At 42.5% G+C, this 139,981-nt stretch overlaps 9 protein-coding genes and 1 pseudogene across 13 annotated transcripts; 9 read left to right on the top strand and 1 right to left on the bottom strand.

The window, feature by feature from the left end:
- The first annotated feature begins 21,985 nt into the window (after positions 1-21,985).
- Positions 21,986-26,794, top strand: LOC307079682 (cytochrome P450 3A30-like). Its single transcript, XM_079742156.1, has 13 exons — positions 21,986-22,118; positions 23,655-23,748; positions 23,841-23,893; positions 24,056-24,155; positions 24,256-24,369; positions 24,470-24,558; positions 24,743-24,891; positions 24,988-25,115; positions 25,235-25,313; positions 25,397-25,557; positions 25,662-25,888; positions 25,998-26,160; positions 26,257-26,794. Exons 1-13 carry the CDS (start codon positions 22,048-22,050, stop codon positions 26,335-26,337), a joined length of 1,509 nt encoding a protein of 502 aa, XP_079598282.1. The 5' UTR covers positions 21,986-22,047; the 3' UTR covers positions 26,338-26,794.
- A 740-nt stretch (positions 26,795-27,534) lies between these two features.
- On the top strand, positions 27,535-43,968 carry cttnbp2nlb (CTTNBP2 N-terminal like b). Its single transcript, XM_079741724.1, has 5 exons — positions 27,535-27,674; positions 29,781-29,888; positions 39,176-39,436; positions 40,014-40,121; positions 41,328-43,968. Exons 1-5 carry the CDS (start codon positions 27,669-27,671, stop codon positions 42,678-42,680), a joined length of 1,836 nt encoding a protein of 611 aa, XP_079597850.1. The 5' UTR covers positions 27,535-27,668; the 3' UTR covers positions 42,681-43,968.
- Positions 43,969-44,206: 238 nt separating this feature from the next.
- capza1b (capping actin protein of muscle Z-line subunit alpha 1b) lies at positions 44,207-51,858 on the bottom strand (the record flags this gene model as incomplete). The annotated part of the gene is made up of 10 exons (XM_079741586.1): positions 44,207-45,639; positions 46,016-46,078; positions 49,398-49,469; positions 49,638-49,716; positions 49,877-49,956; positions 50,268-50,474; positions 50,550-50,613; positions 50,752-50,803; positions 50,916-50,979; positions 51,820-51,858. The coding sequence occupies 10 exons, from the start codon at positions 51,856-51,858 to the stop codon at positions 45,499-45,501; spliced, it is 861 nt and encodes a 286-aa protein (XP_079597712.1). The 3' UTR covers positions 44,207-45,498.
- Positions 51,859-52,462: 604 nt separating this feature from the next.
- Positions 52,463-63,295, top strand: LOC307079031 (acylamino-acid-releasing enzyme-like; the record flags this gene model as incomplete). 2 transcript variants are annotated; one of them, XM_079741090.1, is made up of 23 exons in its annotated part: positions 52,463-52,512; positions 52,997-53,126; positions 53,234-53,360; positions 53,455-53,542; positions 53,707-53,782; positions 53,914-54,005; positions 54,198-54,275; positions 54,522-54,659; positions 54,778-54,869; positions 54,983-55,023; positions 55,158-55,279; positions 55,432-55,492; positions 55,604-55,701; positions 55,817-55,868; positions 56,052-56,140; positions 56,366-56,504; positions 60,512-60,595; positions 60,803-60,883; positions 61,080-61,168; positions 61,449-61,639; positions 61,995-62,097; positions 62,617-62,723; positions 62,834-63,295. In XM_079741090.1, 23 exons carry the CDS (start codon positions 52,501-52,503, stop codon positions 62,937-62,939), a joined length of 2,196 nt encoding a protein of 731 aa, XP_079597216.1. In that variant the 3' UTR covers positions 62,940-63,295. The 2 variants fall into 2 exon arrangements, with proteins under 2 accessions (XP_079597216.1, XP_079597215.1); XM_079741089.1 differs by lacking the exon at positions 52,463-52,512 and having other exon boundaries at positions 52,919-53,126.
- A 525-nt stretch (positions 63,296-63,820) lies between these two features.
- On the top strand, positions 63,821-68,616 carry LOC307079190 (toll-like receptor 9; the record flags this gene model as incomplete). The annotated part of the gene is made up of 5 exons (XM_079741327.1): positions 63,821-63,917; positions 64,012-64,039; positions 64,444-64,504; positions 64,970-67,900; positions 68,024-68,616. The coding sequence occupies 5 exons, from the start codon at positions 63,821-63,823 to the stop codon at positions 68,228-68,230; spliced, it is 3,324 nt and encodes a 1,107-aa protein (XP_079597453.1). The 3' UTR covers positions 68,231-68,616.
- Positions 68,617-72,172: 3,556 nt separating this feature from the next.
- LOC307079191 (toll-like receptor 9) lies at positions 72,173-76,382 on the top strand. Its single transcript, XM_079741328.1, has 3 exons — positions 72,173-72,304; positions 72,789-75,743; positions 75,867-76,382. Exons 1-3 carry the CDS (start codon positions 72,251-72,253, stop codon positions 76,071-76,073), a joined length of 3,216 nt encoding a protein of 1,071 aa, XP_079597454.1. The 5' UTR covers positions 72,173-72,250; the 3' UTR covers positions 76,074-76,382.
- Positions 76,383-81,458: 5,076 nt separating this feature from the next.
- On the top strand, positions 81,459-87,325 carry LOC307079192 (toll-like receptor 9). 3 transcript variants are annotated; one of them, XM_079741330.1, is made up of 3 exons: positions 81,459-81,563; positions 83,058-85,979; positions 86,130-87,325. In XM_079741330.1, exons 1-3 carry the CDS (start codon positions 81,561-81,563, stop codon positions 86,334-86,336), a joined length of 3,132 nt encoding a protein of 1,043 aa, XP_079597456.1. In that variant the 5' UTR covers positions 81,459-81,560; the 3' UTR covers positions 86,337-87,325. The 3 variants fall into 3 exon arrangements, with proteins under 3 accessions (XP_079597456.1, XP_079597455.1, XP_079597457.1); XM_079741329.1 differs by having other exon boundaries at positions 83,058-86,006; XM_079741331.1 differs by lacking the exon at positions 81,459-81,563 and having other exon boundaries at positions 81,583-86,006.
- Positions 87,326-93,084: 5,759 nt separating this feature from the next.
- LOC307079852 (toll-like receptor 9) lies at positions 93,085-107,233 on the top strand (the record flags this gene model as incomplete). Its single annotated transcript, XM_079742358.1, is given in 6 exon segments — positions 93,085-93,245; positions 100,882-101,046; positions 101,048-101,480; positions 101,598-101,787; positions 104,971-105,363; positions 107,202-107,233. Coding segments are annotated over 6 exon segments (1,374 nt in total).
- A 99-nt stretch (positions 107,234-107,332) lies between these two features.
- On the top strand, positions 107,333-121,118 carry LOC307079851 (toll-like receptor 9; annotated as a pseudogene). The gene is made up of 4 exons: positions 107,333-107,479; positions 117,091-118,953; positions 120,347-120,519; positions 120,644-121,118. The product of its transcript is annotated as a toll-like receptor 9 (transcript).
- Positions 121,119-129,105: 7,987 nt separating this feature from the next.
- Positions 129,106-133,859, top strand: LOC307079491 (toll-like receptor 9). Its single transcript, XM_079741863.1, has 3 exons — positions 129,106-129,175; positions 130,112-133,066; positions 133,191-133,859. Exons 1-3 carry the CDS (start codon positions 129,173-129,175, stop codon positions 133,395-133,397), a joined length of 3,165 nt encoding a protein of 1,054 aa, XP_079597989.1. The 5' UTR covers positions 129,106-129,172; the 3' UTR covers positions 133,398-133,859.
- The last annotated feature ends 6,122 nt before the right edge of the window (positions 133,860-139,981 follow it).

Genomic DNA, 139,981 nt, shown 5'->3' with positions numbered 1-139,981 from the left:
GATAAACGAAAAAAGAAAATCCTTTTTTGATTATTTCTGTCAGTGCGTACATTCAGCCTTTTCTGTCATCCGTCACATCTGCGATGTACTCTTAACATTCTCTTGGTATATCTAGTTCCTCACTTTGTCTCTTTCTTTGAAATGCATCCCCTCATCTTTATCTCTTTTAACGGACACAAAAACGTGCACATGGACTCAAACGTAAACACTAATTAATACATTGAAAGCTTTGTTTTATCGTCTTGCTTTCTAGCCTGACAGGTTTCTTGTCACAAAGGACATGATTGCATAACACCTGGGATTTTTGGAGTTCAGTTTCTCATGTTGCTGCAAGGACGATCCAGATGAATGCTGTTAAAAATATTATGGGAGCAAGCACAGCCTTGCTGCACTGCCTCCTCCACCACTTTCCACTGGGAACATGATGCAAAACTAATGCTTTCATCCATATTCTCTTCTTTCTTAATTTGAATATAGACAATTCTGTGGTGTGGGAATTATTGAAATATTCATAATCCCCACACTCCAGAATTAAATGTAGTTAAATTCCAAAAATATAAACGTAAATTGTAAAAAGCTGACATTTAAGGATTGGTAAACGTGTTACCTGCTAAAAGCGATTGACCTTTCCAGACCATTACACCAGGTTTCCAGTGGTGTTGTTGTTGTTTGCTGTGTACAACTTTTCTGTACTCCTGCCGCTAAGGGCTGTTTCCCCTGCCTGCTTCTGTCTGAACCTGTTAGCGGAGGATTCGGTCCTGGGACGCTGCTCCACAAGACTGTATACCTTGCTGACAATGGTCACAGCAATCATCAGTGTTGGCTATCTTCAGGATTCAAGATTCAAGAGGTTTTATTTGCCAGATGCAACACAGTGCATTGGAATGGGTATTCTTTCATTCTTTTGCACACAAATAGAAGGGTGGATTAAATACATAAAGAAAAGATGAATGCAATGAAATGCATTTGAAATGATGAAAGTAGAAATTAAGTGATAATGAAAAATATTAATTTCTGTATTTATATAATATTTTATATTATATATACAATATGTAATCAAGTACATTGGTTGAATTTGAAAAAAAACATGTTTTTGAGCCTGTATCTGTTGAAAAAAAGAAATACTGGTTAGAGATATAACTCTCAAGAAAGACACGTGCACGCGCACGCATGCACAAGCACACACACACACACACACACACACACACACACACACAGACACACACACACATACACACACACACACACACACACACACACACACACACACACACACACACACACACACACAATCACTGTTTCTAACAATCTCCATAAGTGCAATATTCTCCTTACATTTGTTACATTTTAAGTGTTGGCTATCTAACAAGCAATGTACTTTGCCAGTCTTTTAACAAAACCATAGCCGGTATCTCTCTGACATAATGTGAATCCCAAGCTTAGTGTAAATGGAAGGGTTGCCGGACACGATGCATGATGTATTGAATAAGCTCTGTGGAAGATTTTCACATGTTGAACCTGTAGCTGTTCACACAGCGAGGCCAAAATCTTATTTGCTATTTCAATTTCTCCTTCGCAGTAGTGTACTTGACTAACCCAGAAATTAAATGAAACAACATTGGCCATTTGGGGGATAAGGGACGGGGTGTTAGAGTTGGCCTGTGAGCACTAATCGAGCAAAATATATCCTCTGAATGGTCAGAATGGGTTTCGGGCAAAAAACTAGACGAAAAACATACATATATATCATTAAATAGAAACTTAAATTGCCAGCAGTGGAAAACAATAGAGGGTTTCTGTGTTCATTCAGTCAAGTTTATGTGGTAAACTGTTTATGTTTACCTATCTATCGTAGGGTTAGGGATAGCTCTTTACGCACCTGCCTCTAGAACAGCTGCAGGCACAACGGTAGGAAATCACATTGAGGCTGCCTTTTGCTAACGGCCTGTTAGATGCACTCTCTGAGTGGGAGGGCATCGTCGCCGATATGGATGTTAAGAATTATTCAAGGGTTTTACTTTGCACAGGTTGTCGTGTTTTCAAGTGTTTTTACTGTTATGCACTGCGGATTAGCATTGAATTTTGAGACAGCTTTAGTTTTCAAAAGAAATGTTCCATAATTCATTCGCCATTTTATGGCATCATAGCTAAACTAAACAGATGTTAACAGGACGGTCTAAATTTGAACTCTGTTTATACACAGTTTGTTTCTAACAAACTCTGTGTATAAACACATAAATGTTAAAGGTTGTATCAGCAATGTTGGGTGATTTCACTTCTGTCTGTGTTTGAAGCGAGATCCCAAACAAGCAGAGCCAACTCGCCCCACCTTTCCGTGTTTCGTGCATCCAGTAAAAACTATCATGAACGCAGCGCAAAAACCCCACAACACCCACCCCTTGTCGGTGATTGGTCAGAATACTATTTATTTTGGTTTTGAGTGGTCGGTAGTACCATTTGTTTTCGTGTACGATCTCAGCGCATAGGCTGCCTACAGAGACACGTTTTTTGACGGCCTGCTTATGAGGCGGGCAGCTCGCGGATCGTGAGGAAAGATCAGATGAATGTGATCATTTATGTTTCGGCCTAGAATCGCTGATACAACCCTTAAAAGTAAAATGAACAATTGTGTTTTTCTTAAATTCTAAGATCCTTTTTTCTAAATGCAAAGTGTTATTTTGATAATAAATGCTTGGCACAACATCTCGTGTATAAGTTCAGTTAAAATGCACCTAAAGCTGCTTGCTTTTGGAGCTGCTAATTTTCCTCATTTGGCAGAAACATTACCCTTGCATTGATTATCAGAAGCGAAACGGTCTTTGACTGACCAAATGTGAGGCTGATCATTGTGATCATTGCAATCCCAAACACAAAATATAACCGTAAGCGGTGATTAACGGGGTCCGAGCAAAATTAAAAGTCAAGAATACCCTAATGGAAGATATATATGTGTAACATATAATTGTCATATTTAAGAAAAGATGTTCCACTTATAAACCTGAATTGCAGCCTCATTCACATGGTCAAAATGTTTATTGATAAGCATACAACATCCAGAAAACTCAACGCACACACATTTCTCAAGTGAATTAAGGGCTTTCTTAAAAGCATATACCTGAAAAATCTTTGAAATTCTGGGGATATTAAACCTGTCATGTTCAGCTTGGTCATAATACTCTAATCAGGATTCGAACTCTCAACCTAAGGCTCCCCAGTACATGGCCTCATTCACATGATGAAAATGTTGATTGATAAGCACACAACATCAAGAAAACTCCAAGCACACATTTCACAAGAGAATTAAGGTCTTTCTTAAAAGAGTAGAGATCTGAAAATTTGCACTGTTAATGGTATCCATCTAATGATAGCCGTACGGTAGTAGTACAGTATACAATAACAAAATGGTCATGTAGGCAAAATGGGTTGAGACTGTGGACGTTTTGCTTTTCTATGAAATTGTGGGAAAAGTAAACATTTTTAGAGCAGAAGACCAGGGTGAAAAAGATGCATCCGATTTTAGATATTAATATGATGAAAGAATTTTGAGTCCAGGTCAATCTCGTAAGTACAAATAAGGCTAGTTCATATTTTTTTTTGATAGCGCCACTTTTGGGTGCAGTACCACAATTTGGGTTTATTAGTGGTGGGGGGTATTGGTATCCACCTAATAATAGTCGTATGTTTTTTTATACAATAACAAAATGGTCATTTAAGAGAAATGGGCTAACTGCTCCAACTTTATTGGCCAATATTACTAAAATGGAAGTAAGTAAAACAAATTATCTTCGATGATTTTTGTGAGGCTTGATCTAAAGCTTTTATGTGGCGATTTTGGTAATTTTTTTTATTATTTTTGTAGCCTGTGAATCTTTTTTATCATGTTTAGCTTTAATATGAAATTGTGGGAAAAGTATAAATCTTTAGGGCATAAAACCCGGTTTTTATAAATGCGTCTGATTCTAGAGATTAATATTCTGAAAGAATTTTGAGCCCAGGTCAATCTGGTGAGGAGAAATAAGCCTAATTCATGATTTTTTTACAATAGCGCCACCTTTGGGTGAAGTACCACAAATTTGGGTTCATGGGTAGAGGGGGTTATTGGTAACCATATCTGAAAATTTCAAGAGTTTTCGACTCACGGTATAGGCCGCAGTATGACTTTTACAGAATTTGAGGGAAAAAAAAAACGTTACAGAAACAATAGGGGCCAAGCAGCTTCGCTGCTCGGACCCCTAATTATACTAGGCGAAGCTTGGCAGGTTTCTGATTAGATTAAAAGAGACCAAAGCAAGGCTGTCTAGGATATGTTTCTAATGGTTCCAATGAAGCAATTAATCGTGTGTGTTCATATTCCTCAGTTGTGCTGACAGTGTTGTTTCCTGTTGATTCAGGTCTCTGCGCCCCATGTTTTGTGACATGATGACATGGTCGTGGCATATGGAGGTTTAAATCGACTAAATGTTTTTTAAAAGTGACATTTTAATTTTTTTTCTGAAATATTAGCGAAAATAGCTAACTTAAGTTTCACTTAATTAAACCCAAATCGGTATCAAGTGTGTATTGATTGTGTGTTTTAAATATTTTGGTTGTGTGGAGATTGGTACGTGTGTTCTCAAACATCCGTAAGAGTAAAATGGAAGTAGGTGTTCTCCTGGTAACTTGCTAATTCATCAAGTTGCATTGCTCTATTTAAAACTGTGGAGATGCTACTCACATTCACGGAAATTCATGGAAAACAATGTTGTCAAACATGTTGAGCCAAGTGACTTGGGCCCAAACATGTAGGATGTTGAATTGAATATGTATTCTGATTGGATGATTGCTGTTCTCCACACATTGCATGTATTGCCATGAACCACAAAAACAACACAAAATCGTTTAACATCAGGTTTCAATATGTAAATGGCAAGGAAGAAACATATAGTATGTAAACCATATATATGTGTGTTTTACAACATAAGGAAATGCAGTAAGTTGGCTTTCATTTAAATCCTATTTAGGATAAGATGGAGTTGGGGGGAGGGCAAAAAAGGTTTACAGAGTGGTTTCAAAAACTGGTTGTTGGAGTGAATGAACTGTACTATTTTGTATGGGAAAGGGCGTATAGAGTTTGTAAGCTAACATTATGGGAGAGCTGAAACTGTAGATCTTTCATCAGTGCATCCCGCTGGCCTCATTCTGATGGCCTTAAGTCACACCGCACATTGTTCTTTCATCTTGTACGTTTCCCAGGGCAAGCTTACAGTGCATCTATACTGAAAGACTCTCTAGCTTCACTACAGAAAGCATATTAGTCATGGTAAGAGGTGAAGTGAAACTGAACAAATTAAATCCTTACCACACTATCAATCTTTCCCTTTCCTGTCTTTTATTGATTCTTTTTTTACTTTTCTCTCAAGCATTTATCTTTCGAGGAGGGGTCTTTTTAGTGCTTCAATAAACATCTCTGTCTCTCTCTCATGACCTTTCAAAATGCCCACGTTGCCCCGATTTTAAATAGCTGATTTCTGAAGATAATTGCATTATCATGGCCCTTGGTCATTCACATATTATTTTTGAATTGCAGGGTAACCATGCGCCGAACCAAGGATAACACAGAGATAATATACATATGGATATTGCATTAGAACTGATTTGGTTTTTCCTTTGAGCTCAGAGTTTGACAACCAAATGAGATCAAAGTGGAATCTAGCCAATAAAAACGTTCAAACTGTTACTAGCACACACGCATGCGTGTGTGCATGCGTGTGTGCGTGCACATGTGTGTGTGTTGGTGCGTGTGTGTAATTGCTGTCAAGTCTGTGAGTGTCTGCAGATATGAGTAATGTATTGGTTTAATAAGCAGAGGGCAGAATAATAAATACTAATCCCACTGTATGTTGCACGCAGCGCTGTTTGTACCTACAGGGACAGCTCTTGAGTGATGCAAGGGAGGGGAGCTGAGAGAAACAACAGAGCAACGCTACTGGACTACATAAACAGCTGCTCCAGGAACACACATGCACTGTATAGGTGTTCACTGTTTAGACAGACAGACAAGGCTGACACGACAGACAGACGGATACGTCAGTATTAAATAATAAAGAGATTTGAGTTGCCACTGTGTTGTTTGTGAATAATCAAAATATTGTATGTTTTCCAGTTAGCTAGGGTCTGTTTGATATGTAAGGGGCTAAACAGTATGGAGCCATATTTGTCGTCATTCTGGCAGGACACAAATAAAGTGTGTTCTCTATGAACATTGGTCAGAACCCTGTAACCAGACGTATTTCTGTTTCCTTTAAAGTTTGGGAGACTAACGGACTAAATTGGTTCAGGAACCATTTCAATTATCGAATGACCTTTGACCACAGGGACTATTCTGATTGGGAAGCCAGGGGATGCATTAACCTACTTCATAACCCCATTATAAAGATTTATTGTTAGTCTTTTAACCTCCATATATCACTATGTAAATATTGACATTAAATATTAATGTTTGCATGTGTGTTGGCCCCTACACGTGTGTGTGTGTGTGTGTGTGTGTGTGTGTGTGTCTGTGTGTGTGTGTGTATGTGTGTGTGTGTGTGTGTGTGTGTGTGTGTGTGTGTGTGTGTTTGTGTGTGTGTTTGCAAGCAGGTAATCTTGGCTGCAGAGAGCCTTGTTGGAAAACCGAAACGGCATGGGGCGGAGTTAGGCCTTGTTTCCTGTTTTGTTGCGGAGATATTCTACTGAAGAAAACTCATTGAGAAAAAGGTGCGAGTTAATTTCAGATGTGAATTATTACAGTGGCCTACACGGTGTCGGTATAAAACCTTTACAGACACTTTTGACTGTATAATAGTGCCGAGTGGATTTTTCACTGGTAATGCAAATTATGCACTTAGAGCTTCCAACAACATGAATTGGTTCAACAAAGTGGAAGGAAAATAAAAGCTACTTTCATCAAGATTTGAGCTTTTCTGTCATTTGCAGCAGGGGACCTGTTGCCTTTGACTTTTGACAGACTTTTCTGTGTGTGTGTGTGTGTGTGTGTGTGTGTGTGTGTGTGTGTGTGTGTGTGTGTGTGTGTGTGTGTGTGTGTGTGTGTGTTTTTGTGTGTGCGTGTGTGTGTGTGTGTGTGTGTTTGTGTGTGTGTGTGCGTGTGTGTGTGTGTGTGGCATGTGTGTACATGTGTAATTACATTTAGACAGCCAGAAACATACACTTACATGCACTGACATTTGCCACTGTGCCTGTTCTGTACATGGTCCAACAGCAACAAGTGGTATATGCAAAAAAGAACGATGCTTCGCTGTACCTGCTCTCATAACTAACATCAGGGGTTTTCTATATGGTTGACACCGAACCCCAAACACCAAAGGCTTAAGCACCAGTGTATTTACCCTGATATGTACATATGATGTAAACACATACTGTATATGCATATATGATCCACACACATGATCAGAGCATCTGAAATATTACACGTGGATTGTATGTTTGTGTGTGTGTGTGCGTGTGTGTGCGTGCATGCGTGCGTGCCTGCATGAATGCATGCACACATGCGTTTGTGTTTGTGCTCGTGTGTGTGTGTGTGAATGTGACTCACATTCACACTCACACCCTCACACATACACGCACCCATACAACTGTACACACACACACACACACACACACACACACACACAGACACACACACACACACAAAATCACAAACACACTTCCTATTCCATTCTAGTGGTTTAACAAAGAGTAGACTAGAAGATTAGAAAGCACTGGTTCTGACAACTGTCTCATTTATAAATAATCTTCAAAACCAAAGATGAGCCATGCAGACTGTGGCTGTCAATTATGTAAGAAGGCAACAAACAGTTACTTTGGTATGATGATTGGGAAAAAAAACAGTTGCATGTAAAGATAACGAGGTTACATTAGTAAATGTATACATTAATTTATTTACCCTTTATTTATTATTATTATTATTATTATTATTTATACTTATTATCAAGTTAGTTGCAACCGCTTTAAGAAAAAAATCTTCCTAACATCTTATTCACTATTCGTTGGATAAGATAAGGCCGCTATATGTTTTTAGTGGGCCTCTACCTGTTTGTGTCTATCGCTATCTCTTCTTTCCAGGCGCACCAAAAGCTTATGAACAGCTATAACATCTCGATAAAGCATGGTCACACTGCAAATCATATCTAATTGGCAAGAAGGGGGTGTGAGATGAGAGGGAGGAGAGAGGATACAGAGAGAGAGAGAGAGAGAGAGAGAGAGAGAAAGATGGAGGAAGAATGAAGAGATATTGGATTGATTGGATTTATTAGCGCAATAAACAGCCCAGGTGGTGGGGATTGACCGCGAGAGTGTTTCCGCAATGAATGAAGGCTCCCAAAGTGACAGAGCGACATTTGTCTGATAGTCCCTGTGTTGACCCTACAGGGACTGAGTCAGTGTAAAATGGAGGGGAGATAGTAAAGGGTGTTGTGAGCCAGCTGTCTGTCTTCCAAACTGCCACACTGAGCACTTATTAACCTTCATGACTTTCTTCATCTTCCTTACAGTCCAACGTTAAACCCCTTTACACTGCTTTGCTTTTCACCTCAAAATCACAATTTGTGGTTGTTTATACCATGTGCAAAGCAAATCCCAATCGTGTGTGTGTGTGTGTGTGTGTGTGTGTGTGTGTGTGTGTGTGTGTGTGTGTGTGTGTGTGTGTGACCTTCTCGTGATCATGCCATTTCCTACAAAAGTATCATTATCCTCCCTGGGTTTAATAAAGATAAGGTATTTCATTGTACTTGATTGAGGCACTTACTTTGATGTACTTTGTGGCTCTTTACAATCTGTGTTCACCGCTACGAGTGTTCTTAATCAGTAGAACCGCAGAAGGTTGGGTTGGAAGACGTATCATCGTCATAGTTAATTGCTCTTAAGCTGCTGGCAAGAGATGGCTATGTGCAAGACAAATGATTGGACTATTTTTAAGTGAGTACCAATTTTGATTTTCGAGTGGGTTGTATGTTAACAGAAGATAGAACGTCTCTAGGTTGTAGCCCTTAAAGAAGCGGTCAGCTCTGTTCACAGTTATAGAGGCTGCCTGGTGGCTGTTTGGCACTGGGAATCCCATTCAAAAGTCAGTCTCTGTACATCTCGGAAATCCTCTGGAAAGGCAGCCAAGGGAGGAACGCATGGATTTAGTAGATTCAGCGATTTGGTGCACACCCAAGCTGCCAGAGAGAGAGACCTGGTTCTCAACGCCTCGCTGGAGGGATGAGCTCTGGAAATGAAGTTTCAATCATGCCCTATTTGCATGTTTTCACCAAGTGAAAAAGAATATTCCTTGAAAAAGCATTAAAAACATCTGCGTCAGTCCATTTCTCTATACTGGACAGATTCTGATGCATATACAGTGAAAAAAGGTGATAGTGCGGGTAGAGATAAAATGAAGTCCCATAAATCACTGTGCACTGTGTGTATGAGAGTCTGTGTGTGTACTCACATGCATGTTGTGCATACACATCCCTCCCTGATAAAAATATGAATACAAACTCTTCTCTTTTAAAAAACGTATATGTTACAATGCATACATTTCTTCTCTCTCTCTCTCTCTCTCTCTCTCTCTCTCTCTCTCTCTCTCTCTCTCTCTCTCTATCTCTCTCTCTCTCTACACTACGACAACACTCATCTCTCTGTGTAAGTACAGGCGGTGCAGAAGGACAGACTTCTATTGCCGGTCTGCGGTTGTGTGACTTTGCAGTACCCTGGCCAAGGAACAGCCACATCTCTACCGTGATCCTTGGGGCCGTATTTGATGGTGGTTGGTGTAGCATTGTTGTGGTGGTGGGTGGAGCATAATGGCGGTGGTGGGTGGAGCTTAGTGGTGGTGGTTGGTAGAGCATGGTGGCTGTGGTGGCGTGGGTGGTAATGGTGGGGGTGGGGATGGTGGTGGTGGTGGTAATGGTAGTCGGGGGAATTGTTGGGATTGTAGTGGGTTGGAGTAGTGAAGGTGGGAAGTGGGCACCGGCTGGATACAAACACACTGTAGCTGCATTATAAGTCCCACCATCTCACAGCTACCGCCTTTTCCTCTACAGAGCTAAGTTTCCAGGTTCCTTCTGGCTATCTCCCTCCTCTGGATCTCCAGAGTGATTGGTTATGTGTTAGCAGACAGTTCGGGCAAAATAACTGTCCAAACCTCACTGAATCACTAATACTCGGCTAGAAGTAGTCAGATTTATTGCCATTTTTAAACGTTTATAGTTCAGGCAATTCATTTCATTCTCTGACTTGATTTAACTTTCATTAATGTTACCGTACACTGCCCCCTACTGGCATAGAACTGACACTCGGGTGCGAAAGAGCCCATTGATAATGTATTTTGTAAATAACGTTAACTTAATTTTGTTAAACTATGTTTTAACGGAAAAGGTGTGATATGAGGCAACATACCTCCTTCCCTTTATGATATTAATAAACCATGTCAGTATAAACATGTCTGTATTCAGTCTGGGATGTTTTTAAATAGGTCACAGTCCCTAATTCTAAATAATAATTACAACTTTAACTTTGGGTGGAGATAAGGTGTTGGAATGCTTTGACTTAGATGAATGATGTTTATTGTCCATTTCTGAATTTGGATTTGACTTTGGCTTCACAGTACACACAAATTGAACTTTGAGCCATGACTATTAGCTCTAGACTCTAGCATATCTCCCTCTTCTGACTCAATGTTTTACTGCTTGCACGGACACGCAAGGTAAGAACCTAACGTTTATGCATCCACCCATGAAGCACACACACAAATGCACAGCGACCTTCACTACGCTTCATGCCAAATAAGTAAATGGCAGCAGAGGGGAAATATAACTTCCGGAGACGCAGTGTCTGCTTGGATATGTTGCATCATGCATGTGTCCCATTCTTTGCTTTCAAAGTGTCCCACATTGAATTCTTGCCTAACCGGAAATATGAGCAGACCTTGAATAGCCAGGTGATTTCATTAAAGCCCTTTACAACTGGCAGCATGGGTCCAAAGGCTTACATTCTAATGACATTATGGCCATGTCTAGTGGTTCAAGCATGTTATGGGTCAAGGTAATATTGTGTAAACCCTCAATGTTGATACCAAAAAGAGAGATACACTGTATGTAACTGTATGTTTTGTGAGAACGCACGTGTGCACACACACACACACACACACACACACACACACACACACACACACACACACACACACACACACACACACACACACCAAGCATCTCCAAGCATCTCCAAGCAGATGGCCGGGTGCCTTTGCTCCCATTCTGGCTTTGGGACAGGCAAGTGTGCCCGCTAATTACACAGGTGACGTGAAGCACCGAGCTGATCAGAAGGACCATAAGCATCATTAGGAGGTCAATGAATACTCTTCAGATAACATCTGGAGAACACACTGTCCATCCGGAATGCTTTATGAAACTTCTTAACTTCAGAAGGTCACATCAGAAAGTATAGCCCAACCTCAATCTGCATACCATTAGGAGATTACAAAACAGTTACGCATCTGATCCCTGTTGAGAGAATGGGAACTATGAGTATAACATTTAACACAGAAGCTCAGAGAGAATGGGTGTGTAACCATTATTCATGCAGGGTAGAAACAAGCCGGGAAACCAGAAAAACCACTCAGTTGATTCACAGCCTACCTGACAGGTTTTGATGCCTTTCAAAAATAGTTCTTAAATAGGATTATTTTAGTATATAAATAAACAAATAGAATATTAATTATATATAAAATGTTTAAAATTCTAGATTCAAGGGGTGTTCATAAAGGTTACATTTGCTGTTCCACAAAGTTGGGACCTGCACATTTGCTTAACCTACAACAATGAGACCAATTGTGTGGTCTGCAAGTATTTGTCCAAAAGTTTGATAGGCCTACTGATAAATCAATAAAATAATTGTCCCCCAAAAAACTAAAGTATACCATGTTTTGTCCGGACATTATTAGTCCAATAAGGCACTAGTTTGTGTCTCGACTAATATTACCATGTCTATGACTTACATCTAAGTATTTTGAAGACCAAATCCAACAAAAATACCGTCAAATGTTATGTCAACTCGATTGAGAGAAAAGATCCCCTTGTCATCAAAGCCCTTTACAACTGGCAGCATCGGTCCAAAGGCTTACATTCTAATGACATTATGGCCATGTCTGGTGGTTCAAGCATGTCATGGGTCAAGCTAACATTTGTAAACCCTTAATTTTGCAACACAATCAAGGTACCTAAAAGAGAGATACACTGTATGTTTTGTGAGAACACACACACACACACACACACACACACACACACACACACACACACACACACACACACACACAGTGCCTTTGCTGCCATTCTGGCTTTGTTGTGACAGGCAGGTGTCCCCACTAGTAACACAGGTGACGTGAAGCACCGAGCTGATCAGAAGCAGCATAAGCATCATTACGAGCTCGATGAATACTCTTCAGACAACTTCTGGAGAACACACTTTCCATCCAGAATGCTTTATGAAACTTCTAAACTTCAGAACTTTAGAAAGTATAGCCCAAATAGAGTTCCCCAACCTCAATCTGCATAAGACTAGGAGATTACAAAATAGTTACGTGTCTGATCCCTAATCTGTTGAGAATGGGAACTATGAAGTATAACCTTTAACACACCAGCTCAGAAAAAATGGGTGTGTAACCATTATACATGCAGGGTAGAAAGAAGCCGGGAAACAGAAAAAACACAAAGTTCATTCACAGTCAACCTGCTCATTTTACGGTGCAAACCTTCCAACTCTTGAGGACAGGTTTTGATGTCTTAAAAAATATATATAAAATAGGATTATATTAGGTTATAAAAAAATTAAAAAATTGTTGTTCACAAAGGTTACATTTGCTGTTGTATAAAGTTGGGATCTGCACATTTGCTTAACCTACAACAATGAGACCAATTGTGTCAAAAAGTTTGATAGGCCTGATAATTCAATAAAATAATTGTCCCCCAAAAAACTAAAGTAAACCATGTTTTTTTTCCCCTTGTCAGACGGATTCGACATGAGGAAAGGAAGAAAAGCAGAACATTTCTTACATGGTGTCCCGCCCTCAAATTACAAGTTTAAAAGACCTTTCAGGCCTGAAGGTCCCAGTCTTTATATGACCTGGATTACACATATGTTGTTTGTGGATTAATTTTTCATGCAAAGAAAACAAAAAAAATTCGCGAAGAAGTTTGATAATGTTAGGTTTTGTGCGAGGCCACTCGGTGAACTACAGCTCTTCGCTGCTCTCGACGCGAATGACATACGTCACCACCACCCACACTTTGAACTCCGGTACAGACATGACGACCTCTCTGCTCCACTTCACCGTTTTTTTTCCAAGGGGAGGATAAAAGCACTGAAAGAGGTGAAAAACATCATAAATCGGGGCATGTGGAGGGTTTCAGTAATGCCGATGGGGAGATTTTCAGTCTTGTCCACGCCAGTCGCAGGGAGCGTGACGTCACATACGAGACATGTAGTCTTTCTCATTGCGTTTTCTCTACAGCCTTTAACTGAACAATTGCACAATAAACGTGCAATTGACATGACAAATTATCATTTAAATCCACAAACAACATATGTGTAATTCTGCGCAAGTAAAGACTGGAACCAGAAAATAATTACTTTCTCCCAATTGAAACCCATTCATATTTTTCGATCTCATAGGTCCCATGGGCTCTACCGGAAGAGGCGTGACTTCGCTACTCTATCCAGGCTGCTTAGCAGTGCAAAATGAAATCGCGCGCAAGGCAGCATGGGTATACCCAGGCTAATAAGTAAGTTTTGTAACACCATTTATGGTATGAGAACAAAAACATGAAACACAGCCGGGAAGCAAATAATACACGTATAATACATCTCACTGGGCTATATGCTAAGCTAGAGACACTAGCTGAATTAACTCGATCAGAACCGATCCCGAACATCCAAAACAAATAGGTTTCGCCCTCGGGGAACAGCATCTTCCACTCTCCGAAAGGTTTGCGTGCTATAGGTATACATGGAGAGTGATAATCGAGTAAATAAACGAATAAGACCTCAACAGGACTTGTAAATTGCATGTTAACATCTTGATCCGATCTAATCGCACAAAAATTGGCACATGAATAGACACGCAATATCGGATACGAACTCCTAGACAATGTGTTCCTGAATCCTTGGACGCCAGCCTTCCGAGTTGCATTTGACGTCATTTCCGGTCTCGGAGAATTTATAGCATTCCTGTCTTTGCGATTGTGTCTTGAAATTGGCTAGTCGTTGTTTATTGTTAGCTACAATAGCCTCTTTAGCAAACCAGCCCGAAAACAAACACAACTTTACATTGTATTGCACGCACAGCAAGACCATGCAATTTATAAATTGGTGACCGGAATAAAGTAGCAATGTAATCAAGCGTGTAAGAGCATTTAAAAAACATTAAAATTACCGATGTGGTACAAATATAAAGAAAGTAAATCCCTTCACGGGCGTAGCCATTTTGTCGAGAGCGTCATCACTGCTCTCGGTCTACTCTCAGAATTACGAAAGATGAAGACAAAAAGGGGTCGTGCCTCCGAGAAATGCCGTAAGAAAGCTGGGAGATCTTCGACTTTCGACTCGGAAGTCTGGCGTCCAAGGATTGAGGAACACACCATAAACTACGCCAGCATGCTCTAATAGAGTGGTGAAGTCACGCCCCTTCCAGTAGATGGGACCAATGAGATCGAAAAATATGAATGGGTTTCAATGGAGAGAAAATAATTATTTTGGGCTCTACCGGAAGGGGCGTGACTTTGCCCCTCTATTTACCCAGGTAAACCTCTGGTCTGTCTTTGTAACGGGGGGGTTAGGCAGAACCCAAGTGCACAGGCTGACAATGGTGACAGGGCAGTCCAAAGGTTTTATTGATTGCACAGATGATCAGGGTCGGGCAGGCAGAGTAAACGGGGGCAGGCAAGAGTTCAGGGATCGGCAGGCAATCAGGTAGACTGGGGGTACCGTCGGCGGGCGGCTAGTCGGGGGGGCATGGGGTCGAGATCAGGAGGGCAGACAGGCAGACGAGGAGCCGGAAACGGGAGCAGACAGGCCGGCAGGGACTCGACAACAGGCGGGTGGTCAGACAGTTAAGGGTTCGGTAACAGGCAGGATCAGCGTTGGACTGGTTGAGCTAATTAGATGAGATCAGCTTGGCAGGCAGGTGAACGGGAAAATCAGGAGCGGACCATGAAAGTACCCCCTCCCCGGCAAGGGACGGCTCCCGACATCAAAGGCCGAGCTGGGAGGGTGGAGGGGGCCCGAAGGACTGTTAGAATTCCTCCGAAGCAACAGAGACCGCGTCCTCCAGAGATGAGGAGGACGTGACATCGGTGTCCCTTCTCCTCGGAAGGTCAGAAGGTCCATCTGCCGATGGAGCTGTAGCGGGCGGGCGTGAGGACGAGGCAGGCTGGTCAGGATGTGACCGGTGGAAGTCCGAGATGAGGCGGGCGTCCAGGTGCGCTCCTCCGGACCGTACCCCTCCCAATCCACCAGGTACTGTACCTCACGTCCACGGCGGCGGGAGCAAAGGAGGCCGTCGATGAGCTGAGGGGGAGCAGGCGGAGGAGCCAGAGGGCTCTCCTGGACGGGTTTGACTCTGGAAACATGAAATGTTGGGTGGATCCTCATGGACCTAGGGAGCCGAAGGCATACCACCTCCAGGTTAATGACATGAGTGATGGGGAAGGGGCCTACAAACCTGGGGGCCAGCTTGCGACTCTCCAACTTAAGGGAGAGGTCGCGGGTGGAGAGCCAAACCTTCTGGTCAGTCTGGTAGACGGGCCGGCGTACGGTGCTTGTTGGCGGCAGCAGCGTGGCGGTCTGCGGATTTGGTGAGGCTAGTGCACGCCTGGTCCCAGGTGCGTCTGCAGCGGCGAATGAGTGCTTGTGCAGAGGGACAGGAGGACTCCTTCTCCAAGTCGGGAAACAGGGGTGGCAGATACCCGTAGGTGCATTGGAAGAGAGAGAGGCCTGTGGTTTAGCAGGTGAGGGTGTTATGCGCATACTCTACCCACACTAGCTGGTCGGAACAGGAAGCAGGATTGCGGTTCACCAGGCAGCGAAGGGTGGTCTCCAGATCTTGGTTCATTGGACTGGGGATGGAAGCCGGAAGGCAGGCTGACGGAAGCCCCAACTAGGCTGCAAAACTCCCTCCAGAAGACCGACGTGAATTGGGGCCCCCGATCAGAAACGACATCAGTGGGCAGTCCATGGAGGTGGAAGACGTGGTGGAGGGCCAGTTCCGCAGTCTCCCTGGCAGAGGGGAGTTTTGCAAGGGGTATGAAATGGGCCAGCTTACTAAACCGATCGACGATGGTGAGGACGATAGTGTGGCCTTTGGACGCAGGTAGACCAGTCATAAAGTCCAGGGAGATATGCGACCAGGGACGATGGGGGATGGGCAATGGATGCAGGAAGCCGGCAGGTGGGCGGTGAGAGGTCTTATTCCGGTTGCATACAGGGCAGGCGTTGACGAAGCCCCGGACATCCTCCCCCAGAGACGACCACCAGAAGTGTCGCTGCAGAAAGTCCTGGGTCTGCTGGATGCCGGGATGGCAGGTAAGCATGCCGCCACTGGAGCACATCGGAGCGGAGGGGAGCCTGAACGAACAGGCGGTCCGGGGGACAGGAACTGGGGGCAGGCTGATTCAGAGTGGCGGCCCGCACCCTCTCTATCTCCCAGGTGACCGAGGCGACGAGGCAGGAGGCTGGAACAATGGTGGGTGATGTGCCCGGAGGCAGATCGAAGGCACAATCATAGGGGCGGTGAGGAGGCAAGAAGGTAGCCTTAGCCTTATTGAAGGCTTCCCTCAGATCATGGTAAGCTGCAGGGACCCCGGAGATGTCCGAGGCTGGGGCAGGAACGAGGGGAACAGGCGGCGGTGAAGGCGTCCTGAGACAGGACTGCTGAAAGGTCACTCCCCACTCCCGGACGGAACAAGTAGACCAGTCAATGCTGGGGTTGTGCCGGTGAAGCCAGGAGTGACCCAAGATGACAGCCTGGCTGGGTGTAGGCAGAAGCATGAACTGGATGGTCTCCCTGTGGCCCCCCCGGCAGGAGCATGTGCACAGGGTTTGTCTGAGAAGTTACCCTCCCCAGCACGTGTCCATCCAGGGCTCTAGCAGAAGTCGACGACGACAGTCTCTCTGGACGGAGTCCCAGCCGAAGAGCGAGGGACCGGTCCATGATGCTCTCATCGGCCCATGAATTGACAAGGGCGGCTATGGGATGGGAACCGGAGGGTAGCAGGAGCTCACCGGAGAGGGTGGGTCTTCTAGGGGAGGCAGAGTCTACTACGGAGCTCACCAGTATGCCTCTGGTTACTGGCAAGCTCTGTCTTTTTAATGGGCACTGATTGGCAAAGTGTCCTGGCTGGCCGCAGTACAGGCAGAGGTTCTGCCTCCGTCTTCTCTCCTTTTCTTCCGGTGGGAGATGGGTGCGACCCACCTGCATGGGCTCAAGATCCCACTCCCTCCGAGAAGCAGTTGAGGTCATCGGGAAGGAGGCGGGGGTTACTGGGAACCTGGGGAGAGGAGGGCTGCGTGGCGGAGTAGGATGTGATGGAGCCTGTGAACACCTCTCCCTCCTGCGAGCTTGGATACGGAGGTCGAGGCGGGTGGCGAGCTCGATCAGGCCATCCAGCGTAGATGGTGGGTCATGGGCGACGAGCTCGTCCTTGATGTGCCCAGCCAAACCCTGCAAGAAGACATCACGGAGAGCGGCTGGGTTCCAGTCGCTCATGGGGACCCTGGTACGGAAGTCAATGGCATAGTCTGTGACTGAGCGGCTTCTCTGGGAAAGGGCCAACAGTTCCCGTTCGGCTTCGGCCCCCAGAGGTCCGGTACCAAAGACTCTTCTGAGCTCGTCGGCGAAGGTCTGGAAAGAGCGGCAGGTGAGGGTCCCTCTCTGCCACTCAGCTGTGCCCCAAAGACGCGCCTGCCCAGAGTTGTGGTTGATGGTGTAAGTCACCCGGGCTTCTTCGGTGAACGGCTGAAGGGCGAAGATAATGGAGCAGTTGCACAAGAAGGCGTTACAAGTGGTAGGGTCGTCATCATAACGCTCGGGAATCCCCACATTGGGCTCACATGGGGGGACGGGGCAGCAGTCCACATTGGGCTCACATGGGGGGGCGGGGCGCCTGCTTGGGCGTTCGCCAATTCCTGGCGGACGTGCGCCAGGTCCCGCTGATTCTGTGCCGTGGCAGCCGTGGTAGCGGCCATCACCTGGTGCAGGGCATTCTCCACTCGGGAGATCCGGTCGTCAACCTGGGCTGGGTCCATTCTTGGCCAGATCGTGCTGTAACGGGGGGGGTTAGGCAGAACCCAAGTGCACAGACTGCCAATGGTGACAGGGCAGTCCAAAGTTTTTATTGATCGCACAGATGATCAGGGTCGGGCAGGAAGAGTAAATGGGGACAGGCAAGAGTTCGGGGACCGGCAGCCAATCAGGTAGACTGGGGGTACTGTCGGCGGGGGGTAGTCGGGCAGGCGAGGGGTCGATATCAGGAGGGCAGACAGGCTGATGAGGAGCCGCAAACAGGGGAGCAGACAGGCCGGCAGAGACTCGACAACAGGCGGGTGGTCAGACAGGCGAGGGTTCGGTAACAGGCAGGATCAGCGTTGGAGAAACAGTTCTGGAGCTGCGGGAAAGCTCTGTGAGTATCGAGAGACAATCTGGCAGAGACTGAGTGGAGAGAGAGCATTGATATAGAGGGAGCACAGGTGAAGGTGATTGAGCTAATTAGGTGAGATCAGCTTGGCAGTCAGGTGAACAGGAAAATCAGGAGCGGACCATGACAGTCTTGGCTTAAACGGAAATGGCAAAGTGGCCATGTTTGTCGTCTTTAACTTATATACAAAATCATTAAAACCTTATATGGTGTTGTCCATTATGTGGTGAAGAAACAATTCATAACTGTTGGTAGCTTGAAACATGTCATCAGAAATAGCATAGACTAAAGGGATTTACATCATTCCCCCCTTTGAGGCTGAAAGACTCACATAACGTTATGTAAGCAAAATGCACGTGAATTGCTATAGGACAGCAAATGTTAATGATAGAACTTCATGTACAAAATGCAAGGCATTTGACAAATATTGATTATTTGATTGGTGGCTGGCGTCCTGGTAGCTGGATCACCTCCTCTAAATGGCCGTGGAGTTCTCTTTGCTTCACCATGACCACGACTGGGCACACACTAGAGGTTAACCCCCTGCGCTCCATAGACATCACTTGGTGGCTCTGATAGGAGGGATCCGCTGTAGTCAGAGTCTTTGTGGATGTGTCCGCTGCGTCCACATCATCCTCTATGTCACTGTTCTGTGATTAATCATACAAAAAATGGGCGCAGCATCAGGGTTGGGGAATATAAATGACATCTGAATTGTATCCGCAAATCATACAAAGAAAATAATAGTGATTCCAAGTCATTGTTGGTTATATTTGTGTTATACTCAGCTTTGATGGTGTTAATAGGGTGACTCTGGATCGGAATCCAGAGTCTGTGAAATGTTGGTGGGAGGAGGGTCCTCAGAAGATGCAATTTCCTGGAGGTCATTTTGTGAAATTCGCCTCAGGACTTCCCCCCCCTTTCACAATGGTAAATTGATGAGAAACTATTTCGATCCTTTGTGGTATGGCACTGACGGGCTAGGTATGACTCAGAGAGTGGTAAATGTTTAGCACGTGGTTTATTCTAACAGAGACACAAGGCCAATGAGCGTGCGTTCTGGAGGTGGTTCATGAAGCATCTCCCGAACACAGGTAAACAAACAGTTATATTGGGAGTGGGCGCAATGGTAAATGGGCTACGCCTACATGTTCTAATTTACTCAGGTAAACCTTTGGTCTGTCTTGGCTTAAACGGAAATGGCAAAGTGGCCATGTTTGTAGTCTTTAACTTATATACAAAATCATTAAAACCTTATATGGTGTTGTCCATTATGTGGTGAAGAAACGATTCATAACTGTTGTTAGCTTGAAACATGTCATCAGAAATAGCATAGACTAAAATAATTTACATCATTCCCCCCTTTGAGGCTGAAAGACTCACATAACTTTATGTAAGCAAAATGCACATGAATTGCTATAGGACAGCAAATGTTAATGATAGAACTTCATGTACAAAATGCAAGGCATTTGACAAATATTGATTATTTGATTGGTGGCTGGCGTCCTGGTAGCTGGATCACCTCCTCTAAATGGCCGTGGAGTTCTCTTTGCTTCACCATGACCACGACTAGGCACACACTAGAGGTTAACCCCCTGCGCTCCATAGACATCACTTGGTGGCTCTGATAGGAGGGATCCGCTGTAGTCAGAGTCTTTGTGGATGTGTCCGCTGCGTCCACGTCATCCTCTAGGTCACTGTTCTGTGATTAATCATACAAAAAATGGGCGCAGCATCAGGGTTGGGGAATATAAATGACATCTGAATTGTATCCGCAAATCATACAAAGAAAATAATAGTGATTCCAAGTCATTGTTGGTTATATTTGTGTTATACTCAGCTTTGATGGTGTTAATAGGGTGACTCTGGATCGGAATCCAAAGTCTGTGAAATGTTGGTGGGAGGAGGGTCCTCAGAAGATGCAATTTCCTGGAGGTCATTTTGTGAAATTCGCCTCAGGACTTCCCCCCCTTTCACAATGGTAAATTGATGAGAAACTATTTCGATCCTTTGTGGTATGGCCCTGACGGGCTAGGTATGACTCAGAGAGTGGTAAATGTTTAGCACGTGGTTTATTCTAACAGAGACACAAGGCCAACGAGCGTGCGTTCTGGAGGTGGTTCATGAAGCATCTCCCGAACACAGGTAAACAAACAGTTATATTGGGAGTGGGCGCAATGGTAAATGGGCTACGCCTACATGTTCTAATTTACCCAGGTAAACCTTTGGTCTGTCTTGGCTTAAACGGAAATGGCAAAGTGGCCATGTTTGTAGTCTTTAACTTATATACAAAATCATTAAAACCTTATATGGTGTTGTCCATTATGTGGTGAAGAAACGATTCATAACTGTTGTTAGCTTGAAACATGTCATCAGAAATAGCATAGACTAAAATAATTTACATCATTCCCCCCTTTGAGGCTGAAAGACTCACATAACTTTATGTAAGCAAAATGCACATGAATTGCTATAGGACAGCAAATGTTAATGATAGAACTTCATGTACAAAATGCAAGGCATTTGACAAATATTGATTATTTGATTGGTGGCTGGTATCCTGTTAGCTGGATCACCTCCTCTAAATGGCCGTGGAGTTCTCTTTGCTTCACCATGACCACGACTGGGCACACCCTAGAGGTGAACCCCCCGCGCTCCAACGACTTCACTCGTTGGCTCTGATAGGAGGGATCCGCTGTAGTCGGAGTCTTTGTGGATGTGTCCGCTGCGTCCACGTCATCCTCTAGGTCACTGTTCTGTGAGTAATCATACAAAAAATGGGCGCAGCATCAGGGTTGGGAATATAAATGACATCTGAATTGTATCCGCAAATCATACAAAGAAAATAATAGTGATTCCAAGTCATTGTTGGTTATATTTGTGTTATACTCAGCTTTGTTGGTGTTAATGGGGTGACTCTGGATCGGAATCCAGAGTCTGTGAAATGTTGGTGGGAGGAGGGTCCTCAGAAGATGCAATTTCCTGGAGGTGATTTTGTGAAATTCGCCTCAGGACTTCCCCCCCTTGCACAATGGTCAATTGATGAGAAACTATTTAGATCCTTTGTGGTACGGCCCTGACGGGCTAGGATGACTCGGAGAGTGGTAAATGTTCAGCACGTGGTTTATTCTAACAGAGACACAAGGCAAACAAGCGTGCGTTCTGGAGGTGGTTCATGAAGCATCTCCCGAACACAGGTAAACAAACAGTTATATTGGGAGTGGGCGGAATGGTAAATAAGCCACGCCTACATGTCCCGCCCTCAAATTACAAGTTTAAAAGACAGCTAGGGTAACAAGATAACATTAGTGCACTTGGTCACAGTTGGCAACAGTTGATCTTTAACATGGGACTTTTACCTTTCCTCTCCGCTGAGAGCTGGACCTTGATTTGTATTTGCATTGCCCTCCTCGCGCTGTAAGTTGCTTCCTCATGGTTGTGTTTGCACAAATAATAACATCAACTAATATTGCGATACCAGCAGTTACAATGTTGTTATAAGTGTACATATTGGATTACTATTCTCACGCTTCAACTTTAAATTGTCTTTCAAAGTTGAATTGCACTTCTTTAGCACCACTTTCAATTAAAAGATCTGATCGATAACATCTTGATTGCGCAACACGGTTATGTAACAGTAGCTTAGTTGATTATTACCACGGCTACTTATAAGCTGTTGGTTCAATTTTGTAGTTTTAGGATATTTTTGTATTTAGGTTTTAGGAGTTGGTCAGTGACCAGTAAATAAATCAACATTTTAAACAAAAAGATCATGTAAAATGTCCGCATTAGAATATCTAAAAACGACTGGACCTTATATATTATGTTGAGTCATCCCAAATGTTTACAACAAAAAATCTTCTAGTTTTATTCAAGGTATTACAGTCTAAAATATGAATGGGTTTCAATGGAGAGAAAGTAATTATTTTTCTGGTCCCAGTCTTTATATGCCCCGGATTACACATATGTTGTTTGTGGATTTAAATGATAATTTTTCATGCAAAGAAAACTAAACATTTTCGTGATGAAGTTTGATAATGTTAGGTTTTTTCCAAGGGGAGGATGAAAGCATCAAAAGAGGTGAAAACCATTATCAGTTGGGGCATGTAGAGAGTTTCAGTTATGCCGATGGGAAGAATGTCGGTCTTGTCCACGCCAGTCGCAGAGAGCGTGACGGCACATACGAGACGTGTAGTCTTTCTCATTGTGTTTACTCTACAGCCTTTAACTGAATAATTGCACAATAAACGGTCAAACTCTTGACATGAAAAATTATAATTTAAATCCACAAACAACATATGTGTAATCCGGGGCATATAAAGACTGGGACCAGAAAATAATTACTTTCTCTTCATTGATACCCATTCATATTTTTCGATCTCATAGGTCCCATGGGCTCTACCGGAAAGGGCGTGACTTCGCCACCTTATGGCGTACAAACCCCAGTACCCCTTAACCTCCGCTTGAGAGAGACATCGTTTATCGATCTGACATTTAAATCTCTATCGCACTACGATGTGCTGCCAGTGGCGGATGCCATCCACTAAGCCAATGCGCACGGTACAGCAAAGTTACGCGTTCAATAGGCTCGTATAGTTATTTTTAGTATGTTTGGGGAGTCGACTCATCTAATAGCAAGTTAGCAAGTGAAAATAATCTAATGTGGTGAAGACAGTCCCTACAATTTTACCTACGTCTTTGGTTATTGTTCTGATTGATGGACCCCGAGCCACATATATGACAAATCATACCTTATGAGAGACTGTATTCATATTGTCCTAATCACTCTCTCAAACTCTCACTCTCTCACTCTTAAGTGTTTCACACACGCAATTTGTTGTGTATCTATTCTGGATCAAAAATTAACCAACACTGTAAAAGCAGGGTTTTTATAAATGAATACATGAGTTGAGATCATTAATTCTCATGTTTCGTTTTTTCATCAACCACTAGGTATGGATATGCCCCCTATGGATTCTTTAAGAAGCTAGGCATCCGTGGACCCAAACCATGGCCCTTTATCGGTACATTTTTGGAGTACAGAAGGGTGAGCGATGTAACACTTGAACGACACTAAACCAGTCCTCCCACCATTAATCTGTGTGTTTAATTTATTGCCTCTCTGTTTTAATGCCATAGGGTGTACACGTCTTTGACATGGAATGCTTCCAGAAGTATGGCAAGATATGGGGGTAAGTGTGTTTGCATAGGCCTATGTCTTGTACAGCATTCACAAAATGCTATTGTGTGTATTCTATATGATCAACTTATAGTTCTTAACATAAAATATGTGTACACTGTTCAAGGACCCTGTGAAGAACTGTAACTGGGGGGATGTTTGTGCCATATGTTAGATTCTACGACGGTCGGCAGCCTGTGATGGGTGTGATGGACACGGCTATGATCAAAACCATCCTGGTTAAGGAGTGCTACTCTACGTTCACTAACAGACGAGTGAGAACACCTATAGATTCCATGATCATGACTTCCTGCTTTCAAGGAATTTAACACTGACCGTGTGTGTGTGTGTGTGTGTGTGTTATTCTGTCTTCAGGACTTTGGCTTGAACGGCCCCATGCAGGACGCAGTGTCAGTCCTCGAGGATGAGGCATGGAAAAGAGTCCGTAGTGCTCTGTCTCCATCGTTTACCAGCGGGCGTCTGAAAGAGGCATAGCGCATTCATGCACATACCATTCATGAGGCTACCATTCAGAGATATTTGGAAATGTTGTTGTTATGTTTAATTATTATTATAATTTCTTTGACAGATGTATCCAATTATGCTAAAGTACTCAAATAATGTGGTGGAGAATCTTCGTCAGAAAGTTGCTGCTGATGAGGTCATCGATGTGCAGGAGTGAGTAGTATGGATGGTTGGGGGCTGGGTTTGGTAGTAAGGTGGACTCGGAATATATTTTTAAATATAAAGCACAAACCGGATCCTTCATTGTAGCCAATTGAATGATCTACATATTTGTATGTATTTTAATCATGTTTGGTGTAGGATATGTTCGTTATTTTCATCTTTTATTTTTTTGTAGAATATTTGGACCGTACAGTATGGATGTGGTCACCAGCACTGCCTTCAGTGTTGACATTGATTCATTAAATCAACCCTCTGATCCGTTTGTGGCTAACATCAAGAAGATGATGAACTTCAACTTTCTAAACCCACTGCTTTTGATTACAGGTAGGTAAAACCTCAGCCTAACAGTTTATTACTACTTTATCGTTATTATTATTCTTCATAATAATCTCTTGTCTCTCTATTTCCTCTCCCTTAAAGTCCTGTTTCCTTTCCTGGGACCAGTGTTTGATAAGCTGGACATGTCATTTTTTCCGGCTGATGTCCTAAAATTTTTCTACAGCTCTTTGAAAAAAATCAAAGATGATCGGAAGAAGAATACACACAATGTAATTGCCAAATATATAAAATGTCCCCCAATAATCCATATCTTTATGGGCATTCCTTCAATCAAAATCTGTGTGGCATGTATCTAATATATTTTATATTTGATCTGTTGGACAAACAGAATCGAGTGGACTTCATGCAGTTAATGGTGGATTCCCAGACAACTGAGAATATCAACGAAGACGGGACCCCAGAGAAAGGTACAAAACAGAATCGGTGTCCATTGAAATCAGTTGGCCCAGTGTGCAAGTTGGTGTTTTGGAACATGCTCTTTGTGTTGCAGGTCTGAGCGATCACGAGATTCTATCCCAAGCCATGATCTTCATCTTCGCTGGCTACCTGACCAGCAGCAACACCCTATGCTTTCTAGCCCACAACCTGGCAACCAACCCTGAAGTCCAAACAGCCTTGCAAAAGGAGATAGATGAAACCTTTGAAAACAAGGTAAAAAATCAATGTTTATCATTTTGCACCCACTTCTTCCATTCATGTTCCCAGCCAACATGTGCATGTGAGCTATTGAAGGACCTCTTCATCCAAACCTCCAGAGCAGGCCAACTTACGAACCGCTGATGCAGATGGAGTACCTTGATATGGCATTCAATGAGTCACAGCGGCTCTTCCCTCTCGGCAATCGATTGGAAAGGATTGCAAAGGCCTCCGTGGAGATAAACGGTGTCGTAATCCCGAAAGGAACTGCCATCGTGGTCCCCGTGTATGTCCTTCACCGGGATCCAGCTCTGTGGCCAGAGCCTGAGGCCTTCAGGCCTGAAAGGTAAGCTGCACTACCAATCCCTCAGTAGGATGGGTTTAGATCTGACATGGTCCTAATAGCCATTACACTGTCCTAGTATTTGTTTTAATGACCGCACTTCCCTTTGCAGATTTAGCAAAGAAAACAGAGAAACCATGGATCCTTACTCCTTTCTTCCATTTGGAGCTGGGCCAAGGAATTGTGTGGGCATGCGGTTTGCTCTCTTGATGATGAAGTTGTGCATGGTGGAGATTCTTCAGAACTTCAGCTTTGTCACCTGCAAGGAGACTGATGTAAGATGCTGACATTCATGAAATAGTGAGATTTTTTGCATTGTTTTTTTGACATATTTTTGTAATGCTAATCCCGTTTGTTTTGCATTAAAACAGATTCCTGTTGAAATAGGGACGGATGGCTTCCCCGGACCCAAGAATCCAGTCAAACTGAAGCTTGTTCCTAGAGAATATTAAGCGGCTCATTTCGTTTTCAAATATCTTTGCATCATGCCCAAACCAATAAAAAAAGGATCATATAATTGTCATGAATGCTGCAGATGTTATAATCTTTGCACAATATAAGATACAATTACCGTGGAAAGAGAGTTAAGCAAAGTCTGCTTTTAATGTTATTTTTGATGTTAACGAAAGAGGAAAACATAAAAACATTAGCATAGCATGTATCACTATCCAACCTTTTGTAATATTATATAGAGACGTTAGTCAGGGCAATCATTTGGAAGTTCTTAGAATTATAATATAAATCAAGTAGCCTACAAAAACATAGTAGTATAGTGAGTATTTAAAAACAAAACTTTTCTGATCAAACATTAATTATTTAGGAAGAATATTAAGTGGCTCATTTCGTTTTCAAATATATTTGCATCATTTAAAATTCAATAAAAAATAAGATTCATATAATTGTCATGAATGCGGCAAATGTTATCATCTTTGCACAATAAAAGATACAATTACCTTGGACTTAGAGTACAGCAATGTCTGCTTTTAATGGTATTTGTGATTTTAAGGAAAGAGGAAAACAATAACACAACATTAGCATAGCATGTATCACTATCCAACCTTTTGTAATATTATATAGAGACGTTAGTCAGGGCAATAATTTGGAAGTTATTGGAATTATAATATAGATCAAGTAGCCTTCAAAAACATAGTAGTATAGTAAGTTTAAAATCAAAACTTTTATGATCAAACACATTCATTATTTAGGTTTCCATGCAAAACAAGCTCTCTGGTATAGGCCTACTAAAGTATATTGTAGTGATAAAGAAAAGAAAAAGCTGTGCTTGTGGTCGTTGGCCATTAGATGGAGATGAAGGCTAAATCCATTCAGACTTGATGCTTAGTGTGCAAACAAACGTTATCATTCGAAAAGGCAACATATAAGTACAGTAACACCATTAATGGTACAATCGAGAACAAAAACACGAAGCACAGACGGGGAGCAAATAATACACGTATGCAATATTTGGGCTATACGCTAAGCTAGAGCCACTAGCTGAATTAACGCGATCAGAACCGATCCCGAACATCCTATACAAAGGGGTTTCGCCCTCGGGAAACAGCAACGCCCACTCTCCGCCCCCCTTTGAAGGGTTTGCGTGCTATTGGTCCGATTGTTGCAGAAATCTCCAAGGATAGGCTGTCTATCTTGTCGATGGATGGCTGTTGTGCTTACTATCCTCGCGAGTCGAGAGCACTGATTTTGCTACCGGGGTTGCCTTAATTCACATAAGTGGTGTCGAGCCTCGTTTTTGGGATTTGGAAACTTGATGCAGCTATAGCGCATGAAGGTATGTTTATTTTGAAGGCTATCTATACAATCGTTGCTGTGGAGTATAGCACACTATGATCATGTAATAACAAAGAAAAATGTCTGTCAAATTCTACGCGTGCGTCTCCTGTCTTGCACCAATCTTTGTCAGCATGTTAAACTTTGGCACAGCGAAATGTCTTCAACGTTTATAAATACGTAAAACGGCCTAAATGTGCCAAACGAGTTTTTTGGTCAGGCCATATTGCTGTGTGAATGATTTAGCTTCCAGGTGCACGTTGATCTATTAACATCTCTGGGTGTGACTTCATTAATGGGCTATTAGGCTAGATTGATGTGGGCCTAAAATCAATTTCAGGCGCTTGTTCTGTTCTATAGCTTAATTGTGTTCCTGCTCATTCAGAATGACTGCTTAATGAAATGGAATTGTACTTAGGTGGCAGGTGAATCCCACTGAACAGCCACTTTGATCGAGACTTTGATGGATGGTGCAATCCCACCTGAACGGAAATTCATTCTTACTCTTTTAAGAAAACAAAAGAAAGTTAAAAAGTCATTGCAACATTGCCTAGAGAGATGGACAAAATATACAGAAAACGACACACACACACACACACACACACACGCACGCACGCACGCACGCACACACACACACACACACACGCACACACACACGAATACACACAGAGCATACCGGTTGGGTAAAGTGTGATAAGATTCCCGTGGTGTTTGCATCCCAGGAATGTCAATTTCATTTTCTTAGTTTTCATGAGCAGCCCAGTGCAAATAGGCTACCCTTTTATTTCTCCTGCATATAGTTTCAGCTGTGATGCTGTTTCAATGTTTATCTGACTCTATCTACCTCCAAATTGCAAGATTCACCCTAAGGTCCAAGTTATTGGTTTAACCACAAATAGATCCAACATATATACACCTGTAAGTACTGAATTTCTGTTTATGACATGAGTCTCTTAAATATATGGTGATATCAAGATGACCGTTTCTTGCTGATATTCAGTGTGGTGTACCCCAGAATGCTGAAGGATTTCCAAAGGAGAGACCTTTCTAGATGTCTGTCACCAAAAAGTATTCTTTGCACTTCTATGTCATCATCCTTGCCATTGAAGAGTAGAAGCTGCTCTGAGAATGATCTAAAATATATTTTTGAATATAATTATAGCGAGATATGTGTTTGTTTGACCTGTATATTATACATGTACATGATGGATGCTAACCACATTTTGCAGCATCATAACTTTGTGTTTTTGGGTTCATCTTCCCGCTCTTGTCCTTTGGCCCACAACCCCACAAGAGATTAAAAAAGTGATCATGACTTAAAGAGCCAATGTATGGGCAAAAAGGGAGCTTGCTGTTTGGCAAGCTGTGATTTGTCTGGACCATGTGTCCTCCAGAGGCCTGAGACACATGGCACGAGAGATGTTAAGAGCCAGGGGGTAAGAAGTCCTTAGTATTCAGATCAGAGCAAAAACCACAGCACACAGGGTGGCTCAGGAGGACACCACGGTTTTGAGGAGGACAACCATCCCCAGTCTTGTCCCGGGGGACCTCACGTTCAGATATGCTAATGACTTCCTGTTTATAACCCAGAGCGCAGACTCCCTGAAAGGCCACAGATGGCACCCCAGGGGGCAGCTGTACCGTCCATCCCACAATGGCCCCACTCCTCTGTTCATCAAAAACACACTCTCTCTTGAAGCCTGTCCACAGTCACTGGCTGAGTGCTGTATGGCGGAAGGTTGCATTCATAGGGGGATTTAAAAGCACATTTATGATACTGATATATATTTACCTAACCTTTATTATGTTCTAAAGGGGTAAAACCATACTGGTATTTTTAATTATCAAATCATCAATCATCAAATCATTAATTACAGCAGCATCCGGTCCTTATTATACTGAAATCATTACATGGAAAGTTTTGCAAACAAGCTTCATTACAGTATAATTTGTTATGTATTGCATGTTGAAGTGTGATGTTACGGCAAAACAGATTCAGATCTTCCCCTTCTTCGACGTCTGTTGGTTGAAAGACGTGTTGACTGTCTCTTTTTTAAGGTCGTTCCTCTCGTTTGGAGTTTGACTGTGTCTCTGACTCGGTGTGCAGGAGGACACGATGAACGTGGAGGCTCTGAGCAGGGCGGAGCTCCTCACCCTGCTGAGCATCCTGGAAGGGGAGCTGGAGGCCCAGGACGCGGTGGTCCATGCCCTCAGGGTAAGTGGCTCCTTACGCCCCAAAACGGACAGGACACAAAGCCACACATAGACAGGCTCTCAGACACAAAACAAGCGCCACCTCAGTGAGCCTCCCCTGTCTGGGTTTTCTGACGTCTTATTCCATCCATGAGTAAAGTTGTACAATAGTTGACCTTTGTTTGAACACATTTTTTTATTTCATAGCAGTATGCAAACCTCTTGAAGTGCTCACGTCCATAAGGATAGCTTCAAAATGAACAACAAAGAAGAATGGCATGTCTGCATGAGCTCATATGTTGAAAAAGTCGGGAACCGGAAGGTGAGGAAACACTGTCAGCAAGGACAATGGAAGCCATTCTGGTGACCCAGGCCGGTGACGGCTGTAAACATGACCTTAAAGCCTTTTATTTTTCATTCAAACCCATAACATTCTAGAGACGTTATTTCCTTAGAGTGCAGATGAATCATATGTACCCTTTGCCCTGTGTTTGGGAGAAAACAATTGCAATGGTATGCTCTTTAGCGTTTAAGTGGATGATAAGGCTAACCAATCAGTTAATTCCTGTTTGTGTCCCCAAGAGAACTCCGTTGTTCCCTCTCTGCGATGAGTAGTTTAGAGTGAAGTTGAGTGTCAAGTGAATACTGACGTCATTCAGGGCTTTGGGAAAAACAGTTCAACCATACCGTGCTCAGACACATCTCTAATGGCGGCTGTCCAGATCTGACTCATTCAGTACTTGACCAAAAAACTCACTACGCAGCGCACTTAGGAGTGCCACACAATTGCCCCGGGGACAAACTGTCTGACTTCTAGCTCGTCCTTACTGCTATACACAGCCAGCACACATTCCCCCCTCCCCTCTCGCTTCCAACACACACACACGCACGCGCACACACACACACACACACACACACACACACACACACACACTCACACACACACACAATGTTTACAGGGAAGTGGATGTACAGACTTTTAAACCCCAATCACTAACTTCCCCTACCCCCACTTGGCCGGGGGACTGGTTGATTACTGCCGCTGATTTTCCTCTAATAGGGAGAGGCGGTGCCCTCCCATGATGCCATTTTTGTTTGAAGCTTTAATCATTAATTCTTCCATTGTAATATCTACTTAAATAATCTCAATATGACATTTGAGACATGCTGTGATCCTAGTCGTGTATTTAGTTGCCCTCCACAGTCTTTACTTACTTACTGCTTTGCTCCTCTATTCTTGCCTTGCTATGCCACACACTGCTGTTCTTTTGCTCCAGCTGTACTTTCTCTTATTACCAATTTTATTTTTATCGTCCTCAACCAATGTGAATGGCTTAAAAAAGGAGACCTTTTTCTTCCCATGCCCCTCCTCCACATATAATTAAACTCCTGGGGAGAACCATTTATCAAGAAGCAGCTGGCATGGGATCGACATGTCACGTGTAGAGAACATTGGTTACATTTGAATGAACCTATTCTGGTCACATCTAAACTGGCACTCATTTGGACACAGCCCTTTAACAGGTGACGTTGTTTTAAACATAACACCTGAAAAAAATTGCCAAGTAAGTGGTTGAATTGGAATAGAACAGATGTGTGGATAAACAACCCCCGAGATCCCTGAGCAAAACATGTTTTGTTACACATACTGTATCCTCCCAGGGCAATGCACTTTGGATGCCTAGAGGTTGCTAGGGACGACCCCATTCAGCCATGTGGAAACGGTCTCTGGACCAAGGCTCCTCGGCGGCATGGCACCTCCAGTGCACACTGACCAATCCCTTTTCACAATGTCTGGTTACTTATTAGATGGTAACGACTAAGGGCAGACGTCTCCTCAACTATATGATGCCATTGTGTCCTTACTACGCAAATAGTCGTCCGTTGGGTATCAGATAGCCGCAATCACCGCAGGGGATATTCCTGAGAATGACCTCATACAGGTGCAGCATTCCAACGTATTCCTATCGTGGGTGTGTGTGTGTGTGTGTGTGTGTGTGTGTGTGTGTGTGTGTGTGTGTGTGTGTGTTAGTGTGTGTGTGTGTGTGTGGCGTACTGCTACAATATCTATAAACAATAGATCCCCACCTTCTGGTTCATAATTGTGCTGGTCATCGATACTTGTCATGATTCTTTAAATAGAAGTGACTATACTTTTGCCTTTATAATTCACCAAACCCCTAGAATCATGTGTGAATGATAGAGATGATAAAATAATAAGGATTGAGGTGGTATACGCTCTCACTTTTTATTTATCAGTTGTATGATGTTCTTCTCTCACTCGGGAATAGAAAGCCTTGTCAATTCGAGCTTGGCACTGAGCAATGATTGTGAAGTGGGGAAATAAATTGATAGGTTGCTCTCAAACATACTTCTGAGTCAAGTGTAGTTAACAACCGAGGAACATGCTTTTGCACTATGTGGTTGAAATGTGGAACGCCTGCTTCACTTTTACATCTGATGTAACACTCAATGGTTCAATCTATTTTTAACCTGCTGGCATGTTTCCATACTCCATAAACAATAGCTTGAGCAGTGTTTTGTGCAGATAAGATTGCATATTTGTGCTGCTATGACAGCAGTATTGGCCAAGTATGGCGATATATAGTCCCGATCTGCAAATATAATTTGAGCATTTCATCGTCCGTGTAGTAAGTTAGCACTGCAGACACATTCAGTCTGTAACACAACGCTGTCCCATACACACCCTGAAGCATCAGCAACCACAAGATCCAAGGTTGACCTTTAGCTTTCGATCAGGGAGCACACACCACACACACACACATCCATCATGGTCAGACACACTGCACCACAACACGTCACATGGTGCAATGTTTATTCTGGCCGAGTAAGGGACCACACCTCTGTGATGCTGGCTAGGGATTCTGGGGTCTTATTCTAGCGGAGTAAGGGACCACTCCTCTGAGATTGGCTAGGGATTTTAAGGTCAGGCCTGAGACTGCCGGAAGCTCCGCCCCTAAACTGCTGAGCAAAAATTTGCGCCGAGCAAATAAAGCACTTGAATGATTGAAGTCAGGTGAAACCAGGACAATGCCTTTTCCACAATCTTTGATCCTTCAGCAAAGATAACACTTTAATTATATGTAATAAATTCAACTCACTGACAATGTTTATATTTGACTGTCACATTGGTGATATACCATATATATTTTCCTTTGTAATAATTATAATTACCAGATCCTTATCTGCATTTCAGCACCATCCTATCCAAATGTTATTGCTAATAAATCACTGCTGATATTAATGCTGTTAAAAATGGAACTGCTGTAATACATGGTTGTTCTTACTGGCTAACAAGAGTGCCTGCATTAAGGTGCCGGAGGAAATTACATAGCCTGCCATCAGTTATCAGTGAGTGATATGCACTGTGATTATATCTGTTCGGGTGGCCTGCACCTGTCTTTGTATTAGCCATTTTTATCCAGTCTATTATGAGCCAATTTACATTTTAGACTGCTCCCGGCTCATTTCTTACAAATCATCTCCCCTGATTAGCTTGGGGAATCCATCCTGCTTGTCCACCTCTGGTGCATGAAACACAACCCTTATCAACGGATGAGAGACGTAGGGAGGGAGGGGGAAGAGAGGAAGGGCTCGTTCTTTAGGTTAGCTTCAAAATCCTCACTGCTCTTTCGTGTTCTCTCTCTTCACAACTCTCAGACCTTACCTACAGCCTACATTTTAATGTTCCATGCCGTGATGCTAGAAGTAAGCACTTTGAGCACTTGCAATGCAAGTCAGCATGGTAATTGGTAATTGTTAGCACCCGCCATGCTTACACAAGCATTGTAACCGTTAACAGGTCACCCGCCATGTTAACAAACATGGCTACAGTTAGCAGCGGCCATGCTTACAGTACCGTGGTTACCTTTAGCACCTGCCATGCTAACAGCGCCAGGTTAACAATCAGTAGGCGTGGTTACTCCTAGCACCCACCACGCTAACAGTAAGCATGGTTATCATTAGTACGCCACTCGCCAGGCTAACAATCTGTAAGCGTGGTTATTCTAAGCACCGGTCACGCTAACAGTAAGCATGGTTACCATTAGTATGACACCCGTCATTCTAACACAGCCACGCTAACAGACACGCTAGTGGTTACTGTTTGCATTTAGCATTGCTTGGAAGGTACTGCCCTAGGATGGACCGGTAAGTCTTTGGTGTCTGTCCTCTTATCTATGCGGCGTCATGGCTTAGGGTGTGGTGGCCGCTGCTCTGACAGTAAGCTGAGAACATTGATGTATACTTACTGACTCCTTATCTCTACCCCCTCTGTCACGCTTGTGCAATTTAGGAAGTGGTCAGTAACCTAAGAGCCTAAGGTGCCCATTCACACAAACGCAAACCCTCTTGCGGCAATATTTTACAATGTTTACAATATAAAGCTTGTGTTTTCCTGGACATATGCTGAAGCTACATAGAAATCCATCCTTAGATTTTAGTTTGAATGATTGTGAAATCATTCCACACAATCCTTGCAACCAATAGTCCTATCCAAAGTCAATGTTCATGGTTACACTGCGCTTTTAGGCCCTGTCCACACTAACCTAGGTAAATCTGCAAACACATTGATATTTATCCCTTTAGCCCTTCCATCCGCATTAGAACGGTGAATTCCGACACTGAAAACGAGGCTGAGGTGGATAAATGTGAAAACTCGGGTTTGCGTTGTAGTGTGATCAGCGGTAGACGAAGGCTTCCGAGACGATGACGCTCGGTTGCCATGACACTGCCATGACACTGAGACAAGCTTGCGCTCGAGACTGAGACGCTCATCTTAACAAATATGGCAGGTGAATGAATGATTTCTCTGTGCAATTTACTTATGTATCTTCAGTTACAACTCGTCATACTGTTTAATACATATTCGTTACTCCAACGCCGATGGCAAGCTCTTAACTTGCTGTGCAGGGGTTCTCAAAGTTTTGACAGCTGAGGGCCAATTTAGGAACCTAAAATTTGACGGGGGCCGCCAAAGGAAAAAAAAAAATTATATATTCATGTAATTAAAGTCCTGTGAGGTAGTGCCTGATGAGGATCTTAAGACAACAAGGTACCGTACAATTTCCGTTGTCATGAGTACATTCTTCATGAGGAGGTTGTGACCACACCCTCCCCAGACTCTCTTACAGTGGTCATGGGGCTAATCATTGGGATTGTGTCCTTCCAGTTCTCAGGTCCCCATAGTGCGCAGACTGCAGACATGTCAATTCCTAAACTTAGCCAAGACAGTGCTAAGGAATGGGTGGCTTCAATTGGTTCTGTTGGGGAAGCTTTTATAGTGGAGTGACAAGTACGGTATTAGCCGCCATGTAGGGCTTGCCTTTTGAAATAAGTAGCAGATGACTAGGGTTTTGTTGTTACTGGCAGGAAATGCCAGGGCAAGATTAGCGTGAGATCTTGGTGAGTTTATTTGGCAAGGGGGCGTGGCTCTATGTACAATTCTCGGAAAGTGCACATTTTGTGTTCTACTTTTTTATTTTTGGTAACGTTTCACTTTCGGTTTATCACTATGGCCCCTTGTTCTCTGGGTCAGGAAACTACTCAAACTGCATAGAACTGGTTCTACCCCTTCTGCTGAATGGAATCTGGCTGATAGGAAACTCTTTTCAGTCATGGCAGCTTCCTGTAAACAGGAAACTGCTTGGGAGTCATGGGCATCACCCTAGGCACCACGCATTGCCTGGAGTATTATTGCACTATTCAACTCTCAGAGCTTAGACACCCTACAGACAGATAGGAAGAGAGGGGCAAACATCTGGGCATGAATGGTACCTGGGGGGAAGGATAACATAGGGGCTAAAGGGGTCGACTCTCAGCCAAAAGGTACTAGGTTCCATCCCCGGTTTCGTAGTAGGAATCCTTGAACAAGAAGCCAAAACCCAGTTGCTCATTAATGACATGATTCTGTAAACAATGTATTCGCTTTGGATTAAAGCATCTGCTAAATGGCTAAATAATAATACTGAGTATTAACTGGACTGCCTTCCTTTCTATTTGCACAACTAATTGAATAATGGTGAAAGCTGAAGAGATGGGCAGGTCACCTTAAGCCCACACAAGTTCTTCCTGAACTAGAAAAGGCCTATAATTGTTGCTACAAAGAACTTTCTTATGTGTTTTAAACTTTGACTGAGCATTGTAACTTGAAAAATGGTCATTTAATTTCCTCACCTGTGGATGTGGGGAAGATGTGTGTAACACAATCAGGCCTGGTTCAGTAGAAAGAAGCATTTTCAGATCTGACAGGCCTGGTCATGTGGACCAGTCTCTGCCTCTGTGTACTCTCTACCCAGAGGTGGATTAGTTCACTAGGGCTGCAGACTGTTCCCACGTACCCCTGAGCCAGCTGTTCATGCCAAATACCCTACGTTCAAGGAGAGTGTGGAGGGACACACCAGAGTCTCTGTGTCTCTCCCTCTCTCTCTCTCTGTCTCTTTGTGTGTCTCTCTTTCATTCTCTCGTTCACACAGCACACTCACACACAAATCAATCGGTCCATTTATGATGTTTTTATGTTATCTACCCTTTTCTATCCAAACAATATTGATTAGTCTGGGAAAATGACTTGTGTAACAAGATAACTTGCTGGCCCTTTTCAGAATCACACTAAGGTAACCAACCCCCCCCCCCCACACACACACACACACACACACACACACACACACACACACACACACACACACACACACACACAGAGACACACAGACACAGACAGAGGAGGACAAGACCGGACATGGTGGCTAAATCGAACAAATCTCTTTGAATGGGTTTTACTGACTGACTCATTCTGTCCCCCAGACTAAAGCTAAAATGGAGTAAAAAAGCACTTTGACTAAACAAATGATCTTAGGCGGCCTCTGGGGGCCCACTGATTTGGCTGAAAGAAATAGAAAACGTTTCAGGAAAATATACACAACACAGTGACAACAAAACACAATTTATTGGAAAACAAATTCGGGAAGGTCTCTTGGTTAAAATGCAAAGGAGCCTTTGAATCTGCCTACCCTGGGTTATACAGGATAAATACATATCTGTGCTGGTTTATTTGCTGACTGCATATGTTGCACAGTAATCAGTCATCCGTTGACGAGAGGATGGGGGAGCCTTCCAGAGAGGATGTGTTCGCTGTGCCTTTTTTTAGAGGACTGCACACTCTGTCATTAGAACCAGAGCTAGGCCCAGGAGACTGTGGGACCCAACCTTAGCTGCAAGAAACACACACACACACACACACACACACACACACACACACACACACACACACACACACACACACACACACACACACACACACACACACTGGACAGGTCTTTCTCTCCGGCCGCTTTGGTCCGTTTAACCTCTTATTAAAATCGCCATGCAGCCATTCATTGAACCTGAAAACCAAAACAAAATGTCCCGATTTCCAGAGTCAAGGCCTTAAACACACACACCCACAAGCACCAAAACACACACAGAATAATGTATCCTCACAACAGGCTTTCACCTACCCATACACCCTGTCTTTAGGAACAAAAAGGGACCTAAGGAGAAAGACTAACGCACACAAACACAGACCAGTGCTCGCTCTCACACTGGGTCAGGCATGCAGACAATGCAAGAGGCCTAAGGAATGGAGGCCGTGTCCTGTAATCTCCTCACTCACAGGGCCAGCTCCTTTGTTCAGTGCAAGGAGAGACTCGATTGTATGGCTCCATAATAATGCCCCAAGAGACTGTGTGTGTGTGTGTGTGTGTATGTGTGTGTGTCTGCACGGTATTCATAATTTTTCCATAAAAATGCAAATTGCACGCATATTTATGTGTAGCCTAGACAGAAAGTGAGTGTAAGATGAGTTACATTTCTCTGAGAAATTAGGACAATGGGGATGATGAATATGATGATGATTTGATTATGATGGGGATAATGTTGGCGATCGGGATGGTGGTGGTGATGAGGATGATGATGAGGAGGGTGATGGTGATCATCGGGGTGATGATGATGAAATGATGGTGATGTTGATGGTGGTGGTGGTGGTGGTGGTGATGATGATGATGTTGATGATGAGGAGACAGTGGTGATGATGAGGCTGATGAAGGTGATGATGTGTGGCGGTAGAAAAGCAGTGCCCCGTGCAAGGTGTCTTGGCAGCCCGTTCACTTCTCCTATTCACATCTCCACGGCCATCTACCTCCATGGTAGCCAGGCCGACACAGTGTAAGCCAGCTGAGCATGTGCATTCCTCAGGCCTGCACGTCCATCACGGAGCATATGAGATCCGCTGCTGACAGATCCCAGCCGCAAGGCAAGGGTCAGCTCGGTCCTATCGTGTTTCCTTCCAGTTTTCCTCATTCCTTTACAAATGGGCCTCAACAAACCTGGGTAAAACTTTTGGGAAGTTCGCAACGGAGGCAGCAAAGGTGTCTTTGAAGTCAACACCCTTAAAACCCTTAAAAAAGGGATTTATTTGCATCATTCCAGCATTGCGGATTCTTTGTGTGTGTGTGTGTGTGTGTGTGTGTGTGTGTGTGTGTGTGTGTGTGTGTGTGTGTGTGTGTGTGTGTGTGTGTGCGTGCCTGTGCCTCAAAAGCCTTGTATATCCCCCTGTTGTATCCCCAGAGAAGGGAGAACATCTGCCCCTAGCGGGGGTTGGACGACCTGGGGTCACATGTTTGTGTTTAGGATGCAAGGAAACCATCTGCTTGTGCTTGCACTGACAATGTCTTTATCACGCGCACACACATACGCACAGACACGCACGCGCATGTACACACGCCGCGCGCAAACACACACACACACACACACACACACACACACACACACAAAATGCTACCATATATGAATCCATCTATGTTTCAGAGTGCTAATATATATTGTTTTTCTCTGTTTTTCAGTTTGTTGTTTTTTATGGTTGGGATTTTGCAATTTTAAAACATTTTTTAAAACGGTGTGAAAAGTGAACCTCATCAAGTATCTGTGGAAATCCACACCCACTGCTACCCAAACACACCTGCAGTTAAATGGTCAAGATTCTACATGCTCCCAGAGGAGCGCTCCTCCTGTTCTCCCCGCGGGACAGAAAGAGCCTCCACCCAAACCCTAGCTGACAATCGCTTCCTCCTTTAGCACCAGCCCCGAGCTAGTCTTAATGTATGTCTTTATGCCTGTCAGTCTGCCTGTCCGTCTGTCTGGCTCTCTGCCTGCCTAGCCATCTGTCTGTTTGTCTTTCTCTGTCGGCCTGTCCGTCCTCCAAAAATCAACGACGATGCGTGGCAAACCTTTTGGGACCGTGTGTGCGCGTTTCAGGCCCAGCACAGGGACTCGTTCATCCAGGAGCGCTACGGCCAGTACGACCTCAGCGACCCCTTCCTGGCCCTGCAGAGGGACAACGAGGGGGTGGAGCGCCAGGAGGCCCAGACCCAACCCCACGGGCGGCACGGGCGGCCCCGGGCGGGGGCGGTGGGCCCCAACCCTCGGGCCGTGCTCAAGCTGGTCATGGCGCACTGCAAGAGGATGCAGGAGAGGATGATGGGGCAGCTGGCTGCGGCGGAGATGCGGCACCGGAGGGTAAAACACATCGACGTATTGATCCGCCTCATTTGTTTTTAATTGCAGCACCCGCTAGCCCTGCAGCCAGACGTTATGGCTTTATAGTGGGGGGCGGGCATAATGGGAGGAGGGAACAAGGGAAAGGTTAGATGATTAAAACGCATTGGAGTACAGAGGCACACCCCCTACTTATTCGTTACACGAGAGAGACAGTGGCGCCCAACCACCCAGGGCCCGGCCCAGCTCTTTGTGTCCTCCCGTCCCGAGGATCTGTTCAACATGCGTTTGCGTGCGCTTCTTTGTAAGCCGCGGTCATATTGTTTACACATCAGACAATGTCCACACATGCCTATCTCTGGGAAATAGGCCACAAGGCTGAGGACGGGGAAACAGAGCTTCATTGAGCCAAAGCTTCCGGTGTGTTGAAGAGAAGCGTTGGCTTGTTGTTCCAGTCGGCCCTGTGAGAACGCATAACCTCGTTATGCGTCAAGCAGGCCGAGGTGTAAAGCAGGCTGCACTGGTTCATGAAAAAAAGTGTGTCGTGAAAAGTGAATCTCTTTCATGTGATTGATTGATTGGTCGGTGTGACTAACAGGTGATATCAGACCTGGAGGGCGAGAAGCGTCGACATGCCCATGACTTGGCACAGAGTGATGATGTCGGCGCCGTGTTGCAGAGTGAGCGAGACAAGCTGCTTCAGCAGGTGCGTGTGTTTGTGAAAAATCAATGCAGGATGGAATCGACAGCGGGAGTTGACAGATACGCAAATCGTAAAAAGTAGGAGATGAGGTGAAAAACAACAACATTCTCGCTGGCAGAGGCGCACATCTGTGTGGAATAGACTTGGGGCCCCTGTGGTCCTTTGTAGTCCGGTTCTGTGTCCCGCCACCACCTGTCTTCCCTGTTCCCCTTTCACACATTGCTGCTTTAATTTGATTTAAGACCCAGTTGCTGAACAGAGCAACATACTGGACCTCTTTGTCGAAGTCAGCAGGATGGATCTGGCTCGGATCGCTCAAACGCGGCTCACACACAAACACACACACGCACACAGACACACATAAAAAGACACGCATGTACACGCACACACACACACACATTCACAAAAATTAACACACACACACACACAGACACCCACACAGTAACATGCAATCCCAATTTCAACATGCAACCCCACTTCCAAAGGAAACAGAAGGGGAAGACACCATTGTTCACTTGACCAGCAGCTATAGGGTTTAATGGACACAGGAAAGCCTTGGATAATGACCAACACACACACACACACCCTTACTGTCCCACACATGACTTCCTGAAGGTCCCTGTTCTTCTAAAAAAGAGTCTTCCAGCCTTCCTGCCTCGTGTTTCTTTTATTGCACATTAAGGCAGCAGTGGGTTCTGTTTAGTCATTCATCACATCCAGATCTTTTGTACTACATGTTTTGCTACCTCATCAGAATTTTTAGAGCTACTAACTCACCGGGTGCTAAAAGTAATCACACAGGCTTACGCAACAACAACCTGTTTGAGTCCAGGCTGGCATCAGCTACATTTGGGTGTGTCCAAGACAGAAAGAACACCGCCTTAAAAAGAACCTTGAACAAAAGTCTTGTTTTCAGCCAAGACTCTTTTCAGGGCTAGATTTTGGCACCCATATACACACTATATACAAACCATCTCGACTCCACGCAATAATTTGTGTCAAATATTAATCCAAGTATGATCACCGCCTATCAGGCATTGTAAATAAGGGCTCTGTCGCCCCCCTGTGGTACGTAATTGATAAATTGCCACTTTGAACCCGTTTATTCTGCTTAATCATCATGGTTAACTATGAGCCCTACGACGGTTACGCTACACATACAACCACCGGCGCCCTCGTCCCTGACGCCTTCTGTCTGTCCTCCTCCAGCTGGAGGCGGAGCGCGCCACGGTGCACAGCCTGGAGAGGGAGCGGGCGGCGGCGGCCGGCTGGGCCGAGGAGTCCCTGTCCCAGGAGCGGCAGCTCTCGGCCGCCCTGAGCGCCGAGCTGCAGAAGGCCAGCGGCCAGGCGCAGGAGGAGGCGCAGCGGGCGGCGGAGCTGCACGCCCGGCTCCAGGAGGAGAGCGGGGCGCTGGAGGGCCTCCGGGCCGCACTGGAGGGCGAGCGGGCCCGGGCCGCCCGGCTGGAGGCCCGGGCCGAGAGCGAGACGGCCCGCTGCGACGCAGAGCGGGAGCAGGCGGCGGCGGCGCTGCGGAGGGAGGAGGAGAGGAGCGGCGAGCTGGAGAGACAGCTGGAGGAGCTGAGGAGGCGCCTGGACGAGCGGGGCGGCGGCGGCGGAGGAGAGGGAGGAGAGGGAGGCGACGAGGGGGACGGGGACGGGAGGGAGGCCGCCGGGGGGATCGAGCAGTCTGTGCCCAAGGCACCGGCGGTCTGCGCCGCCGTTCAGACGGAGCCCGACGGAGAGCGGAGCGTCTCTTCCCAAACCGACCAGGTGTCAAAGGTCAACGGACACCGCGCCCCGAAAGGCGCAGAGTGTCCCCCGGAGGGGAAACCGTCGGAGAACGGAGCGGCGGTGGACAACGGCGTTCCACACTCGCCCCTCCCCCCTTCGCCTCACCTCGTCCCACACTCGCCCTCCAGCACGGCGTCCTCCTCTCTCTCCTCCTCCCCCGTATCCTCCCCCGTGCTGGCCAAGCGTCTGGGCAGCCCGGGCTTCCACCAGCCCCCGCACCAGTCCCCCTACCAGGCCAGCGTCACCCAGCGCTTCCAGGCGGCCCGGCACAAGTTCCAGAGCCAGGCGGAGCTGGAGCAGCAGCAGCAGCTGAGCGGCTCCGCCCCGCTGTCTCCCCGGGACCTGTCGCCGACCACCACGCCCGTCCCGCCCCCGCCGGAGAACAGCAGCGCCAAGCAGCTGGCGCGCAACACCGTCACCCAGGTGCTGTCCCGCTTCACCAGCCAGCAGGCCGGGGTCAAGCTGGCCCCGATCAGCAGCTCCCCGTTCGGGACGGACTACCGCAACCTGGCGAGCTCGCCCAGCGGGGGGCGGTCCCCGTCGTCGGGGCCCCTGTCCCCGGGGATCCGCTCGCCCCTCACCCCTCGCTCGGAGAGGACTTACCCGCCGCCCATCCCCCCCAAGAGGCCGGGAATGAGTCCGACCCCCGGCTCCCCCGGCCCCTGTGCCCGGGGCAGCGTCTTCCCAGAGCTGACGGGTAACTGTGGGCCGAACGGCAACGGGCCGGAAGGATCCAAAGAGCCGGACTTGGTGTGTTCGTCCAGCAGCTGAGGCACTGTGCCTTTAAGGCCAACAGGCACTTGTTCAGTGTGATTATGACCCGAGTCAAGTCCGTAAAGGAACCTATTCATCTACTAAAAGGTTTGTTTGTTTGTTTGTTTTTTTATGGTTCTTTAAGTTAAGGCTTAGTTATGGTTCCACGTCGACGCAACGCAAGGGAGTGTAAGGACCCATTACGTCCTTGCGGACCCTCCCTGCGTACACAGCAAGGGCCTGACGTGCGCCTCCCAAAAATTGAAACCTTGCGTCGAGGCGATGCAGCAGAAAGGGTTGTGATTAGTCCGCTCACTAAAACCCGACGCAGAACCAAAACAGGGTCACGACTGCGTCGAAGTGTCTGTGTGAAGTGTCTGTCATTGTGTTGCGTCGACGTGGAACCAAAGCTGAGCCTTTACACTGATGGTCTTCTACGTAAGCAACTCAACTTAATTTGGTCGGTTTGAATTTGGATTGGATTTTTATGCTATACTTTCTGCTATACGTTGTTTTGGTTTACTTAAGAATCGAAAAAGTGCTTTTTATACTGCTTCAAATTAGTTATTTTCTGGATTATTTTATGACAATGTGATTGCATACTTTGATTTATGTTTATTTTATCAAACCTTGCAATATATTTGTTGCTCAACATATCAACCCTATGAAATTGAAGTGTTTATTAACTGTATGATCAAGCCTAAAGCCTGCAGGAATCTTAAACTGGATTTCTAAATCGATCTGGCTTTATTAGTAATTGTGGTTCTTATTGACATCGTTCTTATTCAGAATCTTTTTAGTGTTCACTGTACAATTAAAGATGAGCATAGGAAATGTGCTGTAGGTGTAGCCTACGTTAGCTCATATTTTTTTATACTACCTAACTACTGCTTTTAAGTTACTACTGACATGTAACTTAGATTTTGTTGTTTATTGTAATGACCCTGATGCAAGTTTTCGGAAATGGGTCATTACAACACAAGATTATGAACACTTTCCTGTAAATAATTTAGTTCACAGAATTCTCTTAATGTAATTAATGGCATGAACTCATGTGTATGCCCCATTTAATTTCAACCGCATTAGTCATGAATACACTGAATCTTTTATTAAGAACACTTTGCACTATGCTTTTAAATGTAATGTAAATAGTAATTTTGGTATTCAGGGATATTGTTCTTCCTTTAAACCAAAAGGGACCAACCCCCTTTTATATACTGTTTGGATAATCCACAGATTTCTGTAGTTTCTATCAAACACCACCTCGACAATTGTCTATTTCAAACACTTCTTTAATCTATTGTTCAATTTGCTATAATTAAATAAAATATGTAAAATACTATTGTCCATTAATCTGAACATCAATTGTGATGAACTGTAATACTTTATGTTGGTATGACAAAAAAGATCAGTGACTACTCTGTGATGCATATTATGTATCAGAAAAATCTAAACAGATATAAGCATAATATCCTCTGCTTGAGAGTATGTCAACCTGTGATGAAGTAAATGTTAAACAGAAAATGACTATCGAGTACAGCCCATCTTGATCAATCCATTTATTTGCTGAACAGAATGGGGAGGTACAGTATTTAACTTTGTGACTGCTCGGCACACAGCTTACTATATAGTGTGAGGGTTGAACACAGCATATAGAGCTAAAATGTAACACATTTTTTAACCGTTGATCTGGCCTTTCACCATACATGGTAAAACTGCATGTTCACTTGGCATAGATTTACACAAGAAATGCTTATTGGTTAAACACAGTTTGCAGTGGGATATTTTAAGACTCAAAACGGAAGCTAGTGTATTAAAATATAGATTTGCATACATGGGAGGGATTATGGAGTTCTTTACCATAGGAAAGAGATTTTGGCAAATAAATCTTGGTAAATGTTTCCCTTCAACAAAGGAAAAGCTTTGCAGCAATAAAGGTTACACTGCCAAGGTATGAGAGAGAGAGAGAAGCACATGGATGGTGGATTTGAGGCAGAGGAGCCTTCACTGTACTTCTGCCCTCACAGTGCTTGCAGGCCGTGGATGGAAAATGCATAGAGCAGAGAAGTAAGAAACACAACACATGTAAAAACCCTTCCTCTGCCCCCGCGGATGCCAACAAACACTGACCCTGCTGTGCAGGGAGAGAGCTTCGCTAAAGGTCTGCCTGCTACAGATGAAAGAAAATTCCAGAAAAGAGTCAATTTGATCAACACTGTCTAACTGATTCATCTCCATTATGCTATGATAGGAGGTTTAGGACAGGTTGAGATGCTCGCAGAGAGTTTCAAATTTCCATGTCAAACAAGCTTTCCCATTCCTCAGTTGGTTTTTCCAATAATAAATACACTTTGATAATAAGTCCTGTTCAAAATAACAAACTGTGGTAACAGGAGTTTGTGCTTACAATTAACAGCTGCCCTGTAAGATACTTTCTAATAATGCTTTTGTAACATGAGCAACTGTTGACTATCTAATTCTTGGCAGATTATTCTGATTCCCTTCAACCAGAGAATCATCTTTATTTTTTTATGTAGCAGTCCCGAGCCACTCCCTTTACGCTGACTCTAGTCGTCTCCCCTTCCACGTAGATGCACAGAACCATGTCCAAAAACACTGATGTTATCCAAAACCACAGTTCCCTTACAATAGATGGATACCTGTGCCAAACAGTCTGAAAATCTTGTGATTATCATTGATTTTTTTTGGGTGTTTTTCTTGTATTCCTTGCCCCATACTGATGTATATTTGCTTTGGTTAGTCCTTGAACATATCTAGATGCGTTGTGGCCCAGGAGAGTGTCCCATCTCTCGGGCCAGAGCCTGCCTTCACTGCGCTAAGCGTTCTGCATCTCCTTGCCGATCTTGTAGCTCAGGATCTTGTTCCAGTCGATTTTGGTGCGCGTGACCGGCAGCTGGCGGCGCAGGGCCTTGAAGGTGGTGTCCGACATGGTTTGGTAATTCTCGCTGATCGCGGTCTGGAGGCAGGATGAGACGGTAATACAAGGTCTTTATAAGTAGCACAGATGATATTTCATGCAAGCACGGTCGACTATCAAATTCAAGTTCTGTATGCGTCCAATTTTAGTCATCACCAGTCCCCAGATAAATGAAAAAGCCCCTTCACAATAGTTTCATGACCAATGCATTCTGCTTCTCTTTTGGTCTGACAACACCAGGCTTTTGAGAAGACACAGCCAATGTGCAATGTCATTCTGGACTTAGTTTTGCCCCACTGACAGCCTTTATGATAACGGCACAGATAGAAAAGAGGAGCACCTACACAGAATGCCAATACAGTAGTAAAGAATGAAAAACCCGAAGGAATTCTTCAAATGTGCTTGGTGCACTCACCTGGTAATCATTTTCAGCATTCTCAATGATGTCAACAAATTCCTTAGCGGTCTGGTTTTCATTCTTAAATGTGAAAAAAAACATAATATCACACCAACAGAGGAATTCAAGAAAGCGTTAGAGCCCACAAAACATTAACCATAATTCATTACTAAATAAAAATCCATTCCATATGCGTGTTAGGGACGGGTCAGAATACTCGATTATTCGTTCCCTTGGTTCATAGTCGATTTTTAACATTTGGACCGTTACCATTTTTTCCCATTCAAATAAACAAGAATTAACGGACAGAAATAATGTTGGACAGGTGTCCAGGGGCATTATCCTGCTTATACCATGGTCACTTGCCATAGAAAATAAATCAAGACCATTCATTTATAGGGGGATTATTTGTTTATCAACACAGCGGATGCACACGCAGAATGATCACAAAAAGAAAAATTATCTCTGTTTGGTTAATTTGCAGTTGCGGTGTTAATAAGCAATGTTTTCAGTTTACTGTTACATTCAACTGTAATCAGAAAACGCAGTTATATGCTATGGACCCTGGTGGTATAAAGGCTGGGACGAAGTTCGAATTATAAATATGTACACTTAATGTTGAAAGTATAGACCGTCCTGATTCCCATTGAAACGAATGGGCCGTGATTATTCTTCAAAACGAGAGCTGGTAAATTGTGAACAATGAATTAAACTGTAATCAGACAACGCGGTTATATGCTATAGACCCTAGAGTATCTGTGGTATAAAGCAGGGATCGACGGATTTTAGGCCGGGCCGATTATCGGCGCCGATATTTGGCATTTTGACCCATATCGGCATCTGCCTTTTTTTTTTGATCCGACGGCCGATAAGAGATCAATTTAAAACTGGGTTATTTTGGCTCTAATGCAGCAGCGCCTCTCTGTCTGCTGTCTCCAGAATTGTACCACCCACAGCACCATCTGATTGGTTACACGCTCTGGTTACACGCATAGCCACGATGGGTAACAGCCAATCAGCAGTGAAAGCTGTGCATGCACAGTGCTCACACACACGGCAGAGAGGAGAAAAGGTTTTGTCTGGTTTGGTTTTGAGGTAAGTTAAGGCAGCAGACACTCCCGAAATTGTAATAAACATCCCAGTCTTCTACAACTTACAACTACTAATAACATTACTGTGAGCCCATTAACGTTATATAAACATAAGCGGCAGCTCTGCTTGCAGTCCGGCGTCCAGGCATGCCTGTTAATCACTCGAAACAAGGTTTCTGATAATATCGATATGGAAATAGTCTGTGATAGTAGAAGTCTGTGTGTGAGTGAGAGCAAAACTTAATAAACTCAATTCAGTCCAGTTTTGTTGTAGGGAAGCACGTTAAGCGGTGGTTATACTTCTACAACTGCGTAAGGCGCTATCCAACTGCGTAACCACGGAGCCCCTCGAGCCCTTAGGCTTTAAGGTAAAGGCTGATTAGCTTTTAGCGTAACGTTAGCCCAGCGGTCCACTTTCTCCTTCTCTGGCTCTAGACGCTCAGCAGACTGTAGCGAAACTCTACAACTCACGACTACTAACGTTACTGTGAGGCCCAATACGTTAGCAGCAGCTGTCTGTTCCTATGATAAACACTGATTATTAAAGTGAAGATGCTGTAGGCTATTTAGTGTTTTTTAACGGCTTAATCACTTGAAACAAGGTTGCTGATAATATTGATAGGGAAATAGTCAGTGATAAAAGTAAGAAGTGTGTGTGTGTGTGTGAGAAAGAGAGTAAAATTCAGCTAGTTTTATTGCAGGGAAGCACGATGAGGGGATGGCTAGAGAATAGTGTGTGTGTGTGTGTGTGTGTGTGTGTGTGTGTGTGTGTGTGTGTGTGTGTGTGTGTGTGTGTGTGTGTGTGTGTGTGTGTGTGTGTGTGTGTGTAAGCCACATGAGAAGCTGCAGAAACTGACAGCAAAGCACCGTCTGTCTGAGAGAAAACTGTTGGGCAATAATGGCTGTTTAACTAGGGAACTATTTATTTACCGTATTTCCCGCACTATAACGCGCACCGGATTATAAGGCGCACCTTCAATGAATGACCTATTTTAGAACTTTTTTCATAAATAGGGCGCACCGGATTATAAGGCGCATAGCATAGAAGATACTGCAGTCAAACGTTTGACTGGGGATGCGTTATGCATCCACTAGATGGAGCTGTGCTAATTGTATAGCTCGTCACGCGCAACGCAACTGTGAGGACGAGTTGCTGCATTTAGCAGATATAAAACTGGAACCTTTATGACAAAAAAGTAAAACACAATTACGCAGTTCCAAACGTTAGATTTTTTAAATATCTTGCAAACGTGAATGATACAAAGTAGAGCATCGCACCCTCAAATCTTGTAGTGTGGCCAGTATTCCGCCCGATTTCCTGGCTCTGTGATCGTATAGTGTGACCTTCCTAATAGTGGAGGAATATCTGTCGTGTGGTCTGAACCAGCCATAAAGGGAATGTCAACAAAACAGTCAGACAAAGTCAGACTTTATTAAGCGTTCTGACAACTTTGTTCATTTGTAAACACGAATTGATCCATATATAAGGCGCTCCGGATTATAAAGCGCACTGTCGTTTTTTGAGAAAATTACCGGCTTTTAAGTGCGCCTTATAGTGCGGAAAATACGGTATTTAAATTTTCAGTTAACTTCATTAGAGCACCCTGCACTTTTTGTTTTTGTTTGAACTTAAAAGAAAGATAAGTAAAAGATGAATATTTCGGTTCAGTTCAGGAAAATTTTAGTGAGCCATTTATTTGTTTAAATTGTATTATGTTGCAAATCTGATAAGCTGTTTATTAGAAAATGTTTATGTTTATAAATGAAGTTAAGTGTGGGTGTTTGTATTATTCAAAATTTTGACGCCAATCTTTTCCCTTTTTCTGTAAATTAATATCGGCTCAAAATATTGGTTATCGGCCCCCTTGACTACTAATAATCGGTATCGGTCCTGAAAAAAACATATCGGTCTAATATAAAGGCTTGGACAAATTTCGAATTATAAACATGTACATTTGTTGAAAGTATAGACCGCCGCGATTTAGCCTTTATACCACAGATACTATAGGGTATAGCATATAACCGCGTTTTCGGATTATAGTTTAATGCATTTTTCACAATTTACCAGTTCTCGTTTTGATGGTCGAACAGACAATTTGAATGGAACTACTTAGCAGGTAGTTGTTTTTTTGTGTTTAAGATACTGTGATTTCTTGCCGACGATCCATGGCTGCCTTTGTGAATGTCGGCGCACATCAAATAATCGATTAGTCGTTCATACCACCCACCGATTATTCAACCATGAAAAATTTGAGCTATTCACATCCCTAATGCGTGTCTGCAGGTGCATGGGTGAATCATCAACTCACAGTAACAGGGATTGAGTCTTCCACTTCCTTGTGGCTAACCAACTGCACATTACCATCTTCATAGTAGTGTACCTAGGGGAGGAGAACAATTGATTCAGCTTTTTATTTATTTATTTTCAACTAAAACAAGTATGGAGATTAAAATTATCAGCAATGGGGATGCAATTGCAATGGGTAAAATCAACATTATTTTGAAGCGCCAACACTACTAATATGCGAGAGTTTGTTTGTTTAAATTACCTGAATTTTCAGCACTCCCACCACATGGGCCGTGGACTGACCGAGGGTGAGCTTCCATTCTGACCTACAGCGCCCGTTCCTGTGTCAAAAGCATCCGCGAGGAGCTCTTATTTTACACTAATTAAACACGCCATTGATTGTAATCATGCAAATAAAATGGAAGAACAAAAGGTGAATATAGTTAAGTGTTATATTGCATGCATATCAATTGCCCAGTATAAAGAGGAAGAACACAATACCAAAAGTTCTTAGGTTGAAACTGATGACCCTCGATGCAAGCAATGATTGTTTGCTGGCCATCAACAGTTTTCCCATACACCTTGAGAAGAAAAATAATAATGGCTTTAACATCGTCTATAATCTAAATAGAGTTGAACACTACGAATTACATACAATGTTGAAATGATAGGAACAATGGAAATGACGCACTATTATTTTTAAGTATACTTTAGAATAAAGAGCAACAAGATTCATTATCTCTTTTGGAAATTAATTGTATTAATAAGTGTTAATTACAAACACATTTCCAACCTGCTTTTATTGCATAGGTTTTACCATCAACTGCAGCTTTTGTGACATTGCAACCACCCATCTCCAACGGCATGAAGTGCAACGTGTATCATGAGTTACCGTGCACACTCCACTAGGGTAGTGTTCTTTGACGTAGGCACACAGGGCTGAATCACAGGCATCTCTCCAGCTTCTCAAGGCCGTCTCGTCCTCACACGGCTGCACATCGCTCACCTCTTTCCTCAGATGGTCAAAGCGAAATGACAGATTGTTACGGGGGTCCAAGAAACGCCCCTGACCCATGTCGCCGTGTTCGGTGATCAGAACCTTGAAAGAGATGACAGGAGAAGGTTGAGAACGGTCGTTCTAGGATACAGATTTATCTAGAAGGAAGAAACCTACCGGTTCATCGTAGCCCTCTAGTTTGGCAGGGGTGAACTGATCCATATTGTACTGGGCAAAGGAGCTGCGGAAATAGTAATTGAATACTGTCCATTAGGCCTGACTGAGAGGATGAAAAAGAATGTGTCCCATCGACTCTGAGGGCTCTGAAGCCAACAGAGTAAATCAACCAGGCAGATAATGCTAAATGAGCAATACTTACTGGGACGCTCCCTCCCTGAGCAGGTTGTCGTTGTTGAGGAGAAGCCGGACATCTGTCAACACATAAGAAAGAAATACCCTCAAGCATTCCCTTTCATTTTCTGTTACAAGTCAAAGAGAGTATTCTGACAATAATGAATGAATTATGGAACAGTAGGCTCTCACCATTGAAGACTTCATTGAACTCTCCTGGGGGAGCATGAGTTACAAAGTTTGCTGCAATTCGGACCTATAAAAGGAGTTGAAATATAGAATACTAAATAAGATAACTGAATCTGCAATAATAATTTCCAGCACGTTTTGGCATTTAACTCCCAATCATAAAAGCAATAAAGTCATCCTATTCCTGGAAATGTATGCAACAACAACTAGTCAGTGAAGGGAGACTAGTTCTGTTGATTCAGACTTCAAATAACTGTGTTTAGGGAGATTAGACAAGATATCTTGATACAGACTTCACATGACAGTGTGTGAGTGTAGGTTAGACTAGATATCTTCATATACAGAAAAAAATAACAGTTTAAGGTAGGTTAGACTTCAAATAAGGTCGTTTAGACCTCGCACAACTGTGTGTTACATAATTGAGCTGTAGCTCACACTCCATCTCTACTTGTAATAAGTCTATCTTTGGGTATCACAGTCAGCTGTTTCAAGAGCCGAGGCCAAGTTTGGTGATCAAACCTTCAAACTGCAACCGATCCGTTTGACCCACTAAACCGCGTTATAGCCAACGGTAGCTGGCTCCAAGTTAACGATGCATTTAACTAGGTTGTATCGAGGGTGGCATAATGCAGACACACATGTGCATACGAGAGGGTTCAATTCTAAGAAGCTGTGTTGAAAGCAGCTCCTTGATTAAGCCGTATAGCCATCTCAATGCTTTATTCTGTAGATGGAAAACGCTAGCGCTGAGCTAACGCTAGCTGACAACAATACATTCAAATGTTAGTACTACGAAGGTTAAAGAGGATAGTATCTACCAACAACATCCCCTGTCATTTATTTATAATAAAAACTATACATTAAGCACGAAATGCACGTTTAGAGAGTAATAAAATAGTGTTAAAACCTTCTCCTCATCTGACAGCGGCTCCTCAAAGTCCGCCATCTTGGCTCTTTGTGACCCCACCCACCGCCCGACACGCAGTCTGGTGCTGCGCCGCTGCTTGTTTACCCTGTAGCCAAATAAAGAAAGATTATTATAAAAGGAGTGCCAGCCTAATTATCGCCGATGTTGATGCTTCATGACAAAGTATTTTAATGTGGCGGGGGGGGGGGGACAACATTAAAAAGTAAAAGATAATAAAATAAAAAGCAACAGAGTGCGCCAAACGCTAGATGTTGGCAAAGCTATGTCCGTAGCCATAGAAATGTATATTGACGGCGCATTGGCCTTCAATCGTACGTCAACGTCGCCGCCATATTTGAGAGGGCAAGACTGGCCTTTGAAACAACTGAGAAGTAAAAGGGGGGTAACATTGGTCAATCTGTTCTCATTTGTTAACATTACCGTGCTTTTCATTAAAAAAAAAATGGTAGCTCCACCTTTTACGCATACTTAAAACAGGCTGCATGTCTTTCCTATCAAATATGGAGGCGACATTGTCGTATCGACATAACGGTCAAAGCAGTCGATGCTTATATCTATGTCTGTAGAAATACGACTAGCACAACTAGTGGACAACTACAATAGCTGCACGTAGATATCAGCCGTCTGCACACACTACAACCAAAACACTTGCCTATCAACATGGCGTCACAGGTAAGTGACAGTACATATGGATGTACTCATTCATTCAGTCATTAAATGTGGACATTTGATAATAAACAAATAGTAATCTCTCAGAAGACCATGAACGAATAAATTCAGAGAGCGAACGAAATATGAGCGAACGTTGTTACTTTATGGCATTGGACCTATCCCGTAAAACTTGCTTCTTAATAGTTTGCGTCTCATGTGTAGGTACGTAATTCGTAAAGTGTGTTGATCGGACGGCTGCAGGAAGTTCCTGGTCAAGCCTGAAGAAAACATACCGTGAATATGAACTCTATGACATTAACCCTTACTGGTTAGTTCAGCTAGCCGATAACGGCTTGCTAGCCATCGACAACAAACTATTAGCAAAGAGTAGCTTGATCGTTAGCCTACTTCCGTGCCCCAGTCCACTATGAATAGGTCATTGTTTTTTGTAAGGCATTTGTTGTCAATGAGCCGCCATGTGAGTTCCTCTGCTGCGTGTTGTCAGGTGATAACCAGCCCAGATGAGATCTGCAATCTCTACAGAAAGCTCAGCCTGTTCCCTGCTCTGAGTAGAGCAGACGTGGGACCTGTAATCACGTCCCAGTTTGGTGGGAAGTACAGTAACATTTACACAGGTACACGTTTAATGTCTGTGTATGTAACCAATAGTATAGGACATTATTATCGTATTATTATATTATTTTAGGTAAACATTAACATCGTTATGCATGTTCTTCTATAGAGTGGAGCCAGCGTGACCTGGAGAGGAATGAGAATGTTACGTTTTGCAAACAATACATTGTTTTCCATGATGAAAAGACGGTCGTATACTCTGGACCTTCAGGAAACTGCACTGAAATCAAGGGAGAGTATGTTATATTTACAGTTCATAATTCCTAATTGACCAGTTCCCACACCGCAGTTCCACCTTAATGTGAACTCTAATGTGCTTGTCCTGCTAAGGGTGCTGAGTAGAGATTCTCCATCTGGAGAGATGAAGGCAGTGGTGAGAGAATGTTCTGTCAAAGGAGAGGAGAAACAGTTTCTGGAGGTAAGAAGATGTGTGCTGTTGGTCGTTCTCTTTCTTTCTATTGAACTTTCCCTCTAAAATCTTTTGATGCTGAGTTGTACTTCCCCATTTTTTACCTCATTTTATGTGAAACAAAAGTAGAGGGGTTGATCACCTCTGCCCTCTGCCACTATGTGCCCTATCAGATCTGGAGTAAGAACATTAAGGCCAAGAGCATTGACTTGACTGCACTGAAAAAACATGGCAAGGTTTACGGGGATGGTAAGAGATCTCTTCAAACATTTGTTTTCTATATTTTTTTTAAATGTTATTTTCGTCTGACCTACAGAAACGAACATACAGAAGGTATATTCACGTTTCAGTAACCCCTCTACCATAATGTGTCTCCATAGAACAATTTGGTTGCCTGGTGTGGTCTCACTCCGAGACCCATCTCCTCTATGTGGCAGAAAGGAAGAGGCCCAAGGCTGAATCATTCTTCCAGGTCTGTAAGCACCATTGGGGTACACCATTCACTACTTTAACAAGTAATTAGTATCATGTTATATTATTTTAGAGCTATATATTACAGGCTATTAATGACCACTGGAGTAAATCAATAGTACATATGTTTTCTTAAATTTAAAATTGATTCTTTCTTTGTTCTTTGTTCCTTATTGAAAATATGTGTTTGTAGACAGAGTCTCCTGAGTCATCCTCTACAGGGGAGGAGGATGAGATGGGCACAAAACTGGAGACCAAGGAGAAAACTAAGGTGGGTCTCTTGCAAGTTATGCTGTCCAAACCACACCCTCATTTTCCTCCATTGTCTGGTGAGTGTGACACTCTTAGATCACATGATTACTGTTTATTCAGGATGTGCTTTCCCTGCTGCTCCTCTAGGGGAAGCAGTTTGTCTTCTATGAAGAACAGGGGGAGGCGCTGGTTGGCAAAAGCTTCTCATTCTTAGATCACATGATTACTGTTTATTCAGGATGTGCTTTCCCTGCTGCTCCTCTAGGGGAAGCAGTTTGTCTTCTATGAAGACTGGGGGGAGGCTCTGGTTGGCAAGAGCTGCCCTGTTCTCTGTGTGTTGGACATTGAAGGAAACAACGTCTCTGTGCTGGATGGTGTGCCTGAGGACATCTCGCCCGGACAGGTTCACTTGCTACAGTTCTGATCCAAGAGCATGTCCGGAATATTATTCTTAATGTTGCTTCTATATTAATCACCAAGGTGCACATCAACATCCCCACTCTCCCTTTCTCCTTCCCCAGGCCTTTTGGGCTCCAGGGGATACTGGTGTGGTCTTTGTTGGCTGGCGGCACGAGCCCTTCAGACTTGGCCTGAAATACTGTCCCAACAGACCGTGAGAACACATGATTATAATACCAGTGATAAAAGCAGCTGTTGTTTCTGTGGGCTTTGTAGAAAATGAAACCTGTTGAGTTTTGATTGTCGTGCCATTCTTTCTACTCTCAGGTCCTCTTTGTTTTATGTGGACCTAACCGGTGGGATGTGCGGTGAGTGCTTCTCCATTTCACTTCTCAGTTAGCCCTGCTTTTTATGCTGATATAGGCCTGAGAACTGTTGTCCATACTGTCTGTCTGTCTGTCTGTCTGTCTGTCTGTCTGTGCGTGTGCATTGTCTCCTTCAGAACAGTTGTCATCTGGCGACAGTGCAGTGTGCTCCCCCAGGCTCAGTCCAGACCAGTGTAGGATCGTCTACTTAGAGTGTGGCATCTTTGGACCCCACATGCAGTGCAGCAGGTTGTGTATGGTAAGACACACATGCCCCCTTGTGGAAGCAACGCACCTGATCTCCTATTGGATGATAGACCAACGTCTTTATAAATGGATAATGGTAGCATAACAATTATTTCTTCCCACCATATATGAATACATTCCACATGTGTGCTGTTTGGTTTGCAGTATGACTGGTACACCAAGAAGTCCTCAGTGGTGGTGGATGTAGTGAAGAGACCTGGAGAGGGTGAGGGACATTTAACAAGCCATGCAATGCTGTTATAGGCTCCTTTTATACCTTATGGTTCGGCCTGTCCTGTCATTTTGTTGACTATCTGAACAACCTGTTTGTCTACAGATGGCTTTACTGGTATATATAGCTCCCAACTGTCTCCACAGTGCTGGTCGGCTGACAGTCAGCGCGTCCTCATTGCCTGTCCCCAGCGTAGCCGCAAGGTAAAATGGCAACCAGTGTAATCTCGGAGAAGAGAAAACGTGTGTTATTTTAATTGCAAATTAACCATGCATATCTGTTGTTGTTGGTTATGTTTTTGTTTTGTATACCTTGTAGGACCTGCTTGTTGTGGACATCTCCACAGGGGGCATTACTTCTCTGACAGCCAGTGAGTCAACTAGCACCTCTTCGACGCTTGACTCATCATACTCTGCCTGGAACTCAAAGTTCTGTTAACTGATAGCATATTTCTGTCTCAAAAGTGGCCTGATTGCCAAGTCAGTGTGTTTTGTGAGAAACATGGCGATGTTGGGGCACTGGGTCTAACATGCTATTCTATGTTGCACTTCAGAGTTTGACATCAGCAACTGGTGCATCCTGAACATAGTGAGAGATCTGATGGTAGTCAGCTTCTCCTCGCCAAACTGTCCTCCCAGTCTGGTAGGTTTAACCCTATAGTTAGGAATAGTTTCTGTTCTTAAAGTGAATTCTATTTTATAAGTTATCATGTTTATTTAAGATGTGTAAAGGTAAGTGTAGTTTATTGGTTTGGGTGTGCACGTTGGATTACAAAAACCTGTAATTCTCACATGAATTATTATACATGCAAGTTGTTCTTAAACGGTGATGGGGATCACCAGATGCTTTGTCATTTCCTGTGTTCAGAGTGTAGGTTTCTTGCCAGCCAAGGACTCCCAAGAGGATATTTCTTGGGTTACTCTGGAGGAATCCCAGCCTCAGAAAGACATTAACTGGCAGATCCTCAACCTCAGCCCTCCCGCAGATCAAGACAACAGTCAATACCGTGAGCCCAATTCCCACTTCTTCTTTTTCGTTTGTGGTCATTACCATTTGTCATGTTTTTGAACGACTATTTGGAGAGAGAGATGTTTCCAAATAATTTTAGTCACTAAAATACGGGAAGTAAGAAATAATGAGTAGAAATTATTTTCATTATGTTTGACCTGGAACTGCAGCTAGTTACGTTTTGGTCAATGGTCACATGTCATACTGGCCATTGACTCCTAGCTCTAGCGTTTGGCCTTCCTTTTAGTGATATCATATATTCAAGTAAATTTTATGGTCTGCAAGTGCACGTTGCGTTAACAAAAAAGATTCAAGGCCATAAAGATTGAAGCACCTGAAATTTAATTCTCGACATACTGTACTGTGTACAATCTATATTAGTGTGTGTACACAGTATATTACTGTGTACACAGTATATAACTGTTTGCACTCTATATTAGTATCTACACAGTATATTACTGTGTGCACTCTATATTAGTATGTACACAGTATATTACTGTGTGGACTCTACATTAGTGTGTACAAAGTATATTACGCTGTGCGCTCTATATTAATGTGTGAAGGGTCTATCACTGCGTGCATTGCTATGGTGACACAACACTGGGAGCTGCCTTGTTAGCTATGACACACCACATCTGATTCTCAGAATTGATTGGACATGCTTGAAATTGTGAAAACGGTGTTGAAGTTCAAATATGCCAAATGGAATTAACCATCACAAATGTCCTTTGTGGGCCACCTAGACGTGACATGCTTCCTACATTGTGATGTGCTTCCTCTTTCCTGTCTGACACTTAAGGGATGTCCCGCTTATAACATGGCCCCTTGCTAGTCATTGCTATGGAAGATTGTTGATTCACATTGTTGGCGATTCAGTTTCAAAGTTTTTATTTTTAGCTCACACTATTTGTAGTGTTCCTGGAAACAGACGATATAAATATAATGCATAGAGCGCAATCAATTAAACATTCATATGGAACGCAGACACAGGGCCCTATTTTAACGGTCTGAAACGCAAGTGAGAAGCGCCAAGCGCATGTAGCTTTGTGGGCGGTTTTATGGCGATGTCGCTAGTTTACCGGCACAAAAATGACTCTTGCGCCCGGCGCAAATCTTAAAAGGGTTGGTCTGAAGTAGCCTAATTACCCGTAGGTGTGGTTTGGGCGTAACGTGCAATAAGAGTGCCAGCTCCCATCCCCTTTAAGAGCCATGAGCGCATTTGAATCTGACGAGTTGATATTTTGACAGCGCGTCTGCAGTCTCCGATGAGACAGATGCACATGAATTTCAAACTTCAAATGACTCAGTTTATGGCCAAATAATATGGCCTAATTCACACATGGAATAAGGTTTTCTTCCACAACTTCAGAAATACTGAGTCCTCAAATAAATTTTGGCAAAGAAAACTTAACACACATGTGATATGCGGTAACTGTGGTTCTATTTAATGATAAACGCAATACATTATAGACATCGTTTCTTATCAGTATTGTATGCATTATCGTTATCGACTTGTGTTCCTAATATGCATGTGTCCCCTGTTAATATACATTGCCATGGACTGTATTATGCGTCACGTGTTTAGTTTGCGTGTGTTTAAACAGATGGACGCACACGCGCGCGCCCGCATTCATTAATTCTTTTACAAATACACACACGTGCGCCCGCATTCATTCATTCTTTTTAACACTCACTCGCGGTAAAACAATGTTTTCTCATGATCAAATACTCATCAATCCTAAAAGTTATGGGCATGTACATGATGTCTGTGTCAAGAAAATATGTGTTTGCTGTACGGTGTTTGCAGATGCATTGATTTAAAAGTACAACTTATTACCGCTGTATCAGCTGTTCTTTCCCAAATAATTTACCAAGAATGTGTGGCTAGGTAGATGAGAGAAGCAAAGTGTATGCGCGAGGTGCACAAGCAACATTATGCATGCACCCTTAAAATAGCATCTGAACAACGCGCCACTGACTTTAAACCAGGTATTTCCTGGTTTGTGGCACAAGTGGTTTCTGAAACTGCAAAATAGCACCAGGGAACTTTTGCGCCAGAACACGCCGCCTCCTCCTTTCGCCGAACCGCCCCTTGGGGCACAAGATCATTCCCTAATTTACAGACGCGTGGCGCAGGAGGGAAAAGAACGCTCTGCGCCAGTTGCAAACTAGCAACGACACATGCGCCAGTGACTAAGTCATTGCGCCGGATGCAAGATAGGGCCCATAGTATCTAAACAAGATTTTAACATAATGGTTAAATGGTAAATGTTATGCATTTATCTAGTGCTTTTCTATCCAATGGCGACTCAAGGCGCTTTACAATTATTGCCTCACGTTCACCTATCCTACACCCATTCACTCACTGACGGGAGTGTCAAACATGCAAGGCAACAGCGAGCTTGTCGGTAGCACTTAGGGTTAGGTGTCTTGCTCAGGGAGACTGCAACACTCCGGTTGGGGATTGAACTAGCAACATCCAACACTGGTTGCCAGTCAACCTGCTCCTCCTGTGGAACCGCTGGCCGCTGTTCTATTATTTCATATTTAGCAACTGTGTTCGCAAATCTCCTATGCAATTGAGAGCTAGTACCTCCATGTGATGTGGCCCAGTAGAACGCCAAAGGAGGAACATAACATAACTAAAGAGGAACAGAACATAACTGACGATTTTTCATTTGTGACGTTAATTGTTGGTGTTTTTATTTTTGCTATATTGTTAACTGCTAGTATGTTATAAGCAATGACGGATTACCGTATGGGCAAAGTGGGCACATGTCCAGGGCCTAGCCAACGGGGGGGCCCTTCATATATATATATATATATATTATATATATATTTTATTTTTTTTAATTTAAAAAAATTCAAATGGCCAAGACTTTGGTCATAAAAGGATTTGAATGTTTTTGATTCGCAAAATGAATACATCACATAAAAAATCGTGACGTGACGTCAATGTCGTAGTGCTTGGTCAACGGTCAATTTCACTGTGAAAATGGAGAAACGTGTGCTAAGCGGGTCGGCATATCATAAACGCGTAAACGAACTAAAGATACTGCCCTGGTACAACAAATATCGTCCATCTCAACATTTTTTAACTCGTTAATTTGTTAAAGGAAGTCATTGGGTGCTTTTAAAGTCATGATATTAACCTGACAGATTCCATGTTCTGCTGTTGAGACGAGCGGCTGGCACTATGCATGCCCGCAGCCGGGGGCTGGGGTTAGTCTCTCTCTCTCTCTCTCTCTCTCTCTCTCTCTCTCTCTCTCTCTCTCTCTCTCTCTCTCTCTCTCTCTCTCTCTCTCTCTCTCTCTCTCTCTCTCTCTCTCTCTCTCTCTCTCTCTCTCTCTCTCTCTCTCTCTCTCTCTCTCTCTCTCTCTCCTGGCTGCGCGCTGCATTATAATGTGTGTGATTGTGGAATGCATGAGTTATAATATGCGACCAAATTCGGTGTGCTAGTGCATGTATTTGCGTGTTGGTAGGGGTCCATGGCTGGTTTGTGTCCAGGGCCCGTGGTCATGTTAATCCGTCCTTGGTTATAAATTAACAGAGTTATTAATCCTCACAGGATGCGGGACAGCTAATGTGAGGTTGAGGAAATGTTGCACATTCGTTGATCGGAGCGGTGATGAGACTCCATGATGTTACTTATACGACCACGTCATAGCCGTGCCGTCAACGAAAGTTAATCAGCACCACTCCAGCCAATCCAAATCAAGTACTTACCCAGGCCATGGTAGAAATGCAATATTGCTGGTAAATAAGTCCATACAAACGTAAGATTTGCGGCACATATAAATGCTACAGCATTTAAGTAATAAATAAGATTACTGTGTGTGAGTAAAGTGGACCTTGAGGAAGAAGTTGAGCTGAATGCAGTGAATGATCTTTACTTTTCTGTGTTTGAGTCATCCCAGAGTTATCTTTTGAAGGGAATATGTATACCATTGCATTCATAACTGAATATGTCCTGGCTTACAGACATTTTGTTTTGATGTTTTTTAGCGGGCTTGGACTTTGAAGCCTTGCTGATTAAACCAAAGGAGGCCCAGGAGGGAGCGAAGCTGCCTCTGGTCGTCATCCCCCACGGTGGGTCGGCGTCAGTCGGAGGCATCAGCTCATTTGATGCACTGGGGAATGTCCTCATCCTTTCTAATCCCTGTATTGTGTTTTGGTTTTTAGGATCTTTGTTAAACATTCAGTAATTACACATGAGGTTCTGCGGCAACTGTACATTTGTAATTGTGTACACAAAGAGCTTTTCATATAAATGGTGAATGATGTTTCCCTACTCAGGCGGTCCTCATTCAGTGATCGTGGCTGAGTGGCTTCTCTCCCCCTCTGTGCTATGCAGGATGGGCTTTGCTGTGCTACTTGGTGAGTAGATTTTTTTTTTTTTTACAGTGTATATATATATATATATATAGATGTATATATAATAATTAATTTTATTCCTATTTGTGAAATTAGATACTCAAAAGTAACAAACCATAGTTCCATTGACTGGAATGAATATTCCAGTCTTGCTGTAATATCGGTAAAAAGATGTGTAATATTTGTCGCTTTCTTCCAGTGAACTACCGAGGCTCCATTGGCTACGGCCAGGACAACGTCCTCTCGTTACCTGGCAACGTGGGCAGCCAGGATGTACAAGATGTTCATGTGAGAACTTACTAATAACACCCACGTTAAATATGTCACGCAAGTTTTCAATAACACAGGTGTTCAAATGCTCTCTGCATTATTTAATATTATTTAAACTCTATGGATGTTTTTAAGTAATTTTTGTAAGACTCTACTTCCACTGATTCATAATCATACCATACGATGATTTAAAATAAATGTTCATTTTTTTAAGACTGCATCTAAATGGAAATGTTTTGGTTTTACTCATGTGCTGCTGGCTTTTTCCTGTGTTTAAACATTTCCATTTTCACACCAGTTTGCTGTGGAGAGCGTGCTGAAAGACGGGGAGTTGGACGAGCAGAAGGTCGCTCTTTTTGGGGGCTCCCACGGTGGTTTCCTGGCGTGTCATCTCATTGGCCAGTACCCAGGGTTCTACAAGGCCTGTGTGGCACGCAACCCTGTTACCAACCTTGCCTCCATGATTGGCAGCACAGACATACCAGACTGGTAATTCATTATATGTTTGTGTAAGACACACAATTTACATGTCAGGTGTTTCACTACAGAAAACATCTTCCTTCAGAACTGGTATTCCCCAGTTGGGGTAGTACCTGTTTTTTTTGTGAGGATGGTTTCTATACTTCTCTGCACATCTGGGCTTATGCATGTACTGCGGTGTGTGTGTGTGTGTGTGTGTGTGTGTGTGTGTGTGTGTGTGTGTGTGTGTGTGTGTGTGTGTGTGTGTGTGTGTGTGTGTGTGTGTGTGTGTGTGTGTGTGTGTGTGTGTGGTGAGGGGAAAGCCCATTGCAAGCTAGTGGCTGCTGATCCTTTGTGTGTATGCCTTCATTGTAAATACGTGCAGGTGCATGGTGGAGAGCGGTTACAACTACAGCGCAGACTGTCTGCCTGACGCTGCCATTTGGGAGCAGATGCTGAGCAAGTCTCCTATTAAACACATTGCAAAGGTCAGTTTAAGAGAGGCTGAGCCCCCCCTCCCCCCTCCCTCATGCATTGCTTTTGAACTGAAAAAGTCGTATAGGAATCAAATGAGCCACATAAAAATAAGTTATGATATGGATCCAAATCTCCATGAAATGTTCCTGGCAAGGTTTGTTTAATATAAATGCAAATTCCCACATCAAGAATTTTTTAATTGATTTCAATGGCATGGGTAAAATACATTGAAAGGCCAGGCAACATTTGATAACTGGCTTAAAGTATGGCTCAAATAAGGAGCAAAAGCAGCAGTAATTACTTTGATGACAGTGTTTAAGCGACTCTTGAGTTTTCATGGGTAGCATGGTGTAGTTGGTTTCTGTCTTTCTCAATTATTTAAAATAAGTAGACCCACACACGCCTTTGTCCCTTTCTAAGGTCTATAAGCAACACGAGTTGGGCATGACATGTCTATTGCGAGCAGTCACACTGGTCCATCAGTAGTCGCCAAGTATTGCCTCACATGGGTTGTTTTAAATCATCCCCAGGTGAAGACACCGGTGTTGCTTATGCTGGGGGAAGAAGACAAGCGTGTCCCTAACAAGCAGGGCATTGAGTACTATCGGGCTCTGATGGCTCGGCAGCTCCCTGTCCAGTAAGTATTGGCCGAACAGCGGACCAATAGCCGGAAGCGCCAGTAGCAAAACAACCTGCCGTTCAATGCTTGGATTGTCCTTTGACCTCTGTATTTCCCCCACTTGTCAGGTTGTTTTGGTACCCGGGCAATAACCACTCACTCTCCAAAGTGGACGCAGAGTCGGATGGTTTCATGAACGTCGCTCTGTGGTTGGTACAGCACCTGTGCAGATGAGGCAGCCTGAAGACTAATACAGATACAAAGCAGTGGGTATCAGGCCTATAACTGTCTACGGTATCAGGGTACCCCCGAGGTACATTAAGACGCTGTGCTTCTCAGGATAAAGTGAGGTCCAAGCCAAATGTTTTTATTGTTGTTTTTTTTACATCTGGGATTTACTATCCCATCCTTAATTAATGGCAAATTCCATTATATGTGTCAGAAATAAAATTTTGACTGCATAACTTTCTCCTTAATTTTCACTGAATGTAAAAACGTATATTACCTTTGGTTTGCTCCTCCTTCCCCACAACCACAATGAGTTAAACATGTTATATTCAATTGATGTTTAAATAAACGATTTCATAATAGAGGTATGTTCTCTTATTTCCTCCTAATTGGCTCTCTTAATAGTGTCCTTGGGTTCATAAATAATACAGAAACTTAAAACATTTTTATTCACTTGCCTTTAGGTTTATTTCCTATTTTATGTTTAATTTTCGTGTACGCCCTTTATTTTCTGCCTTTATTGCATGCCTATTTTTGACTGAATTTGTATTTTCTGTGCATGCACTTTAGGGTAGATCGTTAAGTCAGGTTAGTTGTAACACTGCTCAAATTGACAAACAAAAGAGCTGTGATGATGTCATCAATATCGTACACTCCCATTTCCTTGTTCTCACGGATTTGGTATAATCTCTCTGTAAGCAATGTTGTGGATTTGATGAAGAACATCTCTTCAGGTAAGGAGCATTTTTTTTTGTTATCTAGATAATTATTTCTAGCATTACAATGCTTTAACTTGTACAACTGTAAGCTGCAGTTTCTTTCATCTGATGATCTGCAGTCATTCTAACTCACAAATACTAAAAAAAACACATGCTTAATCTTTTCTCATGGCTGCATGGGGTGGAGAAAGAGGAAGCAATTTGTTAAAAAAATGGCCTCATGGCCAAAAAACAAACTCATGGCCAAAACAAGGATGGGTTAAGAGTATGTTGTCTTTTGGATCTAGAAAGCCTGCACCAGTTATTACCTACCTTATAGTGTGGATGTTCTGCAAATTACCTCTCATTGTTCTCCCTAGATCTATCTCCAGCTGGTGTTAATCGGGGGTAGGTTAACAACTCATTGTATTCTGCATTAACTCATATAATCTGTGATTGTTTTGTAGATGTCCAAATTAGTTAAATTTTTTGCAGAAAAAGATGAGCACCTTGTATCAAATTTTGAGAAATCGAACATGAACAGCCACTGAGTTACTGATGCTCAAACAAAAAGTATCCCATCCCCGGTGTTCCCCTACTGAAAAAAAGATATGTACATCACTTTGGTACGCTATATAAATAATTAACACTGAACTTGAACTTGAACATCACCAGTAGCTTTATTCAATTGCATTGAATAAACAAAGTTATTTTGCATTTAATAAGTAGGTGATTGACTCATTGATTTTTGTGAATCAGAACACACCTGGTGATTGTCTGGAATAATAATCTTGGTTGTTTCACTTCTGCAGAGCGTTCATGCTTATCAAACACCTGCGTCCCTACTTGAATATCAGGCCAATACAAATGATGGTAAGTCAATTCAGATATTTTATAATATTTCCACTATTGATCTTATCATAGTTTCACATTGTATTATGCCAAGCTCACTTTTCATTATGCCGCGCCATAGTAGGCACACTCCCTTAGCCTTGGCATCAGTACGCAAATAATCACACCACAGCGAACAAGCCTCATTTCCCAAATCTTGGGAAGTGAGGCTTATTCTCTGTGGTTATTCTCTGTCCTACCTCAACAATTGACTAGTGTGTGCCGTACCGTGCAGGGATGGACTAAAGACTGTCATTAGACAGTGAGCTGCTCTCGTCAGGCAGAATTTTGGCAAGGTTTAAAGTCTATTGGAGTGAGCTTGGCACATTAGCAGGATGTAATACCAAAGCATTGAATTGTTTCCAGAAATATTATCTTCTAGGAATATGTATGTATGTTTAAGATGGAAAATTCAAATAATCACTAATATCCCATTTTCTCTTTCAGGATGTCTTTCAAAAAGTCGTTCTTCTAATACTGGGTCAACTTCCTTTATTGATAGCAAGCATTCCTCCGTTTTTTCCATGTGACAATAATGAAATTGCTACGGAGGTGTACTGTGCACACAGGCCACTCAAGGAAATCCCTTTTTTTAAATCAATAAATGTAACGTTTCTCGACCTAAGTCACACCAAGATACGGAAAATGGGACAACACAAATTCTCTGGTATACAAAACCTTATCACTCTGAAAATGATGTGGAATTGTGATCCAAAAAACCTGAGGACTAATAAAACCACCTACTGTCGAGTCAGAATAGACAAGGATGCTTTCAGGAGTCTGCGCAACCTCACTTATCTATATCTGGCAGGAAACAGCCTTACCATGTTACCCTGGTTACCGGAAAGCATTAAGGTCCTGAATCTCGAGAGTAACTGCCTTTTCAACATCATCATTCCTTTTGGAACTCCACATCTAGAGCAGCTCCTCCTCACAATGAACTGTTATAATGAAAACCCTTGTTACCAGTCATTTTACATCCATGAGGATGTTTACAAGGAGCTATCACATCTAAAAAATCTAACCCTGGGATACAACAATTTGACATCAATACCACTAGGATTGCCTGCTTCACTTAAGAGACTAGACTTGAAAGAGAATACAATAACTGAGATTCCAGAAGGGGCATTTGCCATGCTTCCCAACTTGGAGGATTTAAATCTGGGATGGAATTGTCAGCGTTGTGACCATGCAGCCCACCATTGTTTTCCCTGCCCTAACAACGCCTCCCTTCTGCTACACCCAAATTCTTTTTATGCAATCAACAGCTCCGTTGTTTATCTGAGCTTGAGAGGAAACTCTTTAAACAATATTCCAAAGGGTCTTTTTCTCCCTTTGACAAATTTGAAGAGGTTGGATCTCTCTGACAACTACCTGGCCCACACCATCCGTAATGGTACCTTCTTTACAGAGCTAAAGCATTTAACATGGATCAACCTCATCTATAACTTTCAACCACTAGCGAAATTTCAGGATCTGGTCCTTTCACCACACCTGGGCAATGTCTCAAATCTAGAAACTCTACTTCTCAGCGGATACTTTTTCGGTACAATTTCAGAACAAAGCATTGTGGTTCTGTCCCGACTTAAACAACTTAAGATACTTGAGATGCGCATGAATTTCATCAGCTATTTCAATATGAGGACTCTGGGAATGTTACCTTCCCTCAGCAGATTAGACCTCTCCCAGAACATATTGAGTTATCTCCCTTACAATGTGTCACATGGATACTCTTTGGAAAAAGGCTCTCAAGATTCAATTGTTTTCAACGATTATTCAGATTTACCCATGCTGCCAGTATCGGAACACATGTATCAAACTGAGACTGACAGCGACACATGTAGATCTAACATTATAATATTTGAAATGTGGCATTTCAACCAGAAATTCTGCCAAAAAAAGTTCACAATTGATCTTTCTCAAAATAATGTTATTTTCCTTCATGAAGATGTTTTTGATGGTATGGAAAATGTTGTGTGTTTAAACCTGTCTTACAATTATGCAAGCCAGGCTTTAAGGGGTAGACTTTTCAATCGCTTGAAAAGCTTAGTTTACCTAGATATGTCATACAATAGAATTGACCTATATTATAGAGATGCATTCAGTGAGTTGAACAAGACTCTGAAGGTACTGGACCTGAGTCACAATGAGTATCATTTTCGTATGATGGGCATGGGTCATCGTATTGCGTTTATTCAGATTCTCTCTAATTTGGAAGTCTTAAATCTTGCAAATAATGACATTAGTGGGCGAATAGATCCGAGACTGAGCAGCAGCTCTTTGCAGTATATGTACTTCTCTGGGAATCGCCTAGATATTATGTGGGAGGGGGAGGGACAGACCTACATTCATTTCTTCCAGGATCTCAGGAAATTAATCTACTTGGACATCTCTCAGAACCGGCTACATTCGGTCGAACAACCGATCCTCTGTAATCTACCAGTGAGCCTACAGGCCCTCACCATTAGCAATAATTACCTTCATTATTTTCCATGGCTGAGCCTTACATGTCTTGGCAATCTCAGTCATCTTTCTCTCAGTGGAAATCATCTTTCATATTTGCCTGAAAGTGTTACAGAGTTCCCACCAGTTTTTTCCCTCTTGGACCTCAGTAACAACTGGATAAGCCATCTTCCTAGTCAGTTCTTTAGTCGAGCCAAAGCTTTGCAGTGTCTCTATCTCAATTCCAACTATCTCGTAGTTTTGAACCTTCGGTCACTTCCACCCCTGCTGAAAAATGGCACTTCTCATCAGTTGCTTACTCTTCATCATAACCACTTCAGCTGTGACTGTTACAATTCCGGATTGGAGGAATTTCTACGGACCAGCACCACACGTATTCCTTACTTGACTACTGGTGTCCGATGTGAATTCCCAGAGTCCCTGCAGGGAAAGAGTGTGCTGACAGTGGACCAAAGTAACTGTCAGATCTATGGTGGCTTGGCCTACCTCTTAAGTACAATCTTCACATGTGCATTTATTGCTTTGCCACTGTTAAGACATCTGTATGGCTGGGATGTGTGGTACTGCCTACAGATCCTATGGGCAGGATGTAAGGGCTACCTGCATCCTTCTGCCAGTTGCTCGCCAAAACAATATGATGCTTTCGTGGTGTTTGACACAAACAACCAGGCAGTGAGAGACTGGGTTTACAATGAGTTGGTTATCCGTTTGGAGAGCTCAGGCTACAGAAGATTCTCTCTCTGTTTAGAGGAGAGGGACTGGATTCCAGGGCTATCCTGCATTGAAAACCTCCACAATGCTGTCCATAGCAGCGAGAAGACAGTGTTTGTGCTGTCCAACGCTGGTGAGGCAACGGTCAACGGTGTGATACGACAAACCTTTTTCATGGTTCAGCAGAGGCTTCTTGATGAGAAGGTATACAATGAAATAAATGTTTATGAAATGCTTAAAGTTATTTGTTTACATTCATTAGCATTCCTATCATTATTATATTGTGGCAAGTTGTTATTGATCTCTCTCTGATGTCATCTCAACAAGGTGGATGTAGCCATTCTCATACTGCTGGACAAGATGTTTCCCAAGCTGAAGTACCTCCAACTAAGGACGAGGTTGTGCAGGAAGTCAGTGATGTCCTGGCCTAGAAACCCACAGGCCCAACCCCTATTCTGGAACCAAATGAGGACAGCACTGTCATCAGACAATCTTAAATTATATGACAACAACATTAGTGAAAGTTTTATATAATTTCCATAATCCTTTTTCTAATATGCATAATGTAAACTATAAACAACTTACTGTGTCGTTTACAGGGCTCATGTCATGCCACCAGGTGTGGGTGTGATATGCTGGTAGAAGCCGTTTGAAAATCATTCCTTCCCTGTGCCGTAGTAACATCACAAGTGGGCGTGTCCACCTAGCTCTATGCTTGATATATCAGTCTACCAGCATACCCAGTGGACTGTAGCAAACTCATCTATGCTTCATATATCTAGGTGGACACGCCCACTTGTGATGTCACTATGGCACAGGGAAGGAATGATTTTCAAACGGCTTGTGCCAGCTTATCACACCCACACCTTCAGGTATTACATGGCCCTTTAACAAACTAACAACTACTCTGAAAATGTCCAATGTCCGTATAGGTTGATTCACTTTTAAATGTTGACCTCCTCTGTTCAATAAATATTGTTAAATCCGTGAGATATTTAGCTTGAGTTTGTGTCCCTGCTCTCATTGAAAGGTGTATCGCAACAATGTAATGTGAACCCTTTTAATGTAGAACACATAAATCCTTTTGGACAATGTACTGGCTATGCTACCAGTAAGATGTTTCATTGAAACATATTTATTGAAACTCAATGTGAATAACATTAAATGGTAGAACATTTCACAGTCATTAGTGTGCTGATATACAGAGAAGCGATTATAGCTTACTGCTGTAGTCCATTGGGAGCAATACATGAAGCCTATATATACGGCCTTACCACCATGGACATGCCCGATCTCGTCTGATCTCGGAAGCTAAGCATGGTCGGGCCTGGTTAGTACTTCAATGGAGACCGCCTGGGAATACCAGGTGCTGTAAGTGGTGTCGGGTGGTGGCCTATTGGTGGCACTCTTCCCTCTGGCCTTAACATCAATCCCGATACCCCAGTGCAGTGACGGGGACACTGTGCTGTGGAAGGCGCCGTCCTTCGGGGGAGACGTAAAACCAAGGTCCTGACTCACTGAGGTCATAAAAGATCCCAGGGCACTTATCGCAAAGATTAGGGGTTTCCCCGGTGTCCTGGCCCAACCAGGCTCATTCAATCTGGCCCCCTAATCATCCTCCTGTATAATTGGCAGACTCATTAATTCCCTCACTCTCCACCTCAAGCTGGTGTGTGGTGAGGGTTCTGGCGCAGATTGGCTGCCGTGCATCACCCAAGTGGGTGCTACATACTGGTGGTGGTTAGTGAGGTCCCCCCTTCACTGTAAAGCGTCTTTGAGTGTCTAGAAAGCGCTATATAAATTCAATCCATTATTATTATTATATGGCTACATGTTGTAAATTAACTTTTTACTCAACAAATAGTCATGTACATATGGCAACAACCAATCCCCCCGGCCCGAGCCATCGTCATTATACCATTAACTGACGACAAATATACTTAACAAATTAATTAGGCATACTTGTTGGATTCAAAGCATTTTGAGAAATTCAGAGATTTTTCTTAACGTGACTTGCAGCATAGATAGCCTACATAATTTTCACAGTAGCCTCTCTTTAGGTGATATGAGATATGGCTTTCACTATTCCAATCTTGATCCATCGCTTAATTCATTGCTTCATATACAATGATGGATAAAGGATTGGCAGCTCGGGTATGATTGACAAGTACATTTGACCATTCTCTCAGTTGCATCCCATTCAGCGACAGCGTACTGCACCATATCCTCTTAGATTAGAGGGATTAGGAATTGGATTTGCATCCACTCTTCAGCCTGGACCACTAAATTTGACTATATTGGTTATTTATGTTTGAATAAGTATATTTAACCATTGTTATTATTTCGTTTTTGGTTTTGTTTAGTCAATAGGGAGGAGAGCTTCTGCCTATTACTTTGTGCCAATGCAACATTCCTGTGTACATTACACCTACATCACAGATTTATCCAATTTATAATTATAAAAACAATAACAATAACTACAATAACTTTAGTAATTTACTTTAATTAAGTTCAATTATAAATTATCTTTCCGATTATTAGTGTTGCCAGTGGGGGGAAACTGCAGAGCAGATGTCCTGTCCATTGGTCTGAAGGGATTGCCATCCCAGAGCTATCTTAAATAGGCCTATACCCTCCCAGTCATATGGCAACAACTGGCAACGATCACAAGATCAAGGCCACATCCTTACATTTTGTTGATTCAGTAACAGAGAACCACGTCAATGTATATACTGTATATGTATATAAATATATATATATAAATATATATATATATATATATATATATATATATATATAAATATATACATATATATAGAGAGAGAGAGAGAGAGAGAGAGAGAGAGAGAGAGAGTCTCAAAGTTGATTGAACATGCTTGAAATGGTCAGAACACAAGTTCAAATAGCCTACGCTAAATGTAATTATCACCATGTCCTTGGTTCGCATTTACTGCAATGTGATGTGCTCCAGAAATAAATGCTTTTCAGAATGCTGAGATGTTTTGCACCCCTAGTGCATCGTCATAATTTGAAGGGGTGGGTGGGCATCGCGATTCTCTCTGGAACGATTCCGTCCTGATGCAGATAAATTAATAAAAAAAAATATATATATATATACATATATATTTTATTTGTTTGCCTGCTGCAACATTCTGTTTGCCAGAGAGGGATAATTTTAGCAATTTTAAAATTATTCAATTTATCTTCAGTGTGTATTGGCCAATCTGATTTGTCTTGACACGATTGCGATTCAGCCGACGCATAGCATGCCGCAAACTCACAGCCAGACACAAGAACTCCTTCTAATTCAAGAGCAGCCTTTTCTTTAATGACATAGAAAAGAAAGATTAGAAAGAAAATAAAACTGAAACCTATTTTTTACATACTTCCATATTGTGTTTTAATACAAGCTGCATTGATTATTGCATTGTTCATAGAAAGTCATAATTGTGACAATCTTTCTCTCTAATAAAATATTAGATAAGTTAATTCATTTGTTGATGTCTTTAATGATCATCACAAAAGTAGGAAGTGATTACCAAACTCTGAGTAGCAAACTGAGATGTATATATATTTTTTTAAATCACGCATGGAAATGTACATAGAAAAAATTGTTGCATCGAGATGCATCGATAATCGCTTTAGAATCGAATCGTTGACCTCATAATCGGAATCTAATCTAATCGTGAGGTGCCAAGAGATTCCCACCACTAATTATTTGTTCAAGTTACTTTGCCCTCATCCATGCAGTTATCAGGGTGGTAGAAAGTGATGACTCTTAAGGCCTTCTGTTGTCATTACATGTTTGAGCCATATAGCTACATCCACGCCTTTAGCAGATGCTCGGGCGGTTTTCCTCTCAAACGAGTTCACTTTCTTTTGAGCGGTAATATCCACACCCACTAATACATTGTACTACTTTGAGAAACGATGCGTCCGACAGAGCTGTTAAGATTTTTTGTAACTGGGAGCACTTTAAACTAAGTTATAGCCTGTTAGCCTTCTATCTAATAATAGTAACCAATTGGCTTCATGGCTGATATCATCAATTAGTTTGAATGAAAGTGTTAATAATAATCTGGTCTATTTAATAATGCTGCGAGCACATGCTATCACTTCACATAGCCAGTCGGCACATGACAAAACTCAGACAATGCTGGATTTTAACATGTTTAAGTGTATAACTATTCAAATATACAAAATATATATAAAATATATAAATATATAATAAACATAAAAGTCTGAATGAGCATCGCTATACTTCTCTGCACACCTGCGCTTCTGCAAGTACTGTGTGTGTGTGTGTGTGTGTGTGTGTGTGTGTGTGTGTGTGTGTGTGTGTGTGTGTGTGTGTGTGTGTTCGGGTGTGTGTGACTTGGAAAACCATGTCCAAGCTAGTTACTGCTGATCCTTTGTGTGGGTGACTTCATTGTAAATACATGCAGGTGTACGGTGGAAAGAGGATAGAGATAAGAGCACCTGGTGATTGTCAGGAACAGAAACTATTATTGGGGATATTACCAACGTATTCTGTTTCATTTCTTCAGAGCTTTTATGCCCATCAAACGGCTGTGTCTCCGACCAATGATCAGTCAAGTAGGAATCATGGTAGGTAATTTCTGATATTTCTAAAATGTTTTCACTGTTGATTTATTTCATAGTAACACATTTTATTATGCCAAGCTCACAATATAAGACTATTGACCAGATTCAGCAAGGTGAGCTGCTCTGTGATGGGATTTTATTAAAATGTAAGTCTTTTAGTGTAAGTTTGGCAAGTTAGGACGATGTTAAAAAAGAAAGAATGGTATTGTTTTCTAGGAATATTATTATTACATACTATGTTCCTGGAATGTATTCAAATCTTTAGGATTGCAGGGCATGATGTTAATTATATTATGAAACACGTTTACCATGCAATTGCCATGCTTTACACACTTTTAAGGAACGTGGATTATTAAATGGGCATACCAGATTGCTCTACTCTTATAACTTACTTATACAATACAAAACTCCCAGTCAATAATACATATTTGGAGCATCTGATGGAAAAGTCAAATTATAACAAATTTCCCATTTTCCCTCTTTTTAGGATATATTTCAAAAAGTTGTTCTTCTGTTACTGAGCCAACTTCCCTTATTGGGAGGTAGAACCCCACCGTTTTTTCCATGTGACAATAATGAAAACGGTACTGAGGTATACTGCATTCACAGGCCACTAAAGGACATCCCAATTTTTACTTCACTAAATGTAACGTTGCTCGACCTAAGTCACACCAAGATACGGGAAGTGAAACAGCATGTTTTCACTGGCATCCCAAATCTTCTCACTCTGAAAATGAGTTGGAACTGTGCCCCTAAAACAGTGAGAACTAGGATTTCCCTCTCCTGTCATGTCAATATACAGTATGATGCCTTCAGGAGTCTGCACAACCTCACTTATCTACATCTGGAAGGAAACAGCCTTACCACGTTACCGTGGTTACCTGAAAGCATTAAGGTCCTGGATCTCGAGAGTAACTCCATTTTCAACATCATCATCCCTTTTGGAACTCCACATCTAGAGCAGCTCCTCCTCACAATGAACTGTTATAATGAAAACCCTTGTTACCAGCCATTTTACATCCATGAGGATGTTTACAAGGAGCTATCACATCTAAAAAATCTAACCCTGGGAAACAACAATATGACATCAATACCACTAGGATTGCCAGCTTCTCTTACGAGTTTGGACTTGAAGCAGAATACAATAACAGAGATTCCAGAAGGGGCATTTGCCATGCTCCCAAACCTAGAGAATTTAAATCTGGGATGGAATTGTCAGCGTTGTGACCATGCAGCCCGCCCTTGTTTCCCTTGCCCTAACAATGCCCCCCTACAGCTCCACCCAAACTCCTTTAATGCGATTAATAGCTCCCTTGTTTATCTGAGCTTGAGCGGAAACTCTTTGAACAATATTCCAGAAGGTCTTTTTCTCCCTTTGACAAATTTGAAAAGGTTGGATCTCTCCAGTAACTACCTGGCCCACACCATCCGCAATGGTACCTTCTTTACAGAGCTAAGACAGTTAACGTGGATCAGCCTCACCTTTAACTTTCAACCATTGAAGACATTTCATGACCTGATCCTTTCACCACACCTGGGCAATGTCTCAAATCTAAAAACCCTACTTCTCTGCGGGAACTTTTTCAGCACAGTTCCTGAAAAAAGCCTTTTGGTTCTGTCAAGACTTCAAAAACTAAAGACGCTGGAGATGCGCGTGAATTTTCTCTTCTATTACAATATGAGTACTCTGGGAATGTTGCCCTCCCTCACCAGATTAGACCTCTCCCAGAACATACTGAGTTATCTCCCTTGCAATGTGTCATCTGGGTACTCTTTAGAACAAGGCTGTCAGGATCCAAAGGTTTTCAAATATTTTCCTGACTCACTAATGCTACCAGTATCAGCACATAGGTATGATACTGAGAGTGAAAGTGACACGTGTAGAACACCTAACAATATCGTATTGGAAATGGGTAATTTCAACCAGAAATTCTGCCGAAATAACTTGACAATTGATCTTTCTCAAAATAATGTTATTTTCCTTCATGAAGATGTTTTCGAGGGTATGGAAAATGTTGTGTGTTTAAACCTGTCTTACAATTACGCAAGTCAGGCATTAAAAGGAAGACTTTTCATTCACTTGAAAAGCTTAGCTTACCTAGATATGTCGTACAATAGAATTAACCTATATCATATAGAGGCATTCATCGAGTTGAATAAGACTCTGAAAGTGCTAGACCTCAGTCACAATGAGTATCACTTTCGGATGACGGGAATTGGTCATCATTTAGGGTTCATTCAAAGTCTCACTAATCTGGAAGTCTTAAATCTGGCAAATAATGGGATTGGGATACAAATAGACCCAAGACTGAGCAGCAACTCTGTGGAGTATATGTACTTTTCAGGGAATCGCCTTAATATTATGTGGGGGGAGGGGGAGGGCCAGATCTACATTCATTTCTTCCAGGACCTCAGGAAATTAATCTACTTGGACATCTCTCATAACCATCTATATTCAGTCGAACAACAAATTCTCTGTAATCTACCAGTGAGCCTACAGGCCCTCAGCATCAGCAATAATCACCTATATTATTTTTCATGGCCGAACCTCACATGTCTTGGAAATCTTAGCTATCTCAATCTCAGTGTAAATCATCTTTCATTTTTGCCTGACAGTGTTACAGAGTTTCCACCAGATTTGCAACTCTTGGACCTCAGTAGCAACAAGATTACCCATCTTCCTGATCAATTCTTAAGTCAAGCCAAAGCTTTGCAGTGTCTCTATCTCAATACCAACCGTCTCGTAGTGTTGAACCTTCAGTCACTCCCACCTCTGCTGACAAATGGCACTTATTTTCAATTGCTTACCCTGCATGACAACCCTTTCAGCTGTGACTGTTACAACTCTGGATTGGAGGTATTTCTGAGGACCAGCAACACACGTATTTCTCAGCTGACCACTGCTGTTCAATGTGAATTCCCAGAGTCCCTGCAGGGTCAAAGTGTACTGACTGTCGACCTGCGTTCCTGTCAGGAGATCTATGGTGGCTTGGCCTTCCTCTTAAGTACACTCTTCACATGTGCATTTATTGCTCTGCCACTGTTAAGACATCTGTATGGCTGGGATGTGTGGTACTGCCTACAGATCCTATGGGCAGGATGTAAGGGCTACCTGCATCCTTCTGCCAGTTGCTCGCCAAAACACTATGATGCTTTCGTGGTGTTTGACACAAACAACCAGGCTGTAAGAGACTGGGTTTACAATGAGTTGGTTATCCATTTGGAGAGCTCAGGCTACAGAAGATTCTCTCTCTGTTTAGAGGAGAGGGACTGGATTCCTGGGCTATCCTGCATTGAAAACCTCCACAATGCTGTCCATAGCAGCGAGAAGACAGTGTTTGTGCTGTCCAACGGAACAATAAATGAAGCTGGTGAGGCAACGGTCAACGGTGTGATACGACAGACCTTTTTCATGGTTCAGCAGAGGCTTCTTGATGAGAAGGTATACAATGAAATAAATGTTTATGAAATGCTTAAACTTATCTGTTTACATTCATTAGCATTCCTATCATTATTATATCGTGGCAAGTTGTTATAAATCTCTCTCTGATGTCATCTCAATAAGGTGGATGTAGCCGTTCTCATACTGCTGGACAAGATGTTTCCCAAGCTGAAGTACCTCCAACTAAGGACGAAGTTATGCAGGAAGTCAGTGATGTCCTGGCCTAGAAACCCACAGGCCCAACCCCTATTCTGGAACCAAATGAGGACAGCACTGTCATCAGACAATCTTAAATTATATGACAACAACATTAGTGAGGGTTTCATATAAATTCCACTCGTTATACAAAGTTACAAGGTCTCTCCTGTCTCTCTGAAAATGTGTGTAAATAGGCCAAATAACTTTTCATCGAGCCGCTGTTCAATAATTGATGTGAACCTTGTGAGATGTTAAAAATAGCAAAAGTAAAAGTTGTATACCATTTACATAATCCTTTTTTTCTATTGTCTCTAGTTTAACAAACCAACATCTACTGTTTCTCAAAAATGTGATGAAATGTGTGTATGTAGAGGCTTTCAATGTAGAACACAGCCTTTTAATAATTTGTGTTCAATTTGAAATTAGGGTTCCTGTTCCTGTTCATGTAGCGTTTTAATGTATAAAAACATAACTACTGTTCGACAATGTACTGGCTATGCTGCCATTTAGATGAATCAAACCATCATGAAACTAATGATATGTATTCAATCAAACTATTTTAAACTTGACATGCATTTGTCTGCTGATCTAGAGAAGGGATTAAAGCCTACTGCTGTACTAATTTTGGAATATGACATCACTCAAGAATATGGCTTCATGTTTTGGGGACCTTTTCAGTTAAGATACAGTTTATTTGTGTTTTAAGATGTATGAATACTGTGGATTGTATGCAGACATCTTTACTGTTTGCTTGTAGATATGGCAATGACTAACCATGATTGTAACAAAAGAAATAGTAACTTTTTGACTTTCAAATTAATTTAAACATACTGGGGTATTTCCCTATCCTTTATTTCCCCTGCATTTTATTTTGGTAGCTTTTTGTTAAACAATCATTTAACTCAAATCTGTATCTGCTGCTCTTGTGAGTTTGTTATTGAATAGACATGAATAGATTTTGTGGAAAAAGTGTTAAAGGTCCCATGGCATGAAAATTTCACTTTATGAGGTTTTTTAACATTAATATGAGTTCCCCTAGCCTTCCTATGGTCCCTCAATGGATAGAAGTGGTGCTATGTGTAAAACGAGCAGAGAGAAAGGCAGAGCAGGTATCCTGCTCTGCCTTTGAAAAATGAAAGTTAAGACGCTCTGATTACCTCTCCTTTAACTGCCTTGCCCGCCCAGAGAATTTGGCCTGCCAATGAGACAATGCGATATGACAGTGCGAGCGCCACATGTGTGTGCGTGTGTATACACGCACTGTAACGTGAGTAACTGTAAGGTATTTCCACAACAAGACTCGTAGTGGGGGTTAACTAAGCCATGGTGGAGAAGGAATTGGAGGAAAGGAACATTGGCTTTGACTCCCTGTAAGTACATGAACCGCGACATGGAAGAGAAAGGGACTGTTGACCGTGACCGTCTCCCGCCGGAGGCCCGCTTCGCTGCCGAGGCACCACCGCCTCGGCGCTTCCCGCTGCCAGCTGCCCGCTGCCGAGGCACCACTGCCTCGGTGCTGCCCGCTGCCTGCTGCCCGCTGCCCGCTGAAGAGGCACCACCGCCGCGAGGCACCACCGCCGCGAGGCACCACCGCCGCAAAGCACCTCTCCGGGCTCCGGCGGCCGGGCTCCGGCAGGAGACAAGTAGCGATCAGGTACAGAGGCACCGCTGCCAGCTGCCCACTGCACCACGGCTGCGAGAGACCACCACTACGAGGCACCATGGCGAGGCTGCGGCGTTCGTGCCTCGGTGCTGCCCACTGCCCGCTTCCGAGGCAGTGGTGCCTCGGCATGGGGCAGCTGGTCTCCGGTGGGAGACAATCGTGGTCAACAATCACGGGCAACAACAAGCTGTGTGCGCCTCCGGATGATATTTTGAATCCGAGCCATTAAGATACATCCACTGTAAACACTAACGCATGGTACCGTGGCCGCAAACTGCTCCGGGCCACACCCCCACCCTCCACCTTGACCCGCCTCTAAAAAACGGCATGTTTAAGGAAAGCTCATTGTTGGACTGGCTCTTAGTGGCTGTATTTCTGCATCAAGGCTGAATTTCTTGAACGTCTTCAAATACTGTATTAAGGGCCCAATAACACCTATATATAAGCATCCATAAAGTAGCATACCATGGGACCTTTAATATTTAATACCAAAACCCACTCAGGCGGTCCTCATTCGGTGATTGCGGCTGTGTGGCTTACATTTATATTTAGGAAATTTCCCAGACGCTTTTAACCAAAGAGTCTTACAATGTACTAACTTAGAAAATACATTTGTCAGAACAAAGAGGAACTACAATATATCGCTGTCGGTACAGTAAAGATGTTCATAAAGCACTTACAATTGCTACGTTAACCCATTCCCCGTATACAACAAAGATAGCTAGGATAAGACGCTACATAATGCTAAGAATTATTTTTAAGTGCCAGGACGTACAACATACAATAAGTGCTCACGTTAAGTGCCAGGACTTACAACATACAATAAGTGTGTAAGAGGGGTGTTTTTAGGAGAGTAAGGGGGCGGTGGGGGGTAAGGGAGGAGGCTATCCAGAGTCCAGGTGAACTCTGAACAAGTGAGTCTTGAGTCTCTTGCGGAAGCTTGTGAGCGACTCTGTGGTCCTGACATCGGCAGGGAGCTCGTTCCACTATTGCGGTGCCAAAAACACAGAAGAGTTGTGACTTTGTTGTTCAACTTTATGCTGTGATTAAGGTACCAGGTATCAAGTTGAGATATGTGAGCGGAGCAGTTGAGCTGGGGTGTGTGCCTGACCAACACTTGGAGGGAGGCAGGTGCAGTTCAATCAACCGCCTTGTAGGCCAGTACCATCGTCTTGAATCTGATGCAAGCTACTACAATGAAGGTCACGGAAAAGGGGGGTCACATGGGAGAATTTAGGTAAGTTGAACACCACACGGCTTCTCTCCTTGTCTGTACTATGTAGGATGGGTTTAACTGTATTAAAAATAATAACAATAATCTATCTGTATATTTATATATTATGCATATGTGTATTTGTATAAAATCCAAAACTATTAATAATAGCCTTCATCGTGAAATTAGATAATGCACCGATTGCAATACTAAGTAGTATAATAAAGCGTAACAGTGTGATCCAGAAGTGAAAATCCCATTCATAATCTGTATAAAGGTTTTGAATATTAAGCTTAATGCTACCATCCAAGGTATACTTACCATGAGCCAGAATATTGTGAAACTTTGGTTTATGCTCCTGTAGCAGCAACAAGTTGAAGAAAAGTTTGAAGGAAAACATGTTTTAATCGAGATGCTATTCAGAAGCTCTACACTACTCACAATTCTAAAGTGTAATATGACGTCTGATTGGTGGAGCTCGCTGCCAACGTTAACCATACACGCGAAAGTCAAATCGTCGATTTCTGCTACCTCTTGACTCTACGATTGTTTACGGCAGAGCAACAATGAATTCCCTTTCTGACATGGTCTGTTTTTTTTAGAGATTTTAGAGGAGTGCCCAAAGGGGTGAAAATCACTGCAAATGTGGCCATGTACCAGGGGCGGTTCTTTAGAGGAGGCAACGGAGGCAACGCCTCCTCGTGATTAAAAATAATAATAATAATAATAATAATAATAATAATAATAATAAATAATAATACGTGATGATGAAAATATTATTAAATTCTTCTTCTTTTTTCAAAATGATCTATATGCAATTTGTGTTTATTACTGAATAATTACATGAAAATGTTGAAATGTTAAAAAATATTGCCAAGTGCCTTTGCAAGGCAGGAGGCTGGCCGACGTTACCCTGAGTATGTTAAGTCCGGGGCTAGCCACTGAAGGGAGGCAAAGAGGCCAAAACTCACTTTTGCCGCCTTTGAGAATAAAAAATAACCAATTACAATTCAGTTTCACTGTTGCGAGGTAAATCATCCATACCATGTTAAACATAGGAAGGGCGGGCAGCCACATCATCTCCTTGCAACCAACCACAAATCAGCTATTTCTTTCTATAACATTCTAAGCAAATGAGCCTTCGGTTGCCGCCTTGTGCCAGAAGGCTCATTTGCATTACATTTAAGCAGCACGCACCATGAATGAACTTCACTTTATGAAGTTGAACTTTGTCTGCACGTTTGATTAAAAGTTTAGAAGCATTGCGCTCTGCTGACACACTGTTAAGTGTCAAATTTTTAGTTTTGTGATCCTCTGTAATGCGCCTCCAGATGACGCGTCACGCGAGTATGTTTTTTTTAAAAGTTGTGTAGGCCTACACTTTAGAAAAGACATGCATGTGCGGGTGCACTGCGCGTGTTCATGAATGCGCGTTCATGTTTGCCTCCTTGGTGAGCTCAGCCAGTAACCACTACTGCCATGTACTGGAGTGTAGTGTTTCATGTTTGCCTCCCTGGTGAGCTCAGCCAGGAACCACTACTGCCATGTACTGGAGTGTAGTGTTTCATGTTTGCCTCCCTGGTGAGCTCAGCCAGGAACCACTACTGCCATGTACTGGAGTGTAGTGTTTGTGAGAGCCAGCTCTTTGTTTCTGTGAAAGCGAAGAAAAAAGGGTTGTGGTGAGTTTTGCAGGCTGGCTAGTTGGGTAGCTTACATGCTGTTATCATGCTCAGGTGAATATTAAAAAAAATACAATTATATGTTTAGCTACCAATTTAATGATGATTGCAAAGAATACTAAGGGAAAGTTTGAAAGCTGTGGCTAAATTGAGTAAACTGTAGTTAAAAATAAACTGTAAAAAAAGGTAATCGATTCGATTAAATGGGGAAAAATATGAAATGTTGCCGGGAAGATGGCTAACTTGAGCTTATTTAGGTGTTTGAAAGGTGAGTGAAGAGTATTAACACAATGATATGTAATGTGAAATCTATAAACTGATGCATTGATGGACACCCGAGAGGTGATTGCAGTCAGATAACTAAGTCTAAAGCGTACATCAAAGCAGTTGGCAGCAGTTCCTTTAAACCTTACCTACAGCTATGTAGATAAATGTCTGTTTATGATTTTAACCTTCATACATATCTTTGAATTTAATATAATGTAGGATACATGAACAGGTACTATTTTCTCTTAAAAATCTCTCTCCATTGTGTATAACAGCCACTTTGCTGACATCTAATAAAATGGAACTGGGCCGATTTTGGAGAGAAAAAGGAAGGTAGTGACGTCCTGGTGCATCTAATTTTACTTTAACTGAATACAATAACTGGCTTTTCTTTCTAAATAAGAAAGAAACATTTTTCTGATAAATCAATCTTTAATAAACTATCTGTGATAATAAAGTGTAATGCTCTCTTAATTTCTCTATATTGTCTTAATTCTTAACAATGTCCTTTGGTTAACGCATCCCCAGTTTTCATATAATGCTTTGAATAAACAAATGTTCTCTTGAATAATACATTTTTCGTAATAATCATTAATATGCTGTAGTCAATGTAATGTGTGGGAATCTTGGTCACGTGACCAAACCATTCATTTTCACTTCTGCAGAGCTGTCATGGCACAACAGTTGCGTCTGCGCTTAAACATCAGTCTGGTTGAGATAATGGTCATTTTTCACTTCTGTAGAGCTGTCATGACTAACAGTTGCGTCTCCGCTTAAACATCAGTCCGATTGAGATAATGGTAGGTCGTTCATGATATTTCATACTATGTTTCCACAATTGATCTTTCAAATTGTAATAGGCCAAGCTAACACTATAGGAATTTTGACTCGATTCTGATGTAGACTACTTTTAGACAAATATAATAGAATATATCTCAAATTGAGTGGAGAAGAAGCATTCACACATTCACACTAAAATTTAACGCAATTAGTTTTTATTTGATTTCAACTAGAGTAATTGAAGGTGCTAAATGTATTAATAGAATGCTATTGCCTATTAAACAATAAGATATAAATCTGCAATCTATGAAACAAGATATCAAAAAATAAGTAAGGGTGTGTTTATTCACATTGGCTGAAATTAAATTGTCAACACCTAGTTTAATCTGTAAAATTTGTGAAATCAGAAACAAATCCTGGTTCCAAAGGTCCTCTAATCGGAAATGATACAAGACATGATTATTTCAGATTCAATCAGTCTGGACATCGTCAAAGGAGCCCAGGATCATTTAAAACCGTTATACATTTGCTGTGTTTTTATATTGATGGCTCTGACTCGGGCTAGATTGAAAATTGAAAGTATACATATTAGTACTCTAGAAATATTGCGGAGAATTCGTCATACCTATACAACCAACCATGTGTGGAGTGTACAACGCAGGGATTAAATATAGAATGTCATTTGAAAGTGAGCTCTTAATAAAAAAAATAAAATTGTGGTGTGAGTTTGGCATATGAATATGAAAGCATTTTATTGTTTCTAGGAATATTATTATAATCCAATAATATGTTAATGTTAAGGATTAGAGGACATGATTTATACAATGAGTTAGACACTGTATCTCGTCTACTACCTAGGCCAGCCGTTTGAACATGCAATAGCTAGATATATATTGCAGATACCTGTGATTAAATTCATCCTGGTAATAAAGGAAAATTTCAGGTTACCAAAATCCTATCAACAATTTATATTTCAGATATCATACACGTCATCCTTCCTTGGAAAAATTATCACTGTCATTGTCACTTTGGACGTTCATGTTTATTGGGCTTTCAATATCAAATATCCACAATTGCCGAGATATTTTCCATTTCATTGTTATGTTTTTGGCTATCCAGAATTGCATTAAATAACCGTCAACAGATATCAACAATACATTTGTGGAGATCTAAAATTGCATTGTTTCTCGCCAACTTTTATTGTTGATATCTGAAATTGCATTTGTTCTAGCTATACTACCAATTCATTCTTTGCTCACAATGTATATTTTGATAATCAAAATTGCATTATAGATATCTGAAACTTTTTTTGTTTTTTAATATCTGAAATAACAATTGGGGTGGGCTTCGATGAAATGTTAAAACCGCCGGCCATACGTGCCATCTGTTTACACTCTTTTTTGCCATCTGTTTCCACCCTGTTAACTTACTCATACAATGCAAAACCGCCATTCAAGATTACAGTAACTGATGAAAAAGTAAATTTATAACTTTTTTCCCATTTTACTTTTCAGGGTATCTTTCAAAAAGTGGTTATTCTATTACTGGGCCAACTCCCTTTATTGAGAGGAAGAATCCCTCTGTTTTTTCCATGTGACAACAATGAAAACGGTACTGAGGTATACTGCACTCACAGGCCGCTCAATGACATCCCTGTTTTAACTTCAATGAATGTAACGTTTCTCGACCTAAGTCACACCAAGATATGGGAAGTGGGACAGCATCCATTCTCTGGCATTCCAAATCTTATCACTCTGAAAATGAAGTGGAATTGTGATCCCAATAGCATTCGAAACATACACAGCCTCTCTTGTGGAGTCAGAATACACAAGGATGCCTTCAGGAGTCTCTACAACCTCACATATCTATATCTGGCAGGAAACAGCCTTACCATGCTACCCTGGTTACCGGAAAGCATTAAGGTCCTGGATCTTGAGAGAAACTGCATTTTCAACATCATCATCCCTTTTGGAACTCCACATCTAGAGCAGCTCTTCCTCACAATGAACTGTTATTATGAAAACCCTTGTTACCAGTCATTTTACATCCATGAGGATGTTTACAAGGAGCTATCACATCTAAAAAATCTAACCCTCGGATACAACAATTTGACATCAATACCACTAGGATTGCCAGCTTCACTTATGACACTGGACTTGAAAGAGAATACAATAACTGAGATTCCAGAAGGGGCATTTGCCAATTTCCCTATCCTGGAGGAACTAAATCTGTCATGGAATTGTCAGCGTTGTGACCACGCAGCCCGCCCTTGTTTTCCTTGCCCTAACCATGCCTCCCTACAGCTTCACCCTAACTCATTCAATATTAAAAACAGCTCCATTCGTATTCTGAGCTTGAGGGGAAACTCTTTGAACAGTATTCCAGAAGGTATTTTTCTCCCTTTGATACATTTAAGGAGGTTGGATCTCTCTGACAACTACCTGGCCCACACCATTCGTAATGGTACCTTCTTTAGAGAGCTAAAGCAGTTAACATGGATCAGCCTCATCTATAACTTTCAGCCAAATAAGACATTCCCTGAGCTGATCCTTTCAGAACATCTGGGAAATGTCTCAAATCTAGAAACCCTTCTGTTGAGCGGGAACTTTTTCCACACTGTTTCAGAACAAAGCCTTGTGGTTCTATCCAGACTGAAACAACTTAAGATGCTGGAGATGCGCATGAATTTCATCAGTTATTTCAACATGACCACTGTGGGAATGTTAACTTCTCTCAACAAATTAGTCCTCTCCCAGAACACACTGAGTTATAACCCTTGCAATGTCTCATCTGGGTACTCTTTAGATCAAGGCTCACGAGATCCAAAGTTTTTCAAATGCTTTTCTGATTTATCCATGCCACCAGTAACAGCACACATGTATCAAACTGTGACTGAAAGTGACATGTGTATAACTAACGATTCAATATTTGGAATGTGGTATTTCAAACAGAAATTTTGCGGCAATAAATTGACAATTGATCTTTCTCAAAATAATCTTATTTTCCTTCATGAAGATGTTTTCGATGGTATGGAAAATGTTGTGTGTTTAAACCTTTCTTACAATTACGCAAGCCAGGCTTTAAAAGGTAGACTTTTCAGTCGCCTGCAAAGCTTAGTTTACTTAGATATGTCATTCAATAGAATTGACCTATATTATAGAGAGGCATTCAGTGAGTTGAACAGGACTTTGAAGGTACTGGACCTCAGTCATAATGAGTATCACTTTCGTATGAATGGAATGGGTCATCATCTTGGGTTCATTGACAGACTCACTAATCTGGAAGTTTTGAATCTTGCAAATAATGGCATGGGAATACGAATAGATCCGAGGCTGAGGAGCAACTCTGTGAAGTATATGTACTTTTCTGGGAATCACCTAGATATTATGTGGGGTAAAGAGGGCCAGACCTACATTCATTTTTTCCAGGACCTCAAGAATTTAATCTACTTGGACATCTCTCAGAACATGCTACGTTCATTCGAACAACAGATCCTCTATAATCTACCAGTGAGCATTCAAGCCCTCAGCCTTAGCAATAATTACCTTTTATATTTTCCATGGCAGAAAATCACATTTCTTAGTAATCTAATGCATCTAAATCTCAGTGGAAATCACCTTTCATTTCTGCCTAACAGTGTTACAAAGTTTCCGACACATTTTTCCCTGTTGGACCTCAGTGGCAACAAGATTACCCATCTTCCCGATAAATTCTTTAGTCTAGCCAACGTTTTGCAGTGTCTCTATCTCAATAGCAATGCTCTCAAAGTGTTGAACGTTCAGTCATTCCCACACCAACTGAAAAATGGCACTTCTCGCCAGTTGCTTACTCTACATAACAACCCTTTCAGCTGTGACTGTCACAACTCCGGATTGGATGAATTCCTGCGGACCAGCAACACACGTATTCTTTACCTGACCACTGCTGTTCTATGTGGATTCCCAGAGTCCCTGCAGGGTCAAAGTGTGCTGACCATCGACCAGCGTTCCTGTCAGGAGATCAATGGTGGCTTGGGCTTCCTCCTAAGTACACTCTTCACATGTGCATTTATTGCTCTGCCGCTGTTAAGACATCTGTATGGCTGGGATGTGTGGTACTGCCTACAGATCCTATGGGCAGGATGTAAGGGCTACCTGCATCCTTCTGCCAGTTGCTCGCCAAAACACTATGATGCTTTTGTGGTGTTTGACACAAACAACCAGGCCGTGAGAGACTGGGTTTACAATGAGTTGGTTATCCGTTTGGAGAGCTCAGGCTACAGAAGATTCTCTCTCTGTTTAGAGGAGAGGGACTGGATTCCTGGGCTTTCCTGCATTGAAAACCTCCACCATGCTGTCCATAGCAGCGAGAAGACAGTGTTTGTGCTGTCCAACGGCACAAGAAAATGCGTTGGTGAAGCAACAGTCAACGGTGTGATACGGCAGACTTTTTTCATGGTACAGCAGAGACTTCTCGATGAGAAGGTATACAATAAAATAAATGTTTACAAAATGCTTAAAGTTATTTGTTTAAATTCATTAGCATTCCTATCATCATTATACTGCGGCAAGTTGTTATAAATCTCTCTTTGATGTAATCTCAACAAGGTGGACGTAGCCGTTCTCATACTGCTGGACAAGATGTTTCCCAAGCTGAAGTACCTGCAACTAAGGACGAGGTTGTGCAGGAAGTCAGTGATGTCCTGGCCTAGAAACCCACAGGCTCAACCCCTATTCTGGAACCAAATGAGGACAGCACTGTCGTCAAACAATCTTACATTATATGACGACTACATTAGTGAGGGTTTCATATAAATTCCACTCGTTATACAAAGTAACAAAGTCTCTACTGTCTTTCTGAAAATGTGTGTAAATAGGCCGAATTTCTTTTCATTGAAGACCACCGCTGTTCAACAATTGATGTGAACCTTGTGAGATGTTAAAGATAGCATTAGTAAAAGTTGTATATCATTTACATTATCCTTTTTTTAAGTTTCAGTTGTCTCTAGTTTAACAAACCATCATCTACTGTTTCTCAAAAATGTGATGAAATATGTGTATGTAGAGGTTGAATAACTTTTCAATGTAGAACACAGCCTTTTAATAATTTGTGTTCAATTTGAAATTAGGGTTCCTGTTCCTGTTCATGTGTATCCATGTTCATGTAGCGTTTCAATGTAAGAGCACATACCTGCTGTTGGACGATGTACTGGCTATGCTGCCATTTAGATTAATCAAACCATCATGAAACTCATGATACGTATTAAATGAAACTATTTTAAACTTGACATGCATTTGTCTGGTGATCTAGAGAAGGGATGTAAGCCTACTGCTGTACTCCTTTTGAAATATGACATCACTCAAGAATATTGCTGCCTGTTTTAGGGACCTTTTCAGTTAAGACAAAGTTTATTTGTGTCTAAAGATGTATGCATACTGTGGATTGTATGCATACATCTTTGCTGTATGCTTGTAGATATGGCAATGAGTAACCATGATTGTAACTTTCAATGATTGTAACTAACAAAATAGTAACTTTGTGACTTTCGAATTCATGTAAACATACTAAGGTATTTCCCTGTCCTTTATTTCCTCTGCATTTTATTTTGGTAACTTTTTGTTAAACTGTAGTGAGCGTAACATATAATAATTCACCTATGTTGTTAAGTGTTGCTCTATACACTGTTGTAGGCATATCGTTTACTGTCTTGGTTGTTCAGGGATCGCTGTCTCTTTAAATGTTAGAAAGGTCTCATGACGTAGAGCCCCATGCAGGATTGGTTTTACTTGCAGCGCGTTTTCACTTCCTGGTTTGGTCTAACGAAATAAACGAGTCACGCATTCGTGTGCTCAACTCGAGAAATTGTCTTTTTCTATTTAATGCAATTTCCACACTGGTGACCCCGACATTAGTCTGCTGGACGTATCCAGAGACACAACACGACCATGACCGCGAACGCCGTTACTCTCAAACCCACCGAATTCTTGGAATCGTTGGCGTCGGCATGGTTCGCCCAGACCGAAGCGTAGTTTGCGCGTATCACCGCGGATACGACTAAGTACTACTACATTGTGTCAGCTCTCGGAAATTCAGCAATATCCAGAGTGGAGCCTCCTCCTAAGAGCCTCCTTGAAAATTCAAGGGAGAAGTATACAGCACTCAAAGCCCACCTGTTGAAGACGTTTGAACTGTCGGACGCTGAGAGAGCCAGCAGGCTTTTCTCACTTCAAGGACTCGGTGACAGCAAACCGTCTGAGCTCATGGACCGTATGCTGGATCTCATGGGTGAGCACAAACCCGACTTTCTTTTCGTTCAGCTTTTCCGAGAGACGCCGAGATCGTTTACTGACCTGTGGCATGTGCCACCGCGAGCACTGACATACCATGTCATATGCCGTTCAGGAACGGTAACTACTGGCATATGCCATTCAGGAACGGCAACTGCCGTTCAGGTGGAACGGTAACTGCGGTAACTTCCCAACAATGGTATATGACACCAGCACACCCCGCCTCCTCCGTATAATTTCAAGACAAGTATTGCCGTAAGTGTAAAGCTATATATATTTGGTCTTTATTGACACTATATCACAACATAACGCTGTAAATAAAGGGATGTATACGTTTCTCTTGTCAGGATATGTGCGATCTGTTTGTTGTTGCTTTTGAAATGACAGATGCTTTTGAAAACAGCCGGACTTGCTCCGGTGACGGTAGTTAGCCTAGCCACCTAAACAGGTCTGACTAATCGATAACAGAGATTTATAGCTATAGTCTATGACTACAGAGGCTGGTCCCTATATCTACCATGGGGTGGCACTGTAGCCTATGGCTAGACAATCCATTTTTCCACTCGTGTTTTATCAAGGTTTCCTAGTAGCGTAGCCTATATAGCCTACTGTATGACTTCTTCAGCTCATAGCTATTCAATAGGCCAAATATTAAGTTTTGCATTTGTTCTTATTGGTGTTTAACCAAAAATTTTAAGTAGGCCTACAGGTTCCTATCATTTAACACTGATCCAGTGTCATAAACCTTTCTATACCGACATGATCCAGTGGTATCATGGCATATAGGCCAACCGTTTTTCCGCTGGCATGCCAATTATGTTAATCGGAAGTTCCATTTCCTACTGGAACCACCGTTTTTCTGCTGGCATGCCACTCATGTAAAATGGTATTACCAGTTTATACTGGCACCTACCGTTTTTCCGCTGGCATGCCACTCATGTAAAATTGTATTACCAGTTTATACTGGCACCTACCGTTTTTCCACTGGCATGCCACTCATGTAAAATGGTAATTACCAGTTTATACTGGCACCTACCGTTTTTCCACTGGCATGCCACTCATGTAAAATGGTAAGTACTAGGGATGTGCATTTCTGGCAAAAATACTATTCAATATTCGCTGAGAAGTATTAGAATAATATTCGAAAATCTGTCAATCAAGAACCCCCCACGCACGCACGCACCTCGGATACACGCACACACAATGACACAGGGAGAGGCTTGTTGATTTGTATGAAATCAATCAAAATTATTAAAACATCGCTATTTATTTTACTGAGCCTGCATGACGGTGAACTAGACAAGTCTTTAGCATATGGCCAAATAAATTGACACTGTTTTTTTTACAATTTATTTGTTACCAGCATTCGTAGTGTTGATCAGCTGAGAAATAGTCAGCCAAAGACGTTGACGTCGCGTAGCAACCGAGGACTCTGAGGGATTATCAGTCTACGTAACTCCCCGCTCTACGCGCATGTCATGCAGAAAGAGATGAGAGCGACAAGAGCCGCAATCATGTCTTGTTGTGCGGTTGGTTGCACAAACCGTTTTAATAAGACTAACAAAACGCAGAAGTTTTACAGGATACCATCAACTCGCACCCCATTTAAGGCAAACAGGAGACATCTTTGGTTACAAGCTATCAGAAGAAGCGATTGGAACGAGCAGATGATTAAAGGCTAGGCTTACTACCGTCACCGGAGCAAGTCCAGCTGTTTTCAAAAGCATCTGCAATTTCAAAAGCAACAAACAGATCGCACACATCCTAACAGAATGGACAAGAGAAACGTATAAATCCCTTTATTTATGGCGTTATGTCGTGACATAGTGTCAATAAAGACCAAATATATATAGCTTTACATTTACGGCAATACTTGTCTTGAAATTATACGGAGGAGGCGGGGCGTGCTAGTTTCATATACCATTGTTGAGAACGGCAGTTACTGTTCCTGAACGGCATATGCCGTTCCACCTGAACGGCATATGCCGTTCCACCTGAACGGCAGTTGCCGTTCCACCTGAACGGCAGTTACCGTTCCTGAACGGCATATGCCATGGTATGTCAGTGGTCGCGGTGGCACATGCCACAGGCCAATAAACGATCTCGGCGCTACTGGCTTTTCCTGCGTCAGCTGCCTTCCCAATTGAGAGCTGCATTAGCCAACACCACGATCACTGACTAGGCTGGCTGAAGAGGCTGATACATTTTTCCTGGCGGGTCAAGGGCACTGTGTGGCCGCGCTTTTCCCGCGCACATCGCTCCTGTGACACTGGAGACTCCACGCTCATCGCTGCCACCACTTCTTGTTGGCAGCAGTCTTCTGACCCCCAGCAGACTTCAGGCCTGCAGCATTCTTCAGGCATGTGTTTTTACCATGCAATGTTTGGACCAAAGGCTCTTAAATGCCGTCCGCCATGCAGTTTCGGCGGGTTGGGAAACGCCAGGGCCGGCGCTCGGTAGTGGCCATGAGCGTCGGCTGCTTTTCATCCGTGACAGCATCTCCAGACGGCGATTCCTGTGCGACACGGGAGCACAGAGGAGCGTCCTGCCTGCATCCCATTTGGAAATGGTGACCGACGGCCACGGCCCCCCTATGGAAGCTGCTAATGGTAGCCCCATCCGTACCTATGGAACAAGGTACATTAAGTCGTGTTTCGGAGGGCACCGGTTTGGCTGGGATTTTGTTACAGCAAAGGTCTCCGTTCCCCTCCGCGACGCCGATTTTTTGTGTGCGCATGGACTGTTGGTGGATGTGAAGAAACGCTGTTTAATTGACGCCGTCCCGTTTTGTTCCTATGCGTGCACGCTCAGCGGGGCTGACTCGATACGACTGTCTAGCATGCTCTCCTCCTCCGTCTGGTTGCCTGTTTCCCAGCCCTCACTCAGCCCACTTTTTCTGCGTCTGCCGTGAAGCATGGTGTGGAGCACCATCTCGGCACTGCTGGTCCACCCGTCTACGCCCGTGCTCGGCGCCTCGACCCGACCAAGCTTGCCGTTGCAAAGGCTGAGTTTGCAAACATGGAACGCCTGGGTATAGTCTGCCGGTCCGACAGCCCGTGGGCTTCACCCCTCCACATCGTCCCCCAGCCCGGCGGCGGCTGGCGCCCGTGTGGCGACTACCGGCGGCTAAATATGGCAACGACTCCTGACCGGTACCCAGTCCCGAACATACAGGATTTCTCGGCACACCTGGCTGGTATGGTGATTTTACCCAAGGTGGACCTTGTCCGGGGATATCATCAGCTGCCTGTACACCCACTGGACGTTCCCAAAACAGCAGGGATCACGCCATTTGGTCTGTTTGAGTTCCTGCGAATGCCGTTCGGCCTTAAAAAATCTTTTCAATGCCTCATGGACTCTGTTTTACGGGAGCTGCCTTTTCTTTTTGTGTACTTGGATGACATCCTGGTGGCGAGCACATCCAAATCTCAGCACCTGGCGCACCTCCAGACACTTTTTGAGCGGCTCAGCCAACATGGGCTACTTGTCAACCCCGCCAAGTGCCAGTTGGGTCTCTCCGTCATCGATTTCCTGGGAAACAGTCACTAAGGACGGTGCAGCCCCTCTCCCATCGAAGGTGGAGGCGGTCGAACAGTTCCCACGCCCCCTCACCGTCAAGTCCCTGCAGGAGTTCCTCGGCATGATGAATTTTTACCACCGTTTCATCCCTCGAGCCGCCCAGCTCATGCGGCCCTTGCATGAGGCCTTGCAAGGTAGCCCAAGCACGCTGTGGACTGGGCTGAGAGTAGGGACAAGGCTTCTGTTGCCACTAAGGCAGCCCTGGCGAACGCCACCATGCTGGCACATCCTTCTTCCACAGCCTCCATCGCCATTACCTCGGACGCCTCAGACTACACTGTGCCGTCTACGAGCAGTGGGTGGGCGGGGCCTGGCAGCCAGTTGCCTTCTTCAGCCGTCATTTGCGCCCCAGCAAGCGGAAGAACAGCAATTTCGACCAGGAGCTGCTTGGTCTCTACCTCTTCATCAGACACTTTCGTTCCCTGTTGGAAGGTCGACACTTCACCACTTTGGTCGACCAGAAGCCGCTGACTTTCGCCATGGCCAAGGTGGCTGAAACCGTGGTCCGCCCGCCAGCAACGTCATCTCTCCTACATTTTGGAGTTCACCACGGATTTACAGTATGTTGCCGGTAAGGACAACCAGGTGGCGGACTGCCTGTCACGGGCTGTGGTAGGTGCAGTCCATCGCGGCTTGGATTACAACCGCATTGCAGCGGACCAGACCACAGACCCGGACGTGCAACTCCACGGGCAGTCCTCAGCCAATCATTCCCACGGGATGGAGACGACAAGTTCTTAATGCCATCCATGGTGTCTCCCACCCAGGTTCGAAAGCGTTACAGAGATTGGTTGCGGCTAAGTTTGTTTGGCACGGCCTCAAGAAGGACGTTAAGGACTGGGCTAACACCTGTCTTGAGTGCCAGCGGGCCAAAGCGCCACACTAAAGCCCCGTTAGAGTTGTTCCCGGTGCCGGAGAGACGGTTTGACCATGTAAGCGTGGATCTGGTCGGCCCTCTACCCTCCTCTCACGGTTTCACCTACCTGTTGACCATGGTTGGCAGGACCACCCGTTGGCCTAAGGCTGTGCCACTGACGTCGCTGGCTTCTGTCGAGATGACACAGGCATTTATCAGCACCTGGGTTGCCTGTTTCGGCACTCCTTCGGAAATATCCTCTGACCGGGGCGCACAGTTTACGTCTGAGCTGTGGAAAGCTGTCGCACAGAGCCTCGGAGTGAAACTCCACCACACGACCGCATATCACCCACAGGCTAACAGACTCTGAGCGATTTCATAGGTCGATGAAGGCTGCTCTTCGTGCCAGCCTCAAAGACAGCAACTGGGTTGACAAGGTCCCCTGGGTACTGCTTGATATCAGGACTAGACCAAAGGAAGACCTACAGTCCCCCTCCGCAGAGCTTGTTTATGGCCAGCCGCTGCGGGTTCCAGGGGATTTCGTCCCTGGCACCACCGTTCCTTGGTCTGCCACTCTCCAGCCGTCCACGCTACAGGATAATGCGAGGCTTTTCGCACTTGTCCCCACTTCCCGTCACGGCCTCCCTCAGTCGCACATCCCCACTGGGCTTCGGACGGCTGCCTACGTTTTCATTCGCCACGACGCCCACAGGGGACCGCTACGCCCGCCCTACGAGGGCCCGTTCCGGGTTTTGGAGATGGGGGACAAACATTTTGTGGTGGACATGGGCGGCAAACCGGAGTGACTCTCCATTGACCGCCTCAAGCCAGCTCACTTGGATGTGGCCAGGCCCATTGAATTGGCCCAGCCCCCACAACGCGGACGACCTCCAGCTCTGCCCCCGCCCCCTGCTCCCCTCCCTCCCGGAACTCCCACACTCCATGCCCCACATCCGTGTCGTGGCGGGACACCTGCCACAGTTGTGTCTCCTCGACCTCCTGTACGACACAGCAGTTGTGGCCGGTTAATACGCCCGCCTTCACGGTGACTGTTTTGTTTTTGTTTTCTTCTGTTGGTGAATTCTGGGGGGACGTGTGTAGTGAGTGTAACATATCATAATTCACCTATGTTGTTAAGTGTTGTTCTATACACTGTTGTAGGCATAACATTTACTGTCTTGGTTGTTCAGGGATCGCTGTCCCTTTTTTAAATGTTAGGAACGTCTCATGACGTAGAGCCCCATGCAGGATTGGTTTTACTTGCGGCGTGTTTTGACTTCCTGGTTTGGTCTAACAAAATAAACAATCATGTGTGCTCAACGTGAGAAATTGTCTTTTTCCATTTAATGCAATTTCCACAAAACTATCATTAAACTCAAATCTGTATTTGCTGCTCTTGTGAGTTTGTAATTGAATAGACATGAATAGATTTGGTGGAAAAAGTGTTAAAGGTCCCGTGGCACCTCACTTTATGAGGTTTAATTACGTTCATATGAGTTACCCTAGCCTTCCTATGGTTCCCCAGTCGCTAGAAATAGCGTTAGGTGTAAAACGAGCACTAGGTATCCTGCTCCGCCTTTGAAAATGAAAGCTCAGACGCTCAAATTTGGCCACATATTTCGTCATAAGGGGCCAAGTTACCTCCCCTTTCTCTGCCTTGCCCGCCCAGAGAATTTGGCCCGGAAATGAGACAATGAGCTACGACAGTGCGAGCGCCACGTGTGTGTGTGTGTGTGTGAATACACACACTGTAACGCAAGTGTAAACTTCTTTGTTATTTGGTAACTGTTTTGCTTTTGGTGTTATGGCACATAACACATCGGGTTCTCCGACGTCTCTGGTATTTCCACAATGAGACTCGTAGTGGGGGTTATCTCAGCCATGGTTGAGAAGGAATTGGGGGAAAGGAACTATGGCTTTGACTCCCTGAAGTACATGAACTGCGACATGGAGGAGAAAGTGATTGTGGCCCGCAATTTTCTCCCGCCAGAGCCCCGCTGCCCGTTGCCCGCTGCTGAGGCACCACCGCCGCCAGGTACCACAGAGGGGCTGCGGCGGTGGTGCCTCGGTGCTGCCCGCTTCCGAGGCGGTGGTGCCTCGGCAGCGGGCAGCAGGGTTTTGGCAGGAGACAATTGTGGTCAACAATCGCGGGCAACATTCTCTTTCTCCTCCATGTCACGGTTCAGTCTACTTCCGATGGATGTGGAAGAACAGAGAAGCAGTCGTTTGAGATTCATAATATCGTCTGGAGGTGAACACAGCTTTTGGTCGTAATATACAGTGAGGCAAAAAAGTATTTAGTCAGCCACCAATTGTGCAAGTTCTCCCACTTAAAAAGATGAGAGAGGCCTGTAATTTTCATCATAGTTATGCCTCAGCTATGAGTCAAAATGAAAAAAAAAATCTAGAAAATCACTGTCTGATTTTTAAAGAATTTATTTGCAAATTATGGTGAAAAATAAGTATTTGGTCAATAACAAAAGGTCATCTCAATACTTTGTTACATTCCCTTTGTTGGCAATGACAGAGGTCAAATGCTTTCTGTAAGTCTTTACAAGGTTTTCACACACTGCTGCTGGTATTTTGGCCCATTCCTCCATGCAGATCTCCTCTAGAGCAGTGATGTTTTTGGGCCTTCGCTGGGCAACACGGACTTTCAACTCCCACCAAAGATTTTCTATGGGGTTGAGATCTGGAGACTGGCTAGGCCACTCCAGGACCTTGAAATGCTTCTTACGAAGCCACTCCTTCGTTGCCCGGGCGGTGTGTTTGGGGTCATTGTCATGCTGAAAGACCCAGCCACGTTTCATCTTCAGTGCCCTTGCTGATGGAAGGAGGTTTTCACTCAAAATCTCACGATACATGGCCCCATTCATTCTTTCTGTCACACGGATCAGACGTCCTGGTCCCTTGGCAGAAAAACAGCCCCAAAGCATGATGTTTCCACCCCCATGCTTCACTGTAGGTATGGTGTTCTTTGGATGCAACTCAGCATTCTTTCTCCTCCAAACACGATGAGTTGAGTTTTTACCAAAAAGTTATATTTTGGTTTCATCTGACCATATGACATTCTCCCAATCCTGTTCTGGATCATCCAAATGCTCTCTAGCAAATTTCAAACGGGCCCAGACATGCACTGGCTTTAGCAGGGGGACACGTCTGGCACTGCAGGATTTGAGTCCCTGGCGGAGTAGTGTGTTAGTGATGGTAGCCTTTGTTGCTTTGGTCCCAGCTCTCTGGAGGTCATTCACTGGGTCCCCCCGTGTGGTTCTGGGATTTTTGTTCACCGTTCTTGTGATCATTTTGACCCCACAGAGTGAGATCTTGCGTGGAGCCCCAGATCGAGGGAGATTATCAGTGGTCTTGTATGTATTCCATTTCCTAATAATTGCTCCCACAGTTGATTTCTTCACACCAGGCTGCTTACCTATTGCAGATTCAGAATTCCCAGCCTGGTGCAGGTCTACAATTGTGTTTCTGGTGTCCTTTGACAGCTCTTTGGTCTTGGCCATAGTGGAGTTTGGAGTGTGACTGTTTGAGGTTGTGGACAGGTGTCTTTTATACTGATAAGGAGTTCAAACAGGTGCCATTAATACAGGTAACGAGTGGAGGACAGAGGAGCCTCTTAAAGAAGAAGTTACAGGTCTGTGACAGCCAGAAATCTTGCTGGTTTGTAGGTGACCAAATACTTATTTTCCACCATAATTTGCAAATAAATTCTTAAAAAATCAGACAATGTGATTTTCTGGATTTTTTTTTTTCATTTTGTCTCTCATAGCTGAGGTTTACCTATGATGAAAATTACAGGCCTCTCTCGTCTTTTTAAGTGGGAGAACTTGCACAATTGGTGACTAAATACTTTTTTGCCCCACTGTAAATTATATGATATAGATATCTATGCATAATATGATATTATTTAGATATAGAGCTCAAGGGCTCCCGCCGGAGCACCCGGAGTGTTCTAGAATATTTACAGAACACTATTTACAAAAGCTGTGTGCGCCTCCGGATGATACTATGAATCCAAGCCATTGCGATACATCCACTGTAAACACTAGCGCATGGTACCGTGGCCGCAAGCTGCTCAGGGCCACACCACCACCATCCACCTTGACCCGCCTCTAAAAATGGCACGTTACACGGAGAGTAAGGGGGCGGTGGGGGGTAAGGGAGGAGGCTGTCCAGAGTCCAGGTGATCTCTGAACAAATGAGTCTTGAGTCTCTTGCGGAAGCTGGTGAGCGACTCTGCGGTCCTGACATGGGCAAGGAGCTCGTTCCACAATTGCAGTGCCAAAACAAAGAAGAGTTGTGACTTTGTTGTTCAACGTTTTGCTGCTCTTAGTGATGAAGGTACCAGGTGTCAAGTTGAGATATTTGAGCGGAGCCGTTGAGCTCGAGTGCGTGTCTGACCAATGGTTGGAGGGAGGCAGGTGCAGTTAAATTGACCGCCTTGTAGGCTAGTACCATCGTCTTGAATCTGACGCAAGATACTATATATATATATATATATATATATAGTGTATTTTTGTAAAGCTCATAGTTATTAATAATAGCCTTCATCGTGAAATTAGATGATGCAATGATTGCTATTCTAAGTAGTATTATAAAGCGTAACAGTGTGATCCAGAAGTGAAAATCCCATTCATAATCTGTAAAGAGGTTTTGATTATTATGCTTAATGTTGTAACCATTAAAGGTACCATTTTTTTTCTTAAAAAAACTCTCTCCATTGTGTATAACAGCCACTGGGCTGATTTGTAAAGAAAATGGAACTAGGTCGATTTTGGAGAGACAAAGGAAGGAAGTGACCTCCAAGTGCATATAAACATTAGTCCTGTTGAGATAATGGTAATTTTTCACTTCTGCAGAGCTGTCGTCACCAACAGTTGCGTCTCCGCTAAAAAATCAGTCCGGTTGAGATAATGGTAGGTCATTTATGATATTTAATGATATGTTTCCACAATTGATCTCTCAAATTGTATTAGGCCAAGCTAACACTAGGAATTTTGACACTATTCTGATGTAGACTGCTCTTAGACAAATATAATAGAATATATCTCGAATTGAGTATAGAAGGAGCATTAATGCATAACTAAAAGTTAACGCAATTTGTTTTTATTTGTTTACAACTATAGTAATTTAAGGTGCTACATGAAGAAATAGAATATTTAACCTGCATACATATCTTTAAATTTAATATAATGTAGGATATATGAACAGGTACCATTTTTTCTTAAACTCTCTTAAAAAAAGTTAGGATGTGGTTATTCACATTGGCTGAAATTAAATTCAGACAAAACCTAGTTTAATCTGTGAAAACTATGAAATCAGAATCAAATCCTGGTTCCAAAGGTCCTCTTATCGGAAATGATAAAAGACATGATTATTTCAGATTCAATCAGTCGACCATGTGTGGAGTGTACCACGCAGGGATTAAATATAGAATGTCATTTGAAAGTGAGCTCTAAATTTTTAAAAAAACAAAATTTTTGTGGTGGGAGTTCGGCATATGAGTATGAAAGCATTTTATTGTTTCTAGGAATATTATAATCCAAGAATTTGTTAATGTTTAGGATTAGAGGACATGATTTATACATTGAGTTACACACTGTATCTTGTCTAGTGCCTAGGCCAACCGTTTTAACATGTCATAGCTAGATATCTATTGCAGATACCTGTGATTAAAATCTTCCTGGTAATAAAGGAAAATTTGAGGTTACCAAAATCCTATCAACAATTTATATTTCAGACATCCTAAACGTCATCCTTCCTAGGAAAAATGATCACTGTCATTGTCACTTTGGCCGTTCATGTTTATTGGGCTTTCAATTTCAAATATCCACAATTGCCGAGATATTTTCCATTTCATTGTTATGTTTTTGGCTATCCAGAATTGCATTAAATAACCATCAACAGATATCAACAATACATTTGTGTTGATCTGCAATTGCATTGTTTCTCATCATAATGCCAACTGTTATTGTTATCTGAAATTGCATTTGTTCTACTCATACTGCCAATTCATTCTTTTCTGACAATGTATATTTTGATGATCAAAATTGCATTATAGATATCTGAAACATTTAGTTTTTTTTTGGATATCTGAAATAACAATTTTGATCGGAGTGGGCTTCGATGAAATGTTAAAACGGCTTGCCATACGTGCCATCTCTGTACACTCTTGGAAAGTCACATAGCAATGTTACCTTTACCCTTTTAACTTACTTATACAATACAAAACCGCCATTCAAGATTACAGTAACTGAGGAAAAAGTAAATTTATAACTTTTTTCCAATTTTACTTTTCAGGGTATTTTTCAAAAAGTGGTTATTCTATTACTGAGTCAACTTCCTTTATTGAGAGGAAGAATCCCTCTGTTTTTTCCATGTGACAATAATGAAAATGGTACTGAGGTATACTGCACTCACAGACCGCTAGATGACATCCCTTTTTTTACTTCAGTGAATGTTACGTTTCTTGACCTAAGTCACACCAAGATACGGGAAGTTGGACAGCATAAATTCTCTGGCATTCCAAATCTTATCACTCTGAAAATGACGTGGAATTGTGATCCCAATAGCATTCGAAAAATTAACAGCTGTGAAGTCAGAATACACAAGGATGCCTTCAGGAGTCTGCACAACCTCAGTTATCTACATCTGGCAGGAAACAGCCTTTCCACGTTACCCTGGTTACTGGAAAGCATTAAGGTCCTGGATCTTGAGAGCAACTGCATTTTCAACATCATCATCCCTTTTGGAACTCCACATCTAGAGCAGCTCTTCCTCACAATGAACTGTTATAATGAAAACCCTTGCCACCAGTCATTCTACATCCATGAGGATGTTTACAAGGAGCTATCACATCTAAAACATCTTACACTGGGATACAACAATTTGACGTCAATACCACTAGGATTGCCAGCTTCACTTACGACACTGGATTTGAAAGAGAATACAATAACTGAGATTCCTGAAGGGGCATTTGCTAATTTTCCTAAGCTGGAGGAACTAAACCTGGAATGGAATTGTCAGCGTTGTGACCATGCAGCCCGCCCTTGTTTTCCTTGCCCTAACAATGACTCCCTACAGCTTCACCCTAACTCATTCAATATTAAAAACAGCTCCATTTGTATTCTGAGCTTGAGGGGAAACTCTTTAAACAGTATTCCAGAAGGTATTTTCCTCCCTTTGACAAATTTAAGGAGGTTGGATCTCTCCGACAACTACCTAGCCCAAACCATCCGTAATGGTACCTTCTTTACAGAGCTAAAGCAGTTAACGTGGATCAGCCTCATCTATAACTTTCAGCCAAATAAGACATTCCCTGAGCTGTACCTTTCAGAACATCTGGGAAATGTATCAAATCTTGAAACCCTTCTGTTAAGCGGGAACTTTTTCCACACTGTTTCAGAACAAAGCCTTGTGGTTCTGTCCAGACTGAAACAACTTAAGATGCTGGAGATGCGCATGAATTTCATCAGTTATGTCAACATGACCACTGTGGGAATGTTAACTTCTCTCAAGAATTTAGTCCTCTCCCAGAACACACTGAGTGATAACTCTTGCAATGTCTCGTCTGGGAACCCTTTAGGTCAAGGCTCACAGGATCCAAATGTTTTCAAATACTTTTCTGATTTATCCATGCCACCAGTAACAGCACATATGAATCAAACTGTGACTGAAAGTGACATGTGTATAACTAACAATACAATATTTGGAATGGGGAATTTCACTCAGAGATTTTGCAGCAATAAATTGACAATTGATCTTTCCCAAAATAATCTTATTTTCCTTCATGAAGATATTTTCAATGGTATGGAAAATGTTGTGTTTAAACCTTTCTTACAATTACGCAACCCAGGCTTTAAAAGGTAGACTTTTCAGTCGCCTGCAAAGCTTAGTTTACTTAGATATGTCATTCAATAGAATTGACCTATATTATAGAGAGGCATTCAGTGAGTTGAACAGGACCTTGAAGGTACTGGACCTCAGTCATAATGAGTATCACTTTCGTATGAAGGGAATGGGTCATCGTCTTGGGTTCATTGACAGACTCACTAATCTGGAAGTTTTGAATCTTGCAAATAATGGCATGGGAATGCGAATAGATCCGAGACTGAGGAGCACCTCTGTGAAGTATGTGTACTTTTCTGGGAATCGCCTAGATATAATGTGGGATATAGAGGGCCAGACCTACATTCATTTCTTCCAGGACCTCACGAAGTTAATCTACTTGGACATCTCTCAGAACATGCTACGTTCATTCAAACAACGGATCCTCTGTAATCTACCAGTGAGCATTCAAGCCCTCAGCCTTAGCAATAATTACCTTTTATGTTTTCCATGGCAGAATATCTAATTTCTTAGTAATCTAAGGTATCTAAATCTCAGTGGAAATCACCTTTCATGTCTGCCTAACAATGTTACAAAGTTTCCACCACATTTTTCCCTGTTGGACCTCAGTGGCAATCAGATTACCCATCTTCCAGATAAGTTCTTTAGTCTAGCCAACGTTTTGCAGTGTCTCTATCTCAATAGCAATTCTCTTAAAGTGTTGAACCTTCAGTCACTCCCACACCTGCTGAAAAATGGCACTTCTCATCAGTTGCTTACTCTACATAATAACCCTTTCAGCTGTGACTGTCACAACTCCGGATTGTATGAATTCCTGCGGACCAGCAACACACTTATTCCTCACCTGACCACTGCTGTTCAATGTGGATTCCCAGAGTCCCTGCAGGGTCAAAGTGTGCTGACCGTCGACCAGCGTTCCTGTCAGGAGATCTATGGTGGCTTGGGCACTCTTCACATGTGCATTTATTGCTCTGCCGCTGTTAAGACATCTTTATGGCTGGGATGTGTGGTACTGCCTACAGATCCTATGGGCAGGATGTAAGGGCTACCTGCATCCTTCTGCCAGTTGCTCACCAAAACACTATGATGCTTTCGTGGTGTTTGACACAAACAACCAGGCTGTGAGAGACTGGGTTTACAATGAGTTGGTTATCCGTTTGGAGAGCTCAGGCTACAGAAGATTCTCTCTCTGTTTAGAGGAGAGGAACTGGATTCCTGGGCTATCCTGCATTGAAAACCTCCACAATGCTGTCCATAGCAGCGAGAAGTCAGTGTTTGTGCTGTCCAACGGCAGAAGAAATGACATTGGTGAAGCAACGGTCAATGGTGTGATACGGCAGACCTTTTTCATGGTTCAGCAGAGGCTTCTTGATGAGAAGGTATACAATGAAGTAAATGTTTAGAAAATGCTTAAAGTTATTTAAATTCCTTAGCATTCCTATCATCATTATATTATGGCAAGTTGTTATAAATCTCTTTGATTTCATCTCAACAAGGTTGACGTAGCCGTTGTCATACTGCTGGACAAGATGTTTCCCAAGCTGAAGTACCTCCAACTAAGGACGAGGTTGTGCAGGAAGTCAGTGATGTCCTGGCCTAGAAACCCACAGGCCCAACCCCTATTCTGGAACCAAATCAGGACAGCACTGTCATCAGACAATCTTCAATTATATGACAACAACGTTAGTGAGGGTTTCATGTAAATTCCACTCCTTATACAAAGTAACAATGTAATAACTACTGTCTCTCTGAAAATGTGTGTAAATAGGCTGAATTACTTTTCAATGAAGACCACCGCTATTCAACAATTGATGCGAACCTTTTGTGATGTTTAATAAAGCAGAAGTAAAGGTTTTATATAATTGTTCCTGTTCATTTTCATCCCTGATCATGTAGCGTTTTAATGTAAAAACAGAAAACTAATTTTGGACAATGTACTGGATATGCTGCCATTAAGATTAATCAAACCATCATGAAACTAATGATATGTATACAATACAATGATTTTAAACGTTGGCATGCCTTTGTGGATCTAGAGAGGGGATTACAGCCTACTGCCGTAGTCAATTGGGTATATGACATCCGTTAAGAATATGGCTACATGTTTTGGGGACCTTTTCGGTTTAGACACAGTTTATTTGATCTGTTTCCCTTGTCTAAAGACGTATGGACACTGTGGATTGTGTTTTTATCTAGTTCTTAAAATCAAAGTGTTTGTCAATTTGAGTTGGGACTGCACTCTGCTTGTAGATATGGCAACGGGTAACCATGATTGTAACAAAAAAAAGTATGACTTTGTGACATTTTAATCTATGTAGACATACTGTGGTATTTTCTTGTCCTTTATTTCCCATGCAATTTTTTGTCAAACAATCATTAAACAATAATTATTTTATCTGCGGCTATTTTGAGTTTGTACTTGCATAGATATGAATAGATTTTGTGTAAAACGTATTAATATCTAATAGTACAACCCGCACAATTGGTCCTCGTATCTTTATACAAATGTATCCATTTGTATAAAGCTCATAGTCATTAATAATAGCCTTCATCATGAAATTACATAATACATTGATTGCCATACTAAGTAGTATTAAAGAGAGTAACAGTATGATCCGGAAGTGAAAATCCCATTCATAATCTACAGAGAGGTTTTGATTATTAGACATAATGATGTAACCATCCAAGGTATATGCCCCACGGGACAGAATATTGTGAAACAATGGTATTTGCTCCTGTAGAAGCCACAACTTAAAGAAAAGTTTTCAGAAAAAACTGTTTTATTCACGATGCCCTTGAGAAGCACTACCCACAACCCTAAAGTGTAACACGACATCTCTGATTGGTGGAGCTCGCTGTAAGCATGAAAACATTTTCTGTAACCGCAAAAGTCAAGTCGTTGATTTCTGCTACCTCTGCACCCTACGATTTTTACCACAGAGCAACCACATCCAAAGGGGTGAAAATCACTATAAATCAGTCCGTGTTCTGGAGTGTATTGTTTGTGAGAGACAGCTTGTGGGTTCTGTCAGGGCCAGTATGAAAGAGAAGAAAAAAATGGTTGTGGTGAGTTTTGCAGGCTGACTAGTTGAGTAGCATCCAGCTGCAGCCTCGGAGCCTCATACTGTGGTGTGGCAACGCACTGTGGTGTGGCAGGTATAGTTTTATCAGCTTGTTTCAACAGTTTTGTCACAGTCAACGTTGTTTAGACTTATTTGACTTAAGTCAAAGAAGCAGACATGCACCTGTAAGTATTTAGCGTCTTTACATAGAATTTGTATTTATGTCCATCGTCTAGCTAATTAGCATATGTTTTATATGTAATATTCTCGTTCATTCACCCACTTTGTCGTTACATAGAGCAAGTGTGCGTGTGCGTTCTTGACCAAATACCACACACACATCACACAGTTATTCCTGTATGCCCCTGAAACTACATAAATAACCTCGAATCCATCTCTGCCTGCGTCTACTCCTTACAAGAGTCCCGCTGTGGATCGAGCAATCCACCTAATCTCAAAAAACATCCTTCAATTCTCAATATGCGGTGTATGGGGCGTGGAACTGTAGTGAACTGCTAAACCTGGGCTCCTGTCTCGTCCTTCCCATGCTGCTCGCCGCAATATAGAAATAAATACAATTGCATAACATAGCAAATGTCTAGCTACCAAGTTAATTCTGATAACAATAGTGACCTATGGAAGGTTTGAAAACTGTAGTTTAGTAAGCTGTATATCAAATGAGCTGTAAATTATGAAAAATATGAAATATTGTCAGAGCAGATAGCTGACGTTAGCTAAAATAGGTGTTTAAAAAGAGAGTGAAGAATAATAGCAAAAGTATAAATAATGTGGAAATGTGAACGATGCCCAAGCAGTGTTTGCAATTAGGAACGAAGCACTGTGCAATGTCAATGATGACAACACGTAAGTTATACTATACACTATATGAAGCACTATACTATATATTATATGAAAAAAATCAACATAGACACAACACATATATTACAAAAATAATATGAGAATACAAACACAATAATAATGTTAAAAAAATTGCCCCTAAACAAATATTTTATAATCAAGAATAATTCGTGGGATATTTGGCTTGTTTCACGTAGAAAAAGGGGGAGGTCACTGTTGCTTTCACGACTTTGTTGATTACTCAATTCTTATTAACGTGTTTCTACGGCCTGTTCAGAGCCGGGTTTGTTATTTTTGTATAGCAGAATGCTGTTATGTTGAACAGGTCGCTTCTAAGTTTGGTGCTATCCTTTTTTTTTTACCAAATCTAAATGTTTTGTGCAATGATATTTATGTTATGACCACTAGGTGGCAATGTTGGTTACTAGATTAGATGAAGCTAGACTCAAGAACAATGAAGGCTTGTAAATAAAGACACCTACTGAGAAATAACCAAAGTTGTTTATTTAAGAACACATAACTTTACATGGTACCAGGAATGGATGCAAAAAAGCCACCAGGGACTCTAAAACTTACCGGGAACCTCAGCGCCAACTGGAAGACTTATAAACAGCAGTTTGAGATGTACCTCGTAGCTATCGGTGTGTCGGTGACGGCTAACGAGAGAAAAATAACACTGTTGCTAACTGTTGCAGGGACCGAAGCAAAAGAGGTGTATAACACGTTCACTTTTGACCCTGAAGAAGACAAGAATAAGCTAGATGCAGTACTCAAGAAGTTTGATGAACATTGTCTTGCTAAAAAGAATGAGACAATGTATTTATGTTTTTAGATCACGAATGCAACGTGAAGGAGACAAAAATACAGAAACGCACTGTCCCACTGAAAACATATAATGGACAGCCAATTGAAACCAAGGGGGTGTGCCGGCTTAAAATGTGTGTTAAAGGCAAGACACAAAACCTCATGTTCGTAGTGGTTCCTGATGACCACAAATCGTTGCTCGGAGAGAGAGCATGTGAGGACCTGGAGCTGGTCAAGAGGGTCTACCAGTTCAACAGTGAAAAGGTGTCGGACACCAACACAGGAAATTACTCCATAAATGATATAGTGCACAGGTTTCCAGAACTGTTCAAGGGCCATGGAACGCTGCCTTTCACATATAAGATCCAACTAAAAAGTGATGCCAAGCCAGTCATACATGTGCCGCGGAGAGTACCAGCACCGCTCAGAGACAGTCTAAAAAAGGAGCTGTACAGAATGATGGATCTGGGAGTAATTCAGCCCATCAAGGAGCCCACAGACTGGGTGAACTCCATCACATGCGTGAAAAAACCCAATGGTGAGTTAAGAGTGTGCCTAGACCCCAAAGATCTCAATGAGAACATTAAAAGAGAGCATTACCAGATAGCAAAAGGGAAGAGATCACAAGTGAAATGGCAGGGGCGAGATATTTTAGAAAACTAGATGCACTTCATGGTTTCTGGCAACTGAAACTGGACTCTGTGAGTAGCAAGTACTGCACATTCAACGCACCTTTTGGTAGATAGTTTTCTTCGATTTCCATTTGGAATAAAATCGGCCCCCAAAATTTTTCATAGGGCGATGGAATCGATCATAGAGGGGCTAGAGGGCACCCCTGTGTATATCGATGATCTAATAGTATGGGGCTCAACACTAGCACTACATAATGAAAGGCTGCTGAATCTCCTGAAAAGGATTCAGTTGAGCGGTCTGAAACTGAACGAAAGCAAATGTCAGTTCGGGGTCACAGAGATCACTTTCTAAGGTGACAAGCTGTCCGGGGAAGCTCTTCATTACTCAGCAAATGTAGTGCAGCCTAATAGTAAAACAAATAATAATAATGGTTATGTGTGTGTAGATTATTTCAAGATTACTTTCTTGCTCTTTTCTCTTGGTTGAGAGTGTGGAATGAGATTCATTCACCGTTGATTCCCACGTGGTGCATGGAGATGCGCTGGTTCAGCCACGTTGGGCAAGATGCGGGTCCCTCAGCAGGGCAGGCGTTGATCAGACGTCTTCCCAGGAAGGGCGCGTGGTCTTCTCGCTCACAGGGCAATCTTCGGAGGCAATCGCCCTCTCACTCCTCTCACTCCTCTTCAAGACGGTGTCACGGCACCAAATGTTAGATTTCAGCTTATTTCTAAACTGTTCATATAGATCCTGCGTTGTGTATTTTTTGTCTTAGTACTAATTCTTGAAGTCGAAATCAAAGCAACTTGACAAGTTGGATAAGAGGGTTGAATAGATGGTTTATTCCAGGGTGTAATATAGCGAGATACAGACTTTGGCTGAATAATCTATAGTGGATGCGGTTGAGGAGCAGTTTCGAGACGTGTTCCTTGGCTGTCGAACCCTCTTCTCACCGAACCAAAGGGTTGGGGCGAGTTTTATAATGAAGAAAATGTGAATAACAAGAGAACAGAAGCACTCTCACCCTTGATAAGGTATATGGCCCAGGCGATGTCCCAGACGACCAGGTTGATTCATCCTTGTTGAGACATAACAAATGGCGGAATGTTAGAAATAACACCTTGTATCAGTGTGAGAGGCACTGGCCTGTTCCTAGACTAGAAATGTGAACACAGAGAGACACTTAAATACACCAACATTCTACAGAGTAGAGCCGGACCACTCTAAAGTACAGGCTATTCTTGACATGCCTGCCCCTATGGACAAGAAGGGGGTACTGTGAGTTATGGGAATGGTGATCTTCATAGGGAAGTTTATTCCAAATCTATCCGCAAAAACAGTGACAATCAGAGGTCTGCTGCAAAAAGACAGATGGTTTGACGGAGACGGAAACGAGGTATGCCCAAATTGAAAAAGAGACTCTAGGGTTAGTGTTTGGATGCGAGAAGTTTCATGGATACATATATGAGCTGCCTACTTTCACATCAGAAACAGATCACCAACCACTCATCTCTATCTACAAAAATAACCTGAATGACATGTCTCCAAGGATTCAACGTATGATGATGAGGTTACAAAGATATGATATGGATCTAATCTACACGCCAGGGAAATACATAATCCTGGCTGATGCACTGTCTCAAGCACCCGCGCCACCCCAAGCAGCTGCGCAATCAAGAAAGGCACAAAAAAAATCGTCAAAAGAGCTTGAAAGGCATGTGAACTTAATTGTCTCTTCTCTTCCAGTGTCAGACATGGGGCTCAAGAAGATTGCATAGGAAACTGAACAAGATGAGACACTGCAGGCAGTGGCGGCAAAACTCCAAAATGGGTGGACAAAAGGCACACTACCACAATACTATTCCATCAGGGCAGAAATGAGTGTGGCAAACGGCCTACTGCTGAGACAAAATGGGATCATCATCCCAGCATCTATGCGGCAAGATATGCTCAACAGAATCCACGAGGGGCACCTTGGCATAGAAAATGCAGAGCAAGAGCACGGAAAGCGGTCTACTGGCCAGGTATAAACAGGGACATTGATTAGTAAGTGTGATACATGCCAAAGACACAGATACAAGCAAGCCAAAGAGCCAATGTTGATCCCAGAAATGCCGACTGAGCCATGGCAAAAAGTTGGGACAGATCTCTTTAATGTGAATGGAAAAGACTTTCTCTTAGTGATGGATTATCACTCAAACTATCCTGAATTAGCACAACTGAACAGCACATCTGCCAGTGCTGTTATACCTCGCGTGAAAAGCATATTTGGCAGACATGGCATTCCCCAGGTAGTCCAAAGTGACAATGGGCCGCGGTACAGCAGCCAAGAGTTTCAAATATTTGCAATGGAGTACGGGTTCCAACCCACTACATCGAGCCCTCTCTATCCAAAGGTGAATGGTAAGGCAAAGAAAGGATTGGAAAGCGTAAAAAAGACTTCTAAAAAAGGTTGCAAAGACAAAATCAGACCATTACCTTGCACTGTTGACCTCATGAACCAAAAACTGCGCAACACACTACCACAAATGCCAAGAAAGAAGAAAAACAGTACCCACACAAAAGCACATTAAGCTGAAGTGGGCACAGAAGAAGCACCACGACAAGACAGCCAGGAGTCTCAAACCTCTCTATGAACAAGACGTGGTGAGAATTGAAGAACCCCACCCATGGAACAGAAAAGCAGTGTTTTTTAAAATGGTGGGTCCGAGGTCATACACAGTCAGAACGGAGGATGGACAGGTATTCTGGAGGAACCGCAGATGCCTGCTCAGGACTCAATAGACATTTCAAAAGCAGTAAGTGACAAACCCTCCTGACGCACACCAGGATTTGCAGCCCACAGAGCATCAGAAACCAACATCAGAGACAGGGGCACCTGTCTGCCATAAGTCTAGCAGAGCTAGAAGATCAAGAGTGATGATGGACTTGTGAGAGTATTTGTGGCTTACATATGTGAGTGTTGTTTAACCAGAGAATAGTTTTAGAGTAAAGGTTATTGTAACATTGTAAAACAAAAACAAACTACCGTTACTTACCTTGGTTTACTGAAAGAGAAATAGTACAGTTAATTTACACAGTACAGACAATTAAGGTTACTTTCTAAAATCTGTTTTCTGAAAGAAGGGATTAATTGTTTACCTTAAAGAAAAGCTTTAGGTGTGGTAGCCCTTATTTTGTTTGATGGGTATAGGTGCAGCTTCCAGGTCTAGTCTTGATATAGCCTTGGGCCTACTATTATTTGACTTTTGATTAACCTCAGAGAAAGGAGGATGTAATGATATTTATGTTATGACCACTAGGTGGCAATGTTGGTTACTAGATTAGATGGAGCTAGACTCAAGAACAACAGAACAAGTGTAACCGGAGAACCATGAAGGCTTGTACATAAAGACACCTAGGGCCCTATCTTGCATCCTGCGCAATTGACTTAATCACTGGCGCATGTGTCATTGCTAGTTTGAAACTGGCGCAGAGCGTTTTTTTCCCTCATGCGCCACGCGTCGGTAAATTAGGGTATGATCTTGCACCCCAAGGGGCGGTTCGGCGAAAGGAGGAGGCGTGTTCTGGCGCAAACGTTCCCTGGTGCTATTTTGCAGTTTCAGAAAACAATTCCGTCACAAACCAGGCAATACCTGGTTTAAAGTCAGTGGCGCGTTGTTCAGATGCTATTTTAAGGGCGCATGTATAATGTTGCTTGTGCACCTCGCGCATACACTTTGCATCTCTTATCTACCTAGCCACACATTCTTGGTAAATTATTTGGGAAAGAACAGCTGATACAGCGGTAATAAGTTGTACTTTTAAATCAATGCATCTGCAAACACCGTACAGCAGACACATATTTACTTGACACAGACATCGTGTACATGCCCATAACTTTTAGGATTGATGAGTATTTGATCGTGAGAAAACATTGTTTAACCGCGAGTGAGTGATAAAAAAGAATGAATGAATGTGGGCGCGCATGTGTGTATGTGTAAAAGAATTAATGAATGCGAGCGCGCGTGTGTGCGTCCATCTGTTCGCAAACTAGACACTGAACGCATAATACAGTCCATGGCAATGTATATTAACGGGGGGGGGGCACATGCATATTAGGAACACAAGTCGATAACGATAATGCATACAATACTGATAAGAAACGATGTCTATAATGTATTGCGTATATCATTAAATAGAACCACAGTTACCGCATATCATATGTTATATCATATAAGTTTTCTTTGCCGAAATTTATTTGAGGACTCTTTGTGGAAGTTGTGGAAGAAAACCTTATTCCATGTGTGAATTAGGCCATATTATTTGGCCATAAACTGAACCGTTTGAAATTCATGTTCATCTGTCTCATCGGAGACTGCATACGCGCTGTCAAAATATCAACTCGTCAGATTAAAATGCGCTCATGGCTCTTAAAGGGGATGGGAGCTGGCACTCTCATTGGTTTATTGCACGTTACGCCCAAACCACACCTACGGGTAATTAGGCTACTTCAGACAATTTTAGATTGCGCAGGGTGCAAGAGTAATTTTTTGCACCGGTAAACTAGCGACATCGCCATAGAACCGCCCACAAAGCTACTTGCGCTTGCCACTTCTCACTTGCGTTTCAGACTGTTAAAATAGGGCTCCTACTGGGAAATAACCAAAGTTGTTTATTTGAGAACACATAACTTTACATTTTGGTTTTACTCATGCACTTGTGGCTTTAACTTTCACCCTTTCTCCTGTGTTTAAACATTTCTATTTTCACACCAGTTTGCCGTAGAGAGAATGCTGAGAGACGGGTGCCGTGCTCCAATATCCATACTATCCGTACTTACTTGCCTTAGTTTGAGTACGTAGGGCGTTCCAATTCAGATCGGGCGAAAATAAGTGTACTGAAAGGACCCGGATGGTGTACTCAAAACGGTCAAATCGCGAAGTGTGGATCGATGTACACTTTTCGTACTCAACGGCAGCCATCGCTATGTAGCGGAAGAGGGCGGAGCCAGGCTGAGCCAAAGTCGGCGCATTTTCCACAAAGCCTGCATTAATAGTCATTTTGTAGTTTTTATATCTTTTATAGCTTTTTACAGCTGCTAGGCGTAAAGAGTTCACCGTTCAAAGCAGGATGTTTATTGCGGGGGAGGAGCCGCGGCGGAGGTCGTGATCGTAATTTCCGGTCAGTGCACCACGGAGTATTCGATTTGGAACAACACTGACATCTGAAAATTAGCGCACTTAGTGAGTAAGGATAGTGTACTACGTTTAAGTGTACTCATGGATGTATGGATTTTGGAACAGGGCACGGGAGTTTGACGAGAAGAAGGTAGTCGTTTCCGGAAAAAATAAAAAACTTTTTTGTTGAGATTGGTCTCCAAAACTTAACTCAGAAACACTCACTCACAGTAGACTGAGAGTGAGAGAGTTTCATTGACCAATGTAGAAGCAGTGCAGAGGTATCCTGACCATATTCCTGAGTCATAAAATGAATAAACTTTCCAACCAGCTTGTACTACTAGCTAGCAAGCTATATGCCTAAAAATATATTCTAGCTATTCATTTTGTGCAAAAAGATGATCGACAGCAAGGGGATACACTTTTTCTCTTTGAGCTTATGATTGATTAGACAGGTGTTAGCAACCTGCAGCCCGCGGGCAGCATGCGGCCCTTTGACGCCACCAAAGGGCCACATTTATTTAATAGGACGCCCTTATTTGTGCCATTTGGCTAAAATAAAAAATAAAATACTCAAAATTAATATTTCTCAGATAAATATTCCTATGATTGTTGTAAGCCAAAAGTCAACCATACATTATCAATTCGTAAAAATGTTTTTTCAACAGGAAATGTGCATCGCGAGACTATCCTGGCACCTATATTCTGAGAGCAGTAGCCTATGAGCGGGTAGCTTGCTTAGATCACCTAGCTATGGATCCAAAGAAGAGAAGGACATATAATCTGAAAACAACATCAATCCATGATATTCAGAAGCTCTGCAATGAAATTCAGAAAAAAAATCCCATTAAACTGGATGAGGAAGGCAGGGTGTGTTTGATTATCTCATTATAGCAAGACGCATTTCCTGCTTTCCTCCCTCTTGTCTTGTTAGATATAACATCCACTAAAATAAAAAAAGTTGCTTGTTTTGTAGCCAATGTTTTATTGCAATTGCACATATTCATTGCATAAACTCAAATTGTTGAATATGCCTATACAGGCTATTTAATTGCTAAAGTACCTAAATAGCCGATTACAAAAAAATAATATGCGGACCCAGAAAGCCATCCACACCCCATTTCTAACCAAAACTGTTCCTTTACAAAGAAAAGGTTGCCGACCCCTGGATTAGAAGAAATTGGCCTTGTCTTGGATCTTTGAGAATAGAATATCTGCACTGCTGCAAAACTGGAATCTTGGTCACGTGACCAAACCCTTGTGTTTCACTTCTGCAGAGCTGTCATGACCAACAGTTGCGTCTCGTTTAAACATCAGTCCGGTAGAGACAATGGTAGGTCATTTATGTTTTTCCCTAATATGATTCCACTATTGATCTCCCAGATTGCATTATGCCAAGCTAACACTACAGGAATTTTGACTTGATTCTGATGTAGACTACTCTTTGACAAATAGAATAGAATATATCTCAAATTGAGTATCAATCGGGTAAGGAGCATTCACGCATATAAATACGCAATTTGTTTTTATTTGATTCCAATGATCTGAATGGTCAAAGTCGCGATTATTTTACATTCAATCAGTCTGGACATCGTCAAAGGATCGTTCAAAACCGTCATACATTTGTTGTATGTTGTATGTTGTCTTTGTAACCTTGTTGTATTGAAAATATACATTTTAGTCCTCTAGAAATATTGCAGGTAATTCTCTGTCATACCTAAACAACCGACCATGTGTATCACGCAGGGATTAAATAAAGAATGTCATTTGAAAGTGAGCTCTAAATTAAAAACAAAACAAAATTCTTGTGGTGGGAGTTTTGCATATGAGGATGAAAGCATTGTAATGTTTCTAGGTATATTATTATGAGCCAGGAATATGTAAATGTTTAGGATTAGAGGACATGATATTTTTGGTTATCCAGAATTGCATTAAATTACCATAAACAGATATCAACAATACATTTGTGGAGATCTGCAATTGCACTGTTTCTCTTCGCGATTGTCATTGTTGATATATCTGAAATTCAATCTTTGCTTAAAATTTATTTTTTGATAATCAAAATTGCATGATAGATATCTGTATTTTATGTGTGTGGACTTCAATGAAATGTTACAAAGGTTTGCTATGTTTGCTACGTGCCATCTCTTTACACTCTTGGAACATCACAAAACAAGATGACCTTTACCCTTTCAACTTACTTTAACAATACAAAACCGGCAGTCAAGGTTACAGTAACTGATGAAAAACTCAATTTATAACTTATTTCCCATTTTTCTTTTCAGGGTATTCAAAAAGTGGTTATTCTATTGCTGAGCGAACTCCCTTTATTGAGAGGAAGAAACCCCCTGTTTTTTCCATGTGACAACAATGAAAACGGTACTGAGGTATACTGCACTGACAGGCCACTCGATGACATCCCTTTTTTAACTTCGATGAATATAGCGTTTCTCGACCTAAGTCACACAAAGATACGGATATGAAGCAACATAAATTCTCTGGTATTCAAAATCTTATCGCTGTGAAAATGATGTGGAATTGTGATTCCAGAATAATTGGAAGGATAAACAGCCCCCCCTGTGGAGTCAGAATAGACAAGGATGCCTTCAGGAGTCTGCATAGCCTCACTTATCTATATCTGGCAGGAAACAGCCTTACCACCCTGGTTACCGGAAAGCATTAAGGTCCTGGATCTTGAGAGCAACTGCATTTCAACATCATCATCCCTTTTGGAAGTCCACATCTAGAGCAGCTCTTCCTCACAATGAACTGTTATAATGAAAACCCTTCCCACCAGTCATTTTACATCCATGATGATGTTTACAAGGACCTATCACATCTAAATATCAGCTTCACTTATGACAGTTGACTTGAAAGAGAATACAATAACTGAGATTCCAGAAGGGGCATTTGCTATTTTTTCTACCCTGGAGGAACTAAATCTGGATTTGCATTGTCAGCGTTGTGACCAAGCAGCCCGGCCTTGTTTTCCTTGCCCTAACCATACCTCCCTACGGCTTCACCCTACCTCATTCAACACGAAAAATGTCTCCATTTGTTTTCTGAGCTTGATGGGAAACTCTTTGAACAATATTCCAGAGGGTATTTTTCTCCCTTTGACACATTTGAAGAGGTTGGATCTCTCCAGCAACAACATTTACATTTACATTTAGGGCATTTAGCAGATGCTTTTATCCAAAGCGACTTACAATAAGTACATCTGTCATAAGAAGTGAAACAATATATCGCTGTCAGTACAGTAAAGATGTTCATTGAACCAAGTGCAAGTACTAACAATCGCTAGGCTAACCCATTCCCTGTGTACAGCAATGATAGAAGCTACTGCAGAAGCTACACAATTAAGTACTATGAATAAGTGCAATGTAGATTAAGTGCGTACAATAAGTGCGTACATTAAGTGCCAGGACGTACAACATAGAGTGGTGGCCGGAAGGGGCTAAGTAACTATGCAGAGTCGAGGTGAACTCTGAACAGGTGAGTTTTGAGTCTTTTGCGGAAGCTGGTGAGCGACTCTGCGATCCGGACATCGGCAGGGAGCTCGTTCCACCACTGAGGTCCCAAAACAGAGAAAAGTTGTGACTTTGTTGATCGACCTTTGCTTGCTCTTAGCGATGGCGGTACCAGACGTCCAGCTGAGGTAGTTGAGCGGAGGGATCGAGCTGGGGTGTGCGGCTTTACCAATGCTTGGAGGTAGGCAGGGACAGCTCCATCGACTGCCTTGTATGCCAGTACCATCATCTGGAATCTGATGTGAGCTACTACAGGGAGCCAGTGGAGGTCCCGGAAGAGGGGGGTCACCTGGGAGAACTTCGGTAGGTTGTACACGAGGCGCGCTGCCGCATTCTGGATGCGCTGCAAAGGTTTAATCAAAGAGGCAGGGAGTCCAGCCAGGAGCGAGTTGCAGTAGTCGAGGCGGGAGATGACCAGTGATTGGACTAGAAGCTGAGCTGCTTCCCTTGTGAGGAAGGGCCGGATCCTGCGGCTGTTGTAAATTGCAAATCTGCTTCTTCAGCGAGAGTGGCAAGGAGGATCTGGTGGTTTACCGTGTCAAATGCTGCGGACAGGTCGAGGAGAATGAGAACCAATGAGAGAGACGAGGCTCTGGCAGCACGGAGGGACTCAGTCACCACGAGGAGAGCCGTCTCAGTGGAGTGTGCCTTCTTGAAGCCCGACTGGTGAGGGTCAAGCAGGTTGTTAGATGAGAGCTAGGAGGACAGTTGGTTAGCGATGGCACGTTCCAGTGTTTTAGAGATGAATGAAAGAAGAGATACCGGTCTGCAGTTCTGGATGTCGGTGACATCAAGGGTCGGTTTTTTGAGGAGAGGCTTTATTCTGGCAGTCTTGAAAGGCGTTGGAACAATGCATGAAGTGAGGGAGGAGTTGAAAAGTGCGGTGAGAAATGGCAGGATGTCGCTTGAGACAGCCTGGAGGAGAGAGGAAGGGATAGTGTCAAGGGGGCAGGTGGTCGCATGGTTAGATGTTATTTTTCTGTTGACCTCGTTGGGGGTGAGAGGGATAAATTGGGTAAAGACAGAGGTGGGGATGGGAGGAGGGAGGATGGAGGCAGGGGTAAAAGAAGAGCTAATGTCCTTTACCTTCTGGGTAAAGTAGGTAACAAAGTCAGCCGTGAGGCAGGAAGGAGGTGGAGGGGATGGAGGGTTGAGGAGGGAAGAGAAAAAGGAAAACAGTTTCCTGGGGTTTGAGGCGGAGGAGTTGACTTTGGTGCGGTAGAAGGCAGATTTGGCTATTGACACAGTAGAGGGGACATCAGAGAAAAGGAAAAGATAGTGAGATAGATCATTAGGACACTCTGATCTCTTCCATTTCCTCTCAGCTGCCCGCAACTCTGCTCTATAAGTCCGCAGAGATTCGGACCGCCAAGGAGGGGGGGTGAGGATCGCAAAGGTCTAGAGTGTGTTGTGTTCTTGAAGAAAGTAGTTCAATCCGGGTCGCTTTTAACTCACTTTATTTGTTAAAGTATTTCGGTTTGGTAACTATGAAGCAAAAGGAGGGAATTGTATTTAACACGCGTGGAGAGAAATACCGCAGCGCTATCTTCCAGCCCCGGGGGGCTTTCCCCGGGGCTCTCAACGGGGCTGCCATATGTCTCTGACCTCATCTGACTCCTGCTCCCCGTTTGTATCAAGTAGGCGTGGCCTATGTGACGTATTGGCTCCGCCTTCCTCACCTGTCTAAAGGTGCTGCCATCTGTGGCTGGAGTAGTTATTGCAGCTTATGTTGGTCCTGCTCCCCTTGTGGCTATGTATAGTAATTACAGCTTATATGTATGATCCTGCTTCCTTGTGGCTATGTGGGGGCAGCTTATGTGCTTAAATACGTAACAAGTGGAAGGGACTGAGGGAGTTCAAAGAGGGGGAGAGTGTTGGAGGATTCCTCGGTGGATAGTTGAGAGAATCGTTCGACAGAAGGTAGTGAAGACAGAACAGTTGAGGCAAACGTAGAGGGAGAGAGGGATTTGAGGTTACGGCGGGTGGTGACAATGTGGGGACTAGAGAGGAGGGGGGGAGAGGAATTCAAGGGGAGAGAAAAAGCAACAAAGTGATGGTCAGACACAGGGAGCGGGGTAACAGAGAGAGCAGAGGTGCCGCAGGACCTTGTGAATATCAGGTCAAGTTGGTTCCCAGCCCGAAGGGGACCTGGAGGACGGTAGATCACCACAATGAAGAGCTTGATAGGAAGGATAACAGTGACAGCGTGGAGTTCAACTGCAGATCTGGCCAAGTGTTCTAGTGAAACGACCTGGTAGGACCACATTGGCGAGATGAGGAGTCCGGTCCCTCCTCCTCGCCCTGATGGTCTTGGGGTGTGTGAGAATGAGTAGACGGTGGAGAGGGCAGCAGGAGTAGCAGAGTTCTCTGGAGTGATCCAAGTCTCTGTCAGGGCCAGGAAGTGGAGGGTCATGAGGGACGCATAGGCTGAAATGGAGTCTGTCTTCTTGACCGCTGATTGGCACTTCAAGCGTCGTCTATGAGTGGAAATCCTGACGATGAGTGAAGTACGACACATAGCTACAATAGGGTGGCTTCCCTGGTCTTCCTCGAGAGACTCCCACAGAGGGATTGTCTTAGTCTTTGTTTCCCGGGTCTCCCACAGAGAGACTCCCTTAGCCTTTGTTTCCCGGGTCTCCCACAGAGAGACTCTCTTAGTCTTTGTTTCCCGGGTCTCCCACAGAGAGACTCCCTTAGTCTTTGTTTCCCGGGTCTTCCTCTGCAGGATCCTGACGCTAATAGTAGCTAGCCTTTAAATGCACAAGGTAGCTCAGGCAGCCGTAGCTCCGCCCACCAATCAAGCCTATTGTTGTCACCTTGTGACGGAAACTAGCCTCAACGACCTCTTACTAAAACCAACGACAGCAGCAAAAACCAACACAGCGGCAATAGGGTTAAAGTTAGTACAACAATTGCAATGCTAAACACTAGAGTTCTTAGTTTCAGGACTCACCTACAGCCAGATATGAGACAACCTTCTTACAGACAAATATAAATGTAACTACCTGGCCTACACCATTCCGTAATGGTACCTTCTTTACAGACCTAAAGCAGTTAACATGGATCAGCCTCAACTATAACTCTTATCCATCCAAGACATTTCCTGAACTGATCCTTTCACCACATTTGGGCAATATCTCAAATCTACCTGCCCTTCTGTTAAGTGGGAACTTTTTCCGCACTGTTTCAGAACAAAGCCTTGTGGTTCTGTCCAGACTTAAACAACCTTAAAAGCTGGAGATGCACATGAATTTCATCAGCTATTTCAACATGAGCACTCTGCCTAACCTCACCAGATTAGACCTCTCACAGAACACACTGAGTTAACTCCCTTACAATGAGTCATCTGGGTACTCTTTAGAAAAAGGCTCTCAGGATTCAAATGTTTTCACCAGTGCTACTAGTATCAGCACACATGTAGCAAACTGAGACTGAAAATGAGATTTGTAGAACACCTACAAATTTTGTTGTGCCGGAAATTGTGCCGAAATAATTTGACAGTTGATCTTTCTCAAAATAATGTTATCTTCCTTCATGAAGATGTCTTTGATGGTATGGAAAATATTGTGTGTTTAAATCTGTCTTACAATTATGCAAGCCAGGCTTTAAGAGGTAGACTTTTCAGAAACTTGAAAAGCTTAGATTAACTAGATATGTCATACAATAGAATTTACCTATATTATAGAGAGGTATTCAGTGAGTTGAACAAGACTCTGAAAGTGCTGGACCTCAGTCGCAACGAGTATCACCTTTGTATGTGGGGAATGGGTCATCATCTTGAGTTCAGCAGTCTAACAAATCTGGAAGTTTTAAATCTTGCAAATAATGGCATTGGAATGTGAATTACTCCACGACTGAGCAGCAACTCTGTGAAGTATATATCCTTTTCTGGGAATAGCCTAGATATAATGTGGAATACAGAGGGCCAGACCTTAATTTAATTTAATCTACTTGGACATCTCTCAGAACAGCCTGTGTTCATTCGAACGGATCCTATGCAATCTACCAGAGAGAAGTCAGGCTATCATTATTAGCAATAATTACCTTGTTTATTTTCCATGGCCAAACCTCCAATGTCTTGGAAATCTAACGCATCTAAATCTCAGTGGAAATCACCTTTCAATTCTGCCTCCCAGTATTACAGAGTTTTCACCACATCTTTCCCTGTTGGACCTCAGTGCCAACCAGATTACAGATCTTCCTGATAATTTCTTAAATCGAGCCAAAGCTTTGCAGTGTCACTATCTCTAAACCAACCGTTTACCCAATAGTGTTGAACTTTCACTCACTCCCATCTCTGCTGAAAAATGGCACCTCAATTGCTTACCCTGCATGAAAACCCTTTCATCTTTGACTGTAACTCCGAATTGGAGGTATTTCTGCGGACCAGCAACACACATATTCCTTACCTGACCACTGCTGTCCAATGGGGATTCCCAGAGCCCCTGCATGGTAAAAGTTTGCTCACTGTCAATCAGTGTTCCTGTCAGGAGATCTATGGTGGCTTTGCCTTCCTCTTAAGTACATTCTCCACATGTGCATTTATTGCTCTGCCACTGTTAAGACATCTGTATGACTTGGATGTGTGGTACTGCCTACAGATCCTATGGGCAGGATGTAAGGGCTACCTGCATCCTTCTGCCAGTTGCTCGACAAAAAAACAAAAACACTATGATGCTTTCATGGTGTTCGACACAAACAACCAGGCCGTGAGAGACTGGGTTTACAATGAGTTGGTTATCCGTTTGGAGAGCTCAGGCTGTGTAGAAGATTCTCTCTCTGTTTAGAGGAGAGGGACTGGATTCCTGGGTGTGGGGGCAAGGGCTTAGGTTTGGTCTGAGCTTTGGTGGGGACACTACCCAGACACCCCCCCCCCCCCCCCACACACACACACACTAAATGAAATAACGTATGATGCACGCCTGACTTTAACTTTGTGTGATGCATTATCTGCTGATGCATATGCAGTAAAACATTTAGTATAGCACCATTCCAATTGTACACATCTGCTTGGTAAGCAAAGACAAAGATTCCGTCCACCTATTAAATTATAAAACAGATCCGTCTCAAAAGACGTTTTTACACTGCCAAATATGCCCGTCTTATGCACGCCTCTTTCCCGGCATGGTCCGCGCGTTAACACTGCCCGAGGTAAATTGCCGGCTTGAGCTACAACCCCAATTGACCCTCCCGGACCCTACACACATTTGCGGTTTCATTTTGATGCAAATGCGATTAGACGCTCCGCGGTGGGGGGGGGGGGGCTTGGGTAGAGGTGTGGCTGCGTTGTCTAGACAGAGACAATGCAGTGATATCAACATGAGTAGATCTAGCTGGAGAAGGGCATATGTTCATTATATTGAAGTCTACGCAATACTACTGTATACCCTACTATTGTTGTTTTTATAATTGCCATTTCACTATTTTCCTCAAATTCATGCGCTGAATAGTGACCTGGTTGTGATTGGTGCTTGCGTGAGTGTGTCTGTTGGGTTATCTGGATTATATAGGATGTAGCAAGCAATTGATAACCAGTGATAACCAGATAAGACATTGAAAACCGCGAGCTGCTGACCATCATGGGAGAGAAGGTGATGCAGGCGCATTAAACGAAGACGGGGAGAGATGATATACGAGAAAGACCCAGAGGAACTTTCCTTACGAGAAGCCGCGACCGAACCCGCTGTGCAGTGTAAAAAGGAAGACGTATGTTGGGAGGCGGTACCGAAGTGGGAATTTAACTCTTTGTGTACCGCAGGAGGCGCTTTTTTTTCGTTTCAACCTGAATATTGGTAGGGACATTTTAGTCGTCATTTGACATTGGGGGGGACACGTCCCCTGGTCCCCACGCAAATCTACGCCCTTGTGTGAGGGGACGTACGCCGTTTGGTCTGCAGGTGGGGCTTGGGTCATGTTTGGAGCACACCGGATCTGCCGGGTTGATTGGGTCTGATTTCGGGCACCTGCTCGCATCAGACCTGCCAGTGGGTGTGTATTTATGTGCCTGCTTTGGTCTTGCAGTAGGAAGGAAGACCAGTGTGAGCGGGAGCTTTTGCAAGGACAATCTCGGCAGCAACCAAGCCGTATTCCGTGCTACAGCTGTGGCACGCTGATATGATTTACTGGCACAATGTTATTATTTTCTACGATTAAAAGCGCCTTTTTGCCAAGCACAACCCTGACTCCGTCCGCTCTGTACCAGGAACCGTTACACTGGGCTGTCCTGCATTGAAAACCTCCACCATGCTGTCCATAGCAGCGACAAGACTTTGTGCTGTCCAACAGCACAAGAAATGGTGTTGGAGAAGCAACAGTCAATGGTGTGAAAAAGGCAGACCTTTTTTCATGGTTCAACAGAGGCATCTTGATGAGAAGGTATACAATGAAATAAATGTTTATGAAATGCTTTAATTTATTTGTTTACATTCATTATCATTCCTATTACCCTTATATTGTTGGCATGTTGTTATGAATCTCTCTTTGATTTCATCTCAACAAGGTGGACATAGCCGTTGTCATACTGCTGGACAAGATGTTTCGCAGGAAGTCAGTGATGTCCTTGCCTAGAAACCCAAAGGCCCAACCCCTATTTTGGAGCCAAATGAGGACAGCACTGTCAACAGACAATCTTAGATTATATGACAACATTATTGAAAGTTTTATATAGTTTTAATTTGTCTTTTGTCTTTAACAAACTACAAAGAACTACTGTTTCTTAAAAATGTGATGAAATGTGTGTATATTTCTTTCAAATGAAATCCAACTGTGTTAAATCATTTATGTCAATTTCATGATATTCAGGTGAAATTTTATTTATTGTGCTACATGATAGACAAGCATATGGCTACATGTTTTGGGGACCACTTCACTTTACACACAGTATATTTATTCAGTTTCCCTTATCTCAAGATGTATGCATACTGTGCATGTTTTTTTTTTTATCTAATTGTTAAAATAAACAGTTTGTCAATGTAGGAATGGACTTCGCTCTGATTGTAGATATGGCAAACATTATAAACCGTGATTATAACAAAAATAGCAACATAATTTTAATCAAATACTGGGGTATTTACTTGTCCTTTATGTTCCCTGTATTGTTCTTTTGTATATCATCTTTGTAAAACATTCATTAAACACAAATACAGATTTGTTTAATGAATGTTTTCAATAAACACATTCAGGGGCTCCATTCAGTGATTGTGGCTTCTCACCTCGTTTGTACTACTTGGGATGGCCTTTGCTGTTTTACTTGTTGAGAAGCTATGTGTCTCATGCTTACTGAAAATGTACTTACTAATAACTAAGAAATATTAAATATATAGTTACATTGTATGGTATTTTGTAGAAGCTGGATATGTTACTGTACAGATTCATTTACTTTTGGGCCACAAATGTCTACAAAGACCTGTTTCCACTATTATCAGTTCTACCTGTAACAGTGAACGTATAGATTTCGATACAATTAAGTGTTGGAGTCTTACTTATTGGAGGTTTGTAAAGATTTGAGTTTCATCCTGGTGAACTATCAAGGTAAGCTACGGCCAGGACAACATCGTCTCGTTACCTGGCAAACTGTGGGAACTAAAACTACAATAACATGGAGGAGTAAAAATACTCTTGGCATTGTTTAATATTATTTAAACCCTAAGAATATATGGATGTTCTCAAGTAGACCTTTAGCCTCTACAGTATGTATATTTTCAAGTATAAGTTTTTGTTGGCATGGTGGCGCAGTGGGACTCCTTCCTCACAGCAAGAAGGTTCAAACTCTGGGAGGGGCGGGGAACCTTTCTGTGTGGACGTTGTATCTGCTGTTTGCTCTAGTGTGTAACCCATCCATGTTATGTTCATTCTCCTGCCAATGCCCTTGATCTACGCACTAGGCCTGGAGTTGGACCCTGAGCACTGCACTGTGGCTGTGCACTGCTCCTATTGCTAGTGATGGGTTAAATGCAGACATGTTTATGCATTTCATGTATAGTACTACAGCGTACTACAATAACTAAAATAGGCACTAGCTTTAACTTCATCAAAGCTATTGGCTGCTTATCCTTTGTGTTTATGATTTCATTGTCTATACGTGCAGGTGCATGGTAGAAAATGTTTGTCTGCCTGACCCTGCTGTTTGGGAACAGATAATGAGCAAGTCATTGGTCTCCAAATCATCACTTAAAGAATCACTCACAGTCTGCTGTCTATATAAAAATTATATAAAAATTGCTGGCTCGTTAAAAAATTATTACCAGTGTGGGGGAAATCTTCTAACTGAATAGACAACACAACTCTAAATAAACTTAAAAGTCTCAGCAGAGAGGCCACACAACACGGCAGGCATACAAAGGTTGAAGCGCTGTGGTGTTCCCCGAACAGTGAGAACACTCCAGTGTTGAAGCAGGGAAATGTACTTGAGGGCACAGCTACAGAGAGGGATGTCACTACTACTTTCGGCCATCTCAGGATGTAGTTGTGGTATTGCTGCCTCTGAGTCAGCCGAGGCGGTCTCAGTTCCCCTCAAGGACGATAAACACGGTGTAAACAGTGAAATGGTTACTATGGATAATAACTAAGGGGTTACAGAACAACATGTCTTATGGAAATGTCCAATACACCAGCCAAGCACAGTTGTGGGTGTACAGCACATGAAATGTATGGAATACAGATTAAAACTGATAATCATCCAAATGATTAGATAATTATCAAGATTTCTGCCATAGATGTGTTGTATTTTTCTCCTATTGCAGAGGGCCATTCATGCTCAGGGGCCCCAGGGCACGTGCTCAGATTGCCCACATGGCCATCCGGTCTCACGCAAAAATGTGTAATATCTACGTTTTCGCACTTTACAAACCATATTAATTTGTCAATAAGGGCTGTAAAGTTATGAGATGCCCTTATAAAGTTGTGAGAGGAAGTGATTCTCAAAGCATCACTAAATGGGCCACGGCCCAACTCCAAATCTTAGGTTTCTCACTCCTGGGAAACGGGAATGTGTGTATGCATTTATTATTACCTTTAGTCATCTTGTAAGGGCACACAAAGGGGCGTGACCTCCAACATCACAGTAAATGGCCATAAAACACACAACACAGTAACACAGACAGTTTCATTTCTCCAATCCCAGTGTGGAAATATTTGTGCCTATTGGCTTTAAAACACAGCAGGCACGTCAACAAAAGGAGACCGGTAGTCTCTTTCTTACTCCGAAGTCATTCTGTTTGAGTAACTTCTTGTAAGTTGTCCATGTCATACGTTTTCTCAAGAAGGAGGCTGCGGCCCAACATGGAGCCTCAGAGACCAACCAGACCAAAAAGCCTTGAGATGATGGGAAAATATGGAAAATCAGAGATATCAAGATTTTAAAGAGTAATACACAGCTGTCCATAATTGTACATATAAATATATAGAAACAGGATAATATTTCACAGAGAATCTGTCAAATTAGTTATTTGAAATGCATCAGAGACTTGCTTCATCCCCCCCTCATACTGACCTGTGTTTACATTGTAGCAAGCACCGGCAATTTCGAGTCCATTCTCGTGCCCCAAGCTGACATGAGTATTAGCCACCCTAGGCTAATACTCCGATTTTTCAAGTAGTAGTAACCTAAATTATTTTAGTTTTTATTCGTCCACCAAAGTAAGTTTTAGTTAACCTAGATCCCCATAACAATCAACCAACTCCAACGTCAGACTCTAACGAAAATTACCCAATCCTGGAGCCAATTCAGCCAACTGATGATTGTGAAGCTGCAGCAAGTAAAAGGCTGAGATGCTCAGGCTCACCTGGCCTGAGTCACATTTACATTTACATTTAGGGCATTTAGCAGACGCTTTTATCCAAAGCGACTTAAAATAAGTGCATTTGTTACAATAAGTACATTTGTCATAAGAAGTGAAACAATATATCGCTGTCGGTACAGTAAAGATGTTCATAGAACCAAGTGCAAGTATTACAAACGCTAGGCTATCCCATTCCCCGTGTAAAGCAACGATAGCAGCTACTGTAGATGCTACACAATTAAGTACCTTGAATAAGTGCAATGTACAAGTGCCAGGACGTACAACATTCAATGGTGACTGCGCATTGGTTTCTATGCAGAGTCGAGATGAACTCTGAACAGGTGAGTTTTGAGTCTTTTGCGGAAGCTGGTGAGCGAGTCACACTGAGTCACACAGATCTGGGGTTCGGGGAGGCTGCACACCTGTTGCATATTGTGCAATCAATGTGCACTGGTTAACCAAGCTATCACACAACTACAGCTGTGGATAAGAAACTGCTTAAAATATCATGCAGTGTGGCTTACAGAAAAAAACAGAAAGCATCATACAATTGGGGAAACCTTGATTATGCCTTGTGCAACTGATCAAGCGAGAACATTATTTGGAGAAGTGAAACCTGTGCAATTGGCGAAAATATAGATTTCAATTGACAATGTCAGATGCTGCATCTTATCAATATCTAAAGATTTAACGGTACACTGAGCTGCACAGGTTTGTGACAATGAATTTGTCATCAATAGATAAGGCAACAGATGTCTCAGCTACTGGCATATGTTCGCTACAAATGGGAAAATGATATACACAAGGATTTGTTTTGTAAAGAACTGAGGACTACAACGGTAAAATGTATTTTGTAGCACTGGATGATTTCATGAAGTAAAGTGAATGAGTGGACCAACTGCATTGGCATATACACGGATGGGACTGCAGCAATGGGAGGCAGACACTAAGACATTATTATACTCATTATTTTAAAAAAATAACCCCCAAACCCCATTGTCCCCACAACTCCCCAGTGTGACCAGCCAACTACTGCACTGTGTCCCCTGTCCTCCGCTGAGCTCCAATGCACTGTTGGGCAAGGGCTAGTACAGGCTTTCCATCGCCGCTTGTGTGGCCATTGCGCCCAATGTGTCGTCTGACAGCCCTTCTGTGTCCTTCCTGGTTTGAAAAGGCCCCACATCTGGCGCCATTACAGCAATGTTCATGCCTGGGGTAATTTACTGGGGTCCCTCAAATCCAAACAGGGTGGTGTTGTTGAAACAGGTTTATTGTTTGAGGACAATAATGCATACAGATGGTGATCCATGCTGCCGTGTAGGAGATGTGTGTGGTGAAGACTGGTTTAACCTGTGCCCATTGTTTGCTCAATGCTGGGAGTAACGCGTTACAAAAGTAATGCATTACTGTAATGGATTACTTTTTGCTGTAACGCAGTAATGTAAGGCATTACAAAAAAAAAAAAGTGATATTTTACTTGGTACAAATCTCAGTAACGCGTGTTACAATGCATTTTAAACCCGAAATTAACTTGTGTGTTGTTTTTATACAAATTCGACAACACCGTGAGATACGCAGAGGAGAAAAAATCTGCCTAAATGTTTACTTCCTCTTACTGCTAGAGGAGAAGATCACGGCAGCAGCAGAGTCCAGGGGGGCTGGTTGTAGTCTTTTCACTCAGTTTTCCGTATCAACAGTAGGGCTAGAATGGAGCGAGAAGACTACAACCAGCCCGCCTTTCCGTTTCCGATCAAGGAGCCATGAGTCTTCCAACCGAAATCAATGGATTTACAAAATGCCAAATAAAACACGACAGAAACTGTATTCAGGTGAGTGCTGCATGCAGTGCTCAACTATTGTTCTTAAGTTTTATTTTTTCTTTCTTTATCATTCTCTACAAACTTTGGGACCTATCTCCTTCCTCAATTTTTCATCAAAAGACTCCATTCCAATTTTAAAATGTTCATATTGGCTTTGAATCGTGCACTTTTTAAATATTTTTTAAATATTTTATAATTTTTAAGCTATTCTACTTTTAAAATACTGTAATGACCACAGGCGAGGTAGTGAGCGAAGTAAGTCCATAGGAGCTTTATTAAATTCCTCAAAAGGGATAGACAGGCGCAGCTCAACCGGAACACTCAACAACCAGACACACCCACCCGGAAGGAAACCCCCGGGACCCCCCTCTCAGAAGGCCCGCCCCTTCCTCCCAAACCCTGTGACGCTACAATACTATTTTTTACAATGGAAGTCAATGGGAGGACAGCGGAGCCGTCCGCCCATTCTCTGACACTTACTACTTCAGACTTCGTGCATTGGTCAATATTTTATCATTACCCTTCGTTCAAAGGTTTAACAAATCAACACCCTTGTATCTTCAATAATCCGGAAACAGAATTTCAATTACCTTTATACTTTTTCCAAAATCACAGTTTAAGTTCCATGTCGGCTTGTTTTCAGTTGGTCTCATAGAGTGGCGAAGTCACGCCCCTTCCGGTAGAGCCCATGGGACCTATGAGATCGAAAAATATGAATGGGTTTCAATGGAGAGAAAGTAATTATTTTCTGGTCCCAGTCTTTATATACCCTGGATTACACATGTTGTTTGTGGAAGTAAATGATCATTTTTCATGCAAAGAAAACTTAAACGTTGTTCAAAGAAGTTTGATAATGTTAGGTTTTGTGTGAGGCCGCTTTGTGAACTACAGCTCTTTGCTGCTCTCGACGCGAATAATATACTTCACCATCCGCACTTGAAACTCCGGTACAGACATGGCGATCTCTCTGCTCCACTTCACAGCTTTTTTCTAAGGGGAGGATAAAAGCATCGAAAAAGGTGAAAACCATTATAAATTAGTTGGTGCATATGGAGAGTTTCAGTTATGCCGATGGGGAGATTGTCGGTCTTGTCTACGCCAGTCGCAGGGAGCGTGACGTCACATACGAGACGCGTAGTCTTTCTCATTGTGTTTTCTCTACAGCCTTTAACTGAACAATTGCACAATAAACGGTCAAACTCTTGACATGAAAAATTATCAGTTAAATCCACAACCAACATATGTGTAATCGGGGGCATATAAAGACTGGGACCAGAATATAATTACTTTCTCTCCATTGAAACCCATTCATATTTTATGATCTCATAGGTCCCATGGGCTCTACCGGATGGGGCGTGACTTTTCCACTCTATTGTTTACTCTGAGGTTAGAGCACGAGGATGTGCTGTTTCCCCCCCCCCCCCCCCAATTGGACAACTTTAAATAGTGTTAGGCTGGAAAAGTAAGCATAAGGCGAGTACATACTATTTCGGCTATTTCAGATTCTTCAGTTCAATTCCTTTTACATTTCTGCATGTTTAATAATAATAATAATAATAATAATAATAATAATAATAATAATAATAATAATAAATTAAATTTATATAGCGCTTTTCTCGTACTCAAAGCGTTTAGCAATGCTTTGCGCTTTTCATTCAGCTGTCAATTTATTTGTTAACAACCAATTACATTTTTTTAAATGGTGTGCATGTTTACATTGTTTATTCCATTTAGACTTTTGAACTCTGTTCAAATCCCTTCACTTGATTTAAGCCATTTAACGTTTCTTTATGTCTTAATCCATGGCTTTATTTAACAATATTTTCAACCTCACTTTGTACTTCAGCACTCAACGCATTTTCTGCAAGAAATGCATTTTCTAGTTCGCTACGATACACCACTAACACACCACTAACGATAAGTTGCACATTTCTGATTTCTGATTTCTCATTTTAAGGACAGTAGTGTGAATACCCATAGCCAGCCATTGTGAAGCAGGCAGGGGCTATTCGAAATGAGCCAAATACCCGAGACAGGACCAAAAGTCTTAATTTCGGTGTCACCCACTCTATTTCATCCTAGAACAACCAGAAAGGGGGCTCAATGGTTTTTTTTTCTTTACAATTTACCGTAGTAGGCTTTAGCTCTATTGATTTCAATATGAATATCTAAAGTTACAGTATTTCTATCATAAAATGTATTGCACCACGAGCCATAACTGCAACCATTATGTTGTACTTTTGTTAGCCTTAAGCCTAGCTGAGTCATTATGCCCTACCACATCACCTCCTGCTGTGTAATGAGCTGCATTGAAAACAAGAAGATATATTGAGAACACCAAATCCATATTTCCTGTTATTTTGGTGAAAGTAATGCAAAAGTAATGTAAAAGTATCGTAATGCCTTACAATTCAAAGACAACATAATTAATTACTTTGAAATGACAGTAACAAGTAATAAATAATGCATTACTCTTTTGAAGTAACTTGCCCAACACTGGTCTGATTCGGGCCAGGTGCGGCTGCTTAAAACAGCCCTTATCCACACAAACCACACACACCCGTTTTGATTTGTTATCAGTGATCCCTTTTAACAATAAATGTATGGATATTAGTACGAGTAAGTGTTGGCGTCGTGATTATGACCTGTGGAGCTGTAGCCGAACAATACATTGAGCAAAAGTTACAAGCCAGTTACATTTACTAGACCTAATATTGGTCTACAATTTTCAGTGAAAAGCTTTCCACTTAACTATAAAGGCTCTATAGGCTATGGACAACATCCAGGCAACGTAGGATGCCAGGCTGTGCATGTTGTTAATGTGAGAACTTATAACACCTATGTTAATCATAACAATGAGGAGTCCAAATGCACTTGGCATATATATTTTAATATAATATAAATACTATGAATGCATGTATTTTTCAAGTAGACTGTACGACCTGACTTCCACTGATTCCTACTTTCATATGTGCGGATAACTATGTCAAAGCCATTGGCTGCAGATCCTTAAATAGTTGCCTAATGCAGCTTTAAAATGGCTATGTTTATGATTTGAACAAGCATAATTGTAATTGAATTAAGTTAAACACAGCACCTGTGCAGACGAAGCAGCCTGAAGCAAGACAGACAAAAAGCAGTGGGTATCAGGCCTTTAGATGGCTACCATATCAGAGTACCCTAGAGGTGAAATAAGACGCTGTGTATTTAAGGAAATAATGAAGTCCAAGCCAAATATGTTTTTTAAACATCCATTTTCTATAGGTTGCATTGAGTAACCAAGTCTGCTCTTCCCTTTTCACACCCCATTGCGGTTCACAGGGAATCTGACTAACATATCAGGGCATATCCAGCATGTTTCACTTCTGCAGAGCTGTTATCACCGTCACAAAGCTGAGTCTCCGCTTAAAGATCAGTCCAAAAGAGATAATGGTAGGTAATTTATGATATTTTGTTTTCAATGTTGATCTATCAAATTGTATTATGCCAAGCTGACAATATAGGATTTTTTTACCTGATTCGGACATCAAGGACTACTTCCAGACAAAAAGATTAGAAATTGAAATTGTGTACTGTAGTAATTAACTCATCACAACAAATGTGCAGAGCGAAATTGAGAAGTAATATGAACTGAGCATTCACACATATCCGACTACTTTATTTGAAGGTGCTAAATATATTAATAAAATATGTATTTGCTGTATCCTATTAAACTAACCTGTAACCAATACAACAATTAGATATAAATTTGAAATTATGATTGAGGAGGAGATACCGTGTATAAAGTAAACAATACAATTATTGTATGCCTTATTTGGTTGACTGTGCCTTCCACAATAGTAAGCACACTCCGGTAGCCATCATATCTGTATGCAAGGATTGAAACTCTTAATTTTTTGTCCTATGATAGAACTCTTTTGATATTAGATAGATATTGAATTCTTAGTAGGGAAAACTCCAATTAACATATATCTAATCCAATTGTTAGATATATATTATATTATTATTATTATATTATTGTTTTGGATATCCATTAAATAACCGCACAGATATCCACAATACATTTGTGGATACCTGCAATTGCATTGTTTCCAGTCATAATGCTAAATGTTGATCCGTAATAACATTACGTAATTATCTGTATTACGTGATTACTAGTCAAAAATGTGGATAGGAATGCACTTCAATTAAATGTGAAAATGGCTTGCCATAGGTACCATCTCTTTACACCCTTGGAAAGTCACATAGAAAAATGACCATAGCTGATTATACTGCTAAACATACTTATACAATTCAAAACCGCCAGTCAAGAATGAACTCAATGATGAAATAGTCAATTTATAACTTATTTCCCATTTTTCTTTTCAGGATAACATTAAAGGTTATAAGAAAGTGATTTTCCTATTACTGAGCCAACTCCCTTTATTGAGAGGAAGAACCCCCCTGTTTTTTCCATGTGACAATAATGAAAACGGTACTGAGATACACTGCACCCGCAGGCAACTCGATGACATCCCTTTTTTTACTTCAATGAATGTAACGTTTCTTGACCTAAGTCACACTAAGATACGGGAAGTGGGACAACAGAAATTCTCTGGTATTCCAAATCTTACCACTCTGAAAATGACATGGAATTGTGATCCTAGAAGTTCTGAAAATACAAACAACCCCCCTTGTGGAGTCAGAATAGACAAGGATGCCTTCAGGAGTCTGCACAACCTCACTTATCTATATCTGGCAGGAAACAGCCTTACCACGTTACCCTGGTTACCTGAAAGAATTAAGGTCCTGGATCTTGAGAGCAACTGCATTTTCAACATTATCATCCCTTTTGGAACTCCACATCTAGAGCAGCTCCTCCTCACAATGAACTGTTATTATGAAAACCCTTGTTTCCAGCCATTTTACATCCATGAGGATGTCTACAAGGAGCTATCACATCTAAAAAATCTTACCCTGGGATACAACAATTTGACATCAATACCACTAGGATTGCCAGCTTCACTTATTGCTCTGGACTTGCAAGAGAATACAATTACTGAGATTCCAGAAGGGGCATTTGCCCATTTTCCTAACCTGAAGGAACTAAATCTGGAATGGAATTGTCAGCGTTGTGACCATGCAGCCCGCATTTGTATACCTTGCCCTAACAATGCCTCCTTACAGCTACACCCAAATTCATTCTATGCAAAAAACAGCTCTATTAGATATCTGAGCTTGAGAGGAAACTCTTTGAACAATATTCCAGAAGGTCTTTTTCTCCCTTTGAAACATTTAGAGATGTTGGATCTCTCCGATAACTACTTGGCCCACACCATCCGTAATGGTACCTTCTTTACAGACTTAAAGAAGTTAACATGGATCAGCCTCATCTATAACTATCAGCCACTAAGAATATTTCCTGACCTGATCCTTTCACCACATCTGGGCAATGTCTCAAATTTAAAAACCCTTCTGTTAAGCGGAAACTTTTTCCACACTGTTTCAGAACAAAGCCTTGTGGTTCTGTCCAGACTTAAACAACTTAAAAACCTTGAGTTGCGCATGAATTTCATCAGCTATTTCAACATGAACGCTCTGGGAATGTTGCCTTCCCTCAGCAAATTAGACCTCTCCCAGAACACACTGAGTTATCTCCCTTGCAATGGGTCATCTGGGTACTCTTTAGAACAAGGCTCTCAGGATTCAAATGTTTTTAAAGATTATTCTGATTCACCCATGCTACCAGTAACACACATGTATCAAACTGAGACTGAAAATGAGACTTGTAGAACACCTAACAATGTCATATTTGAAATGTGGCATTTCAACCAGAAATTCTGCCAAAATAACTTGACAATTGATCTTTCTCAAAATAATGTTATTTTCCTACAAGAAGATGTTTTTGATGGTATGGAAAATGTTGTGTGTTTAGACCTGTCCTACAATTATGCAAGCCAGGCTTTAAGAGGTAGACTTTTCAGTCACTTGAAAAGCTTAGTTTACCTAGATATGTCATACAATAGAATTGACCTATATTATAGAGAGGCATTCAGTGAGTTGAACAAGACTCTGAAAGTGTTGGACCTCAGTCACAATGAGTATCACTTTCGTATGAAGGGAATGGGTCATCATCTTGAGTTCCGCAGTCTAACAAATCTGGACGTTTTAAGCCTTGCAAATAATGGCATTGGAACTCGAATTACTCCACGACTGAGCAGCAACTCTGTGAAGTATATGTACTTTTCTGGGAATCACCTAGATATTATGTGGGGTAATGAGGGCCAGACTTACATTCATTTCTTCAAGGACCTCAAGAAATTAATCTACTTGGACATCTCTCAGAACATGCTACGTTCATTCGAACAACGACAACTCTGTAATCTACCAGTGAGCATTCAGGCAATCAGCATCAGCAATAATTACCTCTATACATTTCCATGGCCGAACCTCACATGTCTTGGAAATCTTAGCCATCTAAATCTTAGTGGAAATCAACTTTCATCTCTGCCTAACAGTGTGACAGAGTTTCCACCAGATTTTTCTGTCTTGGACCTCAGTAACAATCAGATAAGCAATCTTTCTGATAATTTCTTCAGTCAAGCCAAAGCTTTGCAGTGTCTCTATCTCAATGACAACTTTCTCAAAGTGCTGAACCTTCAGTCAATCCCATTCCAGCTGAAAAATGGCACTTCTGTTCAGTTGCTTACCCTACATAATAACCCTTTCAGCTGTGAATGCTACAATTCAGAATTGGAGGAATTTCTGCGGACCAGCAACACACGTATTCCTTACCTGACCACTGCTGTTCAATGTGGATTCCCAGAGTCCCTGCAGGGTCAGAGTGTGCTGACCATCGACCACCGTTCCTGTCAGGAGATCTATGGTGGCTTGGCCTACTTGTTAAGTACACTCATCACATGTGCATTTATTGCTCTGCCATTGTTAAGACATCTTTATGGTTGGGATGTGTGGTACTGCCTGCAGATCCTATGGGCAGGATGTAAGGGCTACCTGCATCCTTCTGCCAGTTGCTCGCCAAAACACTATGATGCTTTCGTGGTGTTTGACACAAACAACCAGGCTGTGAGAGACTGGGTTTACAATGAGTTGGTTATCCGTTTGGAGAGCTCAGGCTACAGAAGATTCTCTCTCTGTTTAGAGGAGAGGGACTGGATTCCTGGGCTTTCCTGCATTGAAAACCTCCACCATGCTGTCCATAGCAGCGAGAAGACAGTGTTTGTTCTGTCTAATGGCACAAGAAATGGCGTTGGGGAAGCAACAGTCAACGGTGTGATACAGCAGACTTTTTTCATGGTTCAGCAGAGGCTTCTTGATGAGAAGGTATACAATGAAATAAATGTTTATGAAATGCTTTAATTTATTTGTTTACATTCATTAGCATTCCTATAACCCTTATTTTGTTGGCATGTTGTCATAAATCTCTCTTTAATTTAATCTCAACAAGGTGGATGTAGCCGTCCTTATACTGCTGGACAAGATGTTTCCCAAGCTGAAGTACCTCCAACTAAGGTCGAGGTTGTGCAAGAAGTCAGTGATGTCCTGGCCTAGAAACCCACAGGCCCAACCCCTATTCTGGAACCAAATGAGAACAGCACTGTCGTCAGACAATCTTAAATTATATGACAGCAACATTAGTGAAAGTTTCATATAAATTCCACTCGTTATACAAAGTAACAAAGTTACAACTATTGTCTCTCTGAAAATGTGTGTAAATAGGCCCAATTACTTTTCAATGAAGAACACCGCTTTTCAACAATTGATGTGAATCTTATAAGTTATAAATTTATAAGTTTCATATAGTTCACATAATCCTTTTTTTTTTCAAGTTTCACTTGTCTCTAGTTTAACACACCAACATCTACTGTTTCTCAAAAATGTGATGAAATGTGTGTGTATATATAGGCTGAATAACTTTTCAATGTAGAACACATCCTTTTATATAATTTGTGTTCAATTTGAGATTAGGGTTCCTGTCCCTGTTCATTTGCATCCCTGATTATGTAGCGTTTTAATGTAAAAGCACATAACCAATGTTAGACAATGTACTGGTTATGAAATGATATCATAAACTCATGATATGTATACAATTAAACAATTAAAAATTTGACAGGCATTCGTGTGCTGATTTAGAGAAGGGATTAAAGCCCACTGCTGTACTAATTTGGGAATATGAAGTTAATCAAGAATTTGGCTACATTTTTGGGGGATCTTTTTAGTAAAGTCACTGTTTATTGTGTCTAAAGGCGTATGCATACTGTGGATTGGTATTTTTATCAAATTTTTTAAATAAAGTGATTTTTAATTTGGGTTGGGACATCACTCTGCTTGTAGATATGGCAAAGAGTAACCATGATTTACTTTTTAATTCATGTTTCATGTCACCCTATTTTATTTTGGTAACTTTTTATTAAACAATCATGAGACTCAAATTTGTATCAGCTGCTCTTGGGAGTTTGGTGGAAAAAGTGTTAATATCTAATAGCAAAACTCGGTGAGGCAGTCCTCATTCTGTGATTGTGGCTGAGTGGCTTACATTTACATTTAGGACATTTAGCAGACATTTTTATCCAAAGCGACTTACTTGGTAAGAACATTTGTCAGAAGAATGAGGAACAACAATATATTGCTGTCAGTAATGATGTTCATAGAAACAAGTGCCAAGCACTTAAAATTGCTGTTAATCCATCCCCTGTACACAACAAAGATAGCTTGGATAAGATGCTACACATTGCAAAGTACAATTTTTAAGTGCCAGAACGTACAACATACAATAAGTGCGTAAGAGGGGTGTTTTTTGGAGAGTAAGAGAAGAGAAGGGGCAGTGGGGGGTAAGGGAGGGAGCTATGCAGTGTCCAGGTGAACTCTGAACAAGTGAGTCTCGAGTTTCTTGCGGAGGCTGTTTAGTGACTCTGTAGTCCTGACATCGAAAGGCAGCTTCTCTCATCAGTCAGTCAGTCAGTCAGTCAGTCAGTCAGTCAGTCTGTCTGCCTGCCTGCCTGCCTGCCTGCCTGCCTGCCTGCCTGTCTGTCTGTCTGTCTGTCTGTCTGTCTGTCTGTCTGTCTGTCTGTCTGTCTGTCTGTCTGTCTGTCTGTCTGTCTGTGACACCAACAGTTCTCATGACATATCCCCGAAGTATAGGCACGCAGCATAACCCCACAATCATAAGTGTGATGACTATAGAGGTTAAGACGGTAACTATTTTGTTAATCAAGGGGCCCATTGGGTCGGCTTAGCTCAGGAGTTGGAGCAGTTGTCTTGTAACCGAAAGGTTGCTAGTTCGATCCCCAGCTCCTCCTAGCTGAGTGTTGATGTGTCCCAGAGCAAGACACTTAATGCTCCTGATGAGCTGGCTGTCGCCTTGCATGGGTGACTCTGCCGTCAATGTGTGTATTAATCGATGTAAGTCACTTTGGATAAAAGCGTCTGCTAAATGCCCTAATTGTATTTGGCCAAACATTTTGTCAAACCAGTTTACCCAATTTGATTCAATAATTGTAAAAAAAATTATTGAATGAAAATTTAATTATTTTAGTCACTTTCCTATTGCCCCCCCTTGCACACCGGTGAAAACCATGCGCATTAATTTGATATTATTTTAGTCACTTTCCTATTTCCCCCCTTGCACACTGGTGAAAACCATGCGCATTATCGAGTAATTTGATATTATTTTAATAGTTAACCTTGTGTCTATTTTTAACTATCCTAGTTTTCTAATGATCTAATGATGAGGCTTGTACACACAGTAGGGAAAGGAAACCACGTCTCTATCTTACTCATTCTGTCATTCTGTATTTGCTCCTTCCTCTAGGTCGTCTGTGAACCTCATGTTGACCGTTTTAGTAATCTTTGAAAATCTTTTTCGTCTTCCTTCTTCATCATTGATGCATTCACGCTTCAAAAACATTTAAAGCAGTATTCATTTGTTATGATTGTACAAACAAATTGTATATTAAATGAACCTTTCAGGGGAAGAAAAGCAAAAATAAACTTCCGCGAAATCTCCTTGTGAGTAGGGATCTATAAAAATATATATATTTTGTTTTACTATTATAAATGACTTAAGATATACCGAGACAGCAACAGAGGTGATTTATTAGACTTCATTCGATGGTTGCTTTCTTATCATTACACTTAATAACCACATTACACTAGCTTCAGTGAGGCAATACAGTATTTCTTCCCTGATCAGCATTTTAGTGTGGGGGGGAGATAACTAAGTCTAAAGCGTTAACTACATCAAAGCTATTTGAAGCTCAACCTACAGCTATGTAGATAACAATGACTGCATAATTTTAACTTGTTTACATGTCTTAAAATTTCTTATAATAAAGTATGAACAGGTTAACATTTTTCTTTAAAAAATGACACCTTCCTCAACTCTCTCCATTGTGTATAACAGCCACTGGGCTGATTTCTAATGAAGGGAACTGGGCCGGTTTGAAGAGAAAAAGGAAGAAAGTGACGGCCAAGTGCATTTAATGGCAAGAATGATTTTCTTTTTTAATGATTTTAATGTCTCAAGCAACAAAGCTCGCAGTGCAGTGCTTTGAATGCACAAACTCTAGCAGGCTGCAGCTCACATCTCTGTCAAATGGATCAGTAATGAGAAGGATTTTCAGATTTCTTTTAAATGCTTGTATGGTAAATTGACATCTGTGTGTGACCTTTATATCAGAAAACTAATCTTGAGTACCTAAATGACCTCATTTTACTTTAACTGAACACAATAACTAACTGTCTTTGCTTTCTCAGTCTTCACCAGAACCGCGCCAAGTAAAAAATAAACTATTTCTGATAAATACATGTCTCATAATCTATCTATGATATTAAAGTTGTATGCTCTCTTCATTTCTCTATAAATTTTCTTAATTCTTAGCAATGGCCTTTGGTTTATACATCACCAGCTTCCATTAATTGCATTGAATAAACACAATTTTCAAAATGTTCAAAACAAAATAAATCATTTTTTCAAAATAATCATTAATATGCTCTAATAGTCAATGTAATGGGTAGCACACTTGACATTGGTCATGTGACCAATATTTTTCACGTGACCCAACCATCGTGTTTCACTTCTGCACAGCTGTCATGACTAACAGTTGCGTCTTAGACAGTCTTATCAGTCCGGTAGAGATAATGGTAGGTCATTTATGATATTTCCTAATATGTTCACACTATTGATCACTCAAATTGTATTATGCCAAGCTAACACTACAGGGATATATTGATTCTGATGTAGACTTCTCTTGGACAAAGATAATAGCTAATGGTTATTCACATTTGCTGAAATTAAATTGTCAACACCTAGTTTATTCTGAAAAATCTGAAAGTTCCTCTTTTCAGAAAGGTCAAAGATGTGATATTTCAAATTCCATCAGTCTGGACATTGTCAAAGGAGCCAGGTTAATTTTTTTATATTGATGGCTCTGACTCACGTTAGATTGAAGATTGAAACTGATATCCCCGCCGGAGCGGCCGGCAGAGCTTCGGCAGCAGTCCGGCAGCTCCGCCAGACTCCCTGCCAGGCAGTCACATGGCAAACCGACAAATTAGACATCTATTTTTGTATGGAATATCCCTGCTTCTGAAATGCGCTCTGCCCAGCGATTGTCCGCTGGTCCACAAAATCTTAGCAATGCTCTATTCAAATGTAACCCGTTCCTACGTAGGAGGGGGCGCCAAAACTGACTCACTCGTTTGGTAACTGTAGGTGGGGTACTTTCAAAATGCATATCTAACTCCAAAAAAATAATGTAGACTTTTTTTAAAAGTTTGTATGCGTGAGGGAGCACCAGAGACCCAACACAACACCCCAAATCCCAGGAAAAGTGTTGTTTTCATAATACGTCGCCTTTAAACACAAAAATCAACTTCATTTTTCCCAGTGTTTGTTATATGTGAAATGAAGCAAAAAATACACTCTCTTTCTCAGGTCTTTCTTCTTCGTAGTTTCTTCTATTTGTCTCTATTTATCTCATGCTCCAATCTTTCATCGATCGATGCTTCGGATGTTGTGAATATATGAATATATGATAGCCTGGTCCTTCCAGACTCTCTTACTTCATTTCATTTGTACAGAGAGTCTGGACCTATTCAATTGACAAAAGTTAACTCACTTGAAGGCGGGTGTCTGTTAAAGTTTAAAACTATTGGATCTGCCCAGTAACACTCTGGATCTGCCATAACCAATCGCTAACGTTTGGCTGGGAATCACGTTGCGCACAGGCTGTAAACAAACCAAACACCGTGCGTGAAGATGTCCGTCAACGAGAGCTGACTTTAAAGTCATTGTTCTCAGCCACTCCCTCTGTTCGCTGATTGGACGCAGAAAATTTAGACAGAGAAAGCCCACTAACATACCGCAGACCCAGACCTAGTACTGCAGGGAAATTAAAATTGAGCGGAAGTGCTTAGGCGGGCGGAGCCAGGCTAAATATATGATGCATCGTTGCAGCAACATTTAAGAAGATCGCGATGAGTTCTGCCCGCTCTGCCTCCGTGCTGTCTGCGGTTAAACCAAAACAAACTACAGTGACAGCGGCCGCACTTATCCAGCCTCTTGCTTACTTAGACCCCTCGTTATATCCCGCCCCTTGCAAGCCCAACCCTCTTAACCCCCCGTTTAGTGGAGCACATTAATGAAAAATCGTTCACTTTGTGGTACAAGCGCCAAATTTGGTACGCAAGTGCTTTTGGACCTACTATCTCATAAAAGTACGTTGCCCACTTGAACAAACAAAGTGGCCACCATTTTTCAAGATGGCCGCCATTCGAAGTGGTTTGAAACAGCGTTTGAACTATATTTTGATTGAATAGTCCTATTCTGATGGTTTATACATTGAAATATGTGTTTTTGCACATGAGAAATACAACTCTGCATTTAGAAAATCAAAATTATTGAATATTATGATGATACAATGCGAATTAAATGAAAAAAACACTCACAAACAAAGACATTAGTTTCACTTAAAGCTTTTGGACCTGTAAGCTACTTGTAGGGGAGGCCACGTAGAGGCTGTCTTTGTCTCCCCCATTTTTTTTTTTTTTTTTGTATAGGCTATTTTTTATTTTTTTATTTTATTTTTTTAATTTTTAGATAACGGTATAAAAACACAGAAAAGGTGACAAAGCATAGGCTGCATGTTTTACGATCCAGAACTTGAATCAACATAACTTAAAAAATAATAATACAAATATCCAACTCAAACATTCAACTTAAACTTGGTTGTTCTATTTTCTTAGCCCTCACATGCACAGGCACACAACTGTGTGCACTTCAGGCCGAAGCGATAGCATTTGCATCGTCCTTGGCATTCAGTCTTGCAGCCACATTTTGTCAACTGCTCACAAGTCTGAGCAATGGGTGGAAGGGTTGTCCAGAGAACTTGCCAGATCTGACCATCTTTTTGCCAGCCCCAGTTGGCAGGACTTTCAGTTTGCATTTTGCACACTGTTGCTTGGCCCCATATGCAGGCAGCTTGGAAAGCAGACCGTTTCACATGCTGAACGAGGGATGCGCTTGTTGGTGGAATGGCATCATAAGACCTTTGCTTCCGAGCAAACAAGTCCAGTCTTGCCTCATCAACCTTGCATGTAGTACTTTGCTTGTCATACATGGTGATGACAAACTTCTCAAGGATGTTGAGGTCTGCATCTTCTATGATAGGTGGGTATTGGCTGAGCTTTTTGAAGACAGGACTAACTTCAGGGCAAACCTCCCATGCTTGCCATGCACTTTTCTTGCTTTTACCACGGAAAGCTGACACAACATCGCAGCCAGTGAAGGCATGGAAGAACAGCATGCCACTGGATTTCTCTGGGCCAAGATTCACCACCATATCATGAATTGGCAACCACCTAATGGACTGACCCTGGCCAAATTCTATCCAGATCTTTTCCAAGCCTGCATCCTGAAGAGTCGCAAAAACATTGACTGCAACCACAAGAATATCTGTGTCGCATGCCTTAATCAACACAGACTTTATCTGTTGCTTGGCTGCATGAAGAGCATGTGTGAAGATTCTGGAGTCAGCTTCTTCGTGGTTGCAAGGACTTAAACCTTCAAGGCTGATGGGTTTGTTTGAAAGAGCCTGCTCTCCTTTGGTCACAACTACGACATTGTCAGGACACAAGGTCACTATCTTCTCTGCTAGGAACCCAAAGAGTTCAGTCTTGTTTTTTCACTCTACGTCGACCTCCCTTACCTCTGTTTGACCTTGTTTCAGCCTTCAGGCT

The sequence above is a fragment of the Pollachius pollachius genome (assembly GCF_949987615.1).
Source record: "Pollachius pollachius genome assembly, chromosome: 8".
NCBI classification, from domain to species: Eukaryota; Metazoa; Chordata; class Actinopteri; order Gadiformes; family Gadidae; genus Pollachius; species Pollachius pollachius.
The sequence above is the reverse complement of the archived record's forward strand: the minus strand, read 5'-3'. Positions and strand labels throughout refer to the sequence as shown.

Coding starts and splice junctions, on each gene's coding strand:
- cttnbp2nlb (XM_079741724.1), top strand. Junction 29,889..39,175: donor CGGTGGTCCATGCCCTCAGG/GTAAGTGGCTCC, acceptor TGCGCGTTTCAG/GCCCAGCACAGGGACTCGTT. Junction 40,122..41,327: donor GAGACAAGCTGCTTCAGCAG/GTGCGTGTGTTT, acceptor GTCCTCCTCCAG/CTGGAGGCGGAGCGCGCCAC.
- LOC307079682 (XM_079742156.1), top strand. CDS start 22,048: ATGGGACTTTTACCTTTCCTCTCCGCTGAGAGCTGGACCTTGATTTGT. Junction 24,156..24,255: donor CTACGTTCACTAACAGACGA/GTGAGAACACCT, acceptor TTCTGTCTTCAG/GACTTTGGCTTGAACGGCCC. Junction 26,161..26,256: donor TCACCTGCAAGGAGACTGAT/GTAAGATGCTGA, acceptor GCATTAAAACAG/ATTCCTGTTGAAATAGGGAC.
- LOC307079191 (XM_079741328.1), top strand. CDS start 72,251: ATGCCCATCAAACGGCTGTGTCTCCGACCAATGATCAGTCAAGTAGGA. Junction 72,305..72,788: donor TCAGTCAAGTAGGAATCATG/GTAGGTAATTTC, acceptor CCCTCTTTTTAG/GATATATTTCAAAAAGTTGT. Junction 75,744..75,866: donor AGAGGCTTCTTGATGAGAAG/GTATACAATGAA, acceptor CATCTCAATAAG/GTGGATGTAGCCGTTCTCAT.
- LOC307079192 (XM_079741329.1), top strand. Junction 86,007..86,129: donor AGAGACTTCTCGATGAGAAG/GTATACAATAAA, acceptor AATCTCAACAAG/GTGGACGTAGCCGTTCTCAT.
- LOC307079491 (XM_079741863.1), top strand. Junction 133,067..133,190: donor AGAGGCTTCTTGATGAGAAG/GTATACAATGAA, acceptor AATCTCAACAAG/GTGGATGTAGCCGTCCTTAT.